Source organism: Lissotriton helveticus, chromosome 4_2 (assembly GCF_964261635.1).
Source record: "Lissotriton helveticus chromosome 4_2, aLisHel1.1, whole genome shotgun sequence".
Classification (NCBI taxonomy): Eukaryota; Metazoa; Chordata; class Amphibia; order Caudata; family Salamandridae; genus Lissotriton; species Lissotriton helveticus.
In genome coordinates, this window is record NC_136064.1 from 143,301,769 (window position 1) to 143,445,947 (window position 144,179).

Here is a 144,179-nt window from a genome sequence, read left to right on the forward strand (position 1 = left end):
TACATGGTAAATCATGTTCAACCCATTTGGCGTCTTAGTATTAAGTTTAATAATGTATTACTACTCCAGATGTCTCAGTGGGTTAACCCTTTAATCAACCCTTCCTGTCAATTACAAAGAATTACAGTTTGGAAACATCTCTGGAATGATGTGTATCACAGTATCTAGCTACGGGGTATTTTTGATCTACATGTGTTCCAGTATTCTTTTCTTGATTGGATGCATACATGCATAATACATAAATAGTGGAATCAGAGGAACAACTGAAGCAAGATTTTATGTTATCCCTTGCCCCAGTCAGGGGAGAAGAAAAAGTCAGTTATAGTAGTTGGTGCAAGTGTAAAAACCTTGTGTGTTCTTACCACAGTTAGGGTTAGTGCTCGCACCACTGTTACTGAACCTGTCTTTAAGTGTAGTACAGTGTCTGAATTTCACGTTAGGGTTGGTACCTACAAAACCAATGAGACTGTTTTCTAAAGATTATATTGGCCATTGTTTGCTCGGAAACCTTTTAATTTTGTCTACGTGATGAATCTGCTAGTAGTTTTAGATTCTTTACTGGTGTTTTGGGGGAATTAACAACCTTCTCTTTTTACTTTCTGAGCATTAAGGACTGCTGCTTTTATAACTACTGGTCTGTAACCTCTCTGTTTGAATATGTGTATATTTTTTTGTCAGTGCTGAAGTTTCTGTATGCCCTTAAGAGCTCTCCATAAGGAATGCTTTCAATCAGTTGTCAAGGATGGGTAATAAACTCTTAAAGAAGAATGTTGCCTGCATTGCTTTTTCTATGGAGCCTATGAGTCAGTTTCTTGGCCATCACTTTTACTGTGATGTCAAGGAATTCACTAGTTTTACTGTCTATGTTTGAAGCGAGGCCTATATTGAAAGGGTTTTTGTTCCATTTTAAAACAAAGCTGAGTGCTTTGGTTTTCATACCCTTCCAAATCACAAAGATAAACATCTATGTAGCATACACACATGACTACCTTGGAGTTCAATTCCTCAAGTGCTCTGGCTACCTGCTGCTCTCATCCTGCCATAAATAGACCAGCATAAGTGGGAGCAAAACAGATACCCATTGCAGTTCCTTGATTCTGACAAAAGAGTTTAATCTTAAATATGAAAAATTGTTATCTACGCAGAATTGGATCATCTGTAAAAGCATTTCAGTATTTTGGCGAACTTGATGGCAGACAACAATGCAATCAGCATGTTTAATACTGGAGCACAGACTAGCTACATATAGAGCGAGCAGCAGGAAGTCATCCTACCACTCCACTACGGCGATTATTTTTAAAAATATCCAGCTATCCTGAATATATGATGGCAGGCTTGTGATGAAAGGTCATCAAAATAGTCTACATAACATGATGTGTTCTCGAACGAGGAGTTGATGGAATATAAAATAGGTCTTTCTGGTGGACTCATGGGTTGTTGCGCAGTTTTGATAAAATGTACAGAATATGGATTTTTGGATAGTCACAGTATAAACCGGTGTTCATCCCATTTAATTATGCCCCTTTCTCTCCACTCAACCAATAAGTAATGACACAATTTGTTGCAATGTGTCTTGTAATCAACAGCTCCATAGCAGTTTTTTCATCACTCAAGTTGATGGTATCCCTCCTTGAGGTACATCTCTTTGGCAAGGACAGCGATGTTGCCTCCCTTGTCAGATTTGTCATATTACAATTGATTTGTCATTCTCAGGATATGTTAGAGATTCTCTTTCCATTTTAGCCATATTGACAGAATTGACATAAACTTTTTCTGGCTAGTTTTTTCAGAACTTGTATGATCATGGCTTCAAATGTAATGATAGCATCGTGGTTTAGTTTGGAATTAAAAGTGGCTATTGCTTTGCATTTTTAGGGCAAACTAATTTCCAGGTCAACTTCCATATTATCCAGCTTTAGGAATCTGTTTCCAGTGTAAGTGTATTGAGAGTCTAGTTCTACAATGTTAAATAGGGCATCAACATCGCCTATAGTTATGTTACTTGCTTTTTCCTTATTAAGTGATTTGGTTGCAGAGGTCCCTTTTAAAGAAAATTGTTTGAGTAGTTTTAGTTGACAAGTGAAATGGAAAAGGTATATACGGCTGCATGCATAGTTAAAGGGGTTGGTCGGACAGTTTCAGTAGCCCCACCTCAGTGTCATTTAGTAAGCGGGTCGAGAGCTTTAAAACATTGATGTCTTTATCCATTATTGTCCTGTATTTTGTCCCCTTGCTTTCTTCTTCTGGTCTTTTTCCGCTTATGCCTATGCCTCTTCAATTTCCTCTTTCTCTCCCACAGTCTTTTCTCTAGTTATTTTTGTTTCTTTCGAGTCCAATTAGTCTGAATTCCTCCCAAAAAGTTGATGGCTTCTTAGTACCACCACCTGATGGGCTATTTGTATCATCTGCTGAAATATAAGTTTCGCAGAATTTGCTGTTGTTGCTTTCTGGTGTTGTGTTGATTGTATTTAGTGAGTGTAGAGTACTTGAAGTATTTTCATTCAGTTTTAATTCATCATATGTATGACTTAATGTTAAGACTCTTCCTGTTTAAAAGTCTTTTTTTTCGTCCCTCAAAAATGTATGCTCTTTCTTGAATTGAATTTCTATTTCTAATTATGCTATTTTCTATGTAATTTCTTTTATCTGTTTCCTGTAAGATCATTTATTATCCGTGGTTTGTAGTTCTTGCTTAAATAGTTCTATTCTTTTTAGGATGCCCTCTTGGTCTCTCTAACCATATTTTATTAGTATCCTCACCATTTAATTGGCGCTCCTAGAGATATTAGTGTCCCACTCTTGAAACATATCTGGATTCTTAGGAAGATGCAATACATATTCAAATGCCTCTTAGAATGTGGCAGGATGTAATGTATTTTTCCAGCATGGTTTGCTGTCCAACACTTTGTTATTTCTTGCTGCATTAATTTCACTAACCTGACATATTTTTGTCTCATAGTTTCACCAATTGTATTCATATTGCTGCTTGTATGAGGAAACTGTTCATCCACCTTTATCTTCCATATTGCATCAACTGCATAAATTCTGTTACTAGGGAGTGGGAAGCAGACATTATCACAGAATACTGTCAGAAAGTTTTACGCTTCACACTGATGCGCTCTAACCAATTGTCTTGGAAGGTCAACAATCAACAGAAAGCGCTACGTGCTGTCATTCCAAAATAATACCACCCTCGATGGAATTGTGGTGCAAAACAAATAATATATCTAGTAACCTTATAGACAACAGTTCAACAATATGGGGATAATGAGGATGCATTCTCACCCACCTTGTGATGTATTCCTATAGGTACTGTATCGATTCCCCCATTTCTGACCCTGGTCTGGTTAATAATTAACTTGCAGCCACCCAACGGCGCTGAAACCCGTTATCTGATTATCCACACCACGGCACATAAGCGCGTTATCTGATTAGGTCATAGCGCACGCCACCTCATTAGGCACGCACTATTTCTCCAGCCCCTTAATAGGCATACGGAGTTCTCAAAACAAATCAAACCTATGACAACCTGGGAAAATCCCTACAGCCATTGTTTTGATTTCACCGAGAACTTCAGTAAAGAATGTGCTAACGACCAGTCCGTATGACATCCTTATTGGCGTATTTATGTCCATCCTTACGTCAATCTCGGCACCTTTCAGGTATAAATATTACCGACAATGCCTTAAGCAAACACACGCGGTGGTGACGAGATTGGAGCAGCGAGACTGGCCGAGGAGCCCAGCTGAGAGCGAAGCCCACAGCCCACAGACGCTGCCCCGCCTTCCTGACGCGCTGAGAAGGACACGCTGCCTTTCTCCTGCCGAGAAATCCAGCTCCGGCGCTTCCAAGCCGCCCTCGCAGGCAGCTGGAATATCAAGACCTGAGATGAGAGATACCAGCCCTCCAGCCTTCTAGGTCCCAGGTACAGAACTGAATACCCCCCTTGCAGAGAATTCTTGAGTCAGTCCCTTGGCAAAACAAACTTAACTTAAACTGCTACTTATCTACTCCCACCCACGTATTAGGCTTAGGTCAGGTACACTGGGGAAGGCGTGGTTAGAAGCACCAGTTGAGTACGATTAGTCAAATGTATATATGTATGTATCTATTTTATCCATTTTAAGTATCATATGGCTAAAAACCATATCAATGCTTTTACAATATTATTTTATAATTCTGTCTTCACTGTATGCACTTTACTTAACTATAAGTATTGCAATAATAGCGATTCATTTCTCTTGTATGAGAAAAGAGACTGATCAATAAATAACATCTTTTATTGAACCCGCCCGTCTCTTCCTTTTCTCTACAATCTGGTGAAACTAAGAATGCACTGAACTGACTGAGTAAAATAAGTTGTCTTTTGTTTTCACACGACTCTAGAGATACACTCTTGATTAGGGGAGAGCAAAGTTGTCATGTTCTATGGTTGTCAGAAACTAAATCCCTTTTTGTCTATCCAGAGAGGTTAAACTCCTCCCTGCCTATTCGAGAAAGTTTCTAGTGAACTCTGAGCTAGCTGGCAAACACAAAACTTTAAGTCTAATATCGTCAGTAGAAGACCTAGTTAACCTCTGCTCTAGGTCTATACTATTGAATGTATTATTCCAATGCGCAGAGCCTATTGGGATAATAGGAACTACACTACATGGCGCCCAAACGTTTGGATAGGCGATAAAACTAACGCAAGACATTAGAGTAACTCAGTCGTGCTTTTTCACACAGAGCCCTTTTTTCCCATAATACTCCAAAGACGTCTGGAGTGGGTGAAAGGTTATATCCGCCAAACTTCATAGAGAGGAGACTGCTATGTATGGTTCTTGGTTTATTCAACGTTGAAGGATACACTGTTCCAAAATATTGTGCATCTTATCTTTGTTTCCGTGGAAACCTGATCTGCAAATAAACAAAATCTTCTTGTCAGCAAAATGACAGACAGCGAAGAAGAAAGGGAGACAGTTAGAGTAGCAGCTGAACTCATAGCGGCTGATAATACTCTGCTGCAAAATGACCCGGATATAATACTCATCCCGGTCAACATAAGAAAATCTATAACTTTAAAACTTATAGAAAATGGACTGACACCAAGAGGTGGTACAGTCATATTCGTAATTGAGGCACACGAATATCGGCAGACAGAGGTATTCTGTTCATGGATACACTTTCGAGCAGCAAATGCTGTAACAAAGTACTTCCACTATTACAAAACAGAGGAATTGAATTGAATTGAATTGATGATTTGTAAAGCGCGTTGGCTACCCAGGGGCGTCCCAGCGCTATAGAAAAGAGTGAGTTGGGCTGGAGAGGCTGGAGTAAGAGAAGCTGAGTGAAAAGTTAGATTGGAATTTTGCTGAAGAGCCAAGTTTTTAATAGTTTACGGAAGGTGAGAAGGTTAGGTTCTGATCTGATAGGGAGGGGAAGGGAGTTCCAGATCCTAGCCAGGTTGTAAGAAAGCGAGCGGCCTCCACATCTGGCCTTCCTAATGCGTGGTACTGAGGCGAGGTGGGAGGTTGTAGACCTGAGTGGGCGGGAGGGTAGATAGGCTTTCATCAGGGGGGAGTTAATAGAGGGGCCTGTACCCCAGTAGGATCGGTGTGCGATGCACATGCTCTTAAATTCAATTCTGGATCTCACCGGGAGCCAGTGAAGATCCTTCAGTCTGGCTCTGACTGAAGTTCGGCGGGGGATATCCAGGAGGATTCTTGCCGCACAGTTTTGAATGACCTGGAGTCTGTTAAGTGTAGATTGTGGGGCCCCCAGATATAGGGCGTTTCCACAATCGAGACGGGAGAGGATCAGGCCTTGAACCATAATCCGTCTTGAATGGAACGGAAGGAGGGGGAGGATTTTGCGGAGAAGTCTCATCAGCCCGAAGCAGGTGGCAGCAAGCTTGGTGGCTTGGTAGTTGAAGGTTAGAGTGTGGTCGAGCCAGATGCCTCCTAATGGAACCTCCTAATGAGTACACTCCTTTCGAGGAGGTGGAAGTACCACTAAAATTCCAAGAGCACCTGCTCTTGTTTAATGGCGCCCTAAAACATAATAATCACATCACCAGGCTCGGTCCACTAGGTAGACCAGGAGCGACGTGGCCGGTCCTAGCCGGATACACACCACATCCAGACATTGAAGAAATGCCTGCACCAGAACTTTTAGTACAACTAAAACAATTAATTAAAATACATAGACAATTAGTCCAATATGTAATGCGGACTTCAACTGTCCAACCAGTAATTAAAATTCCACAGCTGACCCCTCACCAGGGGAACACAACTAAAATTACAACACAGAACATACAGTCCTGTCTAGGTAAAGTACCAGCTAAACGGGAACAAATTCCATTTTGGTTAGCACAAAAAATAACTCAAATAGAGGCGGTATTTCCAGATACCACTCCTCTTGAGAAACACAGGATTCTGACTATCTGTCTTCCAATGGGAATCGCACCACACGTGGAGGACTGTGACACTTGGGGAACAGTCTTTGCTTCCATTTACACAAAAACACATGGTGTTCCATCCATGTCAGTAATACCAGATGTGCTAAAACAAATTCAAGATGAATACGGTCCAGAACCCGCTTTAACTCTCGGTATGAAATTACTGAAAGACTTCAAGCAGGTCTCGGCAATATTACTAGCCAACATAAAGGGAGAAGCAGCGAATGTGGCGATCCGCCAGAGGTTAAAAGAGACAAATATAGCAGACCAACCATCTGAAATTGCCAGAATTATAGAAAAATCCTATGAAGAACTAGGTAGAGATAGTTTGGGTGGAATACCACTGAAGCCCCAACTAATTGAAAGTCCTGAAAAGGTATTTATTAAAAATATTTTAAACATTCAAAAAAAGAGCTGGGATGGAAATAAACAATCCACTCCCAAAGAAAATAGATTCCAGTCCAGAGGAAGGTCTCCTCGGCGGAGAGAAAGATCTCCTGACCAAGGACGCAAGTCTCCCCAACAGGAGCCCTCTGTGAATAAATACAACCTTAGAAATAGGGATACTATGAAGAAACCTGATAGATATCAAGATATTGATACACGTCCCTCTCAATCTTTTCAGACTTCCTCGCAGAAATCGGAAAGAAGAGGACGATCAGAACACAGGGAAGAGCACGTCAAGTCCAAAGACAAGGAACCTGCTCATCCAAATAAAAAATTACAGTTTCCCAAAAAGAAGGTAGCCAGGATTAAAATAATCAACGATGCTGAGAATTCTGAGGACACAGCTGAAAAACGGAGAATGGGCTCAGACAATGCTAGACAGCGCAGCAGAAGTGAGCATAGCTCGCAAGATCCTTATGAATCATCTGGAGACAGTGGACACTAATGAATTCATTCAAGTAGAAACTGCAGATACCAGAGTAAGCAAACCTCATAAAATATATGAAATAACATTGCGTATAGAGGGGGATAAGACTAGAAAAATAAGGGGTCTATTTTGGGATAATCTCTCCAAGGGCTATGACATCCTTCTAGCTGAAAGAGACTGGCCACCAGAGTTTGTCAGGGAGTGCCCTCATGGCTAAGAAATAATTATGCCTGCCTTCTCAAATCATATTCCAATTCATAAAAAATATACACTTGCAAGAAAGTGGTCAGTAGCCCAAGCTCCTGCTTTATATAAAAATCATGTAGGATGGGATGAGGACTCTCCTCCTCACAAAATCCAGTTAAAATCACAACCTACTGCACAGAGGCAGTACCCAATTAAGCAAGAAGCTAAAAAACAGGTAAAAGAGATCCTAGATCAACTTGAATACCAGGGGGTGATTGAAACTTGCACCTCACAAATGAACAATCCTTTGTTTCCTGTCTCCAAACCAGACAATACATATCGTCTTGTTTTGGACTACAGACACCTTAACTCATGTTGCAAAACCTTTGCAGTGCAAAACTCGCATAGTGCTGCACTAATGAATAACATAGTGCGCAAAAAATACAAAACAACATTAGACATCTCTAATGGATTCTTTTGGCAGAATATAGCACCAGAGAGCAGATATTTGACCGCGTTCTCAATAAATGGCGCGCAAAAAAAATTCTGTCGTTTGCCCCAGGGGTTCAAGAACAGCCCAGGATTATTCTCAGCGAGAGTAACAGAGTTACTACAAATATATGATGACGAGGCATTATCCTATGTCGACGACATCTACCTAACAGATGATGACTTGGATACTCACTTGAAGAGAGTAAACACCATAATACTTGGGTTCGCAGCAGAGGGTTACAAATTCAACTTTAAAAAGTCTAGAATTGCCCATCTAACAGTCCTGTTTTTAGGATATGAACTATCAAGTGAAGGCAAAAGCCTGGCTGACAATTTCCTAGAGAAATGTGCTGTAATCCAAGCACCTAGAACACTAAAAAACTTACAATCAATTCTAGGCTTCCTAAATTTCGGAAGAACTTACATTATAAATTACGCAGAAAGGGTCAAACCCCTTTATGATCTAATAAAACCAGATTTTAAAAGAATCAATTGGACTCAAAAACACACAGAAATTTTGAGATCCTTACAAACAGACATGTTATTGAAAACAAAATTACAAACACGTGATAACACACGCAACCTTGTGATTCGAGTCATCCCAGGGAGATGCGGATTCACATACCTGACCTCTAATGAGGGAGAAAAGGTACCAATTGCATACAAATCACACTTGTACACAAAAGCTGAAATGAAATTTAGCCCTACGGAAAAAATTCCAACCGCAGTACAGACTGCTGTAGCAAAAGAACGAGCCCTAGCACAAGGTAAACTATTAATCATCGTGACACCGATACCAGCCCTGGAGGCGGTAACAAAGGCAAGCATTCCGAATGCTAAAGCACTCCATCCGAGATGGATACAGTGGGCTAATTCTCTTGCAGCAACAGACGTGGCATACAAATTTGATCCCAACTTAAAAACACAAGAATTTCTCCAATATGAATTAGAATGTCCTCCGCCGACCGAAATTCTGCCTCTAGAACATTACGGCTGTATAATATATACAGACGGATCAGCACAACCCGCAGTAGGGGGTAAACAAGCTTACAGTGCTGCGTGCGCGATTGTTAAGGGTCGCTGGCACGAAGGAAAATTTAAACCAGTGGTCACTAAAACGCAATCTCTAGGAGATTGTACAGCTCAAAGAGCGGAACTACTGGCATTCAAGATGGCGCTTGAAAATACCGATCGAGAATTCCCCACACTCATAGTGTGCGATTCGTATTATTGCGTTCAATTATACAACGAATACTTGCAGATCTGGGTTCAGAATGGTTTTAAAGACGCAAAAGGTAGCACAATCAAGCATAAAATGCTTTGGGAACAAAGAGTAGTTATTTTACAAAGGGAACTACCAAAGACTCACGTGATACATACACTGAGTCATCAACGTGATGGCGTTCACGTTGCAGGGAATTCATTGGCTGATGAGGCCGCGAAGGCAGCTGTGCAAACGGCTTCCGTAGCTGCCATCACCCGGTCAAAAACAAAAATAGACAGTGATATATTACAGGCTGTCAGTGCTACAGTAAAAGATGCGATAGAAACACTCCCGAAAGGCTTTCCAGTAAAGTACTCATACATAACTGATGCAAATAATGTTCTGTTTGCTCGAATCCCTGGAGTGGGGGATAGGGCGATTCCAAACATGGAACATAGGTTGGGACTCATTATAGCGGCACACGAAGGGCTTGCCTCTGTACATGCTGGCGTTTCAGCTACAGTATCATTATTAAAACAGAGATACTGGTGGCCACAAATGAGACGACAGACAAGAAACTACGTTCTAGAATGTGAAATATGTCAGAGAATGAAGGTATCAACAGTGAGACGTCCAGCACAGACGCCCCTTCTAATCTCAGATAAACCATTAGCATGTGTTTACCTGGACCACTGTGGTCCATTACAAAGGGATGGTAACTATAAATATATCTTGGTCGCAGTGGATTCATGCACGAGATTCATATGGATGTGGTCCCAGCGCTCGGCTGACGCCAGAACTGTTATAAAAGATTTGCGAGTCTTTATCGGCACATACGCAATTGGCATGCTACATTCTGACCAGGGTCCTGCTTTTAGCTCTCGAGCTTATAAGGAGGCCATGACCAGCATGGGCAATGCATTGCGGTATTCTTGTCCATTTCATCCTGAGGGAAACGGAATCGTAGAAAGAAAAAACCGTGACATAAAGCAATCTATTACAGCAAAGGTATTAGGTTCGGGAGCTGGGTGGGTCAAACATCTAATAAGTGTCCAACGTAGTCTAAATAACCTGCCAAGAAATTCTCTGAAAGGATTCAGTCCGTACAAACTATTGTTCGGGACTAGAATGATGATCCAAGATCTTGATAGTCAGACTTCAGTGGTTAAAGATAAAAGCTTTGATATCAAAGATCGCTTGGCTATTTTGCAGGACTTAAATGAAACAAGAAAAGACCTGAGCAACATAAAGTTGAAACAACAGCCAACAACCACTGAAGAGAAACCAGCTGTCCCAGCAAGGCCTGTCTGGATTCCAAAAGTCGGGGATCTAGTCAGAGAAAAGATCGCGGTAAAGAAGGAATTTGGGCCTTCTTACAGAAAAGCAGTTCCTGTCTTGTCTATCAACGGGACAAGATCAGTGGTACTACCGCCCCTTGCTGGTAAAAAGGAGAACAGGGTTGTCTCAATCGACCTCGTAAAACCACAATCATGTGGCCGATAACAAACAGTAGGCCAAGTGGACTCCCAATAAGTAGTAGAACACCAAGGTTTGCTACAAATACAGAGGTTCCAACTAAGAGGCTAATCACATTCGAAATGCCTACAGAACATCAACAAGGACTATGCAACAAAGCAATTGAACTTAAACCTCTAAAAACCCAAATAAAAACTTTTAGTCGAGACACACCGACCTACAATGAAGTAACATATGACTATGCTGATGAAACAAAGGAAACTTCTAGAACAAAAAGTAATCCAGAAGCAATTGGAACAATAGACAGAACAGCATCCGGCTACTTCATCAACTTCGATGATTCATCTGAAGATCTGAGTGAATCTAAGAAACAGCCATCAACAAAAACTTTTAAAGATAAAGCAAAGGAACTTTTTCAACAATTGAAAGCAACTTATCTGATTTCTCCATGGATTGAAATTTGGGTGGCATTAGGTGCATTTGTCCTCATACTTTGGCTCATCATGGTAATATGCTTGGGACATTTCATTGAGGGAAAATATGCTACAATGGACACTGCAAGCCAGAAAATCAACTTGGTCCTAAACCACACACATCTTCACACGTCGAGAAAAGAGAACTTTCTTCAGTCAACTTCACAGCCAATCCTATACCCGGCGGGGTAGCACGGGACAATACTGATTATGAAATCTACGGTCCGGTTGAAATCCTGAAGTATCCACACCAATTTAAGATCTCATTAAGTGACTTTGTAAAACCAAGCACATTTGCAGATGATTGGGACTTTGAAAGTATTAATGATATGATGTCTGACCTAGTGATGTCTGCTAAATTTACAGAACATGATTATTTGCAGGGTTCGTCTAATTATGATCAGATGTTCTGCTACAACCACTATGGTAACCATTACCTACATAAATCTGCACAACCTAGAAATGTTTTAAATTATAACCAATGGGAACATTGTGCTACTCCTCCAAAAGGTAGCACAAAATTATTTTATGATAAATATTCATACTTTTCAGGGTTTAACACAAGTAATGCAGAAACATTTCATTTTAAATTGTCAAATAAGACAGGTATGAAGACCATGCTTACAAACACAAAATTGATATATTCAGATTCATTTTTTGAGCAAATTAATACATTTGGTTTTGATTTCTGGAACAATAACATTGAAGCAAAAACGGTTTGGGGTACAAAAGATTGGCAAGTACAGGGTATAGAATCTTTGTTTAGAGCCTGCATGATCCCAGAACAAATTATATTTTTGAATGACACTATTCAACAAACTACCTGTCTTGGCCAAGCCAAAATCAAAGATTTAAACAAACCGTCTATTCCAAAGCCAACAACAAACAGCAACAGCTCTATAGATGTTGAGATAGACGTTAACCATATATTAAACCAAAACAGAACACATCCTGATTGGAAACAATGGTTGATCTGGCCCACAGATACAAATAACTGTCAAGACAGATTCCTGAACAAAATACAGGGGTTCACATTGACCAGGCCAGACCCTAGATATTCCCAAAGACAACATCCAGGGATAATTACCACGTACAGTGTGGGCAAGCTCTGCCTTCAATGGCTTCAAACATCCACACTGGTAGAAATTAAGCAACACCTAACTTTACTTACAGAAGGTGCTGACTTGAGTGATTTCATCATGGGACCACGCAAACAGCGTCAAAAACGTTTCATAGCAGCCTCTATATATGCAGCTTATAACGAAGCCTGGAAAGTAATTCAAATTGAGACAGCAGAGAAAATACGGGAAATTGACCGTATTAATTTGGAAAAATCACTTTCTGTGGTGGACAATGGGTTAATGACTCTGTCCTCCAGAATATATTCTCTGGACAGCATTGTGTCTTCAGCAATCGACATAATATCGCAAGACTTACTGATGTTACAACATGGTCAGTCGCAATTGCGTTCTATTGTACAGCTTGGCTGGACGTTACAAAATCTGCGTTCAGGCTATGTGCCTTGGCGTTTAATCAACACAACGTCACTGTTTAATATCTTTAACCTTACTGATAAACAAATCAGTATGGCACAGAATGGTGCTGATTATACAATTCTGAGCCTTGAGAAACTCGAGAGATTACCATTGACAATGTCAGAACGACCTGTCATTGAATGGATAATACATGGGATAATTAATATTCCAATATCTACTTTCAGGTTTCAATACTGCCAAAAATATATACAGGCAGGCCAGTATGAAAGGTTGGGTAAAGGGTACATTAAATCAACATGGAACTTGCCCTATACACACGCATGTGTCAGTAATAAAGGCCAGAATGTGTTTCTTAGTGGCAACAATTGTGCGAGGTCACTAAGCGGTACACTTCTGTGTCAAGTGAGGTTCCGTAGGAATTATTACGATGTTCTGGGCATTGCCGAATATGGACGAGTTTGGTATCTACGAACCGCAAATGACGAGTTCGGCAAGTGTGCGAAATTTCGCTACACTACCTGCCAGGGTTCGTTTAATATTACGTGTTCTTCATCTGAAACCCTTGGGTTCCATTTTAGATACGGCATCCATTTTGTTTCTTGCCCTCACGTAGTCAGCGAGCAGGTAACTGTTCGCTCCTTGACCCTCTAGTTCCCAAGCCTTGCGGAAGACGCATGTTCCTTTCATGCGTCTTTATGGCCGGAGGAATGACACAGCAAAGGCAGATGGCTCAGCTTGAGGGTAATCTGGCCGTGCCGGCCTATTGTGACAGCCGTGCAGGAGATGGGATCCAACTCTTTGATCCTACGATCACACTTTTCTCTACACGTGTCTGACTTCCTTGCAGCTGCTCTTGTCTCCTCTTCCTTGTCATTTGCAACTCTAATGGGTATGCCTAATGGTGGGAAGATGTGCTTTTACAGTTGGGAACCGGCGTTGCTATTGTAATTATGTTCCGGGATTCTGAACACATGAAATGACCCTTTTGAAGTTTTACTGTGGGAACTGAATTGTAACCTTTTGTTCACACGTGCAATGGCAACATTTTGTATAAAAGAGAGCGACCTACAATACAATTTGAAGCAGACTCGCAGAACCTACATGTCCATGTACTTCTTATGTCTCCTGTTTCCCTGCAGTAATAAAAGCTGATCTTTGACGCCGAAGGAAGTGTCCCGTGTCTCTGTAGTTTGTGCGCCGAAACAGGTATCCCATGAAGGTTATAGGTGTTGTTCCCTGACACCGCTGGTACTGTTAAAAGTCCAGTCCTTCAGTTGGCGCCCAACATGGGGCGACTTCAGCGGTACCGGTCCAAAGCCTGATGATCGTGAGGAACTTCGTGTGAAATCTCCGAGGGAAGGTGCACCCCGCTTCATCGATCCTGTTGTCGAAATAAGTGGCCCGAAGTTTTTCCCTGCGAAGATTCCCGCCTCCTGACGGCTGCGACGGACCGATGCCCTGACTGTCGACCTGTCTTCGACGCCCGGCGCAGACCTTACGTACAAGCGAGACAATAGACGGGCCTTCCTGGTGACGCCATTGAAGTTCTGAGTTAAGTATTTTGTGGGTCGCTCCCAGTCCTTAGTGGTTGTTCTAGCTTTTTGAAAGCTTCGTTGTTAGCCTTTAAGGCTTTGTTGTAATAGCTCACTGAGCTTTGTGATAGCCTCCTCAGGCTTTGTTGTTAGCTCTCCGAGCTTTGTAATAGCCTTAAGGCTTTGTTGTATTGCATGGTTCCATTGCATTTGTGGTTCTTAGTATTGGTTCTTAGTATTATTTGACAGTTGCAATTGCCAAAAACCGAGGGTTTTGACTTACACGAGGTTTAATTACTTCGGTAATCCTTGAAGTTTGATACTAGGTTAGTGTGCACGATGCCTAGCCATAGTGGTTTGTTTCGTATTTTCAAATGTTGCGCAATGGATTCCCGGTTGGAGGACTCGTGTCCGATACCTCCAGTTGGAACTCCGATACATGATCTTTATAGTCGACATGGTGTAGGTCCTATAATCTATAATGATTACTGGGTTCGCTATACGAAGAAAGATGGTGACCTTAGATGGCCACCACATGGAACTTTTGAACTTTCGATTTTAGATAATCTTGAGGCTAAATTATTTTTAAAGAAAGCTAGGCCAGCCATGTTTGATTCCTTTCGGATATGGCGTAAAGAGGCCAAGCAGAAAGAAATCAAACAACTTAAAAAGGATCAAAAGCAAGAGTTTGTTCCGATAATGCAAGCTATAAAAGAATGTAGACAAGACAAAGAAGAAAAGGACATGGAAATCTCTACTAGATTGCATCACATGAAAATAGATAAATGTTATCCGGTTTTACCGAACAAATTAGAAAAGAAAGAAGAAGATTTAAAGGAGGATTCCTTGTTATCATATTTGATGAAATCACCACCTCCTTACGTACAGGGTGCTACTGCTCCTGTAGCTCCTCCTGTAGCTCCCCCTGTTGTTCCTCTTGTTGCTCCAGCGGCTGCGGGCCAGCCCGTTGTTAATCCTACGTTTGTTCCACCACCTGTCCTTGTTCCTACTGCCCCTATACCTGTACCTTCGCACACTGTTGTTTCTGCTACTCCGACTACCTTGTCCGTCCCTACTATGCCTTCCTTCACCTCCAGTGTTGTTGCCCCTGTTTTTCTTTCCCCTTCTGTTCGTAAGCGTGTTCCTAACTCTGTTGCTACCCTTTATTCACCTCTTTCTGGTCCATTATTTTCGTCTAATTTATCTGAAACTCCTGAGAGACGGAGTCAGATCCCTAGTGGTAGGGAGAAAGAGACGTTAATAACCATGGCACATAGGTGGATAAGACATTCTGCTAATTACACTCCACGTGTGGTCTTCGACACGTTTTCTCAGTTTAATGAGCCTACGCAGAGATTTGTATTTGAAGAGATGTGTAACTTTTTGAGGGAAGAATGGTATAATGATGATGTAGATGATGTACCGCCCGACATAATTGAACTTCAGAGTCACTTCTCGAACGGTATGATTACAGGAGAAAATGTACAACGTGCTGTGGAACGCTTATTAGCGTTTAGATCCACAGCACATTCTCGGGCGTCAGCAGATGATATCACCGAGAATTGGAAAGCGGTTCCTGGTCAGTATCCCATGAGAGAGGTTCCGCCACTGTGGGTGCCTGGTGATCCTAATGCAAATCCTGTGGTTCTACCGCATTTTCGAAGAGTGTGGATACATCTTCCATGGAAACGATCGGAAGTTTTGCAAGTGAAACAATCCTTACCCGATCCGCGTAAAAATCCGGCTGGTTATTATAAGGAGTTATCGCAACTGGTGGAAGCTTCTATTATGAACCTTGCCGATATCGACATGTTGTTTGGTAATGTTGTACCGCAACCAGTTTGGGCGAAAATTCGTCAAGCAAACCACGCAAATGAGCTAGGTGGTGATTGGGCTGCACTACTAGCGGCTGATGCATTACAAGTTGGTGGGGCTAAGCCTGACCAGCTAATCTTAGATTTGCCTCAGAAAATAATTACGCTCATGAAAACTCTCATGCCAGCGATGAAGGTGAACTGGGATAAGTTATCAGCTTGTAAGCAGAAGAAAGACGAGAGTGTCTCAGATTTCTTTACAAGGTTCGAGGAAGCGTTTGTCGACCACAGCGGCCAGGACATGGGCGCTGAGGGAGGCCAGCGGTTATTCGTTGACAAATTCGTGTCAAATTTGCTGCCTGAGCTATGCAACAAATTAAAGAATTCAGAGAGTGCGTGGGCAGTTTCAACCCCTGCGCAAATACTAGCAACGGCCCAGTATTATGAGAATAGGGAAAAGGAAGAAAGTGATCGTGTAGAGAAGAAAACGAAGGAACTCAAAACGAAGGTTTTGTTGCAGCAAGCATACCCTCCACGATCAAACCAAAATGATTCACAACAGCAGTATCGACCACGAGCACAGCCTGATAGGATGCAGCCGCGTTCTGACAATTTTGATTATAGATCTTCACTTGGGTATAATCAGTGCGCATATTGTAGGAAAGAGGGACACCTAAAATATGATTGTCTTGCCTTACGGGACCGTCTAAATGGTGTGTCGACACGAGGAAACCGTGGTAGTGGTCCTCAACAGGCATCACGAGGTAGAGGTCGTGGTTCATTCCAAAATCAGATTGATCGCCATCAAAATCAATCAGATGCAAATAATTGCTTTGACCAGCTAAATATGGGGTCAGTTCGATCTGCACAGTATAATGTGGATGATTATTACGTAGAGCATGAGACTGTTGCAAATGACCATTACTAGGACAGCCAACGACAAAGAGAGGGAGTAGTGTCAGTTCCGGTCGATCAGAGTGGGCCTTACGTTGCAGTGGCTACATTGGGTGTAGTTGAGCCTTTTCTGTTAGACACTGGTGCGACGAAAAGTTCCATCATGCATTCGAAACTCCCTGGCGCACCTTTGTCTGGCTCAACAAACGTTTCCGTTGGATTCTCTGGCGCCCCTGTTAGTAACCCAGTCTCTAGTCCTTTACCCCTTATGATTGGACCTCGTGAGCTAACGGCTCCACTGATTCTATCTACAGGTTGTGGTGAGAATCTTTTGGGGCTGGATTTGTTGAAACGACTATATGCAACATTGTACTGTTCCCCAGAAGGAGTGGAGCTTACATTGGGACGGAGAGTGATCTCTCCAATGTATTTGTCGGTCGATAAATTCCCACCGGAATTGTGTTCCCTCCCTGCGTCCTTATGGGCCACAGGTCCCAATGATGTGGGCCTGTTAGACATTCCACCCTATGTAATTCAATTGAAACCAAATGCGCGATTACCGCGTTTACCTCAATATCGTATTTCTCTTGAGGGCGAACGAGCACTGTTAGCAATCGTTCATGATCTCATTGGAAAAGGTGTTGTTGAAGAAACTCGTGGAAACGTGTGTAATAGTCCTGTATTGCCAATTCTGAAACGAACTGACCCCAGTAAACCTCCTGTGTATCGCTTCGTTATAGATTTGAGAGAGGTAAATAAAATAGTGGTTCCACAATTTCCTGTGGTTCCTGACATTACGGCCTTACTAACAATGATTCCGGCATCTGCCTCCTGGTTCACAGTGATCGATCTAAAGAATGCTTTCTTTAGCATTCCGATTGCCGAGGAAAGCAGAGACCTATTCGGATTTTCATTAGGTGGTCGCAGTTTTAGGCTAAAACGCGCTCCACAGGGCTACTGTGAGAGTCCATCAATCTACAGCCAAGCACTTAAAGGTCAACTTGATGCCTTTGTTTTACCTAAAGGTGCAGCTTTGATTCAATATGTTGATGATCTTTTAGTGGCAGCTGATACAGAAGCTATTTGCAAAACAGTTACGGTATCATTGTTACACTATCTACATGACTTACACCACAAGGTATCGCCTTCAAAGCTACAGTATTGTTGTCAAGAAGTTACCTATTTAGGTCACTTATTGTCAAGAGAAGGGAGAAGGTTGACCCCAGAGAGAATTGCAGCGATTTCCCGAATGACTGTGCCAAAAACCCAGAGAGATGTTCGTGCCTTTTTAGGTATTACGTCCTACTGCAGACAATGGATTCCAAATTTTTCATTGTTGGCGAAACCATTGATAGCCCTTACGTGCAAGGATGTCCCATCCCCAGTACCTTGGTCTGAAGAGTGTCAGAAAGGTTTTTCTGAATTGCGTGATGCGTTGTGTTCGGCTCCTGTGTTGGGCACTCCTGACTACAGTAAGCCATTTACACTATACATTCACGAGAGGGATGGTTGTGCGTTGAGTGTTCTGACACAACCTTTTGGCGACAAACAACGCCCATGTGCCTATTTTTCTTCGACTTTAGACCCAGTAGCAAGAGCCTTGCCGAGTTGTTTAAGGTCTACAGCGGCAGCTGCGGCGTCCATTCGACAGTCCGCAGGTCTAGTCATGGATAATATGCTTACGGTAATGGTTCCGCATGCAGTTGACACTCTATTGAATCGAACGAAAACTCAACATCTGACAAGCGCAAGATTGTCTGGATATGAGTTGACGTTGCTGGCCAGTCATATACGGATAAAACGATGTAATGTGTTGAATCCAGCAACATTGCTGCCGATCGACACTGAATTAAGTGGTGAAGCAGTACATGACTGCTATCTCAGAACTGAAGAGGAAACTAAGGGTCGTATTGACCTAAAAGATACTCCATTGACAGATCCCGATGGTACTTTGTATGTGGATGGTTCCTGTTTTAAATTGCCGAACGGTGATGTGACAACTGCGTATGCTGTAGTAACATTGAAAACGATTGTAGAAAGCGCAAGATTAAGTCAGAAATCAGCTCAGGCTGCCGAGTTAGTCGCCTTGACAAGAGCGTGTGTGTTGTCTAAAGATAAACGGGTGAATGTGTTTACAGATAGCCAGTATGCGTTTGGTGTGGCACATAGTTTTGGACGACTGTGGAGAGAGAGAGGATTTCTTACGTCGCATGGCACGAAGATTCAACATGGTCAGCTTGTAAATGATCTTTTAGATGCACTCACATTGCCTAAACAAGTGGCCATAGTCAAATGTAGTGCACATCAGAAAATAACAGATGATGTGGGTCGTGGTAATGCATTTGCGGATGAAACGGCTAAAGAGACGGCTAAAGATTTGACGAACAGAATGTATGTTACGAGCTCAGTGAGATGGCCAACAGAGACTGGTATGTGTGAAGACACATTTGAAAGTGTGAAAGGAATACAGAATGAAGCCACTGAGACGGAAAGGGCAAAATGGAGAGAGAGCACGGGAAGATTGGATGAGAATGGATGTTGGGTTGATTTATCAGAGAAGCAGAGATGGATGTTACCGGATGCGTATGTGCTCGCTGTTGTTACAATGGCTCATGGTATGGCGCACATCAACACGAAAGGTATATGCAAGTTGTTGTCTCATGTATGGAAGAATGATGGGATTACTAAATGTGCAGAGAGATTGGTTAAGAATTGTATGGTGTGTTTGATGCACAATCCTGGTAAGGGCACCCCCACTCCACCTGGCCATTTTGCCCCTCCTACGTACCCTTTCGAAGTTATTCAGTTGGACTTTATCCACATGGAGAGATGTAATAATTTGAAGTTCGTTTTGGTGGTGGTGTGTGCATTCTCTAGATGGATTGAGGCCTACCCCCTTAAGGATAATACGGCCTTATCCACGGCAAAAATTTTGCTCAAAGAGTATTTTCCCCGCTACGGAATGCCTCGGGTCGTATGGTCGGACAACGGAAGTGAGTTTGTTGGGAGTGTGATGAAGAGTGTGTGTCGCGGTTTAGGGATAGTACAAAAATTTCATAGTGCAAACCATCCACAATCAGCAGGCCTGGTGGAAGGATATAATGGCACCCTAAAACTAAAATTGGCCAAAATTCAGGCAACAACTGGTTTATCATGGCCCGACGCTTTGCCTCTGGCTCTCCTGTCGACCAGGGCAACTGTACACTCTCGAGTAGGGCTCAGCCCATATGAGATTGTGTTCGGCCGTCCTGCTAATGTATGGGGAGTCCCAAGACCAAAGGAATTTGACAGAATTGAATACCCTATGTTGATTGATTATCTCTATGATCTGACTGCTAAATTGAGTTTGATTCATCAACAGGTCTTTGAGTCTCTGCCGTCACAAACAGAGGGTCCTGGTCATCGACTTCAACCAGGGGACTGGGTCCTTGTTAGAAACTACGGACGAAAACGAAACCTAGAACCAAGATTTGTGGGCCCGTTTCAAGTACAGCTGGCTACGAGGACGGCGGTTCGATTACACGGACGTCGGAACTGGGTACATGCTACCCACACGAAGCGAGTCCCGTTTCCTCTGCCGTCGGACACCTGGATGAGAAGAGGTCTTTCTTCATCTGAGACCGACACTCCACCACGTTTCGTTCCATTCAGCGAAGCTCGGCTTGTATCTGACACCGTTGCTGACTCCTCTCAAACAATCTCTTCCACGTCAACCTTGGAAAATTTGACTGTTGAACAATTGCCTGAACAATTGAACACTCCTTTGCCGTCCAATCCATTGTTTGAAGATCAGACTCGCCCTGGAAGTAGCCGATATTTTCTTCGTCCACGGACAAACCACAAATAAAAAGATTTTTTTGTTTCTAGGTTCTACATTGCTCTGAAAACAGTGGACATTATATATTGTGTATCTTTTTCTTTTTTTTCGTACAGCCAAGAACATTATTTAGTTAGAACCTACCATCCAGGTTGACCGTAAGGCCGTGCGGGTACTCCCTTCTGTTTAGCAGCTATCAACACAAGGTTGGTTTCTATTATCAATTTCTGGGAACTCCTGGGAATTGATAACCACTACTCAGAACGAAGTGCGTCAAGAACGTCGCGGACGGTCGTTAGGGGATGGAATCATCATTGTCTGAGCTGTCGAAAAGAGAAGAAATGTTGGCGCAAAGATCTACATTGCAGAAAATATGTCATACAAAATGGTTTTTCTCACAAGTAATCATACTGTTTCTCACCATATCTATGCTATTGGTAGGAGGAATATATTATGGGTCTCAGTTCTTATTGTCTTCTGCTACACCTACTCTTCCATCTCATGATCAATATTTCGTTTCTACTGTTTCTCCACATTCCTTTTATCCTCTGCCTCAACACGAACAAATCAGACGTGCGGAATTCAGAAACAACTCTTTTATCCAACTCCTGCATCAGCATCAGTTAGTGGTAAACACTACCAATTGTTGGGTGTGTGGGTTAATACCACATACCATGGATAAAGGTATTCCGTACTTAGTTCTGCCTTATAGTGCACAAGGGTCAGCTCGAGCATTACAAACTATGTTTCGTAGCGCACTAGATTCCTATCCCCATCGAGAACCACGCTCAGCAAACTCTGGTCCTGGCCCGTACCATAAGACTCTGGCGAGAGCTATTGCAGACTTAGATAGAGATATTTTTGACGCATCGCTCATCCCAGAGGAAGAGGTGCGAGCATATAAGGAACTGAGTGAAGCTGAGTACAGCTTATCAGTGGGTGAAAGGCAGCTTAAAAGCTCGCCACCGATATGGATTGTACCTCACCTTGGTAATTTCTGCTTGAAAGGTCTTGGTCGAAATCCGAGAGCTCAGTTTGGGGAGAGTGCTTGTACCGAGACATATGTCTTACCGACACTCTCCTCCCCTGTCTTCCTGCCTGCCAAGGGTACCTACTTCGTATGTTATGATCGAGCCTATACGTGGTTACCTCATGACTTCTCGGGTACCTGCTATATTGCAAATCTTTTGCCTCCGACTTTCACTGTGGCCTCTGATTATCACAGAAATAGAATTGTAAGAGGTGTGATTAGCAAAGAAGATACTTCCGGACAAGAAGCTGGAGACTTCTTTAAGGGTTTTCTACCGTTCTGGGGACCAATGGTTAATAGCAGGAACCTGAGACAGTTAACTCGTGTAGTAGAATCAACTGCCAACATAACTGCAAATGCCCTTGGTAATTTGACAGCCGAACTCCAGGCGGATAGACTAATGACGTTGCAGAACCGTATGGTTCTAGATATCGTTCTAGCAGATAGAGGTGGGGTTTGTAAAGTCATCCATTCGAGTTGCTGCATATTCATACCTGATAACGCTCCAACGGTTTATCAAGCCATCTCTAAATTGCACAAAATTTCGGAGTCCATACACGTGGACGAAGGAAATTGGACGCTTCTGGGATGGTTTTGGGGTCTGATGTCGACTTGGGGTTGGAAGATTCTGATGATCATAGGGGTTGTTGTAACATTTCTGTTTTCGTGTTGTCTTTGTGTGCAATGTGGTCCTGCCTTATGTAGCCTTTGTGCTACGACGTGTATAAGACAGCCCGTTGTCACCAAAGAGGCATTGAAGGATAGAATAATGTATCAGCAACATCTAAATGATCTGATGAGTATCGAAATCGATTATGATTCCGACTAGTGCTTGCCTACATGAGGGCAAAAGGACCGTCTGAGGTTCCGTAGGAATTATTACGATGTTCTGGGCATTGCCGAATATGGACGAGTTTGGTATCTACGAACCGCAAATGACGAGTTCGGCAAGTGTGCGAAATTTCGCTACACTACCTGCCAGGGTTCGTTTAATATTACGTGTTCTTCATCTGAAACCCTTGGGTTCCATTTTAGATACGGCATCCATTTTGTTTCTTGCCCTCACGTAGTCAGCGAGCAGGTAACTGTTCGCTCCTTGACCCTCTAGTTCCCAAGCCTTGCGGAAGGCGCATGTTCCTTTCATGCGTCTTTATGGCCGGAGGAATGACACAGCAAAGGCAGATGGCTCAGCTTGAGGGTAATCTGGCCGTGCCGGCCTATTGTGACAGCCGTGCAGGAGATGGGATCCAACTCTTTGATCCTACGATCACACTTCCGATATTTCCCCCACACTCTTTTCTCTACACGTGTCTGACTTCCTTGCAGCTGCTCTTGTCTCCTCTTCCTTGTCATTTGCAACTCTAATGGGTATGCCTAATGGTGGGAAGATGTGCTTTTACAGTTGGGAACCGGCGTTGCTATTGTAATTATGTTCCGGGATTCTGAACACATGAAAGCGACCCTTTTGAAGTTTTACTGTGGGAACTGAATTGTAACCTTTTGTTCACACGTTGTGCAATGGCAACATTTTGTATAAAAGAGAGCGACCTACAATACAATTTGAAGCAGACTCGCAGAACCTACATGTCCATGTACTTCTTATGACTCCTGTTTCCCTGCAGTAATAAAAGCTGATCTTTGACGCCGAAGGAAGTGTCCCGTGTCTCTGTAGTTTGTGCGCCGAAACAGGTATCCCATGAAGGTTATAGGTGTTGTTCCCTGACACCGCTGGTACTGTTAAAAGTCCAGTCCTTCACAAGGTATTAGTTTGCATGGAGCATGTGAAGGGACTTCAAATAACCTTTCATGTCACCAGCTAGGCACACCTGCAACACAAATAGAACCATTCTTTAGGAGACTCTCGAACGGGAATTTACATTCTAATAGTAGATCGCAGATGTTGTAGTTTGCTGCCCGGAAAACCTTATCTCATAACTGTGACTACGAAGGTCATGTGCTGTGGACGAGTATTGTATCCTAACGAAACTCCAGACAGGGAGGCAAGGTTATGGCCCAGCTTGAAAATTGCTTCTATTCGAATTGATACTTTAAGCTGAATGAAGACAGTGCTCCTACAGACGCCGACCAGGCTAACGTCATCAAAAGAAACGTATGATCTCCAAGTTGCAAGGACAACGGCAGAGATTCATTCACTGTTATCAACTAATTCCCCCATACATTTTGCAGAAATACTGAACGAAATCTTAAATATTTCTGATACCACTGGTGTCTCCAGTGTATTTAAAGCAGTGTTTTCGGGTGCTTTAACTCCATTCAAAGCCATCCTGGGTTTTTTTCCTGATTTTGTCCATTACATTTTTGGCGGACTTCCTCTCCTTTTGGGACTAGTGGCAGGTATCCTATTTTTGATCCTGTTATTTCGCTATGGCAAACCATGTCACAGACAAAACACCTGCGACAAGGGAAGAAACAATCCTAGCCATTGGCTACCGGGGCCGGATAACTAAAGTCCTTGGACTAGCCCGGCTTAGAGACCTGAACATGACTTGGTTTCTTTCATTTAGACCGATGTGGCAACGTTGTGTTTTGCCTGTATTAAGGTGCTTGCTATGCGGCGAAGAATGCGTGTTGGACACCTGTCTGACACTACAATCGGATGTGCCAATGGACGCAGAAACCTTGTTGGGTCCGGTAACGTCTCATGCATTGTGCTGTCCCCAGCGGCTACCTATCCTGATGACGGCATTCGTGGAGACTTCACCACTATGATTGAGGGGTAGTGAAGTACGAGATGAAAGCAGCATCGATCAGGTACGACCTTCTGTCAGCTATGCTGAACAAAACATCAATGAAGGCAATCATGCTCATGAATGCACGGTAACAACTTTTTCCGAGTTAGTGGAACTTTCACAGGAAGCTGTTGACAGCTTTTTCGACAGTCTAAATGATATGATGTTCTCTCCAGAGCAGAAATAATGACTTTGAGCAAGCTAGCACACGGCGTTCCCAACACCCTGAATTTGGCCTTCAACTTTGATAATAAAGCAATATGAACAATTTTTTCTCCAGTTTACGGACAGCGGGACATATTTTTTTTCAACAGCACCAAAATATTTGAAATTTATCGAGACACTTATCTTCTGCTTAAAGTAGAAACTATTCTTAGAGAACTAAATTTCTATTTTTAGGTACTTTAGAGACATTAGCTGCCCCCTGGCATATTCATAAGTATTTTATTTTGTGATTAAATGGTCTCGCACTTTTCTTCTGTATTAAGAGCCATTTCATAGGTTATTTTCGCATTTTATATTCATGCTGATTTAAAAAATATGCGTAATAGATTTAGCATTATTATACTGCTTGAGTGCATATAGTGCAATACTTATCTTTCGTATATTTCATGTTTCCAGTTTTCAAGATGCATATGAATGTATTTTTGGGTAGTATGGTATACACATGCACTACTAGCTTTGTTTACTATGCCTAGATTTGTAAATATGGACATAGTCTACGTGGAGTGGGTGTGATGTATTCCTATAGGTACTGTATCAATTCCCCCATTTCTGACCCTGGTCTGGTTAATAATTAACTTGCAGCCACCCAACGGCGCTGAAACCTGTTATCTGATTATCCACACCACGGCACAGAAGCGCGTTATCTGATTAGGTCATAGCGCACGCCACCTCATTAGGCACGCTTTATTTCTCCAGCCCCTTAATAGGCATACGGAGTTCTCAAAACAAATCAAACCTATGACAACCTGGGAAAATCCCTACAGCCATTGTTTTGATTTCACCGAGAACTTCAGTAAAGAATGTGCTAACGACCAGTCCGTATGACATCCTTATTGGCGTATTTATGTCCATCCTTACGTCAATCTCGGCACCTTTCAGGTATAAATATTACCGACATTGCCTTAAGCAAACACACGCGGTGGTGACGAGATTGGAGCAGCGAGACTGGCCGAGGAGCCCAGCTGAGAGCGAAGCCCACAGCCCACAGACGCTGCCCCGCCTTCCTGATGCGCTGAGAAGGACACGCTGCCTTTCTCCTGCCGAGAAATCCAGCTCCGGCGCTTCCAAGCCGCCCTCGCAGGCAGCTGGAATATCAAGACCTGAGATGAGAGATACCAGCCCTCAACCATTCTAGATCTCAGGTACAGAACTGAACAACCCCTTGCAGAGAATTCTTGAGTCAGTCCCTTGGCAAAACAAACTTAACTTAAACTGCTACTTATCTACTCCCGCCCACGTATTAGGCTTAGGTCAGGTACACTGGGGTAGGCGTGGTTAGAAGCACCAGTTGAGTACGATTAGTCAAATGTATATATGTATGTATCTATTTTATCCATTTTAAGTATCATATGGCTAAAACACCATATAAATGTTTTTACAGTATTATTTTATACTTCTGCTTTTATTGTATGCACTTTACTTAACTCTAAGTATTGCAATAATAGCGATTCATTTCTCTTGTATGAGAAAAGAGACTGATCAATAAATAACATCTTTTATTGAACCCGCCCGTCTCTTCCTTTTCTCTACAAACTGGTGAAACTAAGAATGCACTGAACTGACTGAGTAAAATAAGTTGTCTTTTGTTTTCACACGACTCTAGAGATACACTCTTGATTAGGGGAGAGCAAAGTTGTCATGTTCTATGGTTGTCAGAAACTAAATCCCTTCTTGTCTATCCAGAGAGGTTAAACTCCTCCCTGCCTATTCGAGAAAGTTTCTAGTGAACTCCGAGCTAGCTGGCAAACACAAAACTTTAAGTCTAATATCGTCAGTAGAAGACCTAGTTAACCTCTGCTCTAGGTCTATACTATTGAAGGTATTATTCCAATGCGCAGAGCCTATTGGGATAATAGGAACTACACTACAACCTCAACAGGATCAATGGTGCCAAGTTCTCCGACTCGGCATGTAATTGCCAGTAACACTGGCTTTCAGCCAGACTCACCCTCACTCTTTTTGTCAGCAAGGGTGGAGTTCAATTTCTTTGTGATCCGTGGCGCAGCACACTCCAGGGAACACTCTAAAATGTATCCAGATATCCCAAGGATTTTTTTGCCCCTTGAGTCCTGGCAGTACAAGTGTGAATTCTGGCAAGGCTCCCCAGACATAGTCAAGGTACTTTTTTGATCCCAAGTGTTCCAGAGAAAATGTACACACTCACAGCAGTGTGCCATAAAGGGTTTTGCTGCATGAAAGCCAAACACAAGTCCAGCATATGGATGAAAATACTCAATGCGTTTTGGCATTCTCAATGCTTTGCTCACGGATGAACAGCTTGGTTACTTTGCATAGTTTACCAAGTGAAAAAGTGCAACAACATAAAAGATGAACTTACAGGTGCTAAGAATTGCATCATACTATGGCGGCTATACTGAATTTTCCTGATGATGCTGTGTAAAATACCATTATGCTTGTGCCTGGATACAAATAACTTTGAACTTTATTTTTTATATTGATAAATAATCATAAATAATCACCATACACAAAACTCACTTTTAAGGTTTACTTGTCCTAGTAGTGAAAACTCACAAATGTGTTTTACACTACTGTGAGGCCCACCCATCTCATGTGGTAATTTAGGGGATTCGTTATTATATTTAATCAGTTATCATTCCTAATTGAGAGGGAGTGTATCTGTAATGTTTGGCACCTATGAAATTGAAATATTAAATTCAATTTAATGACATAGTTGGATATATCATTAGAATTAACAAAATATCACTTTTTGAAAGTTGGCCTTTTTCTCCTCATGCTGTGTGTACCTGAAACGTGTCTGGGTTGGGTCTCAGCTGGGCTTTGCATATTCCCTCTAGACAGATGCACACTAGGTATGACTTTCTGGGTCATCTAGGGAGATGGGTGGGAAGAGATGGGCACAGCCTCACACTTACATTTTAATAGACTATATCCTTTTCCCACACAAAGGGTTGATAACACTCTGTATTGAGTCTGGAGCCAGGGCAGGAAGGGATGACCTCTGTGCACGTCACATGCCCTTTTCTGAACTCTCCCATACTGAAAAGGCATGACTGGGTATAAGAACTGGATGTCAGTCTCTACCACTTAAGTACACTTCTGGACCTTATAAGATCTGGAAGAGATGGGCCGACTACAGGGGCATATGGCTGGAGCCTCCACCGGAACAGGAGCCGGATCTAGAGGTGTGAATGAGATATGCCACAAGATGTGTGTACACGGATGGTTGGAATTGTCGGAAACCGTGCAAGGGGGGAGGGATGCGGGCAGGTGGGAGTTGGGGACAGTTGGGGGGGGTAGGGAAGGGAGGGGGGATCAGTTACTTGCAATGATTTCAATGTCTTACTGATGAAAATCGAGATGGATTGCATTATATTACATGTACACTTATGTCTGGCAGACGTCTCTGGGTTACAGAGAGCTGCGATCTCTTCCTATTCTTTTGTGATCTATCAATAAAATGTGTTTAAAAAAATAAAAAAAGACACGATGTCTCACCCCATAACAGAACTCGTGGATGCACACGGACAGCTTAAGCATTCCCAGCTCGACATCCTGCACATATTTCGTGACCATTAGGCTGAGGTATACCGGGCCCCGGCACCGGCGGCCCTCCGCGACCTCACTCAGTTTCTGAACCCATCGCACATGCCCGCAATATCTCAAGCGGACAGAAAGGACCTGGACGGTAAAATTACACCCTCTGGCATCAAGCAGGCCATAGGCTCGCTAGCAAGGAAAAAGGCGGCGGGTATGGACGGGTTCCCCCTGGAGTACTACAGGACCTTCCTGACCGAAACGACACCCCATCTGGGGCTAATATTCGAAGGGGCCCTGGCCGGGGACATGCTGCCAGAATCGTTCCGCGAGTCGCTAGTCGAAACCGCATAGGGACCCAACACTCCCGGCCTCCTATAGACCGGTCAGACTGCTGAATGCAGATTAGAAAATTCTGAGAAAGATACTAGCTGACCGCTATAGCCAAATCCTCCTGGCCTTGGTGCATCCCGACCAATGCGGATTGGTGCCCAGACGCAACACCTCCCACAATCTACGTAAGCTGTTTCACATACAAGACACTGTTGTGGATCGGTTCCCGCAGGTGGCCTGCCTAATATTCGACCTAGAGAAGGCGTTCGATACCCTGAACTTGCCTCACCTCTTCGCCATCCTGCGGGCAATACAGATAGGCCCCACAATGACGGCGTATACCAGGCTCCTTTACAGGGGACTCACCTCCAGGGTAAGGATCGGGTAACTTGTTTTGGCCCCGTTTCCGGTGGAGAGGGGAACCAGACAGGGGTGCCCCCTCCTGTTCGCGCTGGTGGTGGAGCCCCTGGCTATCCGGTTGCGGAGGGAGGGGGAGGAATGGGGCATTCCGATAGCACACGGGTTCCATTGCGTCTCACTATATGCAGACGACCTGCTTGTATATGTTCGAGATGCGACAGGGGACCTCACTTCACTGTGGGGCATGCTGCAGGACTTTGGAGCCATATCAGGCCTTAAAGTTAATTGGAGAAAATCGGCAATCTACCCACTTGGCCCTGATCTGGCACCCCATGATATGCAATTATCCACACACACCCTGAAATGGAGTGAGGTGGCCCCCAGATACCTCGGAGTGCGCCTATACTGATCACCCAAGGTTTTGTACGAGGGAAATCATCGGAAAGTGTTGGCAGGCCTCCGCTCTGCAATCGGTTTTTGGAAGACACTCCCACTAGCTCCTATACGGCGGGTAGCCGTAGCTAAAATGATAATGGTGCCCAGTCTACTGTATCACTTCACTAACCTACCGGTGATCCCACCCCGGTCCTTTTTTCACAAATTGGACACGCTTCTCACAACACTAATCTGGGGGACGGGCGGCACAGAATAGCCCTGCGCACTCTATAGCTGCCCACAACAGAAGGAGGCCTGGGCGCCCAGTCATTTGAGTCATATTTCCTGGCCACGCAGCTCCAATGGTTGTCTCACTGAACAGCTGAGAGACACCTGGGCGAGACGGTCACTGATGGAGGGGGGCTGTCTTTGCCCGCCATTAGACGACTACCAATGCCAGGCTCCAAACCGGCTTGCACACACCCGATACAGGTTACTGTAGCCCGCAAGTGCATGCTGCGGATCCACCGACTGTTGAAGGGGCAACCGTTGTACTCCCCTCTGCTCCCCCTGGTGGACTTTCCTCGAAAAGAGGGATACTATACCGAGGGAGACCTGCGGACGTGGACTGACAGTGGAGTGATGGAGATGGAAGCCTTGTTCAACGAAGGGCAATTGAAGACATATGATCAACTAGTCGAGTGGTACGGCCTCCCGCGGGGTCAGTTCCTGACACACAGTCAACTGATAGGCAGTGGCCGAGCTTACTGGGATCTGAGAAGTGGGGCTGTCTAACCCTGCAACCGGACTGGCTTAGAATACATCACACCTTACAGACTTTAGTCCACCTCCAACACGCTGACACATGGAAGGCATAGAGAGGCGGACACACCCGCTCTGGGCCATGCACGTCAACCCCCCGCTGCCTGGCAACCAGTCTGCATACTGACCACATGGGCTGCTTGCCCTCATCCACCGCACTTCTCGCCCTCCCCCCCACCCAGTCGCCCACCTTCATTCTCTTCCCTGGTTATCTTTTGGGAGGTACCCCCCCTCCATCGTTACTAGCCTAGTTTCAGTCGGCGGTTCAAAGTCCAACTCAGTTACACAAACATAATCACTCGCACACCTCCACGAGGGTACCTCGCTATCAGAAGGGGCAATAGATCTACTCCGACCCAGCTACCACACCGTGAGTGAGGTCAGGCATACGCAGGACCGACATGCAACAATAAGACAGCTTGACGGCACACTCAGGGGACGCGATCAGGATCCCTTTCTTCATCACACCTGCTACATTCCAAAGACTGGAGTCCATATACTGTTGTAAAACCATTATTACTAATGGTGAACACTGTTTACGTATACAATGACAGACCTGTGATTTGTTGTATGTCCCGCAAGGGATATTGCTTGAAAATGTAAAACCCTAATAAAAAGATTTAAACAAAATAAAAATCCTAAAAACTGGACACACCATATTGCCTGATGTCTATGAAGAGTTTTCTGGTGTACTTGAGAAAGATTATGCAGCACAGTATAGGATAAGGATTTACATAGTGCATACGTAGCAATAATAGTTATGTTTGGATAAGTTGTATTTCTCCAATAGATTGACAGAGGAGGACATGTACAATTCCCAGAGTGCTTCTCTTCACTGAGAATCAATGGTGCTATTGACATTGTTACCCAGGTCTGTGGGTTTATTACATGTGATAAGCTCAATGGTGGCACACATGTTTGTAAGATAGGTAAAAATACATTGTTAAGCTAGGCGTACACAATTTGTCACTAGCATGAATGTCTCAAGGTATTTGCTGATTCACTCAGTGCATCAAGGTCTAATTATATAACAGTATAAGTGTGTTTGGGGGCTCTGTGTGCATGTGTGTGTGTTTATGTGTCTGCGTGTGCTTGCACACATGTGTAGGAGTTAGTATGTAGGTGCCAACTTTAGATAGGTTCACATAACATTTACCTCTTCATCTTATTGCTTTTCCCCCCTCCTCTTTATGATACAATTATATGTACTTATTTTCAGCCTTGATTTAGAAACTGAGAAAAATTGAGGGATTTGTTTGCAGGTTGCCTTTCTAATACAAATGAAACTCTTACAATAGTTGTAATTTATGTCATTTTAAATGTTGTAGCGTGTGATATCATATCTTGGAAATTAAAATGTCATTGTTGTTTTGAATGGTGTTAAACTAAAAGTATCAGAATTTCTCCTAGGATGTAATGTAGTGCTCTGTTCATTGTGCTTCTTTTTAGATCAGTTATGGAGCAGGGCACGAAGCCCTGAGTGACAAATCTCAGTTCCCATCGTTTCTACGCACCGTTCCACCAGATAGACCTCAGGCTACTGCATTAGCACAGTTAGTGAAGCACTTTGGTTGGACTTGGATAGGACTCATATCTGGAGATGTTGACATCTTCTTCATGTGGAGCAAGGATCTGCGGGAAGATTTGAAGAGCGTGGGAGTCTGCTTCTCATTCTGGGTAACAATCCAGGACAAATTCTCAACGGAAAAGATGAGGAACATCGCCGAAAGGATACGGATCTCCTCTGCCAGAGTTATCATCTGCGATTGTTATGAGATGGAACTTAAACCTCTTCTACAGGAGTTGAATGACTTGAACGTAACTGATAGAATGTGGATTTTCACAGGTACTTTAACAATAACTCCAGATTATTTCCCATGGTCCTCTTTGAGAATATTGAATGGTTCCTTGGCAATGGTGCTCCATGCCCCTGACATGCCCGGATTCAAACCATTCCTAGAGAGCCTTCACCCTGACAGATTTCCTGGAGATATTTTCATCCATGCCTTCTGGGAAGCAGCCTTTGGGTGTAAGTGGCCAAACAATGCCAGCTCTTCAGGATCAGGGCCAGTGGACGCTAAGAATGGGGAGCTGCAGTGCACTGGCACAGAGGTGCTTGAAGATGTGGAGTCTTTGTTTGTATTGTCTGATATGAGTTATACGTATCACATTTACCTGGCAGTGTACGCCCTGGCACACGCTCTGCAGGACCTGATCTCATGCACACCTGGGATGGGACCCTTCCAGAACGGCAGTTGTGCTGACACACACCATCCAAAGCCGTGGCAGGTAGGAGGATATTGATTTATATTTTGGTGCTCTTTTATTGATTGAAAAACTACTATAGGCCGCATTAGAATGCCTGAAGACTAATCTATAAATATTCAGGGTATTGTTTCCTTATTTGAGAAGAACTTGATTAATAGTGTCTCAACAAATTTTATTCTGTGAAGAAACACCACATTCTACTGAGATGGGACCCTTCCAGAACCATAGATGTCTTGATTTACAACATCTAAAGCTATGGCAGGGAGGGGTTTTGATTGGTGTTTTTTGTTCATTGTGAAACTACTAACGGCTGCATTCGAGTGCCTGGAAATCGCTCTAACAACATCATCATTCCAGGTATTCTTTCCTTATTCGAGAAGAACTTGATTATTAGTGTCTCAAAAATGTTTGAATGTGAAGAATTACCAAAGTCTCTCAGTGTGGTGTTATGGTCCAACAGACATAAGCCCTCCATTTCCATTTGAAATAGTGAAATGCCTCTGTAACTGCCTAAAGAACATCCACTTTGGAATGAGGGCATTGCAGAGAATTCCAAGAAGAAACATTGAGGCGTAGAACTGCTGGAGCTCAATATCCAGAAATGACCTAGTGAAGAACCTCTCTCCTGCATGATCCAATGGACTTGGGCTGGATACACTGCCGATGACATTCACAAGTCTGTTGTGACCTGAACCCTTACAACATATCTTTGGGGCAGAGTGTTCTTTCACCAGAATGATTCTCCCAGAAAGCAAAGGTGGACAAGGGAGGTGTGGGGCAGCAACATCTCAAATTACAGCCTCAAAGAATCCAATCACACAAGCAGGGAAGGCCTACCTAGAATTAGGGTTCTTTGAAATACCTAGAGAAGGGAGGTCACACATCTGAATTAAGGCTTGGGCGAATAACACAACTTGACCTGCTCTCCAGGGGCTGGGCTAGTTGGAAGATAGCCAGTCGAAACTTTAAAGATTTGGGCCCAGATTCATGGGCTTTTGGCACCTTGCTGCTCTGGCCCACGTCAGCAGGAAAGGACAGGAATGCTCAGTGTCGATGCAATACAACTCGTGCCTGTCATTTCCTGCTCTCAACAAGAAAGGGGGGTTGTCCTAATACTCCACAAACACATGGACAATATGCACGGCAAGAATAAATTATGGATACTGCATAATTGATCAAGGATAGATGTTTTAAACAATGAAGGAAACCTTAATTAATCCCTCAAACGTTACAATTTCTCCAAGAAAAGCAGATATGTTTTTTGTATGCACTAACACATGTCAGACAATGCACTAGGTTTAGATCATAGTATGTATATTTGTCAAGAACCAATTATCTGGATATACGAACAATAAAATGATACACAAAGGTGTTTTTTTGTTACCCATATATGCATTCGACATACTTAAATACACAAATGAACAAATGGAAAGATTCCTTGATGCCCTAATTTCTTTAAGGGATTGCGACAAAACGCGTTCTATTCATAAATTATGGTTCTCAACCAATAGTAACAGGATAGCCCTTAGTACAGCACCAATTGGCACAAGGTTTACTGCAATGTCTTATTTGTGTGGGCTTCTCTTTTATATCAGGTTGACACGTTTCAGCCCTTTTCATCTGGGCCTCATCAGGACATTGGGGCAGAAAGGGACCTCCATAGTTCACTGGTGGTGTTGTACAGACATGAACAAGTTTGGCCGTTCCGGAGGCACAACACTCCTAGTGAGGACCTGTTTTATTTAGAAATGGGGCAGTGCTCCTTCGCCTGTTCCAAACAAACTTCAAATTTACTGGCCATCAAATGACAATTATTCAGCTATATGCCATAAAAGAAGCAGGCTTCCTGTGCAAATAATTCCAAGCGGGGGAATCAGACATTGAATGAAGACACTACGTGACCTCACCGATTGTGAGGAATGGCACTGACAATGTCTTTTCCTGGTGTGCTGGTGCGTCATACTCCAAGGCTGTCTGCGTTTTAGGCAGGATTGTTTTTGTGCAGGAAGGGAGGGTTTTTCTTCTTTCTATGTGTGCTGCAGATTGAACGATAAAAAAACTAGGAGAGATATATATATTTGTCCGTGTTGAGTCTCCCGTGGGAGGCATAAGGTTTTGGCATATCCCCAAGTTTACATACTCTTGTAACTCTGGGGATGCATCGAAATCCATGGACGTTGTGTGGGAACACCGACAGCAACGCCCGTGGAACGCCTCCCTAGCACAGAGTAAGGCAACACAGGAATTTGAGCTGTCTTGCCTTACTATATGTATTTGAGGCCATTTAAAGCCACACAATGTGGCTTTGCATGGCATCATATATAATTAGGGCTCCCAGTTCCCAAGACAGAAAAACATTAATTTTCCTGTCTCTATTTGTTTTTAAATACAGAAAAATTCAGAAAATAGGTGTTCTTTGGATATTTTTACTTCTGTCAATCATAATGCACAAAGCAGGTGACACAGACAGAGAATACATGTATTGGTATGTTATTTTAACTTATAACGCACATTAATCCCCCCAAGAGAGGTAGCTCAGCCCATCAGTGACCAGCGAACTAGGTAGCATTAGTGTTGGTATAGCTCGTATTTGAGAAATTCTCTGAAAATACGGTGATCTGTGCACTTCCATATCTGAATAAGGAAGTTTATTTCAGTAGCAAGGGGCCAAATAGTAGAAAGCTCTGGCCCTGGAACAAGTTTTTCTGAACCATTCTGAGACAAGCATTAATTGGAAGTACACTGGGGACTGGTGTTTTGTTAGGCCCTGACCTATGCAAACTCTTTCCTCCCAGCCCAACCAGCCCTTCAGGAGTGATACTTACCTCACAGTGGTCAAAATGTACTAGCAGAATAGCTGGCAATGGTGCCTGTTGTTTCACCTGTCCCCAACTCCCATCAGGCTTTGTGCTTCAAACACCAGTGCTCAGTGTCAGCCTTATTGATAGTACATTTCCACTCACTGTCAAGAAAGAAGAGTTCCAGGTAGGCTGGCTGGGCTGTGTGAGAAGGTGTGTGTAGGTTTGGTGCTGATAGGGGATTGAGTTATTGCAAAAATTCCTCCTCCCTCTAAGCCCAACCGGCACAGCTGTAACTCTACTTTCCTGACAGTGAGGGAAAACCTACCTTCAACATGGCTGACATCGGGCACAGATGTTTGTACCAAAAAGCCTTGATGAAATTTGGGGACAGGTATAACACCATGCAACAGTGTCAGTCAATTTGCCTGTACATTTCCCCTCACTCTCAGGAAAACAGAATCACAGGGCTGCTGTTTAGGTTGAGTGGGATGAGTGTGTGTATGGTTATGCCTGATGGGAAATGGAGTAATGGCAACCACTCCTTCCTCAACACAGCACACCCACTTCATTAGGGCCTATGGCTAACTGACAGTGAGTAGAGAATGGACTAGCAAGGTGGCTGATTCTGGGTACTGGTCTTTGGAGCACAAATCCATGATGGGAGTTGTGCTCAACTCAGACAACAGGCACCACTGTGAACTATCTAGCTACTACACATTAACTCACTATCAGGTAAGCATAATTCCAGATGGGCATGTTGGGCTCGGTGGGAGGAGGAGTGCTTGAAATCACAACACCTCCCATCAGGCCTTGTTCGACACACATTCCCACCCAGCCCAAAAAGCCAACTAGGAACTATGCTCACCAGATAGCGAGTGGAAATGGACTCGCAAGATGGATGAGACTGTTGCCTTTTGTTCCAAACACCAGTCCGCAGTGTACTCCATTGTGTGCTAGAACATTTCCACTCACAGTCAGGTAAGTATAGTCCTTGGTGGGTCATTAGGGATGGGCGGGTAGAGTGTGGGCAAGACAGAGCCTAATGGGAGTTGGAGTAATACCAAAAGCTCCTCCACACCACAACCCCTTCATCTGGGCCTATGGCAACCTGACAGTGAGTGAAGGTATACTAGCAAGATGTCTGACACTGGGGACTGCTGTCTACCCAATCACAAATACTAAATTTGATCTTGTGCTACAAACACCATACACCAGTGACACACATCTTTCATGTAAGCTTCCTATCATTTTCTAGACAAAACTCTTCCTGGTGGCCTGGTTGGTTGGGTGGGAGCAGGAATGTAAGTTTTACAAATACACCATCGTCACTCAAACCCCAACTCATGAAATTAGTTAGCCACAAAATAGCAGAAAGCAGAGTTTGTGATCTCTTTTGACTATGGAGTCAATTTACCAAATACCAAATGTACCTGTGTAGGCATAAAGCTATGTAGTCACACATTGGCTTCAGACCTTCACTTGAGTGTCATGAGATGAGAACAATAATAACCTCACTCACTCCATAACCACACAATTCCAGGGAAAGCAAACGACTGTGAGTGTGTAGGCAGCCACACCTATGTGACTGGTGAGACATAGATTAATCCCAGTACGCAGGCCTGACAAGCCCCAGCATTGAGATCAAAAGAGTACAGATGTCACTGATGTGGAGAACACCAACCCACCGGTGTCATCCACAGAGTGTCAGGAACAAGTCAATGTTTTTGGACTAAACAAAACATTCCCCTTAATCAGGCCTTGGTGTAGTTCGAGTAGTTTCAGTATGCAGAACTCCGTGAAGTGACATAAATACTCTGCATCGTTCCGCAAGTGGCGGAGTACAGTGCAAACTGTCATTTGTGCTTATCTTCCTGCCGCTCAATTAGAAATTCTACCCAAGCGTCCGCTTGCACTCGCCAACTTACTGTTTGCGAATGCGAGTTGAGAAAAAAGTCTGCTGCACTGCACGGAGCAGAGTTTTCTGCACTCCCCAAACGGATTGGAGCTCATGTCCCAGGCCTACAATTTATGCACGTAGGTGAAGCAGATCACCAATCCACATCTTTTCAGAATTGCTTTGTTCCCCAAAAACATAGGTCAGCTTCTTTGATTAGGAGAGCTGTCTACATTAAATAATTTTTAAGCTCAGTCACCTAAGTAATGTGTATGATTTGAGGTACAGTGGACATTCACTTTAATTAATATATCATTTCTGTCCCTACAGGGCCAGCTGGGAACTCTACCTGACCAAATGAGAACAGCCAATCCCAGACTCCGGCTGACCATGAGGTCTCCGACATGGCAGATTCTCATGAATTCTCGGACAAGGTTTTGGTCGGCACATAGCACCATTAGCTACAGCAGGATCTACTGCAACCTCTCCCGCCCCAGCTGACAACATGCAGCTGACCCTTACCCTGACTGACATAGCAGCCCAGAATACCGCCAACCACACAGCAACACCGAGCATTCTTGAGTTGTCTGACAACAACACCCCGTCAATGAGGAAAGAGGCTCAGTGTTGACTGTGCTACCAACATCTGAGCCTGCTTTGGTGGGTAGTGGTGGTGGAAGGGGCCATGTGGATCCATGCTAACAAGCAGCTGGTGCTGCCGAAGAACACCCAAACCTCCCCCTGTTGATCAACACCTACGAGGGTTACCAGGGAGAAAAACTGCTGGCAGGCCAAGACAACTGCTGGACACTTTTAACCAAAAATGTGAGAACATGACTGGGGTGCTGTGGGATATCGGTATCAGCCTCAAGTAGATTGCAAGTCACTTGACCGCACCACCCTGTATGCCCACAACATCTGGTTCATCAACATCTGCATAAGCCACAGGGAGGGATGTGGAGTCTGACAGAGAGTCCCCTGTTCCACAGGAGCCTGCAAATGCGGGTCCCCCAACCAAACGTGTGAAGGTGCATCTGACAAAAAATCTGTGAGAGTCAGATAGCAAGACACCACCCCAAGGAAGGGAAAATGTGTCCCTGATATCATCCAGTTTGTGCCAAGCGTGCACTTTGTTGATTGTCATCAATAAGTATCCCTTATTGGATGGATGATCAAAGTTGGACTTTAGACTCAAATAACTGAGCCAACTCATATCTGAATGGTCTGTTTTTTCTTTATGAGCACACCACTATACGATACTGTAATCTCCTGCAAAATTACAAAAAGAAATTGTCACCAACATAATAAATGACTTCCAAGTAGTAAACTAAGGGCTAATAAGTAAATGTACCTTGGCAAAGCATGATAGATATACACAACCAGGTTATCACACAACCCGTAGTACACTGTAAGTATTCACAGGAGGTAAACTGTCTACACAACTATCACTATTTGCTAGCACAAACAACAATCATTGTTAGCAAACCAGTTCTTCATGGTAAAACTTTATTCAGAGATCCCTTTCGATATGTGATTTCAGACAAGGCACATATTCATGTGGAACACATGTTTATTCTTCAAATACAATCTGGTGCCTGAAACACAAAGTAAAATCACATCACACAGTACTGAAGGGCACTCAAAATAAAATCACCAGACTTTCAGGTCAGAGGGAAGTGCGTGCCAGGGAGTCCTACAACATTTCCATGTTGGTGTCTTTCACAGTATCATGTGTCTTATGAGGTCAAAACTTGCAAGTCCACTCTGTAGATGACATGGCAAAGTACCCTGGTAAGAAAAAATATAGAACAAAGTCAGTAGATAAAGAATAGTTAACCTGCCCATTTCAATGAACCATCTTAGAAAAAACCTAAGGACAATTATCATACACTCACAAGCATACACACGCATTATCCACCAGACAACAAGCAATGGTGGTCTGTCACCTCTTCTCATTGCATACTTACAGTCATGTGAACAAGTTGTGGCTAAGCTGTCTCAAATTCACTCCACTTTCATCATCACCACTGTCATCATGGCCCGTCTTGGATCTTCACTCCATGGTACCTTCTGGGCTCCATCGTCCACAATCAGAGGTATGCCCTTATGTATTGCCACCTTGTGTAGCATGCTGTAAGCCACAATTATCTGGCACACCTTTCCTGGGGCATACTGGACGGCTCCTCCAGTTTTATCCAGACAGCGGAATCTGAACTTCAGGAGTCCAAAGATTCGGTCCACTACCAGCCTGGTCCAACCTTGGGCCTCATTGAAGCGCACCTCTGGTCAAGGACTCTGTTGTGCAGTGTTGTCAGTTACCATGGCTGGTTGGGGTATCCAGAGTCTCCTACAGTAAACACAGAAAATACTTCAGTTGTCAATCAACATATCACTATCTGACATACAACAAACATACACTACAATATACACAATACACATACAGCATCACCTACCAACAAGCCAGGTCTGATCACATTGCATTTGAGACATCAAATGGGAGATGATGCTGTTACACAGGATATGTGTGTCATGTTCAGAGCCAGGGAAAGTGGCACAGGTGCGTGGGATGTTAGACAGCTCTCCTGGTTAAGAAAACTTGATGTAGTTGTCCAGGTAATGGATCAATGCATGCAACACATCCTGCAGGACATAGCTCAGAAATTGCTGGGACATTCTACTTGATGTTGTCACTGTGTACTGGAAAGATCCAGTGGCAAAGATATGCAATGCTGTCATCACCTTCACCTTGGGTGTTAGTGCTGTAGGATAAGTGCCACAAACTGCAAATAAGGCGACAACCACTGGCACAACTCATCAATTGTTGCCCTCCTTGATGATGTCCCATTCCTCCAATGTTAGTAGGTCTGGAAAGGGCCTGTACACTGGAGGCTGTGTACAATACCTATGTATGGAGGGTAAACAGAGTTGGTGTTAGTTCACAGCGTTCTGACCCTTGCTAAACATGTTTCCAAGGTATGATGACACAGCAATTAGAGTGCAGTAGTGTAACATTGACCAATGTCTGTCACTGTTCATGTCAAGCAAGCATGACATACTCATCAACTCACAACCAAATAGGCCTACATGTTGGTTTGTGAGAACAATCACCTGGTTCAAATATACCCACAATATGATCATGTAATGCCTGATATTTAGGAAACCACATACACACATCGTCTCACAATGGAAATTATGAACACCACTGCATCTTCACAGCACACTCTCAGACACTAAAGCACACTTAATTTTTTCTTTCCTCTTCTCCAGCCTGTTAAAAAAGGGAAAACAGGGAAAGGCAAAGCGGTAACAAACAAGCCACCTCTTGGAGCAACACTTTAGGCACAATAATTCTCCTGCACCACACAATCATCCCGCACACATCTCACCATGAAGCCAACACTCATACTAAAGCTGCTGCCTTGAGGGGTAGGGAGACCACTAAACCAAAAATAAAGAAGCCCCTCAACACCATGGGTACTCTGGAGGGAGCGGCCAATGACCTCTGCACCATGACCAGCCACAAGCAGGATGGGGAGAAACTGAACAGCATCGAGGAGGAGGTACGAACACTATTTGTGAGTGGAATTCCAGTTGATATCAAACTAAGAAAATTGTATCCACTGCTCGACCATTCAAGGATCCTTAATCAAGCTTACCTCAAAACAGCCTGTTGGATGTGTTACTTTTGACAACCGTGCTGGTGCAGAAGTTTTACTTAAATGCCATTGACTTTGATCCAGAGAACCCACATACCATGCGGTTAGAATTTGCAACAGCTAACACCAATATGGCCAATAACTAGCTAATGGTTACTCCAAATCCCACCAATCTGTACCCTGCCCTTGGCACGCACTTTATTGCATGGGACCCATATGACCTGACGGGAACAGCTCTGATCTCTGCAACCCCAGATGGCTGGGCTCCCTATCCACTCTATGCCACGGAACTGGCCCCAGCCATTCCCATGTTATGTTCACGTACCCAGCGGCTACTGCAGCTGCGGCTGCACTTAACACTTATATGCACTGGTATCCTTCTCCATCCGAAGCTTCATAGCAAGGATGGAAGTCTTGTCAGTTTTGTTAAAGCTCTTTAATTCTCTTCTTGCCTGGAGTTCCTTTATTCTTTTGGTCTCAGAGGAGCTGTGTGCCAGGACAGAGCAGACTATCAATCCTTCTCTACAGAGGTGCTGAAGTTTTTTTATCAAAACATTAGTTGCCTCGAAGAATAGAGAATTGTGCCACGTGTCCGTCCTCCCATGCACTGAATTGAAACCATGGTGAACTTTCAGTAAGTCCTTAAATGGACAAATAATTTTTTCTGGTTTATCAAGGTTGACTGAACTTTCGATGTAACTTCAGAGGCTCTGTACTAGATGGCGTTTTGCTACCACAGCACTGGTTCCAGAACTTTGCTGAAAGAAAACAAAAGACAATCTGATTTGCATGTTCATATTTCTGGCATGAATTAAGAAAACATAAATTGTGTGTTTTTCTAGTGCAATGTGTAATCATAGCGACAGGCCTTGGCCTAGTCACTGATCCTTACACATTAGTTTTACTTTCTTCTGTGAAGACGTAGCTTAAATATGTTCAACTGTTCCCTTTCTATACCATCATGCTGTACAGTTATTGGAATTCCGGCCATAACTAATCCAATATTGTTTCCAGTATCCTTTACTGGTTCTTTCCTAGTTTGTCTCCTGTTACAGGGTGGGCACTGTCATGTCATGGCTGCATTACACAAACAATTACATAAACAAACCATTGTAGGAGTTCCATATAATGTGTTTGCTCACTTAAGTGTGAGACTCAAAGACACACACCAGTAAATCACATATCAAACCAAAGCTTATGTGGCTTCTTAGTGTCACGGTCTCAGACACAAGAGGACAGCATACAAGAGATTAGCTGCTGCTGTATATTTTAAATGAAGCCACGATTGGGCAAGAGGACTACAATTGAAGTAGGGTAACAATAACATGATCACCACATCAAGTGAACTCCGGCTGCGGTCTGAGATATCATGTTGCAAAACGAATGGGTACCGTTTTAGATTTGCCATCTGTGTATTTCTTTAAATACATTTAAGGCTGCTCTTTATTCTGTTTTAGTCCTGAGGAAGACCCACCATGATGTATAGTGAATAACACTGGAACACAACTTGCTTACCAACAAGTGGAATTCATGGAACAGTATCAGAAATAATTGCACAAGTCCTCTTGATGTAGTTACTCTGTGAAGATTTATCATAATAGCTATGGATCAAGTACATGCGGACGATTCATGTGATTAATTTTACTTCTTGTTTACAGCATCAGAACTGGGCAGCAGAGAAGGCAGCAGCACGGAACGAGGGGGAGAAGCTCACCAGACCAATTCCTGTGCTAAATACGAGCAAGAGGAAACCAGTAGCACAGAGGAAGAGGGGAGCCTCACTGAGGGCACATCAGGTGGAACATCTGTTGGCTCCTCGACCAGCTCAAGCTCCAGTGAGGACTCCCATGAGATAGGGGATGACTGAGGGACTGAATCGTCTACATCGTAGTCCACCACCACCCCTGCCATCTCCACCCTGCCAGCTACTCCCTAGCCTCATGTCCATGGCAGATCCCCTGGAGGGGGAGGAGCCTCCTTCATGCCAAGCACCTCACCCCCTGCCCCTGTCTCCCCTGCTGCCCTGCGTGTGGTGGCCATCAATATCCTGAGGCAGATGTCTAAGGGGCAGAGAGCAGTGCTGAATGTCCTCCAGCTGCATACCAATCATTTCACACAAATGGTATCATTCCTGGAGGGCATTCCCTCTGATATGTCTGTCCCACAGAGATACAATCAGGCTCTGGCCACCACACTGACTGCAGCATTATCCCAGATCCAGCTGTGTCTCCCCCTCCTGCCTCTTCCCCATCCCAGTCCTGACTACCCACCCTGACCCAAACACAGGGAAACATACACATGCGTCCACCTCAACAGCCACATGCATGCATGTACAATCACAAGACAGATTGTCAGGGTCCTTCTGTGCCCAGTACTCTAATGGGTAAGATTATAAAAAGACAACCACTTTCAAGTAAGAGAAACAATTGGAGTTTGAACTTGGGGCGATGGATCAACAAAATGTCTGCCAGTTCAACTCTCCCGGTAGCACTCTAGTTTAATTAGCCAGGAAGACAAGGAAAGAATGTGAAGCACGTGCACCTGCTCAAATGCTCACTTCATCCAACAGACTTGAGGGAGAAGAACCATTCTTAGAGTTTCCCGTTGCATTAGCTAGTTAAGGTAGAGGGTGTATGTTCATGATCTAGCTTTCTTTGGTTTTTGGGAAGTGAATTAATCGTCGTCCTTCCTATTTAAAGAGTAGTGTTCCGGCAGGGAGTCTGAGTATTATCTCGTCTCATTACCTAGTTCCTAGTTTACGACCTTTCACGGCTCCTCCTCTCGGAGTAGTGTTCAGTAAAATACTGAAACACTGACTTCCTTGAATAAACAATGACAGTGTATAGTGTCTCACCAAGGACGATCTTGCATTAACGTGATAGAGAGCAGCAACTAAAATACTTGGCAATAAATGGCAAAATTAGAATTAAGGAACTTTCTGAATTTAAAGGATAACTCTCTGACCTTCTCATTTGAGACCAGTTCACAAAAGGTTTATTCCGTAGTCCTTTGATAAGAGGTATCATTTCAAGAACAAGAAATAAATCAACAAAATACTTACCTTATCCTTTGATCCAGCGTGTGGTAGAATCTTCCTTATGCAAGAACCGCTCTAAAGAAACAAGAAGAGCATAAAACGTTATTGCTAATAATATGCCAAATATGCAATACAATAATGGCACTGATGCTTAAAGAAAGAAATATTAGCGTTATAATTGAAGAGGAGCTAAAGCCTTATGCAGTGGGAGTATCTAAAATTTAGTAAAGGTTAAATTCAAAGACCAAAGTATGTGTAACTGTTGAGGGAGGGTAATTCTTGTTTAACATTCTTTTCAGCGCCAAATAACTGAAGGAAGGTGACAAGGGAAAATCATATTCAAGAGGTACAGAAGAACCCTACCAGGTGATTCCTCCAATTTGGGCAGTCTCTTCTCTCTATCCCCATTCCTTTTTCCCACTTAGAGCACAGCTGCACTGGGGTTAATTTCCTCTAGGGCAGTGGGCTCATGGAGAGGAATTAGGAAAGGTCACCACATCACTCCTGTGCAGTAAGAGAAATACTAATCTGACACAAATGGCACACTCACCAGCACAGACACACCACCAGACACCAAACCAGCATCCACAGACACACCGCTGACCACACAACCCTCTGCCTCCACAACCCCTATCCTAGCCTCTCCTTGTACCCATTCTGCTCAGAAATGCTACTTCATTGCCCTTGAGCTGTTCCATAACCAAACAAACCAACCCCCTCCCAAGAAGAAGAAACCCACCATCCCACACCTCCCAAATCCATCGGACCCCCCGCCCACTAAAAAACAAAAAAAAACAAATCACCTACCGAAAGCAAATCTCCCGGTCTCCAAAGTTCCAACTCCCTCCAGAAACCCATACTTCCACATCCCAGCTCAGTACCTCCACTTCCAAAAAAATCCTGCCCAAGAATTCACCTGCCCTCCCTATTCCTGTTCATACTACTACATATTACAAAATTCCAAAACTAGTAAAGCCCAGCCCATCTCACCCTCAATCTAACACTCCCACTGCAGTTGACCCACCCCCTCCATCTTACCCTAATACTGCAATTGTTCCACCTCTCTCCTGATTCCATCCCTCCAAAATCCAACCCAGTCCTCCCTGGTCATGTCCCTTTGGTGCTTGGATTGATGGCCCTCCTGTGAGAGGTGTCCCTTTGCAGGAGAAGTGCAGGCAAGCGCTGATGGCGAAGAACTTTGTGGGCCATGTGCAATATTCATTTGGACTGGCCATTGGCCCTTTTGCTTCAGTCACAAAAAGATGTGTTTGCTGAATAAGCATTTTTTGTTTTTCAATTTCATATTTCTCTGTCAACAAAATGGATTTGTGGTAAACGGTCATTGTTGTGTCTTTTGTGATGTAGGGCTACAATGATGTTAGTATGGCATGGATTTCCTAGAAACCATTCAAGCTCTTGATATGTATGTGTCCTAGCTATTTTGTGCCCCCGTTGGCTAAATGTCAATGTCACTATTGGCTTTGTCTGCGAGTGTGAAATAAAGTCTCAAACATTTGTTTAGGAAAACACACTTCCCCATGGTTCATGCTCTCAGATGTCAACATAGTGCAATGTGCAACAGCTTAGGAGACACATGATGCATATGTATGTGATGTGCAGAAAGACAACTGTCTCACCAAGACATTTGGATACATGTGGAATTTGACTACGTGATAGTGACTTAGGACACACACTGCAAGCATTACAACACATGCCATTACCCCGCATGCCGTTGCAACGCAAAAGGTGTGTAGTAGGGGGTAAAAGGTATTGGATTTAACTCTAACACCTTCCCTACTGTTGCACACACTGGAGTTGGAATAGTAAATTAAACTATTCCAACTTCCAGCGCACGCCCAAGAGCAAGTCGGGGTAAAGATTTTCATTTTAAAGGCATGCAGGGTAATGGCATGCGTTGTAAAATCATACAACCAGGACACACTTGTAAACAACGTAATGGTACAAGTTGTGTATGTGACTTGATAGTGGTGGGCCCATGTCTGTGTCTTCGATACATCTGGTAGACTAGTGTTAATGACAAATATGCCACAGGTGGCATGTTATTGTAGGCCAATGCCCTTCGAGGCTGTGTACCCATGTTATACATTTCCTGTGCCCATGGTGAGTGGAGTGTAAGGTGGGCATTCTTCTGACATTGCACCAACACTGTTGCCTCCCAGGACTCCACTTACTGCAGATAATCTTGTGAGGCGAGGTGTCTGTGGTCTGTATTGTCCAGGGCCTGTACAATGAGATATTAGTCATTCCATCCTGACTTTGTTTGGGGACATCATGTGGATGGTGTGTGTCCAGGCCATGTCTCAATAAATTACATTTTTTTTCTGTCCTTACAGAGACACACTTGTTGTAGGTGTTAGTTGGATGTGTACACAGCATATGGTGCATGAATGGTTGTCACACAATTAGAATGCTAGTGATGTAATGCGATGATTGTAGATTTGTACAGTACCTAGCATTGAAATATGCATCTCATTGTTGTCTCATGTCACAATTAGAGTATGATAGTCTGGCCATCTCCCATTCTTGCAAATGTACCCTGGCCACATCATGATCATGTGCAGTTCCTTTGGATTCTGCATTGGGGCAGACAAAGCCCCGCCTTTGCTTCTACAGCCAGATATATTATGTACCAGACCAGAGGCAGGTAAGCAAAGTATTAAGATATATGGTCTATCCCAGGCTGATGTAAGTTTCAATATGATATCCAAGATTTACAATGAGTGTTTGGGTGTGTCTAGATGGCCAGAGAGGAGTGAGGATGTTTGGCTAGCTAATTTTAACCAAAGCACGATGCGTGGTACTTCAAGCGTGTGCATTTGATGTAAATTCAACTTGTTTTTTGCATTGTGTTAATCTTTATGTTGTTGCTTCAACAAGACATACAGTATACTCTGGTTTGCCAAGTGTTTGTTGAGTGCTGTCATAGGGATGTGTATCATGAGTATGTGTCTACCTTTTCCACCCAACTGAGCGACTTTCTAGTGCATTTCACATATGTGCACAAATTCTAAATGTTGTTGTTTCGGGCATATGGTTCAGAGATGGGATATGACACGCCCAAACATTCCACCTGAGAGGGCAGACAGTTTGTATTTGCCAGAGGCTGTAATAGTGATATAACTTAGGTGACTCACATGTGAATTAGCTACATATGGATTACTGGCTGTCACAAGACTGTCAGGAATGGGTTTTGCTTGTTGTGTCCAAAGGGTTTCATCAAATTGTTCAGGTACAATACTGGGTGCTGCATGGTCTTTGTGTGCCATTTATGTTTCAGACATTTATGCAAAGTCTAAACATTTCAAAGTGTAATTTATGGTGTCCATCTAATTGTCTGGTTGGGAATGCTAGGCTATGTCAAGTCCTGTTAGTACAGTCTGAGTGAATGAGATTCATGTGTGCTTGGACATCCAATGCCCCTTCTAGCCCCCTCTTGTGACACACATGAAGGTATACCTATTCAGTACGACAGAACACTGCAACAATCTCCTTCTTGGCTCGGTTCATGCGAGCAGTCTGAACCTCAGTTGTCAGTAACAGGAATGATGTGGAGTTGATTTAGTTGAGGGTGGATGCTGTGGGCCAGTCTGGCCTGACGCAGTCCTTGGACAGCTGTCCGGGGTCACAAAAATGCAGAGCCCAGCAACTGAACACTGCCTTTAGCAGGCAGTCACTGTTAACATCTACAGGTAGACAGACCACGCCCTTAGATTTGCATCCATAGTGCATATGGGTGATGTTCAATCAACATGCAACAACCCTCACCTGGGACACTTAGGAATGGGCTGAGATGTCAATGTATTTGGAAGAAATATCCCTCAATGGATTGTTGATTTTTAAATCTGCATTTCCTTTCATGCCACCCTTGACTTAGGGTCACACGTCACTCAGCGTACACAACACATTGTCATCCTTACTGCATTTGACCACATCACTTGTGATTGCTATAGATGTGACTGCAATCTGCCCCTACCTGGTTGAACATTGGGGGATCCTATGGTACACTCCCACTACTAAAGCCTGACCACATTAATGTAAATTGTAGCACTTTGGCTACTACTCAACAGGGGTGAGTGCTGAGTGAGAAGAGTTGGAATGGTTGAGTTTTGTGATTTTTTGCACACTTTTCCTCTTACAACTGTTGTTTCTATACAAGCTAGGACTTTTCTACTTTAACCACACCTCATTCGTAGTTGAGCATATGATTTGTATGTTTGTTGTCATTTGTGTATAGATGACAGTGGATTACTTTTGACCTAGGCTTGATGCTGGCCAAGGTCACACAGAGATGAACTTGCAGTGCTGTTATGTCAAGTGGATTACCCTGTCTAACACGTGGTAAGCCGAGTGGACAGTGTGCTCTGTCTTGCTGTGGGCCTGTCTGTTGTGCGTATTTATTAGGAGCCTGTGTTACACACATGCACTAAGATGACAGACAGGGGAGGAAGTGAATGTTGGAATGTGAGGCCTAGCCAGCGGCGTGTTTAGCAAGGTTGATGTTGCATGGGCTGAGCCAAGTTAACAAGGGTAGAGATGAGAGAGCCATGTATATCCATTTTGAAAATGGAGTGGAGGCTCAGACGTATTGAAGGAAGAACAAGTTAGGATTTTAATGAGAGTGGAAGGGGACGCGTCTACCTGCTGGGGCCACAAATCTTTGCAGCCACACACCCTGGTGGAATTTCTGTCCCAGGGTGTAATTTGCCTTTGTGCCACAGCTGGGGGGTGCAAACTTGTGCTGCCTTACACCTGGTGAGACTCCCTGTCCTAGAGTGTAACCTGCCCTTGAGCCTCTGCCGTGGGGAGGCGTGACCAACGTGCATAAAGCGTTGTCTCTTCCTCCACAGTGTGGATGCTTCCACCTACTGGGGCCACAAACCTTTGCAGCTGCACACCCTGGTGGGACTCCTGCCCCAGGGTGAAACCTGCCCAAGAGCCGCTGCAGTTGGGGAGGCGTGACCAACACGCATTAAGCACTGCCTGTCCCCCTGCTGTGCAAGATGCATGCGGGCCGTGCCCAGGCAAAGCCCAGGGCAAGGGCGGGCCTATCTCTGTCCATCATAGCCCGGAAGAGGCTGGGCCGGGCCACCCCTCTTACTTCTGTACTTCAGGGCTCACTTCAAGGTACTGTGTGTGTGGTACCCTATTTATTTTTTTGTTGGCTTTTCCCCATTGGCTGTTGTGGCTCGGGGCCTTGTTTTCTCTCCCCCAAGCCTGCACAAACAAGACACAAGGCATTGTGTCCATTGAAAACTAAGGCTTTATCTGCACCCCTTCTTGGGTGCTTTGGTTTGGAAGTTCATCTTCTTCGCTTGTATCTCCCTTCTCAGTCTTTTCCATGTCTGCCGGAAGCCCCATGGAGAAATGGAAGGTTGCGGAGGGGGTGACATGGGCCGGTGGAGTATACAAAGCAGTAAATAAATCCAAGAAGGCACAGAGCCCTGTAAAGGGGAGCTGTGTCCTTGATCATACTGATGATTTACTGTTTGAGTGGGAGGGACTACAGGCTCCAGCTGCTGCTGACTCTGTACCTAGATATAAGACCTCCACAGCTCACAGAACTTTTGCTAAAGAAGGGTGTATAGACAACATGTTCAGAAAGGTTAACAATGGTACTGGCGCCCAGCCCTGGGAAACCTATGTAATACCCCTGGATGAGTCACAAAATATAACCACTGACATATCAACATCTACTAGTGAGTTCCCATGTAGCAATAGATTTTCACCTCTGTTAGATCTGCCAGAAATGAGCGTTGTTACTGAGGTACCAGATGGAAGGGGTAAAGCTAAAAAAGGAAGTTCCTCCCCGTCCATTGATGTAGTCCAAGTTAATCCTGAAGCTACTAGATCTATATCTGACTTTCGTAAGGAGGTTTGTGCCCTGAAAACCACAATTGGAACACTAACCGGGCTTATTCATAAGTTGCTACTCAGGCTTGGGGAATCCAATAGTGAAGGCATAGAACCTGGTCTCTAACAGATGAGGGATGTTGCCATTAGGAGACAGTTGTTACATACAGTTGCACATGACACTCCCCTGGTATCGACTACAAACATTTTCTGAATAATTACACAACAAGAATGGTTGAATATGTCGTGGGGGGTCAACTAGGTCAAATAGCATATGAGGCAACATGAAGACATTTGCAACCTCAACCTAGAGAAAATACGAGGCGTGATATGCCACATCACTGGAAAGGACCCTCTACGTCTCTCACTACCCAGTTTAAAACAATCTACATGATTAATGGTCCTAAATTTAAATATTCCACATGGTATGAGAATGAGGAATCCCTAAATAATAAGTCTATTCATTCAATAAGGCATGTTTGAGGGTGCAGATCCATGCATAGGAAAGACATACTTCATGCAAAGGGATGTGTTTAAGCTAATACCACTACAGACGCCATAGAGCTGACCCTAGCTGATGAGACTTTAGTGTTTAATCTTATTGCCATGGAAGTTAGGACCTTTCCCCCACCCAAGTCAAATATCCTTTTCAAAATACAGTTGGCAACCTTAACCCCCTCGTGTAACTCTAATTTGCAGCCTAAGAGGATTTCTCCATCGTCCCCTTTAGCGGATATTGACTGACTGCAGCCCAATTTTGCCCTTAAGCTTACAGATCTTCCAACAATCAAGCGTTATTGAGGTCATCAAACTGTAGGGCTGGTCCAAATTCCCCTGTGCAACTAATTTTTTTTTTTTTATTTCTCATAAAGCGCTAACAATCATCCAGAGTAGGGAATAATCTGGGAAGATGTAACTCATAGCCAGGATAGCATTAACACCAATCTTAACGTGGCACTTGCTTATGAGGAAAGGGGTCTGGAGATCTTTCCCCACTCTTTACTCGAGTTGCCCACAAGCCATCACCTGTTTAAACTAATTTCATGGAAGGTGGCCGGAATTAGAAGTAAACTGTATCTACCCCATTGGGTACAGCTGGTTCAATCCCACGATATATGTATCTTGCAAGAAACATGAAGCTTAACTCCAACGTTTATGCCAGGCTATGTGGCATTTGTGTCTGTCCACAACAGCATCAGATAAGGGCCACCCACCAGGTGGAATGCTGAAATGGATCAACTGCAGAACTGAGGAGCTATCCACAAACAGCCCTGACATTCAATCTCTTAGCTTGAAAGGCAACTCCAGCTACGTTGGAGATTTCTAGAATATGAATGCCAGAGGTACCAGAGGGGGAACTAAATCCTTTAATTGCAGGTCTTGGAAGAGCTCCTAGGTAATAGGCAATCTCCTGATTGTTGGGAGCGATTTTAACACAACTTTTGAACCTCTGGATGAGGATGACATCCTTGATCTGGCATGTCCCTTTGCTTAACCTTCCTCTGATTAAGAGATGGTCCCAACCGGCTTTGCAACTAAACAACACTGACTGTTGAACATAGATTAATGGCCACCAATGGCAGGACCGTATCAGATAGAGAAGGTAAACTGACCTTCATTGGCCCAACAGGAGCTAGCCGTAGTGACTATCTTCTAGTAGATCTTAGGTTGTGGCCCACACTACTTGATATGGTTATAATTAAGAACATTGATCATGACCACAACCCACTTAGTCTGGAGCTAGTCACTCCTTTCAAGGGATTTATAGTGCTCCTAGGAGCAATCAGATCACAAAAGAGGTACTACACACTAATGATAAAGGTCACCTCAAATAGCCCACAGTCTTGGGGGATGAAATTAAACTTAATAAAATTTAAGCAGGATTTACTTGTTCAGATGCCAGAGGTTCACTCCTATTCTGAGGGCACAGTAAATGTGGACGATGCTAGTGGGTTACATGCAAAGTTCTTTGATAAACTTACAGTATATTTTGTTGTTAATTCCAAACGTACATATTTCAGTGATGGGGAATAAGTTGAACTCATTGTTCTCAAGTTAGTGTATATCCTTAAAGAATCAACCGGTTAGAGCTATTAAAACCACAAATGTACCCCTAGTATGAGATCTAAGGAGCTTGTAGAAACTAGCTATAAAGAAGGCCAAGTGGAATTGGGATGAGGAAATGTAGAAGCAAATTGGGGAGGTGTGCCCCCAGAAAGATCTCAGGAAATGTTAGTTTCTTGTAGAGAGTGGTAATTTGAATATGTTACAGCTAGGGGATGGCAGGAATACGTTGGTGCCCACTACTCTACTATCACTAACTATACTAAAGGGATGTCTCTCTTATATCTACCCCCAAATCCAGCAAGGGTTATTTTTACCAAGAAAGAAATAGAAACCTCAGTCGAATCCATTGTGCCCTCTAAAGCTCCAGGACCGGATGAAATTCCCGGAGTAATTCGTTGAATTACATGCTGTCACTTTTTAATGGCATTGCAGTGGGTGCCCACATTTTGGACTCATGGGAGGGAGCTGAGTTTACCAATTTTTAAAAAAGGGGACCAAAACAATCTGGCCAACTCCAGGTCTATCAGTTTGATAGACTGTATGCAGAAGGTATTCAGCCATACCGTTCTAGCAAGAAACCTGGACTGGATGGCAGAGAAAATCCTATTGTCCCACATCCAGTAGTGAGACTGTTGTCAGTGGCGGTCTAACTGCCATCAGAACCATCTCCACCGCCCGCCACATTAGGATGGCGGATGGTGTGATGGTGGTCAGAAACACTGACCGCCATGCATCCGACGGGCTCCTCTTAGCCAACCGATGCTTCAAGGGTCTCGCAATCCCTGCAATTGTGGTGGTGCCTACCAGGCAAAGCCTTATGGTTTACGATGTCCCTCCCCACCAGCCTATTCATGGCAGTTCACCCACCATGGAAAGGCTGGTAGAAAGGGACAGTGCAGGCCCGTGGATGGCCCCTCTTCTCCCCTGGCCCTCCGAAGTGGGCACTGGGGGGCACCACATGTCCTGGCACCATGTGGCTCCCACATAGTGCAGGGAAATGTCAAGGGACCACTTTTTTATTGCGGCGGGGGATGCAGCCAGCAGCACCCACTGCAATACAAAAGATTGGCCATCATAATCAGCCCCAACATTTTTTAAACTTTGTGAACTAACATCATACTTACTGAAAATGCTTACCTATACTTTCCATTATGTGTAGCGATGGCATGCCTGGTAAGGACCAGCCGGGGTCTCTGCAGGTAACACCGGTGGGGTGGTGGGGCCATGTGAGGGACGATTTCGAGGGACGATGCAGGGGGAAAATGAATTATTTATTTAATTTTCCATCCACCTCATCCCTCCGAATCCTCCCCCACCCGGCCCCACCACCTTACAGCTGTTACCTGCACGGACCGCAGCTGGTAAATACATGCATGGTAAAGGCATGTATCTGGTTAAAGGCATTGCATGGTAAAAACTGTGTGGTAAAGGTAGTTTCCCCAAATAGAGCACAGGGACATCATTTAGAGGTAGCCAGGGTTCCCAGCAGTATTGACTTCTAGCATGCTCTTTTCTTCTCAAGGCACTTCCTTTGCGACTCCTGGCCTCAAGGTTTGCACCCTCTGAGACCAGGGTTCACAAAGGAAGAGCCAGGAGTAGCAGGGAAAAAGATAGAAGTGACAGCTGCGACCCCTGACACCCCTGACTATCTGCATAATATGTCCATGATAGAGCCTTTGAGAAAATCCATATTCTGCAGCAGACTACTTACCTATTCTAGTGAGATAAAAACTATTTTTAAACCATCCTCATCCTATACAATATTAACCTACTGATCTACGTCACACACACCCCCACCCCTGAGGGTAGAATGTCAAAATATTGTATTCTAAGATATTGTCTAACCTAAATTTGTTATCATAAACAGTGGTGTTACACTGGGTGTAGATTATTCTAGTGTCAGACCTGCATGGTGGCAAACCCCCAAACACAGATACATTCTGCACAAAGAGCAAAGGGACCAAGTAATTAGGGAGGGTGGGTGTCACTATATATTAGTGTCACATGGCTCAGTTAGGCTGGGAAGACACACTGCCATTTTAACATGTACATGTTTCTGAAGTTGCCTTCTCTATCTCACATGAGTTTTTACACACATTTGCTTGCATCACGGGGTATGGTTAGTGTCTCTGAAACCATATTGCTTACAAAACCACTTTGTAAATACACTATCACGACACTTTGAACATTTAGTTCAAGGCCGCAACGCACACTCTGCAAATGTTGCTTTTTGTTATTTCGTCCATGAGGCTGCAGTGGTATGTGTCAGCTCAGCACGGAAGAATGAATCCCATTGTTATAACTTCTCGCTAGAGTGAAGGGGGTGGTCCTCAAATAGAGGGGGACGCTTTGTTAGATCTAGGTTGTCACGTGGCAGGTATAATAAATACTAGAAACACAAAAACAAACAAACCCCTTCTATAGATTCTTATATTGTGAGAAGCACTCATCCTGTCATATGGTTGATAACCCAGTATTGGATGATCCTGAAGTTTTATACATAAAGCATCTTAATGCATCACCGCTGCTGCACGGATCAGAACCGATGCATCCCCTTTTCTGCACCCGCATTCTTGCCATCGAGAGGACAGACTCAGATTAAACCTCTGATCTGTCAGATGGAAGGAGGTCAGTTGAAGTTGGATGACTGGAGTTACTGTGCATAGTGTTCATCATTGTGAAACCAAACCAGAAACTGAACAGGGAAGCAGAAACGATTTCACACCTGTCCGCGTTAGGTGCATATGAGGGTAACACGTCAAGTGCATGGACCAGTGGTCTCCTCACCACAAGGTGCATGAACTAGTGTTCTGTGTATGTTTGGATTTCATTTGCTAGTTAATATTTCTTCACAACCTCCAGCCAACTATTACCTGCTACATACACAAACCATACTGATCAAGAAGATGAAACAAGGGAATGTGTTCATTAGCACTCCTTTTGTTTCTAATTTCAGATGCTGCAGTACGTGAGGCGTGTGCGCTTTAACACCAGCTCTGGAGAGGAAATCTTCTTTGATAAAAATGGCGATGTGCCGGCGGTGTTTGATTTTATAAACATCCAGATCTCCCCTGAAGGCTTCATGAGGCTGGTGAAGGTGGGGACCTATGACTCCAGCGCCCCCGAAGGGAGGCAGATCAGGGTGGAAGACGATGTCATGATGTGGAACACAGGAGACAACCAGGTGAGGATCTGTGAGAGAAAGGGGCAGGTACTACCACCTGATGGACCAGATAGATGCCACATATGATGGTCTGGACTTCGACTTGCATAAATTCCACGCATATTGATAAACAGATCCCACAGTCGAGCATTCTCCTCCATCCCTCCTAAAATATGAAATGCCCCACCACTACACAAAAATGACTCCTCACTTTTTGAGTTCCGCAAAAAGCTGCAGACCTGGCTTTTTGAGCAGTCCCACAATCCCCTACCTGTACCTTGACTCACACCTGCTCGGTGCCTGGATCCTGTCCGGGTGCTATTGTTCTCTAGAAATCTGCATAACATAACATAACATGAAAAATAACATAACATAACATAATCTACCATAACATAGCAATACATAATATATAATAATCATAACTTAACATAATCATAACATAACAATATATAGCATAGCATAACATAACATTGCATAGCATAGCATAACATGACATAACGTAGCATAAGAAAGCATAGCACATCATAGCATATCATAATATAACATAATATGACATAGCATAACATAACAATATGTAACATAGCATAACATAAAATAACATGACATAGCATGGCATAATAATAACATAACATAACATAACAAAATAACATAACAGCATAACATAACATAACGTAATCTAACATAGCATAACATAACACAACATAATATTACATAGCATAGCTTAACATAACATAACATTACATAACATTGCATAGCATCGCATAACATATTATAGAATACCATACCATGACATAGCATAGCATATCATAGCATAACATAATAACATAACATAACATAACAGTACATTTCTTAGCATAGCATAACATAATATACCATAACATATTTACATAGTGTAGCTTAACATAACATTACATAACATAACATAACATAACATAACATACCATAATCTAACATAAAATACCATTACCTAACATACCATAGCATAATTTAACATAACATAGCATAACATAGCATAGCATAACATGACATAACATAGCATACGATAGCATAGCACAGCATAACATAGAATCAGATGATATATTATAACATAAGATAACATAACATTACATAAAATAACATTACATAAACATAACATACCATAACATAACATACCATACCATTTCGTAGCATATCATAACAGAATATTTCATAGCATTACATAAGGTAACATAACATAGCATAAGATTAGTGTGGCGGGGCAAGATGGCGGCTGACTGATCAGAGGAAATTCGATGCCCTCTGTCCTGCTCCCAGCCTCATGGAAATCCCCTCTTGAATGGACTAAAAGACTAAAAGAAGCATAAGTGAAAATAATAAAATTAACTCCTAGATTGGGATAAGCACGCAAATGCGAAGAATGGATCCTCCTTATCAGGAGATGGACCGGTGTCCCAGCTTTGTGGTGAGGGCTTTGTTGGCTGGAGCAGCATGTGGCGCCTCTCGTTAGAGGCGCCACATTTCTAGCAATCTGGACCCGCTGGAGACTACTGCAGGCAGCGGACATGGCCCCAACAGTGATCAGAGCACCAAAGGATGCTGTGGGAGATCCTGGAGGGGCAGCGCAGGCCATGGATACCTGCGCAGTAATGCAGATGGGAGAGTGGAGGAGGCTGACCCGAAGCCTGCCAAGGAGCGGGTCTTAGAGGGGCACTCTGACAGCTGAACCCGAAGACCGGGGAAGCAGCCGCTCATTGTGGAAGTGTTCACCAGTGGTGCGGTGGCAACCGAAGGGTCCATGATTCATTCTGGTGTTTTGCCAGTCTCAGCGGAAATGGAAAGGGAGAGTGATGGAGCAGATTCCTCCAGTCTCAACCTTGTAGCTGCAACCCTCAGTAGCAGATGGGCCAGTACAATCCCTGCCAGTTGAGAAGATTGAAGAGCGGATCCAGGAACAGGAAGAACAGCAGGAGCAGCAGCGCGGCCTACCCGGCAGGACATAGATCAAGCAGGGGGGGTCACAGAATGAGAGACTGAGAGGAGACAGAGCACCTAAACAGGCAGGTAACGAAAAGCTTGCACCTCTACCAGGCAGTTTGTCATTATTAGCTGAAACTGAATTTGCTATTAAAAATATCATTATGAGTGAAACTGATCCACAACACACTCCCATAAGCACTTTCCAGACCTGGGTGTTAGCACACCAAGGGCAGCTGCGCAAACTGTTGCAGAAGGACCCAATAGGATCACTGGATTTTAAGGGGGTTTCTCACTCACAGATGGGGAGCGATGTTGTCTGTCTGAGGTGGAGCGGAAGGGCGTTCCATGCTTTGGCAGCGAGGAAGGAGAAGGAGCGGCCTCCCGATCTGGTCTTTCTGGTGAGGGGGACCACGGCGTAGGAGAGCTGGGCTGATCGTAGGGTCCTTTGGGGTGCGTGGAATTTGAGTCGGCTGTTCAGGTATGCTGGTCCGGTGCCGTGGAGGGCCTTGTGTGCGTGGGTGATTATCTTAAAGGTGATTCTCGCCTCGACGGGGAGCCAGTGGAGTGTGCGCAGGTGCTGGGTGATGTGGCAGTGTTTTGGCAGGTTGAGGACCAGTCTTGCGGCGTTCTGGATGTTCTGTAGCTTGCGGATGAGGTTTTTGTTTATTTCGGCGTAGAGCGTGTTGCCGTAGTCGAGTCTGCTGGTGACCAGGGCGTGAGTGACTGTCTTTTGGTGTTCGAGGAGGATCCTTTTGAAGGTCTTACGAAGGAGGCGGAGGGTGTGGAAGCAGGAAGATGAGACAGAGTTGATCTGGCGGTCCATTTTGCGCTCGGAGTCCAGGATGATTCCCAGGTTGCGTGCGTGGTCTGTGGGGGTTGGCGGGTTTCCGAGGGCGGTGGGCCACCAGGTGTCGCTCCAGGCGTCGGGGTTTGGGCCCATGATGAGTACTTCTGTTTTGTTGGTGTTTAGTTGTAGGCAGCTGTTTTTCATCCATTTGGCGACGGCTTCCATGCCTTCTCGAAAGTTGCGTCTGGCGGTGTTGGGCTCGTTGGATAGGGAGAGGATGAGCTGGGTGTCGTCTGCGTATGACACGATGTTGAGTCCGTAGGTTCTGACGATGGGGGCAAGTGGAGCCATGTAGACGTTGAAGAGCGTCGGACTGAGGGAGGAGCCCTGGGGGACTCCGCATGTGGTAGGTGTGGGGTCCGAGAGGAAAGGGGGGAGTCAGACCCGCTGCGTCCTGCCGGAGAGGAAGGAGCATATCCAGTTGAGGGCCTTGTCCAGGATTCCTGCGTCATAGAGTCTGCGTATTAGGGTGCGGTGGGAGACTGTGTCGAACGCCGCTGATAGGTCGAGGAGGATGAGGGCTACTGTTTCTCCTTTGTCCAGTAGAGTGCGGATGTCGTCTGTTGCGGCGAGGAGGGTGGTTTCCGTACTGTGGTTTTTTCTGAAGCCGGATTGGGAGGAGTCGAGGATGTTGTGTTCTTCAATGAATGTGGCGAGTTGGCTGTTGATGGCTTTCTCGATGACTTTAGCTGGGAACGGGAGCAGGGAGATGGGTCTGTAGTTTTTGAGGTCGGTGGGGTCCGCTGAGGGTTTCTTTAGGAGGGGGTTCACCTCGGCGTGTTTCCAGTCGTCGGGGAACGAGGCAGTCGCCAGGGAGCGGTTGATGGTGTGGCGGAGCATGGGTGCGATGGTGTCGGCGGCTCTGTTGAAGATGTGGTGGGAGCAGGGGTCCATTGGGGCCCCTGAGTGGATTGACTTCATTGTCTTCAGTGTGTCTTCGGTGGTGAGGGCTGTCCAGTCATCAATCGATGGTTTCCGGGTGTCGGGGGTGGTTGGTGAGGGTTCAGTGTGTTGGTTGTCTTCGTTGAAGTTGTCGTAGATGCTCTTGATTTTGTGATGGAAAAAGGTGCTAACACAATAGAAAAGTTGCCTAGACTGTTCTCAGATCACATTTCTTTAGTATTAACTGGTAACTTCAGGGGGGTGGAGAGGAAAAGCTCAGTATGGACATTTGAGAGAGGCTTGTTAAAAGACTATATTGCATACATGAATCCTTAAGTGGATGCTTTAAATTTTTGAGGTGATGTCCTCGGTGGTGGCTGGGGTACAGGAGGAGGAGATGCTGTATCCGTTGGCATTGCTGGGGAGGATGGTAGCTATTGTGTCCAGTGTTTGGTAATTGAAGTGGTCATAGAGGCCCTTGATTTTCAGATGGAAGAGAGATCCGAGCTTGTCGCAGAGGGCCTGGGAGGGGGTGATGTCTGTGATTTGCTGGGGGGCTTGGTGAATTCCTGGATGATGTTGAAGAGTTCTTTGAGTTGTTTGAGTTGGTGAAGATCTTGTTCCGGATGAAGGTTCTTTTGGTGGATCTGATGCTTTTGTGGTATTCTGTCATGGCTGTCTTGTAGGTGGTGTGATCTTCAGGGTTTTGCTGTTTCTCCAGTTTTTCTCGAGAAGTCTACAGGTCTGTTTGGATTCTTGGTGGTAGGAGGTGAACCATGTGGTTTTTCTGGGATGCTGTCTGTTGGTGTTACGTAGGGGTGCACTTCCTCTGCGAAGTTGGAGATCCATATTTGGAGTTCTTTGGCTGCGAGGTTGCCGTCAGTCAAGGAGGTGGGGGCATCACGGTTGACGGTGTGGTTGAGTTGTTCATCTGTGATTTTGCTCCAGTTTCTTTGTGGAGGGTGTGCTGCAGGTTTGGGTGGTGTGGGTTTATTGACAAGGAGGTGTATGCTGTGGTGGTCCGTCCAGGGGCGTTGCATGGTATGGCTGAAGTGAATTTTGTTGCCTCCTGCGAAGATGGGGTCGAAGGTGTGTCCTGCCTTATGGATGGGCGTGGTGACGAGCTGTTTCATGCTGATGTTGGAGAGGTTGTCCATTAGAGTGGTGGAGTTGGGGGTCAGTGGGGTTGTCAAGGTGGAATTTCAGGTCTCAGATGAGTATGTAGTCCATGGAGGCAACGGCATGGAGTGCGATGAGGTCAGCAATGGTTGCAGCAAACAAGGCGTGAGGTCCAGGGGGTCTGTAGGTGAGTGTGCTGTGGGGAGAGGTACTGGATGTGTGTGCGGCCCGAACGTTGATACGCATACCATGCGTTCCGTGGGTGTTTTCTCTTTCTTTTGCAGCAAATGTTCTCTTGGCGTCCATCTGGCCCTCTTCATTGACTGTTTAAGGAGCTTACGTGGATAGCCTCTTTCTGTGAGCTTCTGAACCAGGGCATGACCATGTGTTTCAAAATCCTGAGTCCTTGAGCAATTCCTCAATGACTTCACCAACTGCAAAACAAGATACGCAGTGTATGCAATTGTCTGTCCCTGCAATAAGGTGTACATCGGAAAAACCACACAAGAGGTGCGCCAACGCATCATCCAGCATCGCTCGAGAATTAACAACAAGGTACTCACGGCACCGTTGGTATCACACTTCTTGCAAAAAAAGCATTCAGTGAATGATTTGAAATGGACAATTCTCTCGGTCATCAAGAATGCAGTAGTAGCAGGTGGCGATCCGGACACTCGATTGTCACATAAAGAAGCCTATCTAATTCTTAAATTCGATACGGCAATGACAGGACTGAACGATTTAAATGAATTGAGCAACCTGTGAGATCTCGGTCCGCCCTCATTTTTTATGCAACCATTATCTGCTGTTCAAACGTGCTGCTCGTCTGACTTGTTGTATATATTTGTAAATACGAAGAATTCTAAACCCCCACTTACAATGTCATTTTAATTGTTGACAGTGCAAGCTACCTAGCGTGTGCCCCGCTCTGACCCCCTCTGTAACAAAGCAACTACGTTTCGCACTACAATTCCCAAACTACATTGCAATTTGAGCACCTTTAAATAGGCTTAGACACGCCTCTCGAGCCATCACGTGTCACCCTTGGCGAGATGATGGATGCAGAGCAGTAAATGTGGAAGCAACTTTTTTCAAGTAAGATCCCAAAAAACACCGTTTTCGAGTGTGTCTTCGAATCAGTTCACCCAGGGGGACCCCTAACCTTACGCCCTTTTTCATTACAGTTGCAATCCGAGTGCGGCGGCTGCCGCCTGACACAATTTACGGATCAAGCGAGATTCGAATCTCGTGAAGGTAGACATTTTCTAACAGCTGCCGGCCGGTGTAACGAGAACGTTTTTGAATAGGCACATTAATGCCTTGTTTGGCAAATGGTAATAGGTCCGTGTTACTTCTAGATTTTAGGCATACCGAAGACTCGAGCAAAGACCCTGCACCCACCACTGTTCGTCTGTACCAGCCCTCTTAAAGAATACAGGTAGGAATTCCTGCTTTTAAAAGGGGTCACACCTTAGAGCATAGCTTGCCACTGAGTAACTACAATAGACCTCTCTGTGTTTTTTTACATTCACAGAAGACGTACGGGCGAATCATTACAGTTTACGACCCCTACGGGCTAAAAAAGGTAAAAAAAAAAAACAAATTGTCGGAGTCTGTTAGTTCCCTACAAGGGAGTCCTCACACTTACACTTCACTATTATTTTTGCTTCACAGCGACAATAACCCCCAGTCCATGTCCTGAGGAGATCCCTCCAAATCATATTGGGATCGAAACACGTTGACAACCCGCCACCCAAGATTAGACAAAGATTAGAAGGGGCTACATAGGGACAAGATTATATATGTTTGTACATACCCTACCTTTCAAAACCCCTATACGTAGCACCCTCAATGAATGCAATTTTATGTCTTAGGTTGGTGTTGACAAGGAGGCTTGATTTATAAACAGTGTGTCCACTTGTCAGTTTCATTTTTATCAAGGACTGGTGCCTCATAACCGATTTAGTAAGAGGCATGTTTCAGTTGTGTATGTAATCATTGTTTTGTGATGTTTGCCACAGAATTGGTTCATTTATGCTTCACTTTGTAAAACGGTATATATATGTCACTTATTGTGTTTTCCTTGATGACAAAAGACGAGTTTTTCAAAAATATTCTATATAAAGCATGAATTTGTTTAACTAAAGTTGTCCGACCTAGTAATTCACAAAACTGGGCGGGGTATTAGTTCAAATAGAGCCTGTCGGGCCAAGTGTTTTTGTTTATTGCATCCTACAGCAGCAGGGAGTTATCAAGGGACTCCTGCAGAGCACACATCAAAGGTAGTCTTTCAAGGGTATCCAGATGTTTAATGTATGCTGATCAGAATAGATGCAGCCCTAAGAGATTTGAAGTCTCAAAATGTAATGTTACTGAATTGCATGAATTTCTCATGTATTAGTGTGATGATGGCATGCACCAGTGCTTAATTTGTAAAATAATAAGTGCCAGGTTAAACTTTTTTAAATACCAAGGCTGCATAGTCTTCAGTCCCAGTCATATATCTTTCATCCATGACCAGACACTCCCCATCCCTAAAACTCACTCCTGTGTGTCCCTCTGAACCCCTGATTTTTCCCTTTGTCATTCTTTTACTCTATTTCTCTTCCTCCTTCATTCCCCCTTTTTTGTTTTTCTCTCTGGTGTTCTGGGTTAAAATCTGGTGAGGAAAAATACGGCTGGTCCCGGGATGTGCACCAGCACCAATCGACTCAAATAAAGCCCTGACACAGGTTGTTCTACAGAATGGCGGAAAGCCTGAAAGCAACTCTCACAGTGACACTGACATTGCCTCTTTATTTCCTTTCTTCAGTCCATGCTTGTTATAGAGGTTCTAAGTCTTTAGACCTGACAGTTTATAATGGCCTTAGGTCCTATGTTTTGAACACCCAACTTTGCATTCCCAAGCTTTCTAAAGTAGCATATTCCAGGATGTTCCCATCCATTGACTCAAGTTTCCTTTGAGTGTAAGCCCCTTTAATATGTGTTGACAGCGGGCTTCAGTATGGTTTTGATAGCTATGGTGTGGTATGCAATAGTATGATATGCTTTGGTATGGCATGGTTCAGCACTCTATGGTATCCTTATTTAGCACCAAGCCATAAGTCCCTCTGTGTGATTTATTTTTTATCTCAAAAGGTGTAGTTTTCATTTCTCACTCTGTATCTGTTTTCCCCCCAGGCTCCCAGTTCCTTCTGCAGCGAGAGCTGCCTCCCTGGGTTCAGACAGTCTGCGAGGAAAGGATGGCCTGACTGCTGCTTTGACTGTGTGCCCTGCTCTGCTGGTGAGATTTCAAATAAGACAGGTAAGTACCCTGTGACTCTGATGGGGATACATCACTTGTGCTACTAGAAGTGGGACGTGGTCATGTTTGGAAAAGCACAAGACCAATGACTGCATTTTAGTGTCTCAAACAGGGCCAAATTGGTAATATTACTCTCTGTCAGACTGTCATATCTATGGAATGATTTACCAGAGTCCTTCTGAAACATTTTTAAAATGCCCTCTCCTCCTGGAGCTCCTCCGCCTTACTCCAGGGAGTTCAGTGACCACTGTAGCCACTTTGGAGTCAGTGGAATAAATGATTAAATCATTATGAAACAGCACCCGGTTTGTTTTCCCATCACTCATACAGTATAAGGAGTACCATGAATTTCATTTATTCTGGACAAGGTACCAAAGAACTGATAAGAAAGCTTAGCTTGGCACAGAGACGTTTTAAGGCATGAGCAAAGTGGCCTCGGGGCCAACATCCCAGACGTTCAAGGGGCCCCTGAGAGAGCCAGCTATATTCTGCAGAGTCTTGCCCCAGTGACCTTGAATATTTGTAATCATATTGTTTTAAATACTGTTTTCCTTAAACTTATTTTCAATGTGGGTGATGTGTGAGATTCTATTACAAACATTTTGGAGAGAACTGTTGTGTTTATGTTTCGTGCAACATCCCTAAAAAAAGTTATTTGGATCAAAACAGGACCTCACATATAAGAAATGAGAGGGTGTCACAGAGATTATTTACAGTACTGTTAGTGAGCTGCTGCTGTGTTGCAATATTTAAAACTACTGTCACTATCCCCAAATATTAGATGTAATACATTTGGAATCTGGAGGAGTGCACCTGTGCACCAGCAGTGACCTGGCCAAAGAGGACATCAAAGAGTTGAAATTGGAACATAAATTCAAAGCCGTTCCCGAACAGAAGCTCTCAAAATAAGTTCGGACCTGACTTGGCACTTGGCATTGATGGATCATATGGAACACATGCTGTGCATGAACCGACCACAGAGCTTTGACACTGAGTTGAAGTTCATTTTTATTTATTTACTTATATTTTTATGTGTGTATTTATTTAGCACTTTTATAAGGAATGTATCTGGCCCAAGGGTGTCAGACCTCTTTGCACAAGAATAGCAACATCACATCTGAATGTATAGTTGATCGTATGACATGATGCATGTATATTCATAACACCATGTTTGCAGAGGGATAATACATTGGGAAAGTGCCTTGTTAGCATTATCCAAGACATCCACCCAGGTCTGTGATGAACATTTGAGGCTGCCCCTGAACTGCTGGCTACATTTCTCAGGGGCAGTCCAATCTTACTGACGAAGATAGCCTTCATTGCAATGTAGCATGTGAGGCCCCTCACCTCTAGTGTAAGGAATGTGTCCCTCCCCATTGCAGGCATGTACCTCCATAGCCCGCCACCTCAACACTCCCCTGGGACCTGGTAGACTTTTAGAACCACTTCATAAGCTTCAACTAACTTATCCATATAACTGGGCTCAAGGTCATTGGGTAGCAGGTACCATAGATATAAATATGCGGCTGCAATTACCGCTGGACTCCCACTGAAGTGCTCTGGTGTCCAGCTCTCTAAGGCTCAGCTCATGGGACTTCTTCTTCTCCTCAAAAGCCATCCTGCTTTCCTCAAGAGCTTGTTCATTCTCCAATATTAGTTTGGCAAGTGTTTGTTACAGCTCAAATTTGGAAAGCTCTAACTTGAGTATTCTTTCTTTCTCCGGTCCTCTAGCTCCGCTGGGATCAGGATCTTTGATGAGACCCTGAGTTGAAAAACCACAGCTTCTGGCAACTAATTGGCCTCCTCCACAGGAAGTCCTATATCCTCCTCAATCTCTTGTTCCTTCTCTGGAATATTAGCCCCTGTAGTGTGCACCTCTGCCCAGGTTGTCACAGTTTTCTCAAGTTCCACCTTCGGTGGTTAATACTTGAAACTACTTCCAAAACTTCTTAAGCTGAACCACAGTTTAGCATTCTAACTTGGCCAGCTCAAAATCATTTACAGCAAGTGCTGCTTCTCCAGAGAGAGACATGGTTAAGCAAAAAATCAAAAATCCAACTTGGGATACTTGGAAAGGGTATAAATTGGTCTTAGTATTGAGTTTTAGTGAACAATGATTTACCATATGCTATTTGTGGTAAATATTTTAGTAATTTACCTTGATCGGAATTTCTAGACAAAATCAATAAGTTCAAGTATGAAGAGCAGAGTCCATGGTGGTTCGAATTCAGGGTCTTTATTCAGTAACTCGAGTTAAGGGAGAGCTCCGTCACCTGAGGAGGATCGGAAGAGTCTCTAACTTTATTCTCAGAACATACAGTATATACAACAGAAAAAGAGGAAGGAGCTTCCCTTCAATGCATGCCCGGATCGTATGTTGAAATAGAACAGAAGTCATGTAGGCCCGGATCATATGTGGCAATAAAACCGAAGTCATGACCATAAAAGGAGGCAACCTCGTGAAAAGGGGCCACATGGTAGAAGAAATAAGGCTGAGTCATGGTTCAGAATGAGGAAGCACAAGAGAGGCAAAGGTGTGAAGAAATAACGCTAGGCTGGTTCCTTAGATAAGAGAGAGAGAGAGTCGTGACAGGATATCTGTTTGTCGTGTTTCAGCATTCGGGACTCTTCTTCTCGGAATTGGTTGTCGTGGTTTAACAGAACGGGGGCTATTTCTCGGAATAGGTCTGATTATAGGGAAATGGTTACAGATGGGGGGTCTTGTTCTCGGCGTTGGCTTGACCACAGAAATGTACGGTTTAACTGAGGAAACTGGATCTCGGAATCGCCCTGAACATAAGGGTGTAATTTTGACCTTTTTGGGGAAGGTGAGTGCGTGTGCAACTTCGTGAGGCGCATGATCAGCGCGTGATCGGTTCGTGCTCGTGTGTTCGTGTTTTTAGCAAGATGGGCTCGGGGACGTGACTGAAGAGGGTGTATGATGGGACATAACTGTACGATAAATAATCATTTTCCACATTTTGCCCAAAATACAATTTCTATCCTCACAACTGATCACCAATTTTGGGAATGGGGTCTCTAGTTGGCAAGCAAGGACCACTTCTCTAGTCAGGCTAAGCTTGATACACCCTAACAGATAACCTGTGTTCATCCTCTGATAGCTTGGCATGGAGTAGTCAGGCTCATGTAGAGAGGCAAAGTGTAGAGTATTTATTTAACACACATGACAGCAACACAATGAAAAGACTCTTTGCTTTATTATTAACTGTACAATAATTTTAAATCATTACAGTAAAAGTCCTCAACATGTTGCGGCTAAAACAAATGGTACGCGACTACCGTAAAAAAATAATTTAGATGCTTTAAAACTATATGTATATAACTTTAATGTACATATCAGAACAAGAGATCATGTAAACTATTTGTAAACATAACATATTTCTACTTTTAGTAAACTTATACTATTGTTAAATACTATTTTGCTCAAACTCTTCATCTCATGGTCCAGATATTCGCACAGAATTTGCAATCCTGAAGCAGCATTGTATAAAATGCAATGCCATTTTATGCTGTGGGCAGCAATCAGTTGACACTGTATGTTCAGCAGTCAGAAATCATTGCTGCTTAAAAAAAAAAAAAAATTAGTTGGAATGACATTTTAATTCCAAAAGTTTAAAGTTTTGTCTGTTTGTTTTTTTTGTTTTGGAAAAAACACACAGAAATCTCAAAATTGTTCAAGAAACAAAAAAAATTAAACACAAAAAGAAGAAAAAAACAGTTCTCTTCAGAACTACCTTATTTGGATAAAAAAGAGAAATAACTGCATGCTAACATCTGGGTGATTGCTAGAGTACATGTGTAGAGCATGATTGATTCTAAGAGTGCATGGGTAGTGAGAGGTAGATGGCTGGAATGCATGAGAAATGTATAGGTAAGTAGGTCTACATATGTTAGTGCTGGTTATTATAGGAGTACATGGGTACTGACTGGATGATTACAAAAGTGCAAGGAGAGTGCATGGTCATTTTATAAGTGCTTCTGTTTTGGCAGAGTGATAGGATAAGTATATGGGACTGGCTGAGTAACTGAAAGAGTGCATTAGTAGTAACAGGGAGATTAGTAAACTGTATAGATAGAAGTCAAAGGAATGTCAAAGTGCAGGAATAATTGCCTGGGTAATTGCATGAGTACATGAGTAATGACTGGATGATTAGAGTACTGCAATGTAAGTGCATGGTGAATTTATAAGTGATTGAGTATTGGCAGACTGATTGGATTACTACATGGTACTGGCTGAGTGATTGGAGGAGTGCACAGGGAGTCACAGTATGATTGCTGGGCTGCATGGGTACTATCTGGGTAATTGGAGGACTGAATTACCAGTGAGTAGGTGGTTAGAAGACTGCATAGATAGTCCACATATGATTGCAACACTGTATGCCTAGATTCCATGAGTACATGGGTACTGACTGGATGATTAGAGTACTACAATGTGAGTGCATGGATAGTGAGTGTATACTTTGTGTGCTGCAAGTTGACAGCATGCTGCTTGGGGTTTGGCACAGTGATTAGATAAGGACATGGTACTGACTGGTTGATTAGTGGAGTGCACAGAGAGTGACAGTGTGATTGCTGAACGGCATGGGTACTACCTGGGTAGTTGGAGGAGTGAATCAGTAGTGTGTAGGTGGTTAGAGGACTGCATGGATAGTGCAAATTGCATTGTAGCACTGCATGTCTTAATTTCTGAGTCATTGTACAAGTACATGGATAGTGACTGGATACTTAGGGAGCTGCAAGTTGACAGCAGGCTGAGTTTATAAGTGCTAGGGTTTTGGCGCAGTGATTAGATAAGGACATGGTGCTGGCTGGATGATTAGAGGAGTGCACAGAGAGCGACAATGTGATTGATGGACTGCATGGGTACTACCTGGGTATTTGGAGGAGTGAATCAGTACTGTGTAGGTAGTTAGCTGACTGAATAGATAGTGAATGAGTCATTGCAAGAATGCATGGGTAGTGCGTGCATACTAACTGGGTGATTGCACAATATAGAATCAGTAAATCATTTCTCATGTACTTATAAAACCACAGATTCACTACCTTTGCACTCCTGTAATCAGTCTGGCACCTCTCAATAATTCAGTAAATATACATACAACTATATAAATACCATCTGAACACATACATGAGTCGTTACATACTATCTAGTTAAGTAGATAAGTACAACATGCCACAAAGGGTAATATATGGTAGTTTATTTCTGAGTTACATCTTGAAAATTCAATCTACAATATGCAACCTCATTAAACTATGCCTCACAACAGACTTAAGAAAGAAGAGCAATTAACAACACATTTAATGATCATTTTAAAAACCACATATTTCAACTTAGTATCTAAAATTATGTGGCATCATTCAATTATACATTTGATTAGACTACAAAAAGAAACCTATTTAATATCACCTTATTTCACCATTCTATCTTTAATTATTTGCCATAATTTAACTTTACCTTCTGTACACACTAATGACAGAAACGTAATAATTAACACCTTATATGATCATCTTTCATACAGCACAGATCACTATAATTGAACAGCCTTAAAATATATATATTACTGTACAAACTGTTTTAAACAAACTTCAAGTACAATAAAACTAATCCCCATACACATCACTACATTTAATAACATATTTCAAACAACACAGTTTTAGAATAATGTCAAATCTATTTAAAATAAACCTTAAAAATATATAACTCACCTTTTAAATAAATCTGTTGAATCTCACACACTCAGACAGGGTTTTCTTTTACACACAGAGAATATAGATCACCACACTCTCCAAGGTAAAACCAGTAATGGCAAGATTTCCCTGTATTCTGCCATACAAATACACATAAGCAACAAACCACATTGCTTCCCACAGATTTTCAAATTGAAAAACGCATTTCCATTGGTCATACATAATAACACTTCACCCTGGGGACACCACCTCATAGTTAGGGACCATGGATGGGAGACAATGCCCCCACAACTCCTACTGGCTCCCAGCTCCTGCAGGAGCCGTCATTACTTTTCCAGAATGGGAGCTTGTAATATGCACCTCCCCGTGTGGAAAAGCAATAGGATTTTGGAAGAGACAGCAGGTTTCCCTGCTCTCGCTTCCATAATCCAAAGCAAGTTTGCTATGACAGGGCGGGAGCCGCATGGCTCCCTCCTTGGCCTTAGCAAACAGCAGTGTCCCGGGGATGGGCACCCCAGGACAATGCAGGAGCCGGCCCTGGTGGGTGGCAGTCCCCAGGGCCATCGAGGTCTCCTGGGCCTCCCTTCCTGAAAATAGTCCCGTTGAGGTGGTGGTCCCTGGGGTTCAGGGGCCCCCATTTTACATTTTTTGTGCCCCGGAGAAGAAAAGTACAGAAGAAAGTAACTAAGGTGAAGAATGTCACAAGAAAAGTGCAGTAAAAGCCAAGAGAAGTGCAGAAAGAGGCAAGTGAGGTACAGAAAGCGGCAGGAGAGGTGCAAAAAGAAGAAGAACGATGCAGAACGGGGAAAAGATGTGCAGAAAGAGGCGAGAGATGTTCGGAAAGAGGGAAGAGAAGTGCTGAAAGAAGCAACTGAACTGCAGAAAGCGGCAAGAGAGGTGCTGAAAGAGACAAAAAAGTGCATAAAGAAGCAAGAGAGGGGCACAAAGAGGCACGAGAACAGCCGAAAGTGTGAAGAGTGGTGAAGAAAGAGGGGTGCAGAAAGAGGCAAGAGGCACGCAAAATGAAGCAAGAGAGGTTCAGAAAAAAGCAAGAGAAGTACAAATAGAACCAACAGAAGTACAGAAAGAAGCAATGGAGGAACAGAAAGAGGCAAGAGAACTGCACACAACTAAAAATGAGGTGCAGAAACAGGCAAGAGAGGTGCAGAAACAAGCAAGATAAGTGCACAAAGAAGTAACAGAGTTGCAGAAAGAGGCTAGAAAAGTGCAGAAACTGATGGGAGAGGTGCAGAAACAGGCAACAGAGGTCCAGAAAGAAGCAATAGAAGTCCACAAAGAAGCAACAGAGTTGCAGAAAGAGGCAATGGAAGTGCAGAAAGAGACAAGAGAGGTACATAGAGAGGCAAGAGAGGAAAGAGGGGTACAGAAAGAAACAAGAGAGGTGCTTAAAGGAACAACAGAACTGCAGAAAGAAGCAGCAGAGGTACATAAAGAGGCAAGAGAGTTGCAGAAAGACGCAATACAAGTGCAGAAAGAAGCATAGAGGGGAAAACAGTTGCAGGAAAAGTGAAGAAAAGGCATGTGAAGTGCAGAAAGAGGCACGAGAGGTACCGAGAGAGGCAGAAGAGGTGCAGAAAGCGGATGGAAAGTGCAGAAAGAGGAAAAAAGGAACAGAAAGAGGCAAGAGATTTACAGAAAGAGGGAAAAGAAGTAATAAAGAAGCAACAGAGTTGCAAAAAGAGACAAGAGAAGTGTAGAAAGAGGCAAAAAATTTGCATAAAGAAGTAAGAGAGGTGCAGAAAGATGCAAGAGAACAGCAGAAAGTATGAAGAAAGGTGAAGAAAGAGGGGTACAGAAAGAGACAATAGAGGTGCAGAAAGAAGCATGAGAGGCACAGAAAGAAGCAAGAGAAGTACAGAAAGAACCAACAGAAATACAGAAAGAAGCAACAGAGGTACAGAAAGAGGCAAAAGAACTGCAGAAACCTAAAAGAGAGGTGCAGAAACAGGCAAAAGAGGTGCAGAAACAAGCAAAATGCGTGCACACAGAAGTAACAGAGTTGCAGCAAGAGGATATAAAAGGGCAGAAACAGGTGAGAGAAGTACAGAAAGAGGAAACAGAGGTCAGAAACAAGCAAGAGAAGTTCACAAAGAACCAACAGAGTTGCAGAAATAGGCAATAGAAGTGTAGAAACAGGCAAGAGAGGTACATAGAGAGGCAAGAGTGGTGCACAAAGACGAACGAGGGGTACAGAAAGAAGCAAGAGAGGTGCATAAAGAGGCAAGATGGGTGAAGAAAGAAATAATAAAAGTACAGAAAGAAGCAATAGAGGGGAAGATAGTTGCGGGAAAAGTGCAGAAAAAGGCAAGAGAAGTGCAGAAAGGTACAGCGAGAGGCAGAAGAGGTGCAGAAAGAGGATGAAAGGTGCAGAAAGAGGAAACAATGTGCAGAAAGAGGTAAAAGAAGTGCAGAAAGAAGCAGGAGAAGTGCAGAAAGAAGCAGGAGAGGTACAGAAAGAAGCAAGAGTAGTACAGGAAGAATCAACAGAAGTCAGAAAGAAGCAACAGAGGTGCAGAAAGAGGTAACCAGGGTCCAGAAAGAGTCTAGAGCAACGGAGGTGTAGAAGGAGGCAAGAGAGGCGCATAAAGAGGCAAATGAAACGCAGAAGAAAGGAGCAAGAGAGGTGCAGAAATAAGCGAGAGTTGCAGAAAGAAGTGAGGTGCAGAAAGTGGAAATGAGATGCAGAAAGAGGCAAGATGGGTGCAGAAAAAGTCCAAAGGGGTGTAGAAAGAATCAATAGAGGTGCAGAAAGAAGCAGGAGAAGTGTAGAAGTGTAGAAAGATGTAACAGAGGTGGTGAAAGTACTAGAGACGTATTGAACGAGGCAAGAGAACTGCAGAAAGAAGAAACAGAAATGTAGAAAAAGGCAGGAGAAGTGCAGAAAGAGGCAAGAGAGGTACAGAAACAGGGAAAAGAGGTGCAAAAAGAGGGAAGAAGAGTGCCAAAGAGTGAAGAGGGGTGCAGAAAAAAGCAAGATTTGTGAAAAAAAATGCAAGAGAACTGTAGAATGAAGCAACAAGTGTGAAGAAAGAGGCAAAGCGTGTGCAGAAAGAAACTAGAAAGATGCAAGGGAGGTTCATAAAGAGGCAAAAGAAGTGCAACAAAGAGGCATGAGAGGTACAGAAAGAGGGACAGGGGTGCAGAAGAAAGAAGCAAGAGAGGTGCAGAAAGAAGGAAGGTGCAGAAAGTAGAGAAGATGTGCAGAAAGAGGTAGGAGAAGTACAAAAAGAGGCAAGAGGGCTGCAGAAAGATGCAAGAGTGGTACAGAAAGAAGCAAGAGAAATGCAAAAAGAGGCAGCAGAAGTGCAGAAAGACGAAGATAGGTGCGGAAAGATGCAAGTGGAATGCAGAAAAAAAACAACAGGGGTGCAGAAATAGGCCTACTTTGACTTTACCTTACAACAGACTCATACAAAGTAGCATAATCACTAAACGATCTCTCCAGATGTCTTAAACCTTACTTTTCTCTTGAAGGTTCGCTATTAATTGACTGCTTAGAATGTTAGGCATACCTACCAAATATAAAACAGCAATTCTAAGCATATTACTGTTGTAAGTCTGACCAAGTTTGTGAAGGTATGATTGTGTGTCTCTGCTTTTACTGAGTGACATGTTGCATAAAAATAAACATAGAAATACTTAAATACCTGTGTTACAAACAGCCTACTCTGTAAATATGTGTACAAGACGGTGTATGGATTTCTTTCTGCTCATAATACAGGGCATGTGACTATTTGAGGGGCTCTATAACACCTATATACATAAGACATGTCTGCTTGTACAACTGAGTGACAGAGCGGATATTAGAACATTTAACCACCTATAGAAGTAGCTACCCACTTTTTAAGCTACCATCTTCAGATGCATGACAATTGTGAGAATACAAATACAAGTAGACCTCAGTCACAAGAGCACGCAGACCTTTAAACTTGACATCTTTCACATTCCATTTGAGTACAGAAAGAGGCGAGAGAAGTATAGAAAAAAGCAATAGATGTGCAGAAAGAAACACAACAAGTGCAGAAAGAAGTAAAAGAGATGCAGACGGAGGCAACATGGATTCAAAAAGAAGGATGGAGAAGGACGCAAGGGGCTGCAGAAAGAAGCAAGTGAGCTGCAGAAAAAAACAGAAGATGTGCAGAAAGAAGGAACAGATGTGCATAAAGAGGCAAGAGGGGTGCAGAAAGAGGTAAGAGGTACAAGGGGCATAGAAAGAAGAGGAACAAGAGAGCTGCAGTAAGAAACAAAAGAAACACAGAGAGAAGCAACAGAGGTGCAGAAAGAGACAAGGGGAGTGCAGAAAGAGGGAAGAGGGGTGCAGAAAGAGGCACAAGTGGTGCAGAAAGAAGCAAGAGATGCAGAAATAAGCAAGATAAGTTCAGAAAGAAGCAACAGACATGCAGAAAGGGGGAAGTGGGGCGGAGAAAGAGGCAAGTGGGATTTAGAAAGAAGTAAGATAGTTGCAGACAGAAACAAATGAAGTTCAGAAATAAGGAACAGAGGTATAGAAAGAGGCAGGATGGGTTAAAGAAAGAGGGAAGAGTGTGGTAGAAAGAAGCAAACGTGGTGCAGTAAAAGCAAAGAGGTGCAGAAAGAAGCAAGAGTAATACAGAAAGAAGCAACAGAAGTTCAGAAAGAGGTAAAAAGGGTGAAGAATGAGGGCAAAGAAGTGGAGAAAGAGGCAAGGGGTGCACAAAGAAGCAGGTAAGCTGCAGAAAGAAACAAAAGAAGTGCAGAAAGAAGGAACACAGGTGCAGAGAGAAGCAATGGGGTGCAGAAAGAAGCAGGAGATGCAAAAATGACCAAAAGAAGTTCAGAAAGAAAGAATAGAGAGATGCAGAAAGTGACAAGAGGAGTGCAAGAAAGAGGAGCGTGAAACAAGCAAGAGGAGTGCAGGAAGAAGCAACAGAGTAGCATAAAGAGGCAAGAGGGATGCTAAAAAAGGGTAGAGGGATGCAGAAAGAGGCATGTGGGTTGCAAAAAGAAACAAGAGATGTGCAGAAAGAAACAAAAGAAGTGCTGAAAGAAAGAATAGAGGTGCAGAAAGAGGGTGGAAAGATGGAGAAAGAGGCAAGGAGTACAGAAAGAAGAAAGAGAGCTGCATAAAGAAATAGAAGAAGATACAGAAAGAAGGAACAGAGTTGTGGAAAGAGAGAAGAGGGGAGCAGAAGAAGTGTGAGATACAGAAAGAGGCAAGAGGGTTGTGAAAGAGGCACGAAGGGTACATAAAAAAGCAAGAGAAGTGCAAAAAGAAGGAACAGAGGTGCAGAAAGAGGCAAAAGGGGTGTGGTAAGAGGATTGTGAAAAAGTCACGAGGGGTACAGCAAAAAGTTAGAGAGGGGTGGAGAAAGGGAAAGGAGATAGCCTAACGGCTGGGACGCTCGACCTCAGACCTGGGGAACTGGGTCCAAGTCTCGGTAATGATGCTAAAACATCCTGTGATTATGGGCAAAGCACTTAATCTCCCCGTGCATAACAAAAATGAATGTGTGTCCTCATGTAATGTAACTGGTGCTATGTAAAGCGCTCTGATACCCGATTCGGATTTGGGTCAAGTTTGCGCTATATTAAACTCTGCAAAAAAGACAAAAACAGAAAGAAGCAACAGAGATGCAGAAAGGGGGACAAGAAGTAGAGAAGGAGGCAGAAAAGTTGAAGAAAGAAGCAAGGGAGGTGCAGAAAGAAACAAAAGAAGTGCAGAAAGAAGGAACAGAGGTGTAGAAAGAGGCAGGAGGGGTGCAGAAAGAGGAAGACGGGTGCAAAATGAGGCACAAGAGGTGAAGGAAGAGGCAAGAGGGGTGCACATTGAAGGAAGTGAGGTACAGAAAGAAGCAAGAGTGGCTTGTACCATTATAACACCCACATTTAGCAATAAGTAAGAGTTGACCATTCTAGGTTTGCAAAGGACCTTCCACCACGCTGTATCACTTGTCACTGCATTTTTAGTAATGTTTGAGCCGTTTGAGCTAGAAACAAGGCTTTTTTTTAAATAAATCTGCAGTTTATTCAGCAGATGGTGGATTATGTGGCAAATGCAGGACATGTATAATTGTGCGAAAGTCGGTGTAGCCAAACAGTCACATAATTCCAGTGGCCTTGCTCATACCTCTGACTAGGTACAGAAGGGCTCCTCAGTGATTTCTTCATTTTTTCTCACTAAGTTCATAGTTGAGCTTCTATGGAAACAATGAAGACTAAACCTGAGGTTACCACTCCACAACACAGACTACCATACCACATAATTACTCCCCATAACACAAAATCCCACTCTACATAATTCCTATACACTAAAAATCAGATACTTTCTATCCACATAATTTCACTACCCAACATACCACCTAATACCACTACACAAAATGTACATCCACTCCACTCCAAAATATATAAGTAAAATGTTTAACATTTACAATGTCAATAGCTGTAATTCCTACAAATGCAAGGCCCATTACATTACAAATGCTTCTTTACTGGTATCATGTTTGCAGAGTGGTGGAGAAAGGGTGCTGGGCCTCCAACCAGTACTCAGGATTTCTGCTGTGTAGGACTTACAGGAGGTACCAGGAGGGCTTCTTGGCCCCCAAAGTCCCACAGAAGTAAATTGGAATTCATCCCCTAACCCCTATTGTGCCAGGAGCTGCATTGGCAGAGAGGCGGAGAACGGGGGTGGCCTCTGCAGACCTCTTAGCAATCTCACTGTGTGGTACTTACTGGAGGTAACAGAAGGGGTATTAGGCCCCCAAGGACAACCTCGGGGGCCAACTACCCCTCTTATTGCCTTCAGCAAGTTCTACACAACAGCATTGGTAAGTACTTGTAGCAGGCCACGCCCCCTTTGACCACCAGTCTGTAAAAGCACTCCTCATCGCTCTCTTGGATGAAGATTAAAGTTTCCTTCACTGCTGGGGGTCCTTAGGAGCCAACACGTCTACCTGATACCTCCAGTATGCCCCAGATAGTGGGATTGCTGACAGGTGGAACACAGGCCACGACCCCTTTCTCCACCACTCTGCAATCTTGGGTGGCGGATTAAGTCCACTTGTATCCTAACAGTTCCTGGGGGCCAACTAGCCCACCAGGTACCTCCAGTAAACCCCACACAGCTGGATTGCTGACAGTGGTTCAAGGCCAGGAGCCCCCCATGCATTTTTTCTAAAAAAGCCCCGGGGAGGTGGCAGTTCCCGGGGCTGCAACGAGACACGTGCCCCCACATATTATGAGCAAAGCCCTGGGGTGGTGGGGCTCCCTGGGGCTGTGGAGTCTCCCACAGGGCCCGCTACATACATTTGGATTGCCCCATGGACCTGGCCCACCCAAGGGCTTAAGGAAAACAAAGCACGGGAGCCTGCACTTTCTTTTAAAAAAAACAATGTTCTACCAGATTCGTGCACCCAGCGTGACTCTGGACGATTATTTTTTTTTAATGTTTTTTTTTGGGCCTTGGGGTCCCTGTGAGAACCCCTGACCAGGTCTAAGGGGTGTGGGTGTTTTTACCTTGCCCCCTTTTCTTGTTTTTATCTTTATTTTACTATTTTATTGTAACTTAGTTTTACTGAGTCCCAAGATGGCTGCCAACACTTCTTGGTTTGAAGTGTTGGCAGCTAGTCAGAGAAAAGCTTGTGATGGGGAGGGTTTGTGGATCCACTGCGGTCACCAGATATTGCTATTTTTTTATTTCTCAGGTACTATGTAACAGATTTACACCATTTAAAGCAAAGAGTGCACTCTGGACCAAGAGCTACCTCTCTTCAAAATTTGGTTTAATTCCGTTCAGCAGTTCAGTCTGTAGCTGCAACAAATGTTCCTATGGAAATTAACATGGAGAAAACGCATTTTGGGACCCCCTTTTTCCTCAGCACAACACTTCTCTGGCAAAGAAAAGCTTTGAAGCCAAATTCCGAGGAGTTCAAGTGCTTTATTAAACAATATATAGCCAGCAAAAATATATCTCTCCCAATGCATTTCAGCTCTGCTTCCGAGCCTGGCTCTCGGGAGAATAACATTTGCATTCAGAAATGATCATGTATTTGAAAGACTCCTTAATTAAGCGATTCACAGAGCCAGAATGTCATTTACAACAGCATGCACAATGAGCTTGAATGGACACTTAGTATTATACTGCAGCATTTGAAATCCTTCCTACAAATGGCCTCAATTCATCCACATGACATGATTCTAAAAATACCACAAACTATTTTCAAAAGAGAGCATTAAATAAAGATTGATGAATGAATGACACTTTAACATACGGCAACATTTGTTGAAAAAGGGGAGAGTGAGCTAAATTAAATGGGAATATTTTCCCTACACAGAAACAAGGCATCATGGTAGTTGTAGCATTTTTAACTCAATATTTATAACACCTGCAGCATTGTTCCTTTCAACATGCCTTCTTTAAATCTGCAGTAGTAACAAAACAGACATTTAATATGGGCGACATATATGTTATTTGGAGTATAAACAATTACAAGCTCCATAACATCCTGTCAATTTTGATGGATATTGAAAGCTGTTTCTTATTTACAACTCAATACATTCAAACAAACAAACAATAGAACATGTTACTGCTATGTTTAGGTTTCTATTCCAAAAACATGGCTAACGTCAATGCAAACAGGAGATTTGTGTTTGGTGACACATTAAAAGATATAACTTACCACTCTCCAATCCACCAGGGATTCCTGTCAAGACTTCAGGACATAGGATGGACAAGTATGGTCCGGGATGCCCGCCACCCCTTCCACCACCAATCCCAATGGTAGGAGACAGACACAGTTTGACTTATTGGAAGGCAGGGGAGGGCCTCACGACCCCCCCGGCCGTATTTATTAAAATATGAAACAAAATTTAAAACTTGAAATTAAAATTCATTTAATTTATCATGTACAAAATTCAACTTTCATTACACTTGATGAAGACAGGTATCCAGGCTAACCTTAACAAATCTCTAATACAAAGATTTTCCTAACCGAGTCTAACATCATGACAACATGCATTGCATACGAATTTTGTACATCTTATCGTTAAGGGCCAACGGCAAGGTCTTAACCGGTGTCAGATCCCTCTCACCAAATTCTCGCCCTCTCGTGATAGTGGCGCATGCGCAGAGGACTTTACCCTCGTAGCCAACCGTAACTTCCCTTGTCATGGGGGCCCCCTTCCACTCGGCGCCATCTTAAGGTCGTCCGAGTTCCTGTGCGGGGTAACCGTAAGAAGGACAGCGTGGACTCCCCCCCTTTCCCCGCACTCTCTACCGCCGTAGCGGATATCCGGCCCCCGGGAAGTGCCTGGGAGGGGCATCTAGCCGTCTCCCCTTGGGATGGGCCTATGGCCGTCTCCCCCTAGGGATGGGCCTCTGGCCGTCTCCCCCTGGGCGATCCCATCCATACTGGGTGCTGCCCCCCCGTGGGAGGGGCCAATGGCCGCCTCCCCCCGGGCGCTCCCATCCATCATGGGTGGCGCCCCCATGAGGGACCTTGAAATCACTGCTCACCGATCATGACCTTACCGCCACAGGCCAGATAGTTGACCGACTATCTGGCCCCCCAAAAAACTCCTATAGGTCATGTCTCCTTAATCCCACTAGCCATGCTAAAATGTCTCCTATCAATATGCCGTTCCCCACCTTGGACAGGTGTACCCCATCGTCTGAATAACAACGGTCCCCCCAGATGCACCCGTGAGATATACTCTGAAGGTGGCTAGATCGAAACAATTTCTCAATTTTATTGTTAACCCTTTTTACCGAATGGTTCAATGCTGTCGTGGATCACCCCCCCCCCCTCCATACCCTCCTCGGAATCATGTGTGACCAGGCTATTGTGCACCCCGGGAGTGTCTTTGCTAACCAGCTGACTGCAGAAAGTATGTGTTTGATTAAAGCCCGTCTGCCCAATCTCACCAAGTCATTGCCCCCAATGTGCACTATGACTACTGATGGCGGTGACCTGTGCCACCTTAACAATTCTTCAACACAACCTTGTAGTTGGTCAATACACAAACCGCCTTTCCCATGGAAGGACACCCTGAAACCATATTCCTCAGATGTGTGGATCGCATCACCTGCCCTGAATAGGTACGCGGCCTGTCTCACGTATGAGTGGCCCACGACCCAGACCACTCGTCGTCCATTCCTTGCTCCTGACGTGGTGGTTAGCTGATACTGGGCCGATCCCAATTTCCGCCCTGCGTCACAGGCTCGTGAAACTGTAATCCAAACAAAAGACAACAAGCGTGAGTGCACATCTCCACAAAATTTACAACATGTGCAACCGCACATAACGTTTGAAACAGTTTGAAGACCATCGCCCCAACTGTTTAACATTGTCTGCCTGCAGACCCCCGGCCGTCGCTTCTGTAGCGGCCCCTATCCTGAATGAATGAGTTCCAAAATCACCCGGGTTCAAGCCCGCAGCTGCAATCGTGATTGCCAGCACCCTTTGGAACTGAAACTTTGTTAACGGGGTACCATCAGCATGCCGCAGCAAGGCCCCCCCACGTCGACCCCCTCTGTCGTAGGTAGGCCTCGACGTGCATTACTGGACAACAGGGACTACCCGGAGCACGTTGTAACACAATGCTACTCCCCTGGGCCTCCTGGTCTGTCTTTGACCTGGCAATCGTGACGAGCAGGGAATCCCCTCTCACTTGCGTGTGTTCCTTACGCAGACCCCCATCGGTATCCCTTTTGTTGGCAGCCACTAGTTCGCCTACCCGCAGGGCCCCATAGAATGCCAGTCCAAATGCTGCCCGGAACAGGACAACCTCACTAGGAGAGGAGCATGTCTCCTCTAGCTTCGCCAGCAAGGCGGTCAATCTGTCAAATCCTATCGGGTGCTTGGTGTCCTTTTTGCGCCCCTCTATGCGCCGCCAGCCGCGCAGCGCCTTTCTGACTAAAAAAGGAGTCCGTTGGATCCCCTATCCCATGGAGCTGTGCCATAAACGATATGGCGGCTTTATACCGACTGGCGGTTGCCGCCGACCGGCCCTCCTCATGGAGTGCCACTAAAAATTGGGTAAAGGACCCCTCCTGACCCCATCTCAGCTCCCATGCAGGGCCCAAAAAGGCACAGTACGAGCGAAACGCCCCTTCGTAAGCTTTCCTTGTCTTGGGCACTAGGCTGGCTGCCAAAGAAGTTCGGAGCGCCGACTTGCCATAGTGCTTCGGGAAATGGCGCTGCCACTAGCTCTGCTAAGGGTAAACAATCCCTGAATGCCTGCATTTTAAAACGAGAAAGCGCATCAGCTGCGTTATTCAATACTCCCGGCACATGTTTTGCCCTGAATTGTACATTTAGCTTCAAGCATTCCAACACAATTTCCTTCAGCAATCGCAATATCCATTTGCAGCGTGCTGCCTGTTGGTTAATACATTCTACCACCGTCATGTTATCAGACCAAAATATCACCGAGCGGTTTCGGAATTCCTCCGGCCAGGCCGACAATGCTACCCAGATTGGGAATAACTCCAGGAAACCAATGTTGCTCGTCAAACCACTTGCTGCCCACAATGCCGGCCACTTCTGGGCCGACCATCGATTACCCAGGATCGCGCCGAACCCCACACTGCCCGCAGAGTCGGTCCATACCCCTAACTCAGCTGATGAGGCCGGGGCTTTGCTCCAGACTACCCGGCCATTGAAATCCGCCAGGAATGCCAGCCAAATGAGCATGTCCTGTCGAACCTCGGCCGACAGTCTCTTGCGATGGTGCCCTTCCTTGAGGCCAACCATGGCTTGAGCAATGGATCGTGAGAAAGGGCGAGCCATCGGTATAACCCTCAGCGCAAAGTTCAGCTGTCCCACTGTCTGCTGTAGTTGATGCAGTGTCACCTTGTCGTTTTTAAGACACTGCAGCAGGGAGGCCCTGAATTTGGTGATTTTTTCCCCAGGCAGCCGGAAGCAACCCTCCACGGAGTCTAGTTCGATACCCAGAAACTCCAGAGAGGTAGTCGGCCCTACTATCTTACCAGGTGCCAACCGCACCGCGAAACCCTGCATGAGCACGCAAAAGTCCTGCAATGCCCGTGCACACTCCCGAGACCCCGCTGGGCCAAGAAACAGGAAATCATCGAGGTAATGCATCACATGTTGGTGCCCTGAGTCCTCTGCAAATGCCCACTCCAGAAACCAGCTAAACATTTCAAAGTAAGCACAGGAAATTGAACAACCCATCGGCATGCACATATCCATGTAGTACCGCCCCTGGACTGCAAAACCCAACAAATGTTGATCCCCGGGATGAACCGGCAGTAATCTAAATGCGGATTCAATGTCCGATTTTGCTAACAGTGCCCCGGGCCCTAGGCGATTCAACATGACCACTGCGTCATCGAACGATGCATACCTCACACTGCAAATACCTGCATCGATTGCTTCATTCACGGAAGCCCCCCTCGGCGCAGACAGATTATGTATGAGCCTGTACTCGCCCGGCTCCTTCTTTGGAACTATTCCCAATGGGGAGCACACAAAATTGGCAACTGGTACCTCATCAAACGGTCCCGCAACCCGCCCCAAGCGAACCTCTTTTGCTATTTTTGTGGCAACCACAGCCGGGTTGTGCGTAACGGACAGTTGGTTCCTGCATGAGGGGGTCCCCCGAAAATCCCCCGCTGGGATCCTGAAGCCGTACGAGAAGCCATTCCGCAGGATCCCGGCGGGGACACGATTAGGGTATTTGCTCAGCCAGGGGGTCATAGCCAAAATCTCCACGGGTGATTGCTTAGTCATCCGAACCACCGTGTCAATCCTGCTTGGTACCCCCTTTTCCCCCTGTAACATTGCCTCTTGATCGGCAGCTAGTTTCGGGGTGGGAGGTGTTACCACAACCTGCGCAGGCATGCCTGAACTTGCACGTTCCCTGCGGCTTACTACTTGTTCCCTTGTTAAAACCCCAACATACCCCTCGTTTGTTCCCATTCCAGTCCGATCTCGATTGAGATTCTCCCCCTTGGGCCGCTCGAAAGGGCTGCGGTTGTTTCTGCTGAAAAGCCCTGAAACCATTCGCACTAGCCGTTGTTCCTGCTGCCGAGCCCGGCGTGAACTGCGCATGCCAAGATACAGTGTCCAAACAATCCCAAGTCAATGACTCATTAAACTCTTTCGCTTTTCGAAACGACACATCGTACCCCTTCCATGCGTCCCCTCCATATTTCTCATGGAAGCCTGTGATCCTGCTCTGGTAGCACGCAAGGTCACCCAACAAGTCTGGTGTTCGCTCACCCATAATCGCCACAAACACAGAAAAAGCCCTAATCCAATTCATCATGGATTCCTCCACCCTGAATTCCGCCATTTTGGCCCTCCATTCACTTGGGTGTAACCATTCTTTCTGGGTTTTGGCATACTCTAACTCTCGGTTGTCCGTCAATAATGTAAACATATTGATATATTTGTTGGCCTACACCATTTCTTTAGTAGCCATCGGAACAGGTTGCGCCAAGCTTTCCCTCCTTGATGGCACAGCGCCCTCCCCCATTATTGGGAGTGACCTCTTACCATTTTCCGTCGTACCCCCGGTTGTGTCCGTCGCCTTATTCTTGTTCTCGATCGCCGGGTTCGCCACCTGCAGAGGGATAGAAGGCATGTTCCCTTCCCCAGAGCCCCTCGCCCGCTTGAGATGGTCGATAATCTGCCTGGCCTCTTCAGCTGGATCTTCCGCACCCGCGGATCCCCCCGCTCCCTTCTTCAGCCAAGGCAACACTGCAGCTTGGTGCATTGCCAGTTCCGGGGGTACCTGCCCCTCATCTAGCGGTGTGATAATCACAGGGATTGGCAATCCCCCATCCGGTGCGGGCACCGGGTCGACTGCTGGGGTTACTGGGAGTGGCGGGACTTCTCTCGGGACCAGGGCCTCTCTAGGACTCTTTTTCCCTTTTTTCTTCTGCCCCTTGTCCCCCCCGGAGTAATGTTCGGCAAAGCAGGCCCCACAACCCTCTTTGGTCTCCCAGAGGGCCCCACCTGAGCTTCCACCTTCTTCTGGAGCGCCGCTAAGCCGCGATCCAACCGGTCTACTTTACCAAATTTTCTGTCCATCGCCGCCACTCGATTTACCAGTGTGCGCAGCATCCGTTCCATCTCGGAGCTCTTTCCCTTCTTTCCAGGCATATCCGACGTTCTGGTTTTCTCTATCCTGATTTTCCGTATTTCGGATAAGCCCCAACCACTGAAACAGAAAGAAAACTAAGCATGGGCGTAAAATCCGTTCCGCTCGCGGATTTTTCGGATTTTCGGTAAATCCGCAATCCGCGAACTCTCGCGGATGTAGCGAAAATCCGCAAATCCGCGCGCTGCAGATTTTTTGCTTGTGTTCGCACTGCTCGCGGTTCGCGGCGCGGGCAGCAACAATCTCGCACTCGCGAAATTACAAAAATTACAATTGGGGAGGGGTGAAGGAAGTGGCCCAGTCTCCAACTTCCTGTTCCTGTCCAGCAAGCTCCTCCCATAGGGGTGAGGTGAAGGAAGTGCCCCAGTCTCCAACTTCCTGTTCCTGTCCAGCAAGCTCCTCCCATTGCTTAGTTCATTTCCTGGCCACTTTGAATTCGATCTTGACTGGGAAGGATAACTTTTTGTGGATGCTGCTGGATTTTTGGCTTTGAGGCCTTTTGGATTACTTTTGGATTTGAAATTTTTATTTCACAAGTAAGTTGATAAGTTGATGTTGTTTGTTTGTGGTGATTTTTGTGTGTGTTTTTCAACTTTTTGGGGTGGGGTTGGGGGCTGGCTATGTTGGTGGGAGGCCATTTTGAGGCATGGTCCTGCAGGTCCTGGCCATGTGGATGGGGTCAAGCGGCCATTTTGAAGTCAGGCAGTGTGCTTTGTGCCCTAGGCCCACCCAGTCTGCTCTGATTTCATTCATTATCCCCAGGGGGCCTAGAACTCCCGCGGATTTACCGAAAATCGGATTTTTAAAAAAAAATGTTGCCTGTGTTCGCACTGCTCGCGTCCCGCGCAGCAACAATCTCGCACTCGCGAAATTGTAAAAATTACAATTCTGCACATGAATTGAATACCACCAGGCTTAGTTATGGGTGCATGCATGATACAACTGTTTTGTTGAATTTTAACATGATTCTGGCCAGGGCATGGATGGCATTGGATTGTGGTGATTTTTGTGTGTTTTACGACTTTTTGGGGTGGTGTTGGGGGCTTGCTATGTGGGTGGGGCCATTTTATTGCCTGGTCCCGTGTGGGTGGGGGTCTAGGGGGCATTTTTAAGCCAGTTTGTGTGCTTTGTGCCATAGGCCTGCACCCAGTGTGCTCTGATTTCATCCATTATGCCCAGGGGGCCCAGAATCGGTCTGTTCGCGGATTTTGCTGGTTTTTCGCCACGTTCGCGTCGTGAAGCAACAATCTCGCACTCGCGAAATTGCAAAAATTGCAATTCTGCACCAGAAAACCACCAGCAGGCAGCATAAACCTTCTGAAACTTGATGGATGGCATTGGATTGTGGTGATTTGATTTGTGTTGTGTTTTTTGACTTTTTGGAGTAGGGGTTGGGGGCTGGCTATGTTGGTGGGGGCCATTTTGAGGCATGGTCCTGGCCATGTGGATGGGGGTCAAGCGGCCATTTTGAAGGCAGGCAGTGAGCTTTGTGCCATAGGCCTGCACCCATTTTGCCTTGCTTTCACCCATTGTGCCCAGGGGGAGTCAGTGGTACATGAAACTACAACCCTCTCTGTGTGTGCTCTCTTGGATCAATGTTAAATTCCTGTTTCCCAAAAATTTAGCAATTCTTATTTTTGATATTTCCATATTGTGTGGTGTGCACGTGTGTATTCATAAATGCCTACTTGCAAACTATTAATTGAAGCGCTACATATGCAACATATATTTAACTGATGTTCCTCTGTCTTCGTTTGCTTTTAGGTGCACAAAGTCAATAACTCCGCATCATTGTTGAGCATCAGTGCCAGGAAGAAGTCCTGCTGCGGCCTGCTGTTCCGACATCTGAAGAAGATGGCTCCAAAAAGAGGTGCCCGTAGCTCCTCTTGCAAGAAAGATGTCTCTACTAAGGAGAAGAAGAAGCAAGTGGCACCACTTACCAAGGAGACTGGTGGCTCGACCACTACATTTTTGTGGAAAAAACAAAGGTCCACCATGAGTGCTGCACAGGTAGCCTGTTTAGTGGTTCAATCACCAACGACCAGTGATGTTGGCTCATCGCAAGAAAGTAGCAGCACACCATCAACACAGGTTGTAACTCATCTCACAAGTACTATTCAACAACCAAAGCCGCAACAACAACTGCATGGGCTACTAGTACAAGCACAAGTACATGCGCAAGGAGCTGTCCGAGAAGGAGCTGTCCGAGAAGGAGCTGTCCGAGAAGGAGCTGTCCGAGAAGGAGCTGGCCGAGAAGGAGAAGGCCGAGAAGGAGAAGGCCGAGAAGGAGAGGTCCATGGAGAGTTGCAAGTAGAGGTCAGTGAAGAGGCCCATGTAGCGGCGCATGGAGCGGTGCAAGTGCCCACAATGGTTGTTCTTCCAGAAGTAGGGGCACAGGAGGAAATTGACTTTGGAGCCGGGGTATCATGTCAGGAAGACGAAGGCACTCCTCCTGATGATTCATTTTCTCCCAGCTCCCCAGCAAGGAAAAGATCAAGGAGTGTGTGTAGAAGTTCCTCTTCAAGCCCCGCTCCATCAGATGATCTGGATCTAGATTGGCACCCATCTCCGACGTCTGAGAGGGAGGCACACCATGAGCTGCGAAAGGTATCAAATGTTAAAAGGAAGGGCCCCGGAAAGCTCATACTTATGGATCCGAACGTTGGACTTGATGAAGTGGTGCATTCTGATGTTGTTGAACAGGATGACAGCAATGACCTAGTCATCACACACGTCATTCCAGCCACACCGGCCATGCAGCAGACAGACATTTATACCCTATCCCGACGTCATGCTGAGCGTGACCCTGGCGACGTGGCACTGGTAGCACCACCAACGCAGTCAAGTAGTACAACAAGTTCAACAAAACCTACAGCTCCCATATTTTCTCCCCAGAGGGGGACTCCATCCAGCTCGACTCCCTCAAGTAGGGTTGCTGCAATAATTGCACAACCCAGTAGATGTCTGCAAGGCTCATCCACCACTGCTTCATCTGGCATTGGCAGTATCATCTCGTGCGGCAAAACCAGAAGTTTCCAGTCCCCAGTTTGGAACTTTTTTAGTGTCCATGCAAAGTATGATAACATAGCCGTTTGTTGCATTTGCAAGACTAGAGTTAGCCGTGGTAAGACTGGTACCAACTATGGAACCGGAGGCCAGATAGGTCATCTTAAAAGAAGGCACGCTGTTGAATGGTTTGCGCACCTAGCAAACATCAAGGGAAAGCAATCCCAAAGGGCAAGTGGCCAAAATATACCCATACTAGGTGTTTCATCTGAAGATGACGGGGAGGTAGAAGAAGCGTCAGACATTTGTCCGGTTGCACCCAGTACCCCTGGCAGCACCACACCCTCCGGAACACATAGGAGGCACACTGAGAGTCTGGGAGACACACCAATGCGGAAAATGTCAACACTGAGCAGAAGTGGGTCGAAGAAGGCATCAGCATCATCCAGTAAATTTGTCCAGCGCACCATTACAAACATGTTCTCCTCAGATGCGCAATTTCAACGCAACCACCCAATTGTGCGCCTGTATAACACTAAGCTGGCTAAAATGCTAGCGGTGGACCTTCTCCCTTTTTCGTTTGTCGAAGGTGTGGGTTTTCTTGAACTCGTGGCTACCCTGGCCCCTAAATGGAAGGTTCCTAGCTGGTTCTATTTTGCCAGGGTTGCTGTTCCAGCACTACATAAAGAGGTGCTTGAGTTGGTTGGGGCAGCTTTGCAGAAGAGTGCTGTTCACACTATACACCTGACAACAGACATGTGGACCAGTTGCGCAGCCACTGATTACATGTGCATCACTGCACACTGGGTCTCTTTTTCAGGGGTTATTAAACAGATAAATGCAGGTGGTGACTTGGCCGAGATTTTTAAGGGTGCTCGTAAACATGCAACATTAGCCATGTTTGGCATGGAGAAAAGTCATACTGCAGCCAACATTTTGGATGACTTTAACAAAAAGGTCTCGCAATGGCTGCCCCCAAGAAATTGCAAGGTTGGTTATGTTTCTACTGATAATGGCAGCAATGTAGTTAAGGCCATGGAGAACGGTTACTATTTCAGAGTGCCGTGTTTGGCGCACTGTATGAACCTTGTCGTGCAAAAGTTCTTGAAAAAAGAACTTGCAGTCGACAAAATACTGACCATCTGCAGAAGAATATGCACACATTTCAACCATTCTTTTAAGGCCCGGAAGGAGCTGAGGCGCCAGCAAAATGTACGTAGAATGCCAGTGAAAGCACTTATCCAGGAGGTGGCAACACGTTGGAACTCAACCTTCTACATGCTTGAGCGTCTGCATGAGCTGTTTCCAGTAGTCAATGAGTATTTCTACAACCTGGGTGGTGATACGACAGAAATGATGCTAGCGGTGGAGCAATGGCAGCTAGTTAAAAGCCTGACAGACATGCTTCGTCCTTTTGAGGTCTTCACGCGTGAAGTCAGCAGGGAGGACTGTTCTTTGAGCAAAGCTATCCCATTGTTGCTGAAGCTCGAGCACCAAGTCAAGGTGGTGTCTTCAGAATTAAAAGATGCTGCAAAGAATGAAGCATATGAGTTGGCGCAGAGATTATTACAACGCCTAGTTAGCAATAAACGGCTTGTAAATATCAAGAAACAACAGCACTACATTTGTGCTACTATTCTGGATCCACGTTACAAAAAGCCATTGTTTGGCAAAGTATTAATTCCTTTTGAAACATCAGATGTTACAGAGTACAAAGGTTGGCTAGCTCAGTCAGCCATTCGTTTTGAAAGAGAGCGGAAGGAAACTGTAGGAGAAGACAGTACTACTAGTGAATCAGCAGGCCATCAGGCGTCCCAAAAAAGCACTTCTGCATCTGTGCCTGTGGCAGAAGTGAGTGACTTTTCCTCTGAGCCGTTAACCACACCAGCAACCGTATCATCTGCACCAGGCCCAGGCGATATGTCTGAAGCGGATTGGCTAAGTGAGCTAGGGTTTCCTTGTCCCAGAAAGGACACAGAAGTGCAAAGTACAGGAATCCGGGAGAACATTGTTTCAATGGTGCAGGCCTATCTGGATGACTCAACAGCGGTCAATATTACTGAGGACCAATTGGCGTATTGGCATGGGAAAAGAAACATATGGCGAGAGCTCACCAACCTGGCTATCAATTACTTGTCTTGCCCACTCGCAAGCGTGTCTTCAGAACGTGTTTTTAGTTCTGCTAGTGGCATTGTGACTTGCAAAAGGTCCCGCCTCTTGCCCGCAAATGTGGAGCGGCTCACCATGATAAAGATGGAAAGTTCTCCTCAGTTACCAGAAGTACTACCGACTGAATTTGCAGAGTATGAGGACGAGTTCTGCTTCCCTGACAGCGAGTTCTGAAAATGAGTCAATGAATCATTAACTTTATTTTTCGTCCTTATTCACTTTTATTCCTGTGTGTCTGTCTTTCTTTGTTTAGCAAGTGCTTCATCACATTCACAACAAAACTGTAATCACCCAATCAAACAACAAGCCCATCAGCAGAACTGTCTTGATTTTGATGCCGCAGCATTCCTCAGGTTCACAACAGTTAGTTGACAAGAACTCAGTCCTGGTCGTCTATCCTCCTCCTCCAGACTCACCCTATCCGTTTCCCGTAATGCTGATGCCTGGATTCTGCACAATGAAGAAACTTACGTTGACGAGTCCCCTAAAGAGGGACTGGAAGTAGTGAGTCCTCATTTAAATACATTTTGCTAAGTGTGACTTTTTTTCCCCGATTTGCTTTTTGGCTGTTTGGGGGGTGTCAAACTTGTTTGCGCTTGGGTTTACGGGTCTTGGCTGGGCCATTGCTGGCAAGGTCTATTAAGGGATGAAATTGGTTAGGCATTTACTTTTGAAAACATTTGGCCAATTACACGTGAACGTTTAGGCGTTATTATTGCTCGATTGCCTGTCTTAGGGGTGCTGTCTGTGGGGCTTCTAGGTTTTTGGGGTCTGTGAGCACCTCTGCCACATTTCTAATGTTGATTGCTTTTGTTTTGCAGAAAATCAACGCCGGGAAACTCCAGTTGGGGCCCTGCTGCAGAACGCTTTAGGACACTGTGAATTCCAGGTGGAGCCAGCACTCAAATACAAATTGCAGGTAAGATAAGCGTTTGGATGGGAGGTAGTATAATGGAGTATTAGGAGAGGCGAGAGAGTGACAGTGGTACTAGTAGTAAAGTCCTAGGACTCTTGAATTAACAAACTCTGTGACAGGCATTTACTTTGGAAAACATTTGGCCAATTACACGTGAACCAACACGATGACAGTGTTCAGTAAAACGAACTGACTGCAAAACCACCACCCACTAGGCTCAAAAGTAGTAAAAAACAGGTATGCTCGGATAAAGTTTGAAAAAGTATATTTTTATATCCCTAACAAAATAAACTCCCGCAAGACCCTCCCTAACCCCAACAAATAAATAGTCCTTCAAAAGTCCCCAAAAACCCCAACTCCCAATTCCCACCCCCGAAAAGTCTCTAAAAAAGGGGCAAGGGACACTCTAGGGATGCATGGTGTTGACTTTGGCCTCCAGGGCATCATGCCTTAGGGCCAGGGCATCGTACTGCTCCCGGAGGGTGGCGTGGTCTAAGCGGAGGCCCTCCAACAAATTTTGATATTCTTTCAATTTGGGAACTCCGCCTCCAGGTCGGACACTCTGTGGATTGCACGGCGCAAGCGAGCCTTTAGAGTACTGTGAGGGGCAGCCTTTGCTGCTCGGCGGTGGCGTCTGCCAGCACGGCTCCGTATCGCCGGAGCACTGCGCTGACCGGCAGAACGTGGGGTCACGGAGGAGGATGCAGGTATCCCATTCGATGTACTGGACTGCGTGTCCTCCCCCTCCAGTTCCACCAGCCGCCGATATTGGGCAACAGTAGCATCCAGCCTCCGTTGCCGGGCCAGTAGAGCCTGCATACTCCTTGTTGGTTTTGATGTTTTAGTATGACCAACTATATGAAGAAAGAAAGACATAATCTGTAACCAATGCTCTTTAAGAATATGATTAACACAAAATGATTCAGCAGGAAGTTTTGTCACAGTACAACTAGCAACTAGCCAGCGCAGTACAAAATTATTCAGGCCAGTATCATGGGCGTCCGCAGGGAGGGGCAAGGGGGGGCGCTTGCCCCCCCCTGGATCGCAGGTCCATCCAGTGCTGGCCCAGTGACAAATTACAATATGGTAATTACAGCAGGCTGGGACCGACAGACAGATAGAGGCAGAGACAGGGACAGAGAGAGAGGAAGACAGAAGGAGAGAGAGAGAGGGAGGGAGCCAGAGGGTGACAGAGGGAGGGTGAGGGAGGGAGACAGAGAGAGAGAGACAGCGAGGTAGAGGGAGACACAGGGAGACAGAAAGAGGGAGACAGAGAGAGAGAGAGAGAGGGAAACAGAGAGAGGGAGGGAGACAGAGAGAGAGGGAGGGAGACAGAGAGAGAGGGAGGGAGAGAGACAGAGAGAGAGACAGAGAGAGAGACAGAGAGAGAGAGAAAGAAAGATGTGTGTAATGTGTATGCCAGGTCTGGTGGCTCAGTGGACGAAGGCATCCGCTGCAGGGGCATGAGTTCAACCTCATGGTCATAGTTTTTTGTTGTTGCTCTAGATCCACCCCCCTCCCCCACTGACCCTGCCCCCTTCGGTGCGGCCCTTGGCCACAAACCACACTGTCAATTTGGCCCCGAGAGAAAGTTTGTGAGGACCCATGCTCTATAACCATATCCTCCTGATTTAGATTGAATTGTTTTTTTCTGGAATTTTTTGTTTTTCCCTCTGTTTTAATGTAGTTGCCAGGTCGTCTGCTGTAGTGCCGCACAAGATTTTTCTCTTCCCCCTATGGGGTTCTTTGTTTATTTAAGCTCTATGTCGTGTTAGATTTAAAAAAAATGTATTTAATACTTGTGCTCAATCATGTCAGGAGTAGGACTCAGGAGATGGTGATGATGTTGCACCCCCCCCCGGAAACATTTCATAGTATGTTCGTAGTTCATCCAGTGACCGTCTACTCTCTGTAGATACACATCATATGCTATCTAAGAGTCAGATAGTACCATGATCCAGCTTACCTCTACCCGCCACCACCACTGTCTGCTTCCTCACAGTCTGTTCTTGCGCCGCCTCCTCCCCAGAGCTGTCCTCGGAGTCTATCACCACCACCACATCCCAGCTGGCCCCGCCACCAGATGTTCCACCTACAAAGTAGATTTAAGAATGTTAGATTACACCACTCACTAGTATTTGGTCTAGGAATGAAGAAATGTGAAAACAACAGAAAAAGTAATTGACTGTCTACTCTAGTCTAAAGTAAAAATGTCCCTCCTTCCAGGGAAGGCTGTTGTCTTGCTGCACTTTTTTGTCACAATTGATGAATGCTTGCTTAATTTTAACACACACCATTTTTCTCTGAACAGACAGAAGCTGGACTTCTAAGGACAAGAGCAACATCAACTTCAAACCAGGTGAAAGCTCGGCTCGACCACAAGAAATGTGTTCCATTACTCATCAACTCAGCACCAAGCACTTTTCCATTTCCAGCTAACTTTATTTTAATATATGTGTTTACTTTTACTTTTAATAAAGCTTTTAAACTTGAATAGACTCTGTGGTTTTTGGTCCTCCAGAATAGAGTGACTGAGCGAAAGGTTTTGCAATTTTTGCAAGGAGGAGTCCGTGCCGCTGACACTACCAGGTTTATACAGTGTGCCAAACACGCCACTCTGAAATATTATTACTCTGGTCTTTGGTGTCCATAGTTCGGTTTGTGGAGAATTGTCCCTGCAACAGTAGTATTATGGATTTTGCTCCTATCTAAACACTGTTTCGAAAAAATTAAATTAGGAACGCTTGGACAACAATAGGTCCTCTATATTTAAATGAAAACTTACTGGGGTCAGCAAAGGAGCACTCGCCACCCTGGCCTGCATCCTTCTCCTTTGGAGCCACAGCATCCTCCTTTTCCGTCCGCTTGCCCCTGGGCGGAGTTGACATACAACATGAAAGAAAGAACAGAAAACATTGATGATTGCTGCTTGTCGATGTCCTTGTCAACCAAATCAAACATTTAGAAAGAACAAGAACCAACTATTTCAGCCAAAAAGAGGGCTACAAAGGAAGGACTGCACCTGAGCCTCTACTCTAGGGGCAGATTTACAAGCCCCTTGCAGCTCTTTTGCTCCGTTCTTGCGTCACTTTTGTGACGCAGCGCCACAACAAGAGAGGCGCCATGGTGTGGCGTATATTAACAACGTGACGCATACGGGAGATGCATTCCATTCTAAAGCCCTGCGCCATAAGGGAGCGTTCCAGCGCAAGGGAGGGCGTTCCTGCGCAGGAACGCATGCTAAAAGTGGCTATGGGGAATATATAAAATTTCAATCAGTCATTTAGGACAATGATGCGTCACTGAAACCCTGCGCCTGCATGAAGCAGACGTACGGCTGCGCCATCGTTGCAACGCAACTCCATCAATGAGCCGCCTTTACTGCACCGATGCGTAACGCTTCGGTGACGTTTTGGGACCATGGTGTGCCGCATTGTAAACACGGCGCACCATGGGTGGTGCTGGCGTGCCGCACACTTTGCAGGGATGCGCAGGTAATTGCTAATCTGACACTTAGGGGCATACTTACGAGTTCTGGGCTGCACACCTCCAGAGGTGCACCAGAACAAATGCATAACGCAAAACTAACCTTGCGTCACGGCAGATGCGCCGCAATTACAATGTGGCAAACCCTGGCGCAAGGGTAGGCAGATGCGTGACGCATCTCGTGACGAAAGAGGGGCGCATCTCTAGAGTCGCGTCGCAGGCGCGATGCAACTCTAGCAATGCTCAGGGCTGCCCAATACTCAACATACCGCATCAGTCCTTACGCCTGCTTCAAGCAAGCAGGCATAAAGAATTGACGTAGCAGCGTCGCGGAAGTGCCTGCGTTAAATCTTGTAGATTTCACGCAGGCACTTTTGCGAGGCGCACAGCTGCCTGACCGCCACCCCCCCCCTGCGTGGGAACGCACCCATTGTGGCGCAGGCCCAGGCCTTAACGTGGCGCATCTCCCTAGATGCATCACGTTGTACATGACTCGCAGGGATGCGCCACGTTTACGTCGCTGTGCGTCAGGTAAGGCAGCGTAAACGTGGCGCAAGGGGCTTGTAAATCTGCCCCTTTGTGTCTAGCATTACGCAGTTCTGTAAAGTACACTCATACATTACTCAGCCCAATTAAATGAACACAAAATAGAAAACAAATAAGCAGTGGCACCGCCACAGAGAAGGAGAGCAGTGCACCTGAAATGCACAGCAGATTTTGAAATATTAATTTACCTCTCCTATCAATGTAATCGGCAGCATTATTGCTCTTTGTAAAAAAGTTAAAACAAACATTTGCAATATAACACACAGAGCAGGAGAAAAAACAGAGTAGTGAGTGATGAAAAAATTGCTACTACTACTCACCAAGCCCGGGGACCTCCACTCCCAGCAGGTCGAGCAGGTCGCGCTCCCGGTCCAGGATATCGGTCCAGCGGTGGGTCACCTGGTTGTAGGTGCGCTGGACCCCCGAGATGTCAAACAGGGCCCGGCACACCTGCTCCCACCGCTTCCGTCGCTCCTGGCAGTTGGTGTAGCCACCAGCGATCCTGCCGCCTGCCGCGATGGTCCTGGGGAGGCGGCGCTGTACATAGAAAACGAGTGCGCCCACCTCCTCAGGGCTGAAGATGTCCCTAGGCACCACCGTTTCCGCCCTAAAACGGCCACACGGGAGCCGGGCACGGGCTGCGGGGCCCGTCTTGGGCAGCTTCACAGCTGGCTTCACCATGGTCTGGGCAGGTGGTAGGAACAAGGAGAAAAAATGAAAAAGAATAAGACTAGGGAAGAAGAAAATAAAAGTTTAAAAAAGTAGTTGAAAAGTAAACAAAAGTAGCCTAAAACGCAAAAATATAAAGCTAGAAAACTAGAGGGATAGATAATAATTTAAATAGATTCAAAAAATATTATAACAAGCAAAGGATGGCAGAGATATAGAAAGGATTAGAAACACCATGCCCAGACACGTAGGAATGAATGAAAAACAAGATGGCGGCCCGATCACGTGCGCGTAAGTAAGTTCGCACACGATTTCTCTCGCGAACTCGTGCGAACTTGTATTCGCAAGGCGCTCATTCCGCGAGATTACACTTCGCGGGCGGAAACGGAAATACGTCACGCAAACAAAATGGCGGCGCCCATACTCGACCTTGGGGTAATTCGCACGAGTTCGCGGCTTCCACGGTCGATTTCGCACGACGCCGCGCCTCGCGAATAGCGCGAAATTACAGAAAAACGATTTTTGCAAAAAGCAAAAGCAATGAGCAGGTGCAAAAGTTCAACCTCATCATTTGTAACCATTCCCTGCAGTGCTTCCTGAAGGGGCCCTCCAGAATCCGGTTGCCTACTTGCAACTATTGTGTGACCCTGCTCTGACAGTCACAGAATAGTTAGAAGTATGCCATTGCATCCTGTTAAAATTTTTTTACATTGCAACAAAAAGGAAAGGGAGCAGACAAGCAGGTGCCAGCCTTCATTAATGTCAGTTGGGGCAGGGCAGGTGTTGTTGTTTGCAAAACTTAAAGCACTTAGCAGGTGTGCTTTGCTTTGCCACAATAATGTACACTCACTGGTCAACCAGAGGGTGCTGTGATGACACCGAGGGTGGCATGGGTGTGCCAGCCAGAGGGTGGCATGGGTGAACCAGAGTGCCAGTGTTGACAGAGGATGGCAGTGCTTTGCTTTGCCCCAATAATGTACACTGGTGAACCAGAGGGTGCTGTGATGACACAGAGGGTGACATGGGTGAGCCAGAGGGTGGCATGGGTGAACAAAGAGAGTGCCAGTGGTGACAGAGGGTGGCAGTGATGAAGAAAGCCTTGCAAACAGGCTGGGCACGTAGAAATAACAAGTTCGCAAAACTGGCGACCCGGCAAGTAAGTTCGCAATTTGCGAAATTGTACAAAACCCTCGCGAACTTGCAGAAACCCGTGCGAACACACACCTAAAAAAAATCAGCAAAATCAGCGAGAATTCGCGGATTTTGCGGCTTTTCGCAATCCGCAAATTCGCAAATCCGCAAATTTGCGGATTGCGAATCCGCAAAATCCGCCCATGCTTAAAGAAAACGATTATCACGTTCAAAATTGCTGCTTGTTCCCTAGAGGGCTCACGAGCAACGAGTGGTGCAGCCTTCAAAGCGCGGGAACAAGAGGACGCCTGCCTGGGCCCCGCGCCTTTTAACTTGCAACGGGGAGGCAGGGCGGCATCCCCCTCCCGCCCAAAAGTGCACGGGCTTCCGGCGGGGGTTAGGACAACCCCTTTTTGGGCGGCGGGGGCGTGCTCCTGCTACGCCACTTTGGGCATACCAGCCGGGAACACGCCCCCCCCGCCTGGAAAGGTTTCCCGGGTGGTCGGGGCACCCGGCCATACGTTCGGGTTGACCGAGAGGTCTCCTCCTTTCCAAACTTTGTCTCCCAGGGCATGAAATGCAATAGGGAGCTAGGAGAACCACTACCACCTCTCTGCGCCAGCATGTGCTGCTTGGAGGCCAAGGAACACATTCTCCCACACACGTCTTCCTAGTTTCATCTTTTGTGAACAGATTGTTAGCTACAGCATTAACTCTGTCAACTATTCTGATTCAATCATCCTTTTCTGAGACAAGGGTGTATTTTGGACTTGTGCTCCAAACACTTGTGAATCCACCATGATTGACAATTCTCCATCTGTAAAACAGGGATGTGGGGGGCCAGGCATTGTACTTGTGTTGCGCTGCTGTGGAATGGCAGAAGATCATGGTCTTAACTTGTGTGTGTTTATAGCATAGTAGCCAAGTGTTAACAATTGTCCAATCAACATCAGGTGTGTGATGCTAGCATCATTACTACGGCCACAGATGCAGGGCAATGCTCACCGTGTCCCAAAACAGACTCACTGCATCAGCAGACCACCGCTGTGAAACCACCAGGCAACACTATTATCTAAATTGGGGGCCGTATTACGCATTGTCATTGTTTACAGCGGCGCACCTTATAAAAGGTGCGCCAGGTGCAAAGAATGACAATGTACCCCATTTAGAGGTGCTGCCCCCATGGCAGCCACAAACTCACGCTGACCTGGAGTCAGCACAGTCATGTGAAAACACAGAGAAGCACTTGCGGTCACTCCATGTTTTCACAGTGCAGGCAGCAACCTGCCTGCACTTTTAAAGGGGATTAGAGATCCCCTTCAGGTGGGAGCAGTCAGTGACTGCATCGTCCGCCTCATGTCCATTGAATGTAAGTGGGACAAAAAGGTTAGTCAGTCTAAAAATTGGGTTATGGTTCTAAAACATTTAGGAAACACTTTTTATTGTTAAGCTAATTATTGTTTCATTTAAAAAAAATGTAAACAATAGGATAGTGTATACTGTTGATTAGTTGACATATCTTATTGATGGCAATAACTCTCAGTACTGGCTTGGCATTACTCCACATAAAACAACTTGATAGTGTCTCTTATAGAACTGTAAGTCTCCAGGCTTTAATCCTCCACACCATAGTTTCCTGTGCGGAGGGATGGTAGTGAGAACCCATTTTTTTCTCAGTCTTTTCCTCCCAATGGGACACAGAAAAGACAACTGAAGGAATGGCGATTCTGTGACTCACAAAAGCTGCACCTTTCTCTCTAAGACCAATGTGACACTTCCTAAGTATACAGATTGTAATCAGTAACCAGCTCCATTCTTTACTACAGATTCCCGTGACTGCTGGCCTTGTCCTGAAGACCACTGGCCCAATGAGGACAGAACCTGCTGTGATCTAACAACTATCCAGTTCCTGTCCCTCGAGGAGCCTTTGGGAATCACACTCTCATGCCTCACCAGCCTCCTATTCTTAATCACTTTTCTTGTTCTCTGCATCTTCAAGAAGTACCAGGACACGCCAATTGTCAAAGCAAACAATCGAGAACTCAGCTATGTGCTTCTCATCGCCCTCATGCTCTGCTTCCTATCTCCCTTCACCTTCATTGGCCATCCCATGAGGGCCACCTGCATGATCCGCCAAAACTTATTTGGAATTATCTTTTCCATCAGCATTTCCACAATTCTTTCCAAGACCATCACTGTGATTATAGCGTTCAATGCTCGTGATCCCACCAGCCGTTTGTCTAGGTGGCTTGGGACCAGAATGCCCAGTGCAGTGGTCCTTCTGTGTTCATTTGCTCCAGTCCTGATTTGCGCAGTCTGGCTGCTTCTTGATCCTCCATTCCTAGTGAAGATACAGATACGAGACACCACCATCCTCCAGTGTGACGAGGGATCCGTTCTCTTCTTCTATCTGATGTTGGGTTATCTAGGCTTGTTGGCCACTGTCAGCTTTGTGGTTGCATTTTATGCCCGTAATTTGCCTCAGAGTTTCAATGAGGCCAAGTTCCTCACCTTCAGTATGCTTGTGTTTCTGGCAGTCTGGACTTCTTTCATCCCAGCGTATCTCAGCACCAATGGAAAGTATTTGGTGGCCGTCGAGGTCTTTGCCATCTTGTCAGCGAGTGCAGGACTATTCGGTTGTATCTTCATTCCAAAATGTTACATCATCCTTTGGAGGCCGGATATGAATACAAAACAGTACTTAATGCAAAAACCTGTTTCCAAATTTAAAAAATCAGATATCTACAATTGATGTACACAAATCTTTTATTAGCACAACCTCACTTCTTGCCATGTCTGTAGCAGAAAAAAACAATATATATATTGGAGATGCATACCATGCTCAAAATACAAATATCAGTTAAATAAGTAAAGAGTACAGGTCATTTTACACAGTTTTCAGAATAACTGTAAGTATAAGTCACAGTCTCTTTCATTTGTGTGACCAATAAATGCTATTCATTTAATCAAAACTGAATATGATTATATTTAGTACCATTCTTGTAATATTGTTCTGCTTTGGAACTGTTATAATCAAGCATGTGTAAAAATATTCATGGTGTTTTCTTAGAGTTGATCATTTAATTTTTAAATCATAATTATGAAATTACAGATTTTCTAGAAAATGTATGATTGCATGTTTCATTTTGTCTTTTTGAAGTAAAATTACCTAATGGAATGAAATAGCTGAAGGACATTTCTCCACTCTACGGTGAGTGTTTATTCTGAAGGTGTTCAATGAAGCTTTTTAATTATATTATACAATCTATGCAGAGAGAGCTAAGGATCAGAGTGGACCTTCACACCTGGGAGAATGAGACACACACAGTCATAGGATCCATTCTAATTGGAGGCTGCTGGGAGACAAGCTGCCTTCGCTGGCTGCCTTTATTGCTAGCTGGCATGCATATCATGTACGTGCATCATGGAGGTGGTTCTTTGGGCTCAAATAGCGTGGTTATATTAAAGAGAACAATAGGAATATGTTTTCTAATACAGGTATACACGTCTGACCAACCTTAGAAACTCAGCTCAGATTTCTATTTGCTAATGAAATATGCCTAGAGGTAGCACATGAATGTGCTTCTGCTATAAAATACATATACATTGTTAGATTTGGGGTCTCTAGTTCGCACAGGTAGGTACTTGTGACAAATAGGGACCCTCTCCTCTAGTCAGGATAAGGGGATTACACTCCTAAAATAACCCATTCTCACCCCCTTGGTAGCTTGGCACGAGCATACAGGCTTTACTTCAGAGGCGTTGTAAGTTAAGCAGTTGTGACCACATACCGTAACCCAGTAACAACATTACAAATGGACACCACACAGGGTTTATATGGTGCACAGACATAATATCGACTCCAAAATATCGTTTGGACAGAATATCGAGGAAAAAATATCGTTTGGACAAAATATCGACTGGACAGAATATCGACAGCCAAAATATCGTTTTTAAGGTAAGTGCAGTAATATCGACTGTAAATAATATAGAAAGTGGAAATATGTAAGTATATACTATAGATAGTAAAATAAATTGTTTTTATTTTTATGGTTCAGGGTCAGTTTTGGGTTTTTGGGTAAAGGGGTATTTTTAGGGTTCAGAGTCAGTTTTGGGTTTTTGGGTAAAGGGGTATTTTTAGGGTTCAGGGTCAGTTTTCAGTTTTTGGGTAAAGGGGTATTTTTAGGGTTCAGGGTCAGTTTTCAGTTTTTGGGTAAAGGGGTATTTTTAGGGTTCAGGGTCAGTTTTCAGTTTTTGGGTAAAGGGGTATTTTTAGGGTTCAGGGTCAGTTTTCAGTTTTTGGGTAAAGGGGTATTTTTAGGGTTCAGGGTCAGTTTTCAGTTTTTGGGTATTATTTTATTATATTTTATTACTATATATATATGTTTAATAAATATGAAATAAAAAAATATTTATTTAACTTTCATTAATTATTTAATTATTATAAGTTAATTTAAGTAATTTTAAGTATATTTTAGTAATTAATTATTAATATTAATTTAATTTAACACTGTTTTTAGTAAATACGATATTTTTTACAACTATATTTTTGTAAACGATATTTTGTACTCGATATTTTTGTACTTACCTGTTTGTACATACAAACTCGATATTTTTGCTGTAGATATTTTTTCCTCGATATTTTGGGTAGTCGATATTTTGGTAGTCGATATTCTTTCAGTGATCCGGTTTATATAAAAAATAAGTATACTTTATATAGAGTGACCACAAGACCATAAACTACAAAAATACATAATACTATTACTTTCAGATGGTAGATTTAAGCTTAGTTCAGTTCAGTTCTTAGATGCAACACTTTGCGTCAATGTACCTTAGGTTGCATTGCGCTTCCAAGGCAAGCAATGTCGCAGCGATGGGAATGCGGCAAAGTTCAGATATAAAGAAATAAAGACGTGAAGATCTTCCAGATGCGACACGCTTCTCGGGGATGCGAGAAGTTCTCGGTTCGATATATGGACTGCAGCGGTGACACCCTTACGATGCGACGGCAGCAGCTCCAGTAGCGACGCTCTTCATCTACAATGAGTGAAGCTCCCGCTCGATGTGACATCTACAGCAGCGACATCCGAGATGCGAAGGCAGCAGCTCTGACGGCGGCATGCTTCTCGGGGATGCAAGGTGATCTTGGTCGATGCGGTGAAATGCGACAGTTACAGCGGCGACACCCTCTTTCGAAGTTGCGACGCCAGGCACATCGACGGCGACACGCTCTGACCTCATTGCGAGATTCTTCTCCTGATGCCGTGCAGTGCGACAACTACAGCGGCGACACCCTCCTTCGGAGTTACGATGGCAGCAACACGCTTCCTCTTCATTGCGGCACGCTTCTCTCCGATGCGGTGCAGTGCAACATTTCCAGCGGCCACACCCTCCTTCGGAGTTGTGACAGCAGGCACAACGACGGCGACACGCTTCTTCTCGTTGAGTCGCGCTTCCAGCTCCTTGCGACACGCAGTTTCTCAGAAGGCCCAAAACAGCTGTAGGCACTTCCAAAAGAACTCTGGGGAGCTGGGGTTGAAGTCTGTTGTCCCTGAGACTTCAGCAGGAGGCAAGCTCTTTTTCAAGCCCTTGGAGAACCTTCAAAAGTTGAAAGCAAAGTACACAAAGTTCCTTTCTCCTTCCTTTGGCAGTAATGCAACCACTGCAGGCCAATACCCCAAGGAGCACTTCAGCTTGGGAATAGCCTCTCCTCAGTTTCTTCAGGTTCCTCTCCACAGTAAAGGTTTCTTCTTGTAGTCCAAAAGTGATCTAATTTCATGGGATCAGGGTCCCAATATCTATACCCCAAAATCCTTTGTTCTCTGAGGGGAGAGGGGCCTCTGCCCAGTCCAAATCAGTTCTGAAGCACTCTGTTTACCAGACTTCTCATTTCCTTTCACAGTGCAGGGCAGAAACATCAGACACCGCACAGCAGGTGGAGTCAACATTGTGGTAGGCAAATACAGTCCTGGAGCACTTTGTTTACAGGACTCCTTTTCTTCTTTCAGTGTGCAGGGCAGAGACTTCATCCGCTCCCCAGGAGGTAGAGCCAGCATTGTGGAAGGCAAGCACAGCCCTTTTCAAGTTTCAGGTGCACTCCTCCCTCCCATCAAGATGCAGATCTCTCTATGCACCACTGGGTGACTCGGCCTGTTTCTTGGAATCCCCCAGCCCTGTCACTCACAAAACCAGACAAAGGAATACACAACCTAGCAGAGGCAGGTTTGAATGGTTAGACAAGCAAATACCTACTTTCTAAAAGCGTTATTTTCAAACACAGAATGTTAAAACCAACTTCCCTAAAAGATGTATTTTATTATTCTGAGTTCAGGCATACTAAACTTGAATTTCTACCATGTTCTCTGAGACAGTTAGGATCATAAAATGTAATAACTCCAACAGCCCATTCTGGCCTATGGAGAACAGGTAGCATTGCAATAGTGAAAAACGAAAATGGCTGTAATTCACTGTTAGGACATGCCACACACATCAGGGCTTATCCTACCTTATACTTACAATGCACCCTGCCCTTTGGCCTAACCTAGGGGTGACTGAGATGAAGAAAAGGGAAGGTTTAGGGACTGGGAATCGGGGGCACTTGCCCAGTCAGCATGACAGTACCAGACTACACGCAGGCTCTGAAATGACAGACCTTTTTTTAATTATTTTTTTTTTTTAAGTTTCAAAAACCTTTATTGTATTTGAAAGCATGGTACATCAATGCAATGAGTTCAGACATTTGTATATCATATGTTTTAGCACAATATTGGTATCTTCCCATGCAAAACATTGGCATGTAATAATAAGGACTTGAAAAACCATACAATCTATGACCCCAACTCCCACCCCCCAAATTTCCCTATAGTAAAACAATGAAAAAAGGGTGTCCGAAGTAAATAGCATATTCAAATATTGAAAAGCAAGCCTGGAGGGGGAAGGACCCCAGCGATTCGTAGAGGCCAGTTCAGCAATACAGTCAGATGGGCACAGTCATCCAGCAACAATATAGAGAGGAGTTTGTCAGTATTCCATGACTGTTCAGGCAGGTACTTTAGAGGAACAATTGCACATTGAGTGGTCATACGAGGAGCAGATAACAGATATACATACATTCAAGCATTACAGAGGTCATCAGCCATGGACTCCCCTTCCCGGTCGTCCACCTCCCCCGCCCGCTGCTAAAGGAGGTAAGCCATGAATGGAGCCCAGATGTCTTTTGGCTGTGACCTCGGGGGCAGGAGTTCTGCGTAATCGTGTAAGCGCTCCTGCCACATGGTGATGGATCGGACCCAACATTTAAATTTAGGGGCTTACCCTCGTCCCCACCGACAGGCAACTAAGCGCTTGGCAAGCAAGATACTGAGAGCCAGGAATTTTCTGTCAATAGTGCAACGGACTGTGTCAGGCCCAGTAGCGCCTGCAATGGGCATGGGGTCATTTCTACTCCTAGCATGTCAGCAAGCCCATCAAAAACTTGTCCCCAGTAAGTGGCAACCTGGGGCAGGACCAGGCAAGGTGAATAAAGTCATCTCCAGCAGGGCCGCAGCGGAGGCAGCAATCTGTTTCGCGCAAATGAAATTTATGTAGTCGAGCAGGGGTGTGGTATACCCGATGAAGGAATTTGTAATGTAGTAGCCTCAGCCTATTGTTGCCGGTAATTGCATGCGTTTTTGTGCAGCTAGTTTCCCATTGCTCTTCAGTCAGTGGTTCGGCAAGGTCCCCGTCCCACTCTATTCTGGCCCTCAAGGAAGTGGAACATGGTACGGCTTGTGCATGTTTGTGTAGCATGGATACAACATGACGTGGGGCGTCCGGTTGTACTATGGCGTGAAGCGGCACAAAGGTGTCAGGCTCGGTGGGGAATGACGGAGTAAGGGCTCGGACGCTCTACCGCAACCTAGCAAATAAAAAGGTATCCATAACGGAGGGGGACTTCTCCCCAAAAAATTGCTCCGCCGTTCGGAAAGTACCCTGCACATACAGATCTCCCCACAAGCAAATTCCCAACTCCTTAAGCATCCTGTGACAAAGTACCTCACAAGTGACGTGTAATCTGGGATCATTTATCAATGGCAGGTTAGGTGAATAAACAAACGTGCTGTCCAAGGCACGTGCCAAACGATTCCAGGCCATCACGTATAATCTACAGTGGAGGGGTCGCGGTCCCTTTGTCTCATCGGGGTGTGAATGTATCCGGTTTGGACTGTGGGGGCCATATGGCCGTCTTCAACGGCCAAGTGCGCCATAAATGGTGGCAGGTGGAACCAATATATGGCCTGGGCACAAACATAGTACCTTTCAAAGTTGGGTACCTCAAACCCACCCTGGTGAAATGGGAGCATAAGTGTATTGAGGCTGAGACATGCCTGCTTCCCACCCCAAATTAGTCCCGTTAGCTGGGATCTGATGGAGCGAAAAAAAAATTGTCCTGGATTATACAGGATATTAACAAAGAGGTATAGTAATTTCGGCAGGAGTACCATCTTGGTGAGGGCAATGCGACCGGCCATAGAAAGTGGGAGGTGCAACCATTTGGTAATATTATCCGTGATTTTGTCCAGTACAGTGCCATAGTTGTCTCACATCATTGCGTCTTTCTCTCTGGTGATGTGGATGCCCAAGTATTTCAGTTTGTCCTGTTCCCACACGAGTGGGTAGTCAAGGAGGTGTGGGTGAGTATTATCGGTTAGCGGGAAAATTGCGGATTTGGCCCAATTAATTTGCACACCCGCAATACCCCCAAACTTTGTAATTTCGCGCAACACAGGATTTAAGTTATCACAGGGCTTATTCATATAGAGCGTCATATCATCCGCGTAAAGCGAGACGAGTAATTGCCGGGTAGGGTAAATGAGGGAGCGGTGATTATGCTTTTGATGGAGGATTACGGCTAGGGGCTCAATTGCAATCGCAAAGAGGATAGGGGAGAGAGGGCATCCTTGGCGGGTGCCCCTCTGGACGGTAAAAGGGGTAGACCTGGCACCGTTGAGTAACACAGTGGCTGTGGGCTGATGATATAGCAGCTTAACCCAGTCTAGGAAACTGAAAGGCATCCCCATATGTTGCAGTGGGCCAAGCAGGTAATCCCATTCTAGCGAGTCAAAGGCCTTGGTGGCCTCCAAGAATACCGCCACGGCTTCGCACTTTGGGTCAATGTCCTGGAGCACTGCATGGAGGGTACGGAGATTATGGGCGGTAGCTCGGTTAGAGACAAACCCGGCTTGGTCTGACAGGACCCAGTGCTCCATAAGGAGATTAAGGCGTGTGGCCAACACTTTGGCAAGAATCTTGGTGTCACAGTTTAAAAGGGATACGGGGCGGTAGGAGTCGCAGTGAGTCGGGGGCTTACCAGATTTGAGGAGGGAGGTGATGAGAGCTTCTCGCATAGAACGGGGGAGACTACCTTCATCGAGTGCGGCATAAAATACTTGTTTCAAAACAGGGGCTAGGATTGGGGAAAAGAGTTTATAAAAATTAATAGGAAGTCCGTCAGACCCAGGAGCCTTACCAGATCGCATGCCCGTAATAGCCTCAGTGATTTCATCTAGCTCCAATTCTAAATGAAGGAACTTCTGCTGGGTGTCCCCCGACCATGCCAGTGCAACATCCTCAAAATAAGTCAGGAGGTCAAGAGGTTCCGTCCTGTGTGAGGAGTATAGTGCCTGGTAGTGGTCCCGAAATATACGGAGTTGATCAGGGAGGTTCCTATGTATATTGCCGGCTTCATCGTATAATTCGGTGACATAATTAGCAAATCTGGGGTGCCTAACCGAGTTATGCGGTCGTCCCAGAAATTTACTCTCCCTGTCTGCCATTTGTGTATATTCAGAGAGTTTGTCACGCATGCTGGCATGAGCCGCGAGGTCTGCAGGACACTGACTAATGGAGCTCTCAAGACCATGCAGTTCAGTGTCCAAGCTATGCAGATCTGTACGTGAGGACTTCAAAATGCCTCCGCCTTTAGCTATGCACCAACCTCTAATGGTTACCTTAAAGGCCTCCCAAACGGTGGTGATACTATCTACGGAATAAATAATGCGTTAAAAAAAATCCTGTATGTCCTGTTCCAATTCAGACTTAAATGTAAATGTAAATGTAAATGTAGAAGCTCTTATATAGCGCACGACTACCCGTAGGCATCTCGGCGCTTGCTTAGGGAACCCGTCCTGGTATTCCCCTGTGAGATAACCCCAACAGGGCATCCGCAAGGTGAAAGCCAGGCATCCCGCCGCGAGGGGCCGTCGTGGAGATTAAGCAAGCTATTGCCCAGAGCTGCAGAGTGTGAACTCATGATTCAAGTAGGCACCAAAGCGAGAATTATCGAGTCCATGGACATATGGACTCAAGACCCTGCCAAGTTGGGAATTGAACCCTGGTCCCGGGCTGACCTCTGCTTCAGGGTCTGCCTCCTCTAACCAGTGAGCCACACTTCTCCACTAAAAGACCACATCTCTGAGGTGTGCCGGGTTAAGTCGCCAGGACAGGTAAGGGGAGCAATCAAGGGGAATCTGTAATTCCAAGAGGACCGGGGAGTGGTCTGAGAATGTGCCGGCTAATTGTGATGCGCGCAATAGCCAGGGAGTCACTCCCGCCGAGATGAAGACATCATCCAGGCGTGCCCAAGTAGAGTGTATAGAAGAGTAATGCGTGCCTTCTTGGAGGGCGGGATGGATGTTCCTCCAAGCATCAGTCAAGTTATTAATGTCAATTATGCCGCAGAGCGTGCGCTGCGTGTTAGTGTAGTGCGAGGGGAGTGGGATCGTGATCTGTCCAAGCTAGGTCTCAGTGCAGTGTTAAAATCTCCTCCCCAAATAACATGCGCAATACCCAGCGTCTGGATTTTCCCCCATAATATAAGCAGAGCAGTAGGATTGTCCACATTGGGGCCATAGTAATTGGCAAACGGATCATGTGTATGCAAGCGTCCCCAGACCAGACAAAATCTGCCTTCCGTGTCGTTATCCACCCCTGTGGGCGTGAACGCCACTCCGCCCGTTATAAGAACTGTAACTCCTCTGGAGTAATTAGAATAGGACGAAAAGGTGTGACTTGTGGCCCATCTGGCAGCGAATTGCGTAGTATTTCCAGGGGCGAGGTGCGTCTCCTGTAGGATTGTGATGTTTATACCATGCCTATCTAGATATCCCAAAACCTGCCTATGCTTTCTGGGGTCATTCAGGCCTTGAATGTTCCACGAGGTTAGTTTAATGATCTGACGCGTACTAGTGTCGCCCGGAGAGCCCATCAGTGTCTATGGCACAGTACGGTAAACAAGCGCATGTGGGGTGCTCAGTGAAAGAAAACTGTAGGGTCCCAGCCCTAGACCTAGAGTACAGTGCAGATACTAACAATACTTCGGTACATTTCAAAACAGCATCGTAGATCCCCCCACCCACCACCCACTCCGGCATCCCCAACTTGCTGGGTATGACATTCCCTCCCACGAAACAGTAACCCATGACAAAAACAGCAGTATCCTCTCAAATCACAGTGGAGAGGGAGCAGGGGTTTACCCTGAAGAGGGGGAAAAAGTCACTAGGGGCACTCGACCCGCCCTTACATCTCCTGTATTTCACCCACCAGTGCCGAAGCCTGAGGCTTAGCACTCAAACGTGGGACGGAGATGAAACCTGAGCTTTAAAATGTACGTAAAGGTGAACAAATATATAGAAAAGCAGTGTTATACATGGGGATGCTCAGACGTGAGTCCCAGACACTCCACATCACTGGAATCAAGCTAGCCGGGCTGATGAGAGGTGTTACCTCGAAACCGGGCCGGTCCTCGGATGCTTGTTTCCGTTCTGGGAAGGACATGGCTTTTGTAGTTCGGACTGGACTGTTCCCATGGGGCACAGGGTCAGCGCTGATTTGATTATCGCCATTGTCTAACCGAGGGTGGTGTGGAGTGGAAAAACGATGGATTTGGGCCCAGATCTTTTGACTGGGGTGAATGTGTGACATTGATCCACATTCTGTCCATCATTGTTGTGTTTGCAGTTACCGCTCTAAGTGTACTGGGGATGCTCAGACGTGAGTCCCAGACACTCCACATTACTGGAATCAAGCTAGCCGGGCTGATGAGAGGTGTTACCTCGAAACCGGGCCGGTCCTCGGATGCTTGTTTCCGTTCTGGGAAGGACATGGCTTTTGTAGTTCGGACTGGACTGTTCCCATGGGGCACAGGGTCAGCGCTGATTTGCATATCGCCATTGTCTAACCCAGGGTGGTGTGGAGTGGAAAAACGATGGATTTGGGCCCAGATCTTTTGACTGGGGTGAATGTGTGACATTGATCCACATTCTGTCCATCATTGTTGTGTTTGCAGTTACCGCTCTAAGTGTACTGGGGATGCTCAGACGTGAGTCCCAGACACTCCACATCACTGGATTCAAGATAGCCGGGCTGATGAGAGGTGTTACCTCGAAACCAGGCCGGTCCTCGGATGCTTGTTTCCGTTCTGGGAAGGACATGGCTTTTGTAGTTCGGACTGGACTGTTCCCATGGGGCACAGGGTCAGCGCTGATTTGCATATCGCCATTGTCTAACCCAGGGTGGTGTGGAGTGGAAAAACGATGGATTTGGGCCCAGATCTTTTGACTGGGGTGAATGTGTGACATTGATCCACATTCTGTCCATCATTGTTGTGTTTGCAGTTACCGCTCTAAGTGTACTGGGGATGCTCAGACGTGAGTCCCAGACACTCCACATCACTGGAATCAAGCTAGCCGGGCTGATGAGAGGTGTTACCTCGAAACCGGGCCGGTCCTCGGATGCTTGTTTCCGTTCTGGGAAGGACATGGCTTTTGTAGTTCGGACTGGACTGTTCCCATGGGGCACAGGGTCAGCGCTGATTTGCATATCGCCATTGTCTAACCCAGGGTGGTGTGGAGTGGAAAAACGATGGATTTGGGCCCAGATCTTTTGACTGGGGTGAATGTGTGACATTGATCCACATTCTGTCCATCATTGTTGTGTTTGCAGTTACCGCTCTAAGTGGACTGGGGATGCTCAGACGTGAGTCCCAGACACTCCACATCACTGGAATCAAGCTAGCCGGGCTGATGAGAGGTGTTACCTCGAAACCGGGCCGGTCCTCGGATGCTTGTTTCCGTTCTGGGAAGGACATGGCTTTTGTAGTTCGGACTGGACTGTTCCCATGGGGCACAGGGTCAGCGCTGATTTGCATATCGCCATTGTCTAACCCAGGGTGGTGTGGAGTGGAAAAACGATGGATTTGGGCTCAGATCTTTTGACTGGGGTGAATGTGTGACATTGATCCACATTCTGTCCATCATTGTTTTGTTTGCAGTTACCGCTCTAAGTGTACTGGGGATGCTCAGACGTGAGTCCCAGACACTCCACATCACTGGAATCAAGCTAGCCGGGCTGATGAGAGGTGTTACCTCGAAACCGGGCCGGTCCTCGGATGCTTGTTTCCGTTCTGGGAAGGACATGGCTTTTGTAGTTCGGACTGGACTGTTCCCATGGGGCACAGGGTCAGCGCTGATTTGCATATTGCCATTGTCTAACCCAGGGTGGTGTGGAGTGGAAAAACGATGGATTTGGGCCCAGATCTTTTGACTGGGGTGAATGTGTGACATTGATCCACATTCTGTCCATCATTGTTGTGTTTGCAGTTACCGCTCTAAGTGTACTGGGGATGCTCAGACGTGAGTCCCAGACACTCCACATCACTGGAATCAAGCTAGCCGGGCTGATGAGAGGTGTTACCTCGAAACCGGGCCGGTCCTCGGATGCTTGTTTCCGTTCTGGGAAGGACATGGCTTTTGTAGTTTGGACTGGACTGTTCCCATGGGGCACAGGGTCAGCGCTGATTTGCATATCGCCATTGTCTAACCCAGGGTGGTGTGGAGTGGAAAAACGATGGATTTGGGCCCAGATCTTTTGACTGGGGTGAATGTGTGACATTGATCCACATTCTGTCCATCATTGTTGTGTTCGCAGTTACCGCTCTAAGTGTACTGGGGATGCTCAGACGTGAGTCCCAGACACTCCACATCACTGGAATCAAGCTAGCCGGCTGATGAGAGGCGTTACCTCGAAACCGGGCCGGTCCTCGGATGCTTGTTTCCGTTCTGGGAAGGACATGGCTTTTGTAGTTCGGACTGGACTGTTCCCATGGGGCACAGGGTCAGCGCTGATTTGCATATCGCCATTGTCTAACCCAGGGTGGTGTGGAGTGGAAAACGATGGATTTGGGCCCAGATCTTTTGACTGGGGTGAATGTGTGACTTGATCCACATTCTGTCCATCATTGTTGTGTTTGCAGTTACCGCTCTAAGTGTACTGGGGATGCTCAGACGTGAGTCCCAGACACTCCACATCACTGGAATCAAGCTAGCCGGGCTGATGAGAGGTGTTACCTCGAAACCGGGCCGGTCCTCGGATGCTTGTTTCCGTTCTGGGAAGGACATGGCTTTTGTAGTTCGGACTGGACTGTTCCCATGGGGCACAGGGTCAGCGCTGATTTGCATATCGCCATTGTCTAACCCAGGGTGGTGTGGAGTGGAAAAACGATGGATTTGGGCCCAGATCTTTTGACTGGGGTGAATGTGTGACATTGATCCACATTCTGTCCATCATTGTTGTGTTTGCAGTTACCGCTCTAAGTGTACTGGGGATGCTCAGACGTGAGTCCCAGACACTCCACATCACTGGAATCAAGCTAGCCGGGCTGATGAGAGGTGTTACCTCGAAACCGGGCCGGTCCTCGGATGCTTGTTTCCGTTCTGGGAAGGACATGGCTTTTGTAGTTCGGACTGGACTGTTCCCATGGGGCACAGGGTCAGTGCTGATTTGCATATCGCCATTGTCTAACCCAGGGTGGTGTGGAGTGGAAAAACGATGGATTTGGGCCCAGATCTTTTGACTGGGGTGAATGTGTGACATTGATCCACATTCTGTCCATCATTGTTGTGTTTGCAGTTATACATCACCAAGGCAGTTCAAGACAGCACTTCATATTGGAGTGGCAGAGTATTCTTACGATAGTCCAAGAAGGAACTGGTGTCAGTCCCGCTGGGAAAGTGGAGACAGCGATCTGGAGCGGTCACCGGAATCCGCCGCTTTGGAGGATACCTGTCGGTGGCCCTTAAGATATTTTTCAGCTTGTTGCGGGGAAGTGAAGAAGTGTTGTCGACCTCGGTGCGTGATTTTTAGTTTGGCAGGGTAGAGCATGGCATAAGGAATTTCCAGCGATTGTAACTTTTTTTTCACTCCTGCAAATTTGCGGCGTGCTCCTGCACTGTAGGTGTGAAGTCCGGGTAGAAAGACAAAGAAGTATTTTCGTGTGGAACATGTTGTTTCTCCCGGGCCAGCCGGAGAAGCGTATCTTAGTCATGGTAGTTCAGAAGCCTCACAATGATAGGTCTGGGAGTGGCTCTGGGAGGGGGACGTGCCGCAAGGGATCGGTGTGCCCTTTCGATAGTGAGGTATGGAGAAAATTACTCCCTACCGAACAGGTCACCAACCAGCTTTTCTACAAAATACTCCATTTGTCCTGTATTGGTAGTCTCCGCAAGGCCCAAAATACGAACGTTGTTTTGTCGAGACCTAGCTTCAAGGTCCTCGTTTTTGTCCACTATGATTTTTAAGAGCCTGTCCATTTTAGTGAGTTGGCGCCCAGTGGACGTGGCGGTGTCTTCCAAATCAGAAATCCGACTTTCGGCCTCTTTCAGACGGGTATCATGTTGGTCAAGTTTACTCACCACAGTATCCATTCTGGTATTGAGCGCGTCGATTTTGGAATCAGTGGAGTGTGGTAAATAAATAAATAATACCCTATTTTTGAATGAATAAATGAATAACAGATAGCTCAATAAATAAGAGTCAAGATTCGAGGTAGTAGGAGTTTTGCAGGTTTAATACAGCATAAGGACAGGAACAGGATGACCTGCACGGGAATAGGATGGCAGGGCCCAGCAGCGCTGCCGGGGTCAGGATCGGGACAAGGGGAAAAAAAAAACATTTCTTAATAACAGTGCATGAGCATATATACATAACGCAAACACATAGCATTACATTGCAATAGGCGTAGCAGTGGGTGGAGCAAAAGGCGTGACGCGTAGCAGTCGCGAAAGATAAGGGTGAAAAGAGGTGTAACAGGGCGTATACATAGACATGTGATGCAAACGTAACAGAATATGTCATGAATGGGGCGGAAACCATGGAGGGGGCTACCTAAGGAGCCGGGACCTCTAACCTGATGGTGCGCGCAAACTAGCAATGACGTGTTACTAGGAGAAGCTGGGGGCTATGAACTCTGTGCTAGGAGCAGAGACTGAAGTCTGGAGAGTCAGGGCGACATGTACCTAAGCAGTATCTAGTATCTGATGTTTAGAGAACATGTTGATATAAACTAGAAGTCAGGAGGGGAAAGGCTAACTTGATTCTAAGACTGGACCATGCATTATTCTACATGTAGTGCGTGATGAAGAATATTAAATGACCATTAAATGCAGTATTTCTCTAACGTGGAGACGTGAAGGCTAGACAATGACGGAAACTATCGATGCGATTCAGTAGCTTTAGGAATGCAGAGAAGGAGGACTGAACTGATAACTGGAAACATAACATATTCTTGGCAGACTCAGAGGCAGAGCCAGGGTGAGCCGGGCACTGCGAGGCAGGAAGTAAGTGAAGGGTCGAGGATACAGGTGGGGCTGTATCGCTCCTCAGCGAGGCTTCAGGAGACAGGAGCTGAATCTGGTGTCCAGGCCCTTTTGAGGCCTAGAAACGGGGACTTTTCAATAGAATAACGTGCACACTGAGAAACGTGGCAACGTAGCTTTACATAGGCCTGATATTCGTAGTATTCACGAGAACTGGAACTGACATACTAGAGGTGGACACTACTGTAATTGCGTCTTGAATCGAACATAGGGAATGCATATGCATATTTAATCATGCACACATAACATATGATGGATGACACGTAGGGACACAGAACATGGCAAAATTTACTTTTCCACATTCCCTCCTTGTCACTACGTTTCCATCAGGAAAGATCAATATTCATGATACCATCTATCATTTCATACAGTATCATTTGTTCGTCTCGAATTATCCTGGAACGGGATTTAGAACGGGGCTTGAGACTAGGAATACAAGAGGTAGCACAAATGCCGCAAATCGCAGGGCCACATTGTATACAGAGGCAGCAGCTGAATATGATCGCTACTGCAATACCTAGAAAGGACAAGACTTTCCATCCCCAGGCGGAAATTATATTCCAGAACCAACCGGACCATGTCCAGGTGCCTGGATCTTGGTGTAACAGATGGGCAATTTTATGGAGTCTGGTTATAGCTGAGTAAACAGACGGCGCGTTATTTGGAATGAAAATGCAGCAACTAGATCCGATGACTCTACAGGCCCCGCCCCTATCGGCCAGTATGACGTCAAGGACGAGACGATTCTGTAAAACGACAAATCTCATAGCAGATTGCTCTTCAGTTAAGTTACCTAGAGCAGAGGCAGTCTCATTTACTACAGCTTCGAGGGTTCTGGTTAACCTACGGATTAGCTTACTATTCTGGATAGGTCCTATAAAGAAAAAGAAACCTCTGTTGAAATCTGTATACTGTTCTAGGGCAGTTTCAGTATAATCGACAATTGGGGACTCCCTTCTATGTCTAATGTGTACTAGATGTGCGTTTCTATGATAATCAGGTGGGGCTAGGAAAACTGGTGGCAGTAGGAAGGCAATGTAACAGGTTCCCTCCCAATCGAGGGGCAGACGAACATATGCAGTTTGACCACAAATAAAATAAGAATGACGTGAAGCTTTGAAAATGGATTTCCCACTGTCACTATACTTGACAATAGTAGTACAATCACTATGTCCTACGTATACAGAACCATAATTTCGGACACATAATTCACCTTTGACTGGTAGTACTGAAATAGCAGGTAAATCTGGAGTGGAATCAGACTGAACATTCAGGACCATGAAATTCGAAGAATAGTTACCTAAATTATACACTTCATTTTCTAGATCTAACCCGGTTCTGTGGGGGAGACCTTGCTTGTCTGGAAAACATGTGCTGTTAAGAAAAGACATATCTGTTGAGGATGACGTTAACGTGGACCATGCTCCACACGAACCATTATGTGAAAATGGATAAGAAAAAAGTGGCAGAACTCCCTTCGGTATCTGGAAAGGGGGGAGTCGACCACACACCCAACAATTAGTGGCATTGCTGGTCTGATGTGAGTAATGTAACATGCGGATGAAAGAATTATTTTTCATAGCGAGGCGGTAAGAGAGTTCATGAGGAGGCAGATCACTAAATGTGTGCTCTACTGTAGCATTAGCAGACTTATTTACATGAGAAACTGGGAAACACAGGTAAAATGCATAACTGGTGCAGGAAATCATAATGCTGAGAAACAATATGAAACATAGAAAAACGATACATCGAATTGAGTTTTGACTAACTCTCTCACTATGGGGGTCTATTTTATACATGTCAGAAACAGTCTAACCGTTTCACCTAGGGGAGGACTTAGACAATCAAACTGGCTGACTTATTTTACTAGACCGAAGTTTCAACTTATACTCCTGTTGCGGAGTTTTCTCTAACAGGGGAGGGTTTGTAGCAATGTCTTTTGCGGGACAGTCCTTGAGAACAATATTTTGGCAATCCTTCAAATCCTGGGAAATGTTCTTTGAGACGGGTTTCAGTCCATAAAACTTTTTTACATGCGAAAGGTGCACCCAGCCTTTGCGACCTTCCAACTTCACGGCTGTACGGGTGGCGAGGAGGACCTGTCGGGGCTCCTTCCAGCGTGGCTCCAGCGGACTTGAGCGGTCAAAATTGCGGACAAGAACCATGGATCCTGGAACGATTTCATGCGGTGCCACCTCGGTATTGTCTGGAAATGCGGCGGCAACCTGTGAACGACAAGAGTTGAGGGCAGACATCAAGGAAGCTAGGTAATCTGTCAGCATATTACTTGAAACATCGGTAATACTTCGGGGTCTAGGAGTACCCCACATGTTAGGGGGGCGGCCGAAAACGACCTCATACGGGGACAGACCTGATCTGGAATGTGCGACCATGCGCATATAGAACAAGGCAACTGGCAGAGCTACTAGCCAGTCCACACCTTTCTCTTTACACACTTTAGCGATGCGGATTTTCAGGGTCTGGTTATGTCTCTCTACGAGACCGGCTGCTTCAGGATGGCGTACACAATGGAACTTCCACTGGTACCCTAACAAAAGGGAAACATGCTTCATCAACTCAGATGAGAATGGCTGGCCGTTGTCAGAATATACGACTCTAGGGAGTCCATAACGGGGGAAGAACTCACGAACGAACCAACTGCTTGGCAGTGGTCGCGGCTGTGTAATCTGGGACTGGATATGCTTCTGTCCACCTGGACAAAGCGCATACAACTACAAGGACATACTTGAAACCTCGACATCGCTCCATCTGAATATAATCCATCTGGAGGACTTCAAAAGGGTGGTCCGGAGGCTGGAATCCACCTTGTTCCACCGGGACACCTTTACCTGGATTAAACTGACAACATATCATACAGGTACGGACTTTTTGCTTGGCTGCAGCTCGTAAATGCTTGTTGAACCAAATGTTCTGGATACTGTCTAACATAGCTTTTTCTCCTAAATGTGCTGGACTATGTGCGGTATTGATAATGACTTGAACCATAGAGTCGGGGAGAAACCATGTGGCTCTACCCTTCGTTAACCATCCTTGATCTGTCTGGACCCCTCCTTGTTCGGACCATTTCTTGATTTCTTCGGGAGTTGCATGTAACTGGATATCTATGACATCTTGAGTAGGGTCCTTAACTGTCATGCATGTAGTCGGATCTGGAGTGTGTGTCATGTTAACTGGAATGTCTAGAGTCTGTGCTGTAAGCTTGGCTGTGCGATCTGCTAGATCGTTACCTTGAGAAATGGTGTCAGTAACTTTCGTATGTGCTTTGCACTTCATGATAGCAATAGATGTCGGTAAATGTATGGCATCTAACAGAGCTTGAATAAGGAGACCATGCTGAATCTTGGTTCCATGAGAAGTCATGAAACCTCTCTCCTGCCAGAGCACTCCGAAGTCGTGTACAACTCCAAATGCGTAACGTGAATCTGTGTAAACATTAACTTTCAAGTTCTTGGCGTGTATACAGGCTTGTGTCAGAGCAACTAGCTCTGCTGCTTGAGCGGACAGGGTGTCAATACGGTGTGTTTCAATAACTTCAGTGTCAGTAGTCACTGCATACGCGGCGACTAGTTCTCCTGTACTTGTTCTCATACATGAACCATCCACATAAAGTGTCAGGTCGGGGTCTGGTAACGGAATATCTGTCAGATCTTGTCTTGGCTTGGTCATAATGTTAACTACTTCCACACAGTCATGTGCGGCAGAATTCGGAGTAACTGGTGGTAACAGTGTAGCAGGGTTCAGGATGTTGCAGCGTCTGATTTCTATGTGTGGCTGGAACAGTGTCAATTCATAACCTGTTAAACGTGCAATTGTCAAGTGCTGAGTTTGTGTTCGGTTTAAAAGAACTTCCACGGAATGTGGAACTTGTACTGTCAAGGTATGTCCTAATACTATGGAATCACTTTGTCTGATAGCTAGTGCTGTGGCTGCAACTGACTTGAGGCACGCAGGCAGAGCCTGGGCTACAGGATCTAATGTGCTCGAAAAATAAGCACAGGGCTTGTATTGTCCTGCTTGATCTTGTGTGAGAACAGATAATGCTGTACCTTCGCGTTCAGTGACGAAAAGTGTAAAAGGCTTACTGTAGTTCGGTGTAGCTAGGACTGGAGCTTGGCATAGGGCTTTCTTTAACTCATTGAAACTAAGTGTATGTTCAGATGTCCAAGGGAGGACAGTCGATACGGCTGCCTCCTGTGTCGTTAACTGTATCAGTGGCTTGGCTAGAAATGCATACTGAGGAATCCATTGTCTGCAGTAAGAAGTAAGGCCGATAAAAGCACGTACCTCCTTCTGGGTCTTGGGCTGAGGAAGACTCGCTATTAACTGGATACGGTCTGGTGTCAACTGCCTACCCCTCTTGGACAGTAAGTGTCCTAAGTAGACCACTTGCTGGACACAGAATTGAAGCTTCGAAGGGGACACCTTGTGCCCCATCTCGGCTAGGAAATACAAGACTGTAAGGGATGCTCGCTCGCAAGCACGTTCAGAACGGGCTGTGATCAGGAGATCATCGACATACTGGAGCAGGGCAGTGTCAATTGGCATGTGAATGTTGTCTAGTTGTCTCTTGAGTGCTTGACTGTAAATACTAGGACTTTCTGTGAAACCTTGAGGAGCTCGTGTGAACATATAGCTCCTTCCATTTAAACAAAATCCGAAAAGGAACTGGCTGTCTGGATGAATAGGGACACTGAAAAACGCGTTCTTGAGGTCGATTACAGTAAAGAACGTGGCTTCGGAATCAATGGCTGTCAATAGAGAAGAGATATCTGGAACAACTGGGTACTGAGGAATAATACCTTTATTAAGTTCTCGTAGGTCAATCACTAATCGATATACTGGGGGTGCATTTGGATCAGTACGTTTCATGACTGGAATGATCGGGGAATTGCATACATTGGAGTCAGTTTCTACAACCACTCCTTGAGCCATGAGCTCGTCAATAATTTTGGATAAGGCTGCTACAGCCTCAGGTGGCAATCTGTACTGTCTGATTCGTGGTAACACCACACCTGGCTTGAGAGTCACACGATAAGGTGTGATTTGCATATAACCAACATCAGTTGGAGCTTGCGCCCATAGATGCTGCGGGACATTGGACAATCTGGGATCAAAATCTCGTAATACATAGTGACCCTTAAAATCACGTAGGAACAATCGTATTCCCTCTGGGGAACAGCATATAACTGCACCTAACTCTTTCAGTGTTTTAATACCTAATAGGTTTTCTGGACATGACTTAGTAAGTAACAGATCAATAGTGCGGGACAATGGACCTACTTCTAGAGTAACTGGCTTTGATATTTCATTTACAATGGGTTTTCCTGAAAATCCAAGGGAAACATTTCTTGAGCCTGAGAGCGGAGCCCCTGGAACTTCGGCGTGACTAATTGTGGTCCTACTTGCCCCTGTATCAATCAAAAACTTTCTGTCTTTCCCTAATACTTGACTGTGAACATAGGGACCTTCTTGATCTACAGGTATCTCGATGAGAGGCAAGCCTACCTCCCTCTCTAGGCTGTTTCATGAATACTGCTGGTACTCTGGATACTCAGACTGTGCATACTGGTACATCTGCTGTGTAACGTGCTGTGTTGCAGCAATAGGCTGCGGTGCGGTAACTGTCTGTGGTGCATTCTGTGGCTGAGGAGTCTGTGAAACTTGTTCTTGTCTAGGCGGACGTGGTCTTTCTTTAGTCTTACCGGTAGCTATGTTATGTTTCAGAACTGTACACTCGTTTATAAAATGACCTGGCTGTTTACAATAATTGCAGTTCCCTTTAACGGGAGCTGCAGGATGACTGGCTTGATTCGGACCCCTCTTCTGACTGTCTTGAGGAACAGATTGTGCAACTAGTACTTTCATTTTCGTGTCTTTCATACGTTTTCTCTCGTGTTCTTGTTCTTCCCTGATCCTATTCTGGTGGTATTGGAGCATCTGCAACATCTGGGACGGGGTATTAGCTTGCCAGGTACTTTCAACTTTCAAAACTCGATTTTTAATTTGTGGACTTGAATTCTCGACTAATTTAGTAACAAAAAGGTGAGGGTATGACTCACTACTTGTCTTGAGGCCACTGTTGATGCTAAAACATTTCTCAAATCTAGAATAAAAATCACTAATATCTTCGTCTTGTTTCTGTTTACAGGCTGAGATTGCATCCCAGTCTTCTTTTCTAGTTGTCAATAATCTAGGTAAAACTTGTATTAATAATTCTGGTAATTCTTTACATTTTGCTCCAAGACCGGTACCTGGTACTCGTGCCTTGTCTTCAGCTTCTAGAACTGCCCAATCGATCTTTTTCTCTCCCACCTCCCATTCTTTTTCCTTGAGCTTTTCATACACCCCTGCGGGCAGCAGAACCTTTAACATTTTAATTATATCTGGATACGTGTATTCTCCCATACGGAGCATGTCTTTTAATTCTCTATGGAACCCTGCTGGATCTTTATCATGACAGGGAATTAATTTCTTCATCTCTAGGAGTTCCATCTTTGTAATCGGAGTGTAAACAAACACTCGTTCTAGTTCGCCACCCGTTCCTCTAACTGGGTGGACTTCTCGTAACGGATTCTGTCTCTCCATGTAAAATGGTTTACTTTCTGGGGGTGAGACATGAACAAAATGCGGGTTCAAAAACGTTCTATATTTGTGACGCTGTTCTAGAATGACACTAATTAAATCGGTACCTAAACCTTTCCATCTATACTGGAGTAACTCGTTCAGGATATCGTGTAACGGACCTGGATCAGAGTGCTGACCCTCATACAATGTAATGAGGTGCTGAATCATATACATACCCGCCAGTCGTTGCTCGGCTGGGGGCATTTTCAGAAACATTTGTGCCACTATTTCGTCTGGAAAAGTGGTAGAATCAGTAATCCATCGGACTGCTGATCGGGCTAGTTCTTGTTCATGCATGGTACTTAACTCACTGTAACCGATTCGTGATTTCAGAATGTGATCGGTAGCTTGAAACACTTGTTCTAGAGAACCTTGTTCTGGTGCTGGATGATGGAAAATAGACTTGTGTTCTAGGCGTAAATGGCGATCTGGAAATCTAGATTTTCCTACATACGCTATTCTGTCAGGATTCTCGTCGTCTAACTCTTCAGGATCAGAGTTACTTTCTTTCTCGCTTACTTGTGCTGCTTTACGCTGTTCGTGTAACTTTATTATTTCTTTACGGATTTTCTTGTACATACTCTCCATAGCACCGACGGTCTTGTGCTTACCCTCGGCTATATTATCACTCCACCTTGTCAGGGTTTTCATTTCTGCCGGATCTTTAGACGGGTAATCTTGTTCTCTTATTAGACAATTGATCAGAAACTTTAATATCATGAGCTGGGTCTCAGCTTTCCTTTGAGACATGGCCTCGCCAATGCTTTCTGGATCATCCCCTGTACGGATGAAACGATATATTCTGTCTAGATCTTCTTTCATATTCGGTAAGGTGACTAGATACTCGGCCACCTTTCTTACGCGGAATGAATATAAAACCATATTATCCTCGCCTGGGACTGGATCATAGCCGCATTCGGCAAGGGATTTTCTTATTTCTGCTACAGTCTGATGTCTGGGCGTACGCTGTGATGCTTGTATATGTAATTCGGCTGTCGTTAAACGCTTGTGTGGCGGCGGGGTTTGAGGAGGACCTCCTCCTGCGGCCCCTAAACTAGAGTCGTCTACTGATCCTCTTCGTACTAGTGTGGCAGGAAATTGAAATACGGGCTGAACTGGTATGGCGGGCTGGACCGGGGGTACCGTAACAGGTACTCCGGTGTCTGGAGGAGCGGGAAGTGCCTGATTTACAGGGACTGGCGGAGCGCGAACAGGATTTGCATATTCTGGGACTGTGTCGTCCAAATAGGACGAAATAAAAATATCAGCTGCGGTCTGTTTGTGACGTAGCTTGGTCGGAACTAATGGTGGCGGGAAATTACTAGATGCCTCTGGGGTCGCTTTTGGCAAGCCCTCGGCAAGGAGAGGATACATACCCCTAATAAGGGCATGCCTCTGTCTGTCTGACTGTTCGGCTTTGACTTGTTCACCTATCTCGATTAGTTCTTTTTCTTGTGCTCGTTCTAAGGATTCTCTACTTAATTCTGACTTTCTGATTTCTTTTTCAGTTCTTTTATGAGCTTCTTTGCGCCATAACTCGATGGCATCTTTCTATGACTGTCTTGCTTTCTTTTTCCATAATGCCTCTTCTACTCGCATGATGCACTCGGCATCCCATGTACCCGATACGGGCCATCTATACTTTTCTTCTAACTGTTTGGTGTACTCTACCCATAAATCTAGATATAGTATGGCACTTATGCCATGCTTCTGATACATAAAATGACCTGGACTGTCCCTAGGCGGGACAGGAACTGCTGCTTCCAGCAGACCCTTTCTAGTTTTTAACTGACGTAACTTGGAAAACAGGGGCATGACTGAACTGTAATCTAGACACAATACAATACACAATGAACACGATACTTATTCCCCATTCATACCACGACATTAAAATACATGAAGAACATTTAAAATAACAGTTCGAACAGAATACTACCTGGAATACTGAGAACAGAACACATGAATTTTCTCGAGAACAGAACTGACTAGAACAGAGACTAGATGCACTGCTGAAACAGTACGAAACTTACCGGTCTCATAAAGAGACACGTCAGGACCCGCATCCACCGAAGTGGACACTTCGTTTGTGGGTCTGTGTACCACCAACCCACGGACCAGAGTCAATTAAATTGACCCTGTTTAGATACTACCCCAGTAACGGTACTCACCGGGCAGCAAGAACGGAAGGCCTCAGACTGGACTGGACCGCTTCGACGACGGACGACGAACTTCGGACTTCAGTTACAGGTGGGCCTCCGGATACCTCGGACCTTGGACTCTCGGCTTGGGCTCTGGTCGGGACTCGCCGCGTTCCTCCACCGTCTCGTTTGGATGCTGGACCGCCTCCTCCGTCTCCTCCGTGGGCCTGAGGGATACTTGAAGCAGAAATATCTGCCGGTGCGCAGAAGAGTTCCGTCACAACTGCAGAGGGTCAGGGGGTCGGCGTGGCTTCACGACGCGTGGGGAAAGGGCAAGTCCCTATTCGGGCGCCATTATGTGGTAAATAAATAAATAATACCCTATTTTTGAATGAATAAATGAATAACAGATAGCTCAATAAATAAGAGTCAAGATTCGAGGTAGTAGGAGTTTTGCAGGTTTAATACAGCATAAGGACAGGAACAGGATGACCTGCACGGGAATAGGATGGCAGGGCCCAGCAGCGCTGCCGGGGTCAGGATCGGGACAAGGGGAAAAAAAAAACATTTCTTAATAACAGTGCATGAGCATATATACATAACGCAAACACATAGCATTACATTGCAATAGGCGTAGCAGTGGGTGGAGCAAAAGGCGTGACGCGTAGCAGTCGCGAAAGATAAGGGTGAAAAGAGGTGTAACAGGGCGTATACATAGACATGTGATGCAAACGTAACAGAATATGTCATGAATGGGGCGGAAACCATGGAGGGGGCTACCTAAGGAGCCGGGACCTCTAACCTGATGGTGCGCGCAAACTAGCAATGACGTGTTACTAGGAGAAGCTGGGGGCTATGAACTCTGTGCTAGGAGCAGAGACTGAAGTCTGGAGAGTCAGGGCGACATGTACCTAAGCAGTATCTAGTATCTGATGTTTAGAGAACATGTTGATATAAACTAGAAGTCAGGAGGGGAAAGGCTAACTTGATTCTAAGACTGGACCATGCATTATTCTACATGTAGTGCGTGATGAAGAATATTAAATGACCATTAAATGCAGTATTTCTCTAACGTGGAGACGTGAAGGCTAGACAATGACGGAAACTATCGATGCGATTCAGTAGCTTTAGGAATGCAGAGAAGGAGGACTGAACTGATAACTGGAATCATAACATATTCTTGGCAGACTCAGAGGCAGAGCCAGGGTGAGCCGGGCACTGCGAGGCAGGAAGTAAGTGAAGGGTCGAGGATACAGGTGGGGCTGTATCGCTCCTCAGCGAGGCTTCAGGAGACAGGAGCTGAATCTGGTGTCCAGGCCCTTTTGAGGCCTAGAAACGGGGACTTTTCAATAGAATAACGTGCACACTGAGAAACGTGGCAACGTAGCTTTACATAGGCCTGATATTCGTAGTATTCACGAGAACTGGAACTGACATACTAGAGGTGGACACTACTGTAATTGCGTCTTGAATCGAACATAGGGAATGCATATGCATATTTAATCATGCACACATAACATATGATGGATGACACGTAGGGACACAGAACATGGCAAAATTTACTTTTCCACAGGAGGAGAGACTTTGCTTCATGCCCAGAAGGAGTGATTTCCAGTCCTCGTCCGAGGGCGCCGTCGCCTCAGACTCGGACCCTTCCGTCGGTTGGGAGTCGGCAGTTTTTCGAGCTTCATAAGGCAGCTTGGTTTGTCGAGCGTCGTTCCGCCCCATCATGAAATCAGGGATAACCAGGTGTGTGAGAGGGGGCCAGCCGGGCCAGCAAGGAGCCAATGAAGCCGTGCAGTAGAGCCGTGGGGCACAGCAGTCAGTAGTGAACAGGTGAGGCCTTGGGAATCACCCCAAAGTGTTATTGAGGAGAGTACAGGTGCAAGGGAGCACCGGGCCCAACTTGAATGGCAGGAGGCAGGCGGCGACCCGTGGAGAGCTGGGTCCTGAGGCAGGGTGTAAGTTTGTTGCGTCGTCTTCTAGCTTGAGGCCTGCAGGGGAGATGCAACAGGCACCGACTGACGTGGGGTGAGAATCTGTTCCAGGAGAGTATCCACAAAGAGGCCCGACCCCCGCCGGAGAAGCTGCAAAGTGCAGTCCAGACAAGATTGTCACCGAGGGGGGAGGTGGGGCAGGTAGTACAGTATAGGGGAATGAGAGATCACTTCCCCAAAACCAAACAGGACCCAGCAAAAAATTGGAACGGTTCAGATGCTATCTTAACTGCCAGGGGGAGATTGTGCAGCAGGAGCAGTGTCCTCCCCTGAGCGTTGTAGCTCCACCAGTGGTGGGTCCTCCTCAGAAGGGGTCAAGGTAGGCCTCAGTGCCCTGCCAGCATGTGGGAGAGGTCCGGCGGCAAGTTCACAGAGGAGCAGGACTGGCGCGGGGACAGGAAGGATGGCGCCTTCTTCAGTTCAGGCTCTCATTGAAGGATGCGAGGCGGGACGCCGGGATGTAAATAGCCGGCACATGGAGGGTGAAAGAATGCAGTCGTGGCGGATATTATGATGCACGGGGACTAAGCGCTATGATAATGCTCCGTATAGCGTGCCCCGGGAGAGTGGTGGGTCTGATGGCCTCGGCAAGCCCCCGGTGTAGCACCCCCAGCAGGAGGGGACAAGCACGGCAGGTGGCAAGGAGAAGGCCCAAATCCATGGCCTTGCGCAGCACCCGCGGCCGGTCCAGAGGCCAGTCCACAACAGGGGTGAACCACAGCGGTAGCAGAGTACAGCCGATGCAGGGGGGGCCTGGGCAGGCTTCTCACCTCGGTCCCCAGTGCGCACCCAGCAGCTTACATCCTCCACTCCGGTGAGCACACAGGCGGCCGATACTGCAGTGTCGTTAGGCCCATGTAGCCCGGAAAGCCACGGCGTTTATTAGAGTAGTGGCCTGACCTAGGGCAGTGAGGGAGGAAGATGGAAGCCACGGGCGGCGAACCTTGGCAGCGCCCGGCATCCACAGCAGCCAGCCCAGAAAGCAAGACACCAGCGGAGTCCTCCCGTCGTCGCGATCACATCGGTGATGTTTTTAAGGCATATTTTTCACCCCAGGATCGTATGCAGAATAGATAAAGGCTCAGGCGGGCTGGAGCCTCACAACAGTGCGGCCATGTTAGTCAAGCGCCACCTAGCGCCCCTGCAATGACAGACCTTAGACACATTTTACAAGCCTACTTCTGTGGGTGGCACTTCTGTGATGCAGGGCCACCAGCAGCATTTGGATTTACTTGGCCTGGGCACACTCAGTGCACTAGACTAGGGTCTGACAAGTAAACCAAATAGCCAAACATGGAACCAATGATTAATACATCAATTTACAGTAGGGAGCACTTGCACTGTGGCACTGGATAGCAGTGGCACAGTGTCCAATCAATCAATCAATCACAGCATTTCTAAAGCGCGCTACATAGCTGTGAGGGTCTCAAGGCGCTGGAGGGGGGGCCGCTACTGATCGAAGAGCCAGGTCTTGAGAAGTCTTCTGAATGCCAGCAGGTCCTAAGTCTGTCGTAGGCTGGTAGGGAGAGAGGTCCAGGTCTTGGCCGCGAGGTAGGAGAAGGATCTGCCGCCGGCGGTGGTTTTCCGGATACGAGCAACTATGGCGAGGGCGAGGTTGGCTGAGTGGAGGCTTCGGGTGGGGGTGTGGAAGCTGAGTCAGTTGTTGAGGTATGTAGGTCAGGTGTTGTGTAGTGCTTTGTGTGCATGGATGAGGAGTTTGAAGGTGATCCTCTTGTTGACGGGGAGCCAGTGCAGGTCTCTCAGGTGGGGTGTGATGTGGCTGCGTCGGGGGACATCGAGGATCAGTTGTGCCGAGGCGTTCTGGATTTGTTGTAATCGTCTCAGGAGCTTGGTTGTTGTTCCTGAGTAGAGTGCGTTCCTGTAGTGGAGTCTGCTGGTGATGAGGGCCTGGGTGACGGTTTTTCTTGTGTCGGTAGGGATCCATTTGAAGATCCTGCAGAGATCCTGCGGAGCATTCGGAGGGTGTTGAAGCAACTTACACCAGCAATAACACATGAGGCAATAGCAAAAAAGGAAGGGAGACTCGCGTCAATGGGGCCAGGTCTAACATACATATTTGCAAAACACAAATTTGCTGTTTACATTATTTGTAAACATATTCACTGCCTTAATGTTTAACTTCCTTCTTGATAGAAGAAACAGGTTCTTCTCCTGGTCTCGATCAACAACAGGAGAGAGAGAGAGAAGGGGGAGAGAAGAGATACGGACCTAAGTAGGAGAAGGGCTAAAGGGGGGAGAGCTCTTATGAGGAGCAAGGTCCCTCAAACACCCTGAGAGGTGTCATGCTTTATCATAGTGTTACAGCAAACAAATGATGGATGGAATGCTGACAATGCAAACATTCTCCCCGAGTCAAAAGATCTGGGTTAAATCCATTGTTCTTTTGCCCACTACTACACCCTAGTTTGGACCCAGCCATATGCAAATCAGTCTTGATCCTGTGCTCCATGGGAACAGTCCAGACAGAACTGCCAGGCCAAGTCCTCCCTGGACTGGAAACAAGCATCATGGGACTGGTTTCAGGGTATGTCACCCTTCATCAGCCAGGCTAGCTTGAATCCAGTGGCACAGTGAGCAATGGCCCCACGTCTGGGCATACCCATCCCACTTTTTGCCCTAAGTGTGTGTCTATATATTTCCAAGAACTTGTGAAAGCTGGTACATGATCCCATGCACAAAGCAGGGCACAAGCTGGAACTCATCTTCACATCTAGCAACAGAATCAGATACAGCCACACCTCGGAACTCACCTTGTCGGACCTCTCCATCATACACTTTACCTTTGATTGATATGCCCAGACAGCACCCCAACCCTTACAGCACCCCCTTCCGTAGTTGGTCCAACGTCACTCAGCAACAATGGACTGATGCCTTCTGAACCGCACAGCCCAAAGTCACCACCAACTTGGATGGCAGCACCGAACTTCCGTGACTGGATCACCAGTTTCACTGACCAAGCCCCTTTTATTAAACCAGCCAAAATGTCCAGACCCTCAAAACAAGCCAGCTGTTACAACCCAAAACTCATCATGTCAAAACGCAGGTTCAAACAACTGGAAAGAAGATGGCTAATCAACAGGAACCACAATGACAAGTCAATTTTCAAATGACCCCTCAACAACTACCACTGACAGATCAAAATCACAAAAAAGAGGTCCTGACGCATTAGCTCAAGACTAGCACCAGCCAATCCACGGAACACTTTACCATCGTGAGAGAGTTCGCCTTGCCGGTCAGCCACCGAAAACTCTATCCCTTCATCAAAGCAACTCTGCAACGTCCTCACCAATCACTTCCACAACAAGATAGCAACCATTCAAAAACCTTCAATAAAAAACTCTCCAACCTCCTCTGGCTCCAATTGAGCATATGCTCATCATATGAGAACAACTCAGCACACCAAACACAACCACTCTAATGCATCCATCTACTTGGGAGCACTCACGGACCCCTGCCCCCATGACTCGGAAGAGACAAGATCAGTCCCCAATTCACTCCCATACTCAATGCTACTATAACAACAGCCACCTTTCCTAACACCTGGAAACGCGGCAAAGTCAGACCCCTTGTTAGTATCGGGGGTCACTAGTTGCCAAGAGTTCAAGAGTTTCAAGGTATTTCACCATGCCGCAAGTATACGAGTCAATGCCTGTACCCCTCCAACGTAGGTTCCTGCGAGGGCATTGGGCTTGACATAGAATGAGAATGGGCATAGAGTGTGCTGCAAGTATACGAGTCAATGCGCGTACCCCTCAAACGTAAGTTCCTGCAAGGGCATTGGGCTTGACATAGAATGAGAATGGGCAAAGAGCATGCCGCAAGTATACGAGTCAATGCCCGTACCCCTCCAACGTAGGTTCCTGCGAGGGCATTGGGCTTGACATAGAATGAAAATGGGCATAGAATGTGCTGCAAGTATACGAGGCAATGCGCGTACCCCTCAAACATAGGTTCCTGCGAGGGCATTGGGCTTGACATAAAATGAGAATGGGCAAAGAGCATGCCGCAAGTATACAAGTCAATGCCCGTACCCCTCCAACGTAGGTTCCTGCGAGGGCATTGGGCTTGACATAGAATGAGAATGGGCATAGAGTGTGCTGCAAGTATACGAGTCAATGTGCGTACCCCTCAAACGTAGGTTCATGCGAGGGCAGTTTCCTTGAGGCAGCACATGAGGCAATGCATGCACCCCTAAAACATAAGTTCCTGTGAGGGCATTGGGCTTGAGGTACAATGAGAGGGGGCACCCACGCATACTGCCAGTGCACGGTCAGCCAACCCTTTACCCAGGAGTCCATTGGCAGAGGCGGCCCTGCGTTAACTCTAGCATGGATTCCCAATTGACAGGGCAAGGCTGCCCTGATGACCGGCTGTGGATGCAGGTAAGGAAATGTGACTGGGAGCTGTATGAAGTGGGTAGGGTGTCCTGGGCAATGGTTTAGACTTATGGCATGTTTGCACCCTGTGATTTTGTTAGGGCACTACCCCCCCTGACAGTCACCCCACTTGTCGTAACTAGGGCTTCCAGCCCCTGCTGAACTGAACTCCAATTTTTTTGCAGCAATTGTTGTATGATCACCAAACCACCCAGTAGAGAGGGTGCATCTGATTGGGTGATGCAGGGGCAGCGTTCTGACTTTGGCGCTGGGAGTGAATGCTTTGTAGAGGCTTTCCTTGCAGATTTCTGCTCTGGTCCTGGTATATTTTTAGGCATTGCCTGTTGGTTATGTAGCCTAGTCTGTGAAAGAAGTGACGCTCTATGATGCTGGCTGTGGCCCAGCCTCTGGGACCTCAGCAACTAGGACTTGGTGAATACCCTCTAGGGTGCATGTGTGGAGCACCCTTTTAGACGGGTGCCATTTGGGTGATTTCTGTGTGGCTCTTTTTAATCTTCTGTTGGACCAGCTTGGCAGTGTCTCTCTGGGTCTGCACCTGCTTCCCCCTGTCCTTCTCCTGTCTCTTCGGTAATAGTGTAGGATGTGGGCCAGGGTTTGGTCTCTAGGCCTACTAAGCCATCTATTCTGGTCTGAATCTCCGTGGGTAGTTCCCTCTTGAGGATGTTGTGAAGAATACAACCTGGGGACCAGTGTCAGATCAGGCCTGCACTGTCTCCTGCCCCCACCATTCTCTCATTTCTATCTAGGAACTCAGTCACAGTTTCCCCAGGTTCCATGCTCCCTGCCATTACTCCTCCTACGTCTGGGAAAATCTTCCTCCTGAACATCCAGATTAGGTGTCTGAAAGAATTAAACTAATGCTGGGTGGCACACTCTGCTCCGCTGGTGAAGTTCACAGAGTTTTGCCACTCTGCGTCCTGCTTGAAGAAGCGGAGTTTGGCAAGAAGCTCTGCTCCAACGCATTGCAGAGTTTAGTTTACCTGCACGGTGGTGCCACCACCAGCCCCCTATTAACAGATCTAAGGACACTGATTCTAGGGCTGTGAATAATTATATTAAAGGTTGTTATAAAGTCACCCTGGGAAAAGTACAATTTGACTCCAGTAAACTGTTGCCCAGACCGTTTAATGAATTACATTTGCTATTGTTTCTCACTGAATATGTTTTTGTGGTTTTTGAAGAGTGTTCAGTGTTAGGACAGTGAAAAGTACAATTGAAGTGAATGGCTTCCCTTATAGTTTCCATTTTCTTAGTGAGTGTGTTTTTTATATTTTAAAGAAAAATGTGCTTAAGAGTAGACAGCTGTGCTGCTTATACTCTGTATTCATAAATGGATTCACAAATGAAGGCAAAGGCAGACCAGGGATTGACAGAGACAGGGAGAGCAGGGACAGGCACGATCAGCAGTCCCAGACGGAGATTTTGGGGGTTGTGGAAACCCGGAGAAAACAGACGGTATTCAAACTTGAGCAACAAATTACAAACCGGAGAAAAATAATGTTTTAGGCAGATCTTGAAAGTCCCTCATAGTACCCCAGTGTACTTGGTACATAAGGAATTGGGGTCTAAGTATATTTCTGATATAGTGGCTGTTAAATCCCTAATTTACTGGGTGAAGATCTGGTCCACTGAGGAGGCAGACTTTGACAGATTGGTAATCCAGGACTGCCTTTCTCTTGATCATGCAGTGAAAATGATGTGGCTAAAATATGTTAAGGATACCGTCACCTTATTAGGAAGAGAAGATTTGTTCACTAGTCATGATAAGGTAAGATCCCAAGACAAGGTGATTCTTTGTTTTTTAAATATGTTACGGCACACCAAGAGGAGAAGGAGCTCAGGAAACTTACGGTCAGAGAAAATATTTTAGTAAAATCGATGCAGGGCACCGAACCATATGTATTTCATGTAACAAGTGCACAAGACAGATTTTTAATTACTCATTTTAGATTGAATTTATTTCACCATTTCCTGGCTTCACCCCCTGGTTTTGCCGGGCATGTAGAACACAGAGGTCCCTGTGGCTGCGGCAATAGGTCTCCGTAGGACACTCTCCTTTGTATCCCTTTTCTGTGCATGTTATTCACACCCCAGATGAATGTTCCCTAAAGGGCTTTTAAAGGATCTTAGATTCAGGCAGGCCTGTGATGCCTTACTGTTTTTACAGGTCTTAACTGATGTTTATACTTTTTTTGTGTTCTGTTTTTTAGGATCTGATTTAAGGCTAAGAACCACCTCAGGTGACTGAAGGCCACAAGAGTGTTTGCAAGTTTAACACATTGCTATGCTGCTATAAATGCATTAAACATTATCCGTGTGACCCGCTCATGCTAAATTAATGTTGACCAGGATCTGATTTATTATATTTCTTCACTTAAGAAATGGCTGCTGGGAGTCTTGTGAATCTAAGAAACCAGTTGGGATAGTAAGACATAGTGCATTCAGTGTTCTCTAATTTTGTACATCTGGTTGCTTTACAGACGACACATACACCTGATGTTTTCTTTTGAAGTGTTTTCATTTATTGTTATATTTTTTATATCAAATAAAGATGATTATTATTGTTATTAATCTTATTACTATTTTTATTATTATTGTTGTTATTATTGTTATTATTATTATTATTATTATTATTATTATTATTATTATTATTTTTATTATTATTAGCAATGCCACAACACTTAAATATTTGAGACAATAGCACTTACATTGGTCACTTCTTGTGTAACCATCCCGGCCTCACATGGTCAGTCATATCTTCGTAACTAGCCATAATATCGAAAAACAAATACAGAATGGACATAATATCGAAGTAAAACTATAGAATGGACAAAGTATCGAATGGACTCAATATAGTAGTAAAAATATCGAATTTAAGATAAGTAATATCGATTGTCAAAATATAGAAGTCAACATTTTGAAGTATATAATATAGGCTTTAACATGTATCGAATTTTTAATAATATCAAATTTTTTTAAGTGTTTTGTATGTTAGTATATTTTTGTAATGTATGTTTAATTTATTTTAAGTAATGAATTTTATTGGCGTAATTTAATTCTGTAGCAGGTTGTGGGTCTATAAGGGAATAGGGTGGGAATTAATTTAATTATATCATATTAAGTATTAATTTTTAGAATGTATTAATCATTTTTAATTTAATGTTGCTTTATAGTTCTGTAGTGGGTTTATAGGGGAATAGGGTGGGAAGAAATTTAATTGTAATTAATTAAATATTTGTTTTTATTTATTGGTATTCATTTTGAATTTACTGTTAATTCATTTTTAATTGGTCATTAATTTTTATGAATTGATTAATTGATAATTATGTTAATTGTATTCATGTATTTTCCATAGCGGATTGTGGGTTAATAGGGGAATAGGGTGGGTATTCCGTGAATCCCTCCGAATCGTCGCGATCCGTACGTATTGCAAGGCTGAAACCGTGAACCGTACGGCTCGTACACATGGCGCACGACTCGTACACATACCGCACGACCCAACGAGTACGATCCGGACCGGGCTTTGAGGACGCGATTCGTACGGTCCACGTCAGGTAAGGGCGAGTCGTACAGAAAAGCACACAAACACATACACACCGTACAGTCCGTACACCCCATGATCGCAGGGGTACGCACTGTACCCCTGCGATCATGGGGGGTACGCACCGTACCCGGGGGGGGGCATTACGTACCTGTTTCGGCGCGAACTCTGCTTTTACAGCTGTTTTCAGCTCCCGTAGAAAAAGGGTCGTACGGTGCGTACCCGGCACGTATCGTACTTGCAGGGTCGTAAAAACCAGCCACGACCCATACAGATGTCGCATACAGTGGGTTCCGAAGGAGATTCGGACGGGGATTTAATTCATACGGTCTCTGTACGACTCGTACGGAGTACGGCTCCTGGTACGAATCGTACTTTGTCATAAGTACGGGGGACTTTTCAGGGTACGATTCGTATGGGAAAAACGCTCTGACCGGAAATTCGGAGCGGTTTTTCCTGAATCGGAATCGGCCCCTTAATGTTGAGGCTGGTGCGTGGAGAAGGCAATATGGACTTCACGCCAATAATCAAATCAGCAAAGGCACTATTTCACCAATGTGTAAGGATTGTCAAAGGCAAGTATGAGTTCATTACTAAAGCCCCATAATGAATGGATCGATGTGAACCTCATTGACTTTTCGATTTGTTCTGCCAAGTCTGCTCTGATCCGGTCTGCATGCCTCCTTGGAGAATGAACTCCTAATCCCCAGGAGACAGCCACTCTTTCTTAAAAGTACAAGTGAGTGTTACCACTCAGAGGGGAGTTTTGCTCACACCTCTGTGATAACAGTGTTAGCTGCTCAGGGAAATAGGGGCCTCCACTGTGTAATTAAGTATCTTTATACATGCCATTATTTTGCCTTGATAAGATGCTTGTACTGGTGCCTGTGAGCTGTGTCAATGGAGGTTCACTCTACCTCTGAAGTGATCCTGTACACTGTGTGCTGACATTAGGCATATCTTGGAAGTTAGGCTGTAAGTCAGAGGCAGGACTGAGCAGCAGGGCAGGATCCCTTGGAACTTTCAGCTACTCTGACACTCCTACGAGGCTCACATCCTACTTCCTCCACAGAGATCCTCGTCAGATGAACTTGCAGGTCTGAGGCACCCCGTTACATGGCGCTCCACAGGTACTTGGTAATGACATTCATCCTTTGCACTTTGAAGTCACTGGTGAGATCTGCCTGCACTCTGCAGTCTTGGGATCTGGAAACCCTCTCCACCCCTGGGCAGCTTCATATCGGGGGCATCATTGATGTTTATTCTGGAGTAACACTGAGTGAGATCAGCTACGGGGAAAGACCAGAGAAAGCTGCCTGTCACAGGTAAGGAGAGAGTGGTGATATGTGTCTGTCTTCTAGGGTCAGTCTACATCCCGTATTTGTGAGTAGAGATTTATGTTTGCCCTGTTAGAGTTAAGAACTGGATTTATCCATGTGGTGATTTATGTCTCTCCTCCAAGGTTGGTCTCCTGTCAGGGGTAAGAACATGGGGCCTCATTTATGAGGAATTGGTGCAGGGCAGCACCACAATTCTTCTTGCTGCGCTGCCCTAAGCCGATTTGAAAAGGCAGGAATTCACAGTATTTATGAAATATGGTGCATTCCTGTCCTTTCCCCTGCACTGCTGTACAATTTGCTGCCCAGCACTCCATCATCCATTTACGAAATACTTATTGTATTCCTGTGATCATTACTCTCATTAGGAGATATGTCATTGTTGATCTAACTGGAATAGATGTTTTTCTCATGAAGTGCAGGATACATTTTATTTCACCTCTTTCATGATTTATTGCTGAATTAATTGTTTATTTGTACTCCTTTTTAACTTGATTCATATATATAAATATGTTTGTATTTTCAACAAAAGATATCACTGTGTTTTTGTGCTTTGTATATTCATTTATTGGTTTTGTCAAATGACAATTTGGTGTGTGTTCTAATTAGACTCACCCGTAGAATAAATAATTGCAGAATCTTCCTGAAACAAAGTCCCTTGTAGGCGTTTCTACCTGCCACTGTTTGATTTGCCCGAGCCTCCGAGGGTGTATTGGGTTTCCCCTGCTCCGATATTGTTTAGCACATAGGTAGGCACCCTTGCACCACGAGCAGTGTTATCCTCCTTCCATGGATGCTGCAGAATGGAGCACACATGGAAAGATGGAAAGAGTAGGAGAAATAACAACATCTGTCCCCATTACACCTGCTCTAGAGCGGCGGAAGGACTTGGTGCTGCCCCAGGGTTGGCATGAGTAAGGAAATGTTTGCAGCATTGAAAAAAATAGCAAACCTCCCATGGAACACCTGCTTAATGCAGAGTAATGGTACAAAAGGGGGTGGTGATGGACGGAGCATCTGAACCAATCAAACACTCACACCCAGTCAAAAGATCTGGGTTTAATCCATCACCGTTCTTTAGCCCACTGTGCCACCCCAGTTCAGACATGGCTATATGCAAATCAGTCTGACCCTGTGCCTCATGGGAACAGTCCAGCCCGAACTGCCAAGCCATGCCTTCCCTGGACCGGAAACAAGCTTCCGAGGACCGGTTTCTGGCATTAGAGCCGTCTTCAGCCCGGCTTGGTTGAATCCAGTGGCAAAGTGAGCAAGGGACTCACGTCTGCGCATACCCTGCCACACTTATGGCGGCCAAAAGCGGTACAAAAGGGGGTGGTAATGTACGGAGCCTCTGAACCAATCAAACACTCACACCCAGTCAAAAGATCTGGGTTTAATCCATCACCGTTCTTTAGCCCACTCTGCCACCCCAGTTCAGACATGGCTATATGCAAATCAGTCTGACCCTAATGCAGAGTAAGGCAAGGCAGCGACTCGCACAGTTTTGTCTCACTCCATATCTATGAGGCCATGCCGGAGAGTGAAAACAGTGACTCTCCAGCAGCTCAAGCCTCTTGTAAATAGGCCCTAGGATCTACATCTGTGAGTGGTAGGTCGTGCTGTCCTCTCAGGTCGGTCCCTTGGCAGGGTTAAGAACAGGATCTTCATCTGTGAGTGGCAGTGTATGCCTATCCTCTCCCTCCAGTCCATGCCCTGTATCTGAGAGAGGTGAAGAAGGTCTTTCCTGTATGGTCCCTCCCCTGTAAGGAGCAAGAGCAGCATCTGCCCCTGTATTTCTGTCATCTCATTACAGTCTTTGCAGGATTAAGAACAGGAGTACATGACTGTCTGAGAAGCATGAGTGTCATTTAAAGCTTCTTTTAACCTTTTCTCCGCAGTGCAAATTCGGCAGTGGCGCACGCGGGGCTAGGGGGTGGACATGGCGCTCCTGTGATTATGACGGCTCCACGCCATCATGAGTCACGGGCGGCGTGTGCTCATGACGGCATGGAGCTGTCATGACCCTGCCCACTCACTATCTCGCCGGCACAGGCGGGTATTTGGTGCTGCGTGGGTGGAACGGCAGTTGCATGACAGCTCCACGCCATCATGAGCACACGCATGAGCATGGAAAGAGATAAACATTTATCTAGAGCACAATCAGGTGTTTGATGCTTTCTCCCAGATCCAACTGAAAACACATAGAGAAAGCAGATAAACCATAAGATGAAGGGCAGCAGAATCGCATTTGTGCCATCATCATTGCAGGGCTTCTCTGCTCCCAAGACATACATACGACCATTAGGGGATTATTTACAAGCCTCTTGCGCCGCTGGTGCATCACTTTTTGAGACGCCCCATGACAGAATCCAGACGCATATCTATGAGGCCACGAAAAGCCACTTCACGTGGTTTGTCATGGGCTTATAGATATAGTGTGAGGCATTGCAGTGCCTTACACTGAATCAGGGAGGCATTCCATGAGTGTTGCAATAGGTTGCGGTGCATTGCTGTGGGTGATCTGCAAACCTGGGAATATCTTTATTTCTCCTTGTTTTTTCGTCTTTCAATGTGTGCTGCATTCTGAAGCACACATAGAGAGAAGAAAACATATCTATGGATTGTGATTGTGGAGGAAGGTCTCAGAGAAAATAATCATGCAATCTGCGGCAGACACCAAGTTTTGCACAGGCTGAAAGGACAGGAATGCACTGTATCCTGCCAGGGCAGCAAAAAGACTTGAGGCGCTGTCTGACACCAAATCATTGTAACTGAGGGCCCACAGTCTTTTTATTGTCCTTCTTCTTTATGAGCAAGCCCGCTCCGAAAGAATTGCAAAAGTTGTATATCTTTGCCTACAACAGAAATCCACTGAGAGTTGATGGGAAAGGAAATAGAAATAGGAAACATGAATATTAAAAGCAGTGCCTCAAGCATCTGTTTGTGCAATAATCAATCTCCCTTCAGTGGCCCAAGCGCTGTATGTGCAAAAGTCCACCCCACTTCAGTGACACAAGCCCTGTATGTGCAATAGTCCACCTCTCTTCAGTGACTCAAGCCCTGTATGTGCAATAGTCCATCTCCCTTCCGTGACCCGAGCCCTGTATGTGCAAAAGTCCATCTCCCTTCCGTGACCCGAGCCCTGTATGTGCAAAAGTCCATCTACCTTCAGTGACCCAAGCACTGTATGTGCAATAGTCCATCTCCCTTCCGTGACCCGAGCCCTGTATGTTCAATAGTCCACCTCTCTTCAGTGACTCAAGCCTTGTATGTGCAATTGTCCACCCCACTTCAGTGACACAAGCCCTGTATGTGCAATAGTCCACCCCACTTCCGTGACCCGAGCCCTGTATGTTCAATAGTCCACCTCTCTTCAGTGACTCAAGCCTTGTATGTGCAATTGTCCACCCCACTTCAGTGACACAAGCCCTGTATGTGCAATAGTCCACCTCCCTTCAGTGACTCTAGCCCTGTATGTTCAATTGTCCACCCCACTTCAGTGACACAAGCCCTGTATGTTCAATAGTCAACCTCTCTTCAGTGACTCAAGCCCTGTATGTGCAATAGTCCATCTCCCTTCAGTGACTCAAGCCCTGTATGTTCAATCGTCCACCCCACGTCCGTGACCTGAGCCCTGTATGTTCAATAGTCCACCTCTCTTCAGTGACTCAAGCCTTGTATGTGCAATTGTCCACCCCACTTCAGTGACACAAGCCCTGTATGTGCAATAGTCCACTTCCCTTCAGTGTTCAATAGTCCATCCCCCTTCAGTGACTCTAGCCCTGTATGTTCAATTGTCCACCCCACTTCAGTGACACAATTATTATTTATTATTATTTATGATATTTGTAGAGCGCATACAATGGCCCAAGGGCGTCTCGGCGCTAAGTGTCTGAGTGTTTACCCTGGAAAATGAATGATTTATTGACTAAAGAGCCAGGTCTTAAGTTGTTTCCGAAAGAACCATAGAGATGAACTGGCTTTAATCGTTGGTGGCAGAGTGTTCCATAGCTTAGGGGCTGAAACCAAGAATCTTCTATCGCCCCATGAGACCGTTTTTGTCCGGGGTATAACAAGATCTCCTGAACAAGATGACCGTAATGTTCTGAGCGGGCGATAGAGGGTCAGATTACGGACAAGATGTGCTGGTCCTTGGTTGTGCAACGCCTTATACACAATACACAGGGTCTTGAACTTTATCCTATTTCTGATGGATAACCAATGCAGCTCTTTGATGGTTTTAGAGGCAGAGTGATGTTTAGGGATATTTCCCAAAAGCCTCGCTGCAGAGTTTTGTATGGATTGTAGTTTATTCAAGACTCCTTCCTGTGCACTGAGAAACAGAGCGTTGCAGTAGTCCAAGGTGGACAGCACAAGGGATGTGACAAGAGTTTTTCCGGCTTTATCAGGAAGAAAAGGGAGGATTTTTTTAATTAGCTTGAGCTTATAAAAAGCTGAGGAGGTAATCTGGTTGGCATGTGGATGGAACGTGAGTCGGTCATCAAAGATGACTCCCAGATTCCTTACTTTGCTAACAGGCTCAGGGGGGGGGGCCTAAAGAGGAAGGCCACCAATTAGATGACCACTCTGGTGTTAATTGTCCAAAGATAACTACCTCTGTTTTTTCTGAGTTTAACTTTAAACAATTGGAGGCCATCCAATTTCCTATTGCCGTCATACCATCCCTGAGGTCACCTGCTACTTTATGGCCATTGTTCTTAATGGCTAGAACCAGCTGGGTATCATCAGCATAGGACGTGAGGCTCATCCCATAAGCCCGAATGACATTGGCTAAGCCCGACACATAGATGTTAAAGAGTGTCGGGCTTAGGGATGAGCCTTGGGGTACTCCACATGGTAGTGACATAGTGGACGATTGAAATGGTCCCGTTGTGACCACCTTAGTTCTGTCAGCTAGAAAGGAGGCCAGAAGTTTACTGGCCATCCCTTGTACACCCAGGCCCTCGACACGGTCAATCAGGGTGGTATGATCAAGCCCTGTATGTTCAATAGTCCACCTCTCTTCAGTGACTCAAGCCCTGTATGTGCAATAGTCCATCTCGCTTCAGTGACCCAAGCCTTGTATGTGCAATAGTCAACCTCTCTTCAGTGACTCAAGCCCTGTATGTTCAATAGTCCACCTCCCTTCAGTGTTCAATAGTCAATCCCCCTTCAGTGACTCTAGCCCTGTATGTTCAATTGTTCACCCCACTTCAGTGACACAAGCCCTGTATGTTCAATAGTCCACCTCTCTTCCGTGACCCGAGCCCTGTATGTGCAATAGTCCATCTCGCTTCAGTGACCCAAGCCTTGTATGTGCAATAGTCAACCTCTCTTCAGTGACTCAAGCCCTGTATGTTCAATAGTCCATCTACCTTCAGTGACCCAAGCCCTGTATGTGCAATAGTCCATCCCCCTTCAGTGACACAAGCCCAGTATGTGCAATAGTCCATCTACCTTCAGTGACTCAAGCACCTGTAAGTGCAATAGTACATCTGCCTTCAGTGGCCCAAGCCCTGTATGTGCAATAGTCCACGTCCCGTCAGTGACACAAGCCTTGCATGTACAAAAGTCCCTTGTTATTAGCCAAAGGTACCCAAATATAGGCATAGGAAGTTGCACAACCATTTACCTACATTTTTCCTACCTTATTCTACATAACAGCTCTTGCTCTGACCTTTTGCCTAGTTAGAAGCTGAATAAATATTGGGTAGTTTTTTAAAAAAACATGCCTAATTTATTATGCATGAGGATTCTAAGTATCACAGCAGGACTACCATCTTCTGCATATTTAATCACTATCGTCATACTTGAATGACAGGCCCAAAGTACAATGGCACAGCTACGTAGAACCCTTTAGAGTACCTTTCAGGTATATAAGTACCACATCTTTGCTGGAAGAAACTACTATGCTAAGATCCCTCCACCCAGAAACTCCTGAATACACTAGTCTGACATCCCCTGAGGGGTGTCCAACTCAAGACAAGGGTTGGTTCTCTCCTAGGGGTATTCTTGGTTTTACACCCATATACATGCTAGTTACACTTACGCCTAATGATTGCTATGTATCAATATGCCTGCATATATTTGCTGTTTTAGCACCATGGTAGAATGTTACTGTTTATTACTCAGTTTCTGTCTAATGGTGGTTGCAGCACATGTATTTTATACTAGAATGATGCTGGATCAATAAATACTTATTGAGAATGTTCCCCCCATCGTTTATTCTGTGTATCTCTCTGCGACAGAGTGAGCACGAGTGACTGAGCAAAAAGTACTGTACGGTTTCTGCGATCCCTGAAGTATTAAGTGTTCGATTGTTACCAGGAACTCTTCCCTCCATGGCAAGGGGCGCCTATAGTGGCACTGTGAGCCTGCTGGTTTGCTGGCATGCATCTTCTTTCGGGGTGTCTGGAATCAGCCTGGATACCAACTCCATAGTGTATGCTGTACGCGGATACCCTATATATAATATTATCACCATTTGTAAAGAGCGTAGTTAAACCGCTGGTGTGTCCCCGTACGAGAAGGAGCATAAGAGAGTTTGTACCTGGGCTTAGAAAACCAGGAGCTATATCTGGAGATGGATGATCTTTATAAAAGATGAAAACAGCCAGGCGTTTAGGCTGCAAGATAGTGAAAGGATTGCGCTCCCATCCTGACTTTTTGAAATCTTGGCACGGTAACTTAGTGAGCTCATGTAGATCATAGATTATGTATCGTGTATAAGAAGTTATCAGCGAGTGAAGATAACTAGGGCCCTTTTTCCACAGAATTCTGTGGCAGTAGCACATGGCCTTAAAAATAATCTTCTCTACCAGAAGCCAATGGAGAGTCATCAGCGCCTTCGTAGTGGATGCTCTTCTTGGGAGGTCCAAGACTAGGCCTGCTGCTGCATTTCGAATTGATTGCAGCTTGATTCAACATTTGTTGTTGTTCCCAGAGCATGAACAATAGTCTTCTTGGTAATAAACCCGGTAGTTTCCGTAAGACTTTGAGAGTCCCAAAACATTTCCCAACTGCCTTCCTGATTTCGCTCTCAAATGGAAGTTTAGGGACAAGCCTGACACCCAGATTTTTAATTTCTGCTTTCGGAGCAGGGGTTTGCCTCAAAGTCTCAGGCCACCATATCAATGTGTAGAAACTACACAGCACCATCTCCTTTAAGTGACCCAATCACTGCATGTGTAATAGCCACATCCCTTCAATAACTCAAGGCCTGTATGTGCAATAGTTAATTTCCAAACAGTGACCCTAACCTTGTAAGTGCCATAGTTGATTTCCCTTCAGTGACCCACACTCTGTATTTACAATCATCTATCACCCATTAGTAACCCACTCTCATTTCAGTGACAGAAGCCTTCAGTTTCCAGTAGAGTAACTATCTTCAGTGATTCTAGTAGTCCATCTACTTTTAGAAACTTAAGCCCTTTATTTACATCAGTCCTTCTCCTTTTAGTGAGCCAAGTCTGCACGAGAATAGAGGGTCTTATTTACTAAAGGTCTACAGCAACAGACCGTCACTTTTCTTAAATGCTCCAGTGACACGGGCCTTTCAGTCATGTCAATGAGTGTCACAAAGCCTCTGCATGCCTCATGGATGAAGAGTAAGCAAGGGCAGCACACAGCCTGGAATTGCCACACTTTCCATCAAGGAGGCATTCCATGGTTGATGTTTCCACGCAACACCCATGGATTTTGATGGTAGCTCAGGTGTACAAAATCACACAAACGTAGGGTAGCACCAACACCTTATGATGCCCCAGAGCAATCAATCAATCAATCAATCAATCAATCAGGGGTTTGTAAAGCACAGCTACTCACCCGTGAGGGACTCAAGGTGCTGTGGGTGGCTTTGTTGGGTTCTGGGATCATCGGAAGATCCAGGACTTGAGGTCTTTACTTCATTGGAGCAGTGTAGGACTTTGCTGGAGGTGGAGGGGGAGGTCATTCCAGGTCTTTGCTTTGAGGTAGGAGAAGGACTTTCTACCCATTCTGGTCTTGTAGAGGAGTAGGTCGGTGACCAGGAAAAGGTTGGCTGATCAGAGGTTTCCCTTGGATGTTTGGAATGAGAGGTGGTTGTTTAGATATGCTGGTTCGATGTTTTGGAGGGCCTTGTATGCTTGAAGGTTATTCTTCTTTCGATGGGGAGCCAGTGGACATTGTGGAGGTATTAGGTGATGTGGTTGTGATGAGGGATTTCTAGGATTAGTGTGACTGTGGCGTTCTGGACGGTCTGGAGCTTGTGGAGGAGTTTATTGTTGATTCTGCCAGAGAGGGTGTTACTGTTGTCTAGTCTGCTACTGAGGAGTGCATGTGTGACAGTTTTTCTGGCTTCGGAGTGGATCCATTTGAATGTTTTTTTAGAGTATGCGGAGAGTGTTGAAGCAGGTCGAGGATACAGTGTTGATCTGGCAGTTCATCGTGAGTGATGAGTACAGTTTGTTGCCGAGGTTCGGGGTGAGGGGGTTCTGAGGGCAGGAGACTACCAGGTGTCATCCCATGCAGAGGGGGTGGAGCCAAAAATGAGGATTTATCTTTTCTCTGAGCAGGCATAACAAGGAAAAATGGTTTTATTTCTCCTCCGTTTTTCCTCTTTCCATGTTTGCTGCATTCTGCATGAACAGCTTATGTTCAAGAAGTTGCCCCTTTCTGGACAAAAACTATGTTGCCAACAACACAGAAACCCTTGCACCATGGTGTGTCAAGTAGCAATGGTGAGTGCCACCTGTTGTGGGGTATTAAAGTGGTGGTGATACTTTGGATGATCCCTGTTCCTGCAGAAAGGACTGTGATTCAGGCCTTAATCATATTCAGATTGCATTACAGCAAAGTGTTGTACGTAGAATCCGTCAAAGCTACAATTAAATGTCTGCATATAGTGCAGAACACAGCAGCAAGGTTACTCTACCGGCTTCCCAATCAGCCTTGGTCTGCAGTCCTCTTTGTGATAACTGGCTCATGATTCCTAAACAAATACAATTTAAAGCTACATGTTCAAGGCTAAAGCCAGACTTCAGCCGTGTTGCATTTAGGATTTGGTGTCACTGTGTCATCCCCCTCGATCTCTGAGGCCTATGAATCGCATCCTGTTCAATATGTCTGGGTTCCACCTGACACGCATGAAAGGGCGTTCCGTTACATATTTAGGGCCAAAACTCTGGAATTCCCATCCAGAGTCACAGAGAAACTGTGCATCACTTCTTGCTTTTTCGTAAAGGTCTGAGACTTGGCTCTTCCGATCTGTTGCACCTTTTTACCTCTCCTATCTTCCAAGCACCAAATACAAAGTAATAATGAAGGTGCATGTCCAATACATCATAGGGATATTAAGCATCTTTTATAAACAACAAAGCCAACACTTTTGCTGTACACGAAGTACCCTTGAGTCTTCTATTCAAGCAATTAATTGGTAGGTCATATAGCACATACATGTGTCAATGTTCCCACCAGCCACTGCTCAAGCCACTGTTGTGCAGCCAAATATCAAGACTCAAAGCTACTGAAATGAAAACTTTGTCCTGAAAATGGTTTGGAGCATCCAATCAGACCATCTCATACATATCACATTCTCACATATCCAGTGAAACCAATTGCACACAAAGGTATTAAAACTAAGACAGAAACCCAATCAGGATCATATAGATAAAGTGGTAAGTTGGTAAGAATACATCCAGTTGGTACTGTCAGGTGTAAACCATCCTGTGGTTTCTGTCTTGCACGGTGCCAACACGCATTTTGGTGTTAGGCTAAGTGGTAGCTATCACCTTCCTCAGGGCGCAGGTGGATGAATAATTTAACAAAGTAGCACTAGGGGGGGGGGCAGAATTCAATACAGTAACAACATAGGCTAAGTGACAATTTGGCACTTCTTATGTCAGGTGTTCCGTGTTCAAGATAAAAAAAGAAAATATTTGGATATGTGAAAATAGGGTTGTATACGATTCCCCCTGGTAACTTGAAACCAAATTCTAACCTTAAATAAGGAGGATGAGAAGTTCCAGTGTCTTCACCTGAATAGACATAGGGAAGTACATAATGGAGAAAGTGAAGTTAGTATCACTTGGTGCTCTAATAGAATAAAGTCGATCAAGCACCTGCGTAGAGTCATGGAAGGACAAGATCCAAAGTGACATACCAAGACCAAGTCCATGCACACCAAGGAAAGGTAACTGCTATACAGATAAATACAGGCAAAGAGAGTTGTGTCAGAAATAAATAGGTGCCTAGATAGTAGGTGACAGCCAAATGACCCCAACAACTTGTTTTAGATCCAGTCACAAAGGATACCTGTGTGGAAAAATAGGTAAGAATTTTGCAGTGCTGGATATAATATAGAAGTCCTTCTATATTAGCAGAAAGTTGAGGTGACACCAATAAGTTGGTAGAAAGACGGATGTCTGGAACAACAAAAGGAGCTAACTTAATCCTACTGCCTCTAAGTATAATGAAGATAGATATAAGCTGGGTCAGAGTACATAGCGAGCCCAAGTAAAAAAAGCTAATGCTTAAACCTCTGTGAGAGGTGAATGGTTGCCTTTACAATAATGGAAGTCAAGGGGTGGAATCCTCCAAGGTGCGTCCACAGGACCAGGGATAACTCTGGGGATGAAAGCTGAAGGACGGCAAGAGATGGCTGGCCGACTGTGATATGCGTCGGAACTAAGTGAAAGCAGTAAAGCAGTGAACGAACAGTAAGTAAGATGAAGATTGGGAGACAGACGACTGCGGAAGTGAACCTCTTCCCCGTGGGCAAACTCTCTGATACAGAGGCCGTAAAAAGGGAAGCAGCACCAATTTACTCGATAAAAACAAGGGAAAGTACGGAGAAGCTGAGCCAGACCGGCATGAGAAATGGGGCTAATGTAGCAACCAGCGGGACTATAGTTCTTACCGAGAAGTTGGCTATGTATTGGTTCCAGATGGTGGCCACGGGATCCAGAACTCCGGGGGACTGTCCATCGCAGCAGAAATAGAAAGAAGACTGGTGTATAGCCGGGGCAAATAGAGAGAACCCCCAGGCACATTTTAAATTGGGGGATTAAGTCTGCTTCAATCCTAAGGGTCCCTGGGGGCAAACTAGCCCACCAGGTACTTCCAGTATGCGCCAGGGAGCTGTGTTGCAGAGAGGTGCTGAAAGGACATGCCCCTTTTTACACCTCTCTGCAACGCAGCTCTGTGGCATTTACTGGAGGTAGCTGGTGGGCTAGTTGGCCCCCAGGGACCCTCAAGACTCAAGGGGATTTAATCCCCTAATTTACAATGCTCAAGGGTGCGGGGTGATGAAGGGAGGGGGTCGTGGCCTGATGCGCCAAGTGTGCAGAGTCACCCTGTGGCGCGTTTTAAGTTAGAGGATTAAGTCCCCTTGAATCTTGATGGTCCCTAGGGGCCAACTAGCCCACAACGTACCTCCAGTAAGCCCCTGGGAGCTGCGTTGCAGAGATGTGGTCCAAGGCCATGCCCCTTTAACAACACTCTGCAACACAGCGCTGTGGTGCTTTCTGGAGGTAGCTGGTGGGCTAGTTGGCCGCCAGGGACCCTCAGGACTCAAGGAGACTTAATCCCCCAATTTATACCCCAACAGGGGGTGCGTTTTCACAGTGGTGCAGGGAGGTGGCGTGGCCTGATGTGACAAGTGTGCAAACATACCCTGTGGCTCATTTTAAGTTGCAGGATTAAGTCCCCTTGAATCTTGAGGGTCCCTAGGGGCCAACTAGCCCACCAGGTACCTCCAGTATGCACCAGGGAGCTGCGTTGCAGAGAGGTGTTCAGAGGCCACCACCTTTTTAGACCTCTCTGCAACGCAGCTCTGTGGTGCTTACTGGAGGTACCTGGAGGGCTAGTTGGCCCCCAGGGACCATCAGGACTCAATTGGAAATAATCCTGCATATTAAAACGCACCAGGCAGTACTTTTGAACAGTGATAAAGGGAGGGGGCAGTGCCTGACATAGCAAGTGTGCAAACATACCCACTGGCACATTGTAAATTGGGGTATTAAGTCCCCTTCAATCCTGAGGGTCCCTGGGGGCCAACTAGCCCACTAGGTACATCCAGTATGCACCAAGGAGCTGCATTGCAGAGAGGTTTTGAGAGACCATGCCCCTTTTTACACCTCTTTGTAACACAGTTCTATGGTGCTTGTGGGCTAGATGGCCCCCGTGGACTCCTAGGATTCAAGGGGTCTTAATCCCCCAATTTACAATGCACTACGGGGTGGGTTTTTACAGTGGTGCAGGGAGGGGCGTGGCCTAATGTGACAAGTGTGCAAATGCCCCCAGTGGTGCAATTTAAGGTGGGGTCCCCTTGAATCCTGAGGGTCCTTAGATTACTCCAGTAAGCACCTGGGAGCTGCGTTGTAGGGAGTTGTCCAACAGCGTGCCCCCTTTTTACACCTCTCTGCAATGCAGCTCTGTGGCATTTTTTGGAGGTAGCTGGTGGGCTAGTTGCCCCCCCCGGGACCCTCAGGACTCAAGGGGACTTAATCACCCGATTTACAACACACCAGGGGTTGCTTTTTCACAGTGGTGCAGGGAGGGGGCAGGGCCTGACATAACAAGTGTGCAAATGCACCCGCTGGCACATTGTAAATTGGGGGATTAAGTCTCCTTCAATCCTGAGGGTCCCTCGGGGCCATCTAGCCCACCAGGTACTTCCAGTATACACCAGGGAGCGCATTGCAGAG

General features: G+C 45.5%; 1 protein-coding gene and 1 pseudogene across 1 annotated transcript; both read left to right on the forward strand.

The window, feature by feature from the left end:
• Positions 1 to 40,580: 40,580 nt before the first annotated feature.
• LOC144752133 (RNA-binding protein with multiple splicing 2 pseudogene) lies at positions 40,581 to 41,157 on the forward strand (annotated as a pseudogene).
• A 1,173-nt stretch (positions 41,158 to 42,330) lies between these two features.
• Positions 42,331 to 97,795, forward strand: LOC144751988 (vomeronasal type-2 receptor 116-like). Its single transcript, XM_078639946.1, has 6 exons — positions 42,331 to 42,339; positions 42,386 to 42,562; positions 54,659 to 54,886; positions 61,204 to 61,254; positions 62,850 to 62,973; positions 96,556 to 97,795. The coding sequence occupies exons 1-6, from the start codon at positions 42,331 to 42,333 to the stop codon at positions 97,479 to 97,481; spliced, it is 1,515 nt and encodes a 504-aa protein (XP_078496072.1). The 3' UTR covers positions 97,482 to 97,795.
• The last annotated feature ends 46,384 nt before the right edge of the window (positions 97,796 to 144,179 follow it).

Excerpts from the sequence above, each read along its gene's own strand:
- LOC144751988 (XM_078639946.1), top strand. Across the intron at positions 42,563-54,658 it reads CTCGACCAGCTCAAGCTCCA|ATGCTGCAGTACGTGAGGCG; the intron begins GTGAGGACTCCC and ends TTCTAATTTCAG. Across the intron at positions 61,255-62,849 it reads ACCCCTACGGGCTAAAAAAG|GCTCCCAGTTCCTTCTGCAG; the intron begins GTAAAAAAAAAA and ends TTTTCCCCCCAG.